The sequence below is a fragment of the Dipodomys spectabilis genome, unplaced genomic scaffold (assembly GCF_019054845.1).
Source record: "Dipodomys spectabilis isolate Male_0828 unplaced genomic scaffold, ASM1905484v1 ptg000665l, whole genome shotgun sequence".
Taxonomy (NCBI): domain Eukaryota; kingdom Metazoa; phylum Chordata; class Mammalia; order Rodentia; family Heteromyidae; genus Dipodomys; species Dipodomys spectabilis.
Window position 1 is genome coordinate 22,789 of NW_024871342.1, and position 144,179 is coordinate 166,967.

Here is a 144,179-nt window from a genome sequence, read left to right on the forward strand (position 1 = left end):
GTCTGTTCTTGTGCCAGTACCAAGCTCTTTTGATTACTATGGCTTTATAGTAGTTTGAAATTTGGTATTGATATTCCTCCAGCAGTGTTCTTTCTGTTGAGGAGCGTTTTTGCTATTAGGGTTCTTTTATTGTCCCATATGAATTTTTGGATTGCCTCTTCTATTTCCTTGAAGAATGACGTTGGAATTTTGATAGGTATCAACTTGAATTTGTACATAGCCTTGGGAAGTACTGCCATTTCTACGATGTTGATCTATCCAATACAGGTGATGGGTTGTGGTTTCCTTGGACTCCCATTCCTTCTGTTGGGTTCCATTCAGTATTCCCTTTGTGGTCTCCCTAACTTTTTTCAGCTCTCTGTTTATGGATTCCATGAATGCCTTTAGTGATCTTTCTGTATTCTCATCCTGCTCTCTCAATTCCTGTATTACTCTTTGATTAGCTTCCTCATGTTCACGCCATTCCTGTAGTTTTCTTTAAATGTTCTCTGCCTGCTCATGCCATTCCTGACTTTCGCTTTGACTGATATCAGCCTGCTCATGCCATTCCTTCATTTATCTTTGAGAGTTCTCAAGCAGCTCACGCAATTCCTATATGATTCTTTGAGTAGATTCCTCTGGCTCATGATATTCCTGTATTGACCTTTGGTTTGCCTCCTCTCTCTCCCTATCACGCTCATACAAAGTCCTTTAGAGGTTTTCAATCTTTTCATTTGCTATGTTTACCAGTAGTGTTTGTAGAGCTTTTGGGGAAGTCTCTACTGGATTACTCATTATCTGTCCTGTTCTGAGATTATCATGAGTGGGAGATCAGATACCTGGACTTGCCATTTTTCTTGTATTTTTCCTACTTGCTCTGCCCATGAGGGATGAAAGTAAGACCTGTTTTGTACTAGAACACTATCTTAAGGAAAGCATCAACCAAAGTCTATAGTTGCACAGTCAAAATCCGCAGATACATATTAGTTCAACAGATATACCTATTCAACATCAAAGAACTATGTATTAATGGGCTTTGAACTGCAAATTAGAATTTAGCAAACCAGAAATTTTTAGGTTTAGGGAGAGATGTTGGCTAAAATAGGAATAGAGGGATGTGGAAAGGCAGAGGGTGAGTTAACTAAGTCCTAAACTCAAAGCGGGACAGTGGTTGGATAGAATGATAGTAGAGAGAGAGAAAAAAAGAAGAAAGACAAAAAAGAGAGACAAGAAAAAATAGAAAAGCAAATATTAAAAAATAAAAAGTTGAACACTTAAATATACGCAAATTTAAAACTGTAATATTCAGAGAAGAACGTGGATAGAATAAGAGAAGGGTAAATATATAAAGGAGATGTGAAAAACTTAAATATAAAAATGCTTAAAATATTACATAGGAATAAAGAGGTTGTACTGCTATTAAAGAATTAAAGTCTAAGGGGTTTTGAATTGACTAATAAATTTCTGGATTAAGTGTGTACACAATGGGGGATAAGGTCTAATAATCGACTCCAGGTATATCTGAGGATGAGCAAAACAGCAATTTAGTTATGCAATTTAGTTACAAAAGAGAAGAAAAGGTGAAAAGAATGAGGAGTGAAATAAAAGGTTCAAAATGTCAGTAGAGATAAACAAAAAAAAATTTTAAAAAGAAAAAAAGCTCACACACATATACTCCTAAAATAAAAATTATAAGAGGAAGAAAAAATAGTTAATAGTAATCAATGTTTTTGAAAAGTTAGAAAATACATATTAAAAAAATTTTAGAAAAAAATTTTATAAAATGTACTGCTTTGCATGTCCCTCCCCCACAGTATAACCCCTGCTTTCACTATATTTGATGTCAGTATAACTTGTGGAGGAGAAGGGGAAAAACCAGTTGTTTAAGGATACAGGTGGACCTGTTGCAACAATGAGAAGTACAGTTGTCATGTCCAACACGAGCTTTACAACGTCAGTGCGGGGGGGAGGGGGGGCGAAGGGGGGGAAGGAGAAGGATTGGGATTGGGGGGGGAGGTGGGAGGCTGGGAAGGGATGTGAAGGGTAAACCAAAGGAGGAGGCTGCAATGCTTGGTAAGAAATGTACGCATTATCCTGCCCATGTAATTGGAACCCTTCTATACAGTATGTTCACAAATAAAATAAAATTAAATTAAAAAGAAAAAAGGTACAAAAAAAGATTTCTTTGATTTTTGGGGGGGATGGGAAGATCCTGTATTTCTCTTGTGTCCATAAACCAGTCTCTTGTTGGTCTTTGTGTTGTTTGATTTTTCTGTGCCTTGGTTGGTTTCTTAAGTCAGTTTGTTTGAGCAGGCAGAAAAATGCTCTGCTTTACCCAGGATTTTGTGATTGTCCTCCCAGGCTAGTTCAATGGGAAGGAGATCTGATTTGAGTATCACAAAAGAGGGAGATCGCTGTTTCTTCTAGTTTGGAGATGTTGTGATGAGGCTAGGTTCTGGGTGATTAATAATTTTAATGTTACCATTGTGCATGCAGCCATACCAAAATTTTGAACAAATAAAGAAACAACAACAACAAAACATATCAGGTAGTTTGACTATGTGCTTATAACTAATTATTGAATAGCTTTTTTAAGCATTCCAAATTCTTAAGCATTATGAATTAAATTACTCTCTCTCCATAACTACACACAAATATTTAAGAGTTGGAACACAATTTTTTCAAGTAATATACTATAAATGTTACTACAATATCATGTGTATATCTAAAATTCCCTTGAAAATAATAATTATACTTTCTATTGAAATATTATTTATTTTATTCTAGGAAACTTTAAGAAAAATAGACTGTATCATTCAAATGAAAAAGGTTAAAAATAGAAGCAAAAAATTTTAGAGGTTAGAGGAAGTCTGTCTTCAGAAAAATATATATATATACATACATATATTATATGTTACGTGTGGAAAGACATACAATTTTAGAGATTATTTGTCATCAGAAATATGTACATATATCTAAGTTCATGTGTAGAACAATGTACATTATAGTGAAACAAAAATCTTTTTTGTTAATTTTTATTTTTTTATTGTGAAAATACTGTACAAAGGGGTTACAATTACATGGCCAAGATAATGAGTACATTTCTTATCAAGCATTGTAGCCTCCTCCTTTGTTTCCCCTTCCCGTCCCTTCCCATCCACCTCCTGCCCCCCTACTCAGTCCTCCCCTACCCCCCCCCACCCGCACCAAATTTGTAAAGTTCATTTTTCAACATAATGATTTGTACATCTCATTGTTGCAATGGGTCCACCTGTATCCCTATTTAAACGATTTGTTTTTCCACTTCCTCTCCACAAATTATACTGACATCAAATACAGTGAAAGCAGGGATTATACTGTGGGAGAGCGACATACAAAGCAACAGAGAAATAATCTTATAAGTGTGTTAGAAAAAGTCGCATGGATGAAAAAACGTTTGAGTACATATCTTAGGGATCATTAGCATGGGAGGTTTTTCCACTTTATTTACCATAGCTAAGATATGGAAACAACCCAGATTCCCCTCAGTAGATGAATGGATCAAGAAAATGTGGTATATCTACACAATGGAATTTTATGCCTCCATCAGAAAGAATGACATTGCCTCATTTCTTAGGAAATGGAAAGACTTGGAAAAAATTATATTAAGTAAAGTAAGCCAGGTCCAAAGAAACATAGGTCCCATGGTTTCCCGTATTTGCAATAACTAGTATACATCTGAGACAAGCAGAAACGGTCAGATAAGTTGATGTTAGGTGAAATTAACCCCAAGATAAGTATCCAAATGATTATTTTATTTAATGCGATTGTTTCTAACATATTTATCAGATGATTTCTTTGTTACTTTGTTTGTCCCTCCCCCACGGTATAACCCCTGCTTTCACTGTATTTGATGTCAGTATAATTTGTATAGGGGAATGGGAAAAACAAATCGTTTAAATAGGATACAGGTGGGCCCATTACAACAATGAGATGTACAAGTCATTATGGAGAAATACAAACTTTACAGCTTTGGCGGGGCTGGGGGTGCTGAGAGATGGCAAGGGATGGGAAGGGGAAACAAAGGAAGAGGAAACAATCCTTGATAAAGAATGTACTCATTATCTTGCCCATTTAATTGTAACCCGTTATACGGTTTTTTCACAATAAAAGTAAGTAAGTAAGTAAATAAATAAATAAATAAAGCAATGCTATAGTCTGGATCTTAAGTGTCCACATAACACCTATGTTTGAAAGATTCAGCCCTTAGCCTCTCAGAGATGGTGCAAATGAGAATGTAAGGCCTAGTGGGAGGTCTTCTGGTTATTTAGGGTGTGTCTTGGAGATCTTCTGGTTATCTAGGTGGTATCCTTGAAGTAAGAAATAGGACCTCAGATTTTTCTTGACCATGAATAGTTTTCCTACACCATACACCCATCAAGTCATCGCCAACCTCCACATACAAGTCCTTAACACAATAGGTCTGCCTGATTATGGATTGGTACCTCAAAATTTTTGAGCCAAAATAAGCCTTTCTTTTTCTGGTGTCTATCTCAAATATTTATTATAGCAACCAATAATTAAGTAACTCAAGCACAATTGTAGAGAAGTCCGCAAAATATTTTCAAAATCTTGTATTCATGACATATCTACTAAAGACAGATTACTGTCTGGTGTGTATATATTTATAACTTACAAATGCCTCAATGGAGCACCTTGAGCACACACCCACTTTGCAGATTGGTGACTAGCACACTGAGTGAACATGGCATTTGATTACTTTCTCAGCCACTGCTTAGCTATATTTCAGGAAGCTTTGCAGAGTGAAAAGCAGATTGCAGGGGGAGAAGCAGATAAAAAGCTGATAACCAGAACCAAAGCTCCAATAAAATAAAAACTACCACTGGACACTGGTGGCTCAGATCTGTATTCCTAGCTACTCAGGAGTCTGAGATCTTGAGGATCGTGGTTCAAAACCAGCCCAGGCAGGAAACTCTGTGAGACTCTTATCTCCAATAAAAACCACCAGAAAACCGGAAGTGGTGCTGCAGTTCAAGTGGTAGAGTGCTAGCCTTGAGCTGAAGAGCTGAAGGGTATCGCCCAGGCCCAGAGTTCAAGCCCCAACACCGACCAAAACAAAACAAAACAAAACAAAACAAAAAACCCTACATTTGTTCACTACCCAGCAGGCTCACCACAAATGGGTGCCTACATTTTCAGAATAAAAAATGGGAGATGCTTATAATTCAAATGTTAAACAGAAAATAACAAAAAAAACTTGAGAATTGAAAGCAGGCCTCTCATGGAAAAGAATGAAATAGAAAAGTTAGAATATAAGCACTATCTGAGTTAACATAAAGCTTCTTGCTTTTTAAGACTTTTTAACCTTGTTGGCACAATCTATAGTCTATATTCCGTAAGTAGTTTTGCTTACAATCATTTATGTAAAAGATATTAAAGTAAACAAGAACACTCTAGGACTCGAGCAAGAAGCAGCTAGATGGAGAACAGGAAAGGTGAATGTGATAGAGATGAAGATGATTGAAATGCATTATATAAAGTGTGAGAGTGGCCATAAAAAGAGAAGGGAAGAGTGATCAAATTCTGTTTTTATAATACACTTTGTATGCATGGAAGCATCAGTTAAAATCCCTTTGTATAATTAATGTACAATATTAACTTGTGTTTTTCCAAAGCTATCCCAAATAAGAAGTTAAGTGTATCAGAGCAGTTGTTGGCAATATCTTGGTATTTTCTCCTATATAACACCTCATATCCCAACTCGAAAGGAACCCAGTAAGGCATAATCTACTTCTGTAGAAGAATGTGCTACTGACAGGAAGCCAAACAAGCATGTTGAACAGGCAGTCTACCATTGGCTCTCACTCATCACAATTTCGGGATCATAAACTTTCTTGCTCAGACAAACTTTCAAACTAGACAAAACCAATACATCTGGGCAAAGTTTGTCAGAAAAACAATCTTAACTTCTTGTAAGATAACAGCTATCCTTTAAAAGGCAGTTCATATGTCAAGTACTTTGGCAGAATAGATTCTAACTCCTACAGTTCTGCCTTCTTTTATCTGTTCTTCAAACCTGGTCAGCTTTAATAGACTTTCCCATTCAGCAGTATACAAAGGGAAAATATTTAAGAAATGGGTGTTGTTTCCTGTATGAATGAGGGCAGTTTACAAAACAAACACAGGCATTGCTATGAAAACGAATACTAGAGGCAAATATGGATTGCAGCATTCCTTTGTCTTCAAAAATATTGATAAACAAGCTAGGAAATTGTTTACTTTTTGCCAGCCTTCAATATTTGTAAGGCCTTTGTGCAGCATTGGTTTCTAATCACCACGGAGACAATTCCCTTTCCAGCTAACATACCTAGAGCTAGCCTTTCCATGACATCCTACTAGTGGCATTCAGTTGTTTTGTTATTGCCTTGATGGTGTATAATTATCAAGGCTCTGCTGATAAATCGAATCCAATCTACATAAGTTTAACCCAATCTACATTTTATAGGTATTACCAGTTTAAAGCTGGAAATAAAATAGCAGGTCTTGGTGAGGAAAACTTTGGAAGACTCCAATAACATCTACATAAATATGAGGGTTGGAAGACCTTCTGGGGATGAGATCTTTCTTCTTACGTGGTTAGCATTTTCTCAACCTGACCAGTCCAAACAGCTTGAGCGAAATGGGTGTATGTTGAAACAAAGTGCAGTTTCCAACCCAGTTGGCCAGTAAGTTCTTCAACACTGGTCCTCTGCAATACCAGGCACCTTTCTAGGACTTAAATAATAAAGTTGTTTTTGGATTCTATTTTGTCCTTTGATGATCAAACCTTGCTCATAAAAGTTGGTGGATTTGAGCTGACCGGTAAGCATTGGGCCTGGCTCAACTGAGATGTGGTTCCCACCTTTTCAATTACCCTGGAAGATCCAGGGAGTTTATCTTTATAAAAAGGAAAGTTCTTACATGTCCAGGATGATCTTTTCTGGCTCTTTAAGTTCTGACAGTCATGCTTGATAAGTCTGACATCAGCCCTCCCATTGAATATTTTGTTGGTTTTACACAATTGCTTAGATGGTAAATCATCCCCCCCTCCACCCACATTCCTCACCCAAGGCTGTTTGAAACATTCTTTTTCAGTAGTGGGGCCTGAAGTCTGGGCCTGGGCACTATCCCTCAGCCCTTCAGTTCAAGATTAGTGCCCTAACACTTGAGCCACTACACCATTTCCGGCTTTTTCTGTTTATGTGGTGCTGAGAAATCGAACCTAGTGCCTCATGCATGCACAGCAAACACTCTACCACTGAGCTACCTTCCCAGCCTTTGAAACAATCTTGACTGGCTTAATATATAACTATTCCCAAAACATGTACTCATCATTCCTGTTTCCTCTATTTGCTGGTCTTTAAAACCTTCAAACATAAATAACATACTTTTCAATAAAATATCCAGGAAAAAGTAATCCTATATGAAGTTTTTTATACAGTAGTCATAAAAAGAACTTTTTAGACTTGGAACATTGTAAATAACAACTTCAAGAGCCTTTCGCTACTCAGTTAATTAGTGAATGCCTGTAACAGATCCTTCTGAATATATTTACACAGAGACAGGCATCTAGAGGATTTAGTATACCAAATGCACATAAAAATTAGAGCACAAAAATAAAAATCAGGCTTAACAAATATTTTATTATCTTTCCCCGCATTCTCCCAAAAAGACAGCAATATTATGTATGTCTGATGGAACCTTCTTAGCTCCAATTTTCCTGGGCTTCCTAGGTTTAGAATTTAGAACTGTGTTTTTTGTTTACTGCTTTTCTCAATTCCCTTATTAGAGATTTTTTCAGAGCTGACTCTGTCTCCAACTTTTCATTCTTCCCAGCTGGACAGATGAAGCGGCACATCAAGACTCTTAGAGACAAAGAATTGAAGAGTCTGAATCTAAGACTCTTCTCTCATACACAGTCCCTTCAAGCAAAACCACCAAAGCAGTATTTATAGTTTCATATTTTTTCTACTAAGGCCAATGCATGAGATTGCTTGCTTCTGAGGGTAGCTGTTTGGGCTACTTCCTGATGTTGTGGATTAACTTTACATCTCAGGTCCATTTTCAGCTACAAAGTATGGCAGGTTTAGCCCATCCAGGAGTTTGGCTCAACAGGGCAGCTGGATGTGTCTCTTCTGGTGGGATTCATAGAGTCCCTCATGAATGGCGTGGAAGATCTGTGCTGGAAATACCGAGGGAAATTAAGGTATCCTACCAACACCAATTCAGCCAGGCAACATTTACTCCTGCAGAAGGCATCCTGTCTGTCGCATCTCCAAGTTAAATAAGCACACCACTGCCTCCCACGAATTTGAAATTTGGGATCGTCTTTCATGGTGGCTCAAAATTTTGACCCCATTCACACTAGTCAAAAGCATTAATAATCAACCAAATCAAGAACACCTGGCCATAGTAAAAGAAAAATAACCAACTTTTACCCAGCTGGTGTTCTACCACTAGTGCCATGCCCTCTAGCCTCTAGCACTTCTCCAAAATAGCATTGGTAAAGTTGTGAATACCTTTACAAGGGCAGTGCTCATATCAGTCAACCACTTCATGATTTACCTTCTACAGTTCTCCCATGTGATTTTACTTTCTTTTCTTCCAACCTAGTAAGCACTGACTTTCCTATCCAGCAGTATCCAATAGGATATTTTCGTTAAAAAAATGTTTGGTTAAGTTTTTGAGTCACAGAACAAAACTTATACAAGCGATAATGCACCCATCCACACATTACTCTGAAAACAATTACTAAAGAGGTAAATATTGACATAATGACTCATTTTTAAAATGCTTGTTCCATCATCAACCTAGTAACGAGATCTGCCATGACACATAGACACAGAACCTTTTTTTAAAGTGACTCTGGGTTGGTCTTGGGTTTGATCTCATGCTCTAGGCATTGTCACAGAGCATTTTTGCTCAAGGCTACCACATTAGCCACAACTCCAGAAGTATCTTTTTGCAGGTTAATTGGAAATAAAAGTCTCCTCTTTCCTGCTTGTGTTGCCTTCAAACACAAATCCTCAGAACTCAGCCAACTGAACATCTAGGATTACACTCAACTTCATCTCAGTTTTTAGGTTACTTGTTTGCCAGTATTCAATCCTTGTAAGTCTTTCTGTAGCATTGGCTTCCAACCACGACACAGATTCCCTTTCAATTATATTTATTCTCTTTTGTATTAAGTTTATTGTAAAATACTGCAGAGGAGTTAGTGACATGAGCAAGGTAAAGCGTACATTTCCTATCAAGCATTGTTACCTCCTCCTTTGTTTTCCCCCTACCATCCCTAACCTCCCAGCTCCACAACTACACTATACAGACCCCACCACCCCCTCCTAAATTGTAAAGTTTGTATTTCAACAGTGTCTTGTGCATCTCATTGTTACAATAGGTCAACCCATATCCCTATTTAAGCATTTTGTTTTTCCCCTCTTTTCCTCCCCAAATTAGAGAAGTGTATATACAAGATGCAGGGCAACAACATCAAACACAATGGAAACAGGGGTTATACCGTGGTGGTGGTGATGGGGAATACAAAGAAACAAAAATCACAAGGAACATTATAAATATGTTAGAAACAATAGCAAGAATGAAAAAACCACTCATTTCCATATCTTGGGGTTCATTTCTCACACCATCATCTTATCTGACCTAATTTTTTCTATTCAATCCTCCCAGTGATTCCTAGTTAGTTTTCCATGGTGGCATTTCCAACTAACAAACCCTGATGATAAATAAAAGCACTAATGGGCATAATTCGATTGTGGAGATCATAGATTGTGGAGATCAACAGATTAAAAGTAATTTGAGCTGCTGTTTCTGGTTTCTAGTTTTCAGCTCTTTGGGAAATTTTCAGGGGCCCTTAAATAACACAGTTGTAAATATGAAGTTTGAATGACCACCTAACTCTGAAGTCTCTCCTTACTTAATTTATGTGTTTGAGAATGGTCAGGTGCGGGTTAGCCAATTGACACAAAGCACAGATTCCATTCCAGTTGGCCAGTAACCTTTCCAATAGTGGTCTTCTGAAATACCACCAGACATTTCCCCTGGCTATTGGTACTTATTGCTCATCTCAAAGGGTTGGCCTTCACTACATCCAGGTAAATTTCCCAGAAATGTCAAATTTTCCCCAGGTATAGTTGACCTTGAAAGAATGGAGCTGGTCAGTTTCAGGGTTTTTGAAATAGACTCTTTCTTTTGATAAGAGCAACAGTGTATTCTAAGTTGTCTCATATCATATTTTGCTGACCTATCATGAATTTCATGCCCATCGGTTTGAGCCCCATGACAGCACAAAGAGGACCTTTTGTGTGGCCTCCCTACCACACAGTTATAGCAGTACTCAGTATGTGGACAGAATCACCACAATATTTACCTCGCTTATCCAGTAACAATTTCAATCTGGCTAGACTGAAAATTGGAAGTCATACAGAGTGTCTGCTCCATGACTGAATTTGCAATCATATTGTAGCATTATCTAGAGGGTCCATTGAGGCCCTGGAAATAAGCAAGGTCACATTAAGGGCATTAAGACTGTTTGGAGTTCCCTAAGCAGGATGTTATCACAAGTCAATACCTGACAAACATTAGACATTTATCTGGGCATTATGAAACTGAATGATGATTTTGACCAATTTGATCACTAACACCCTCCTTATTAGAAGGCAATCCCTCTCCCACTAGAAGGGGAACTTGCATTCCTGCTAGATAGAAATCTACCAAACTCCTTCCTTCTTGGTAGGAAACCCTCTGTTTCTCTTGGTAGGAAACCCTTTTTTTTTTTTTTTTTTTTCTTTTTTGGTCAGTCTTGGGACTGAACTCTGGGCCTAGACACTGTTCCTCAGCTCTTCAGCTCAAGGATAGCGCTCTACCACTTGAGCCACAGCACTGCTTCTGACTTTTTCTGCTTATGTGTTGCTGAGGAATCGAACCCAGAGGCTCAAGCATGCAAAGCAAACACTCTACCGCTGAGCCACTTTCTCAGCCCTTTATCTGAGTTTTTAGTTCACTCACTTGCCAATGTGGAATTCTTCTAAGGCCTTTGTGCAGCTTTGCCTCCAATCACCACACAAACTCTACCCTTTACAGATAAGGTTTCTAGAATTAATTTTCCAATGCCATACGACTAGAGCATTTAATTTATGGGTTTAAAAAATCTTTTAGTATAATTAACAAATCTCTGTTGATCTTGTTCTACTCTACATTTTATTTTGGCCAGTCCTGTTGCTCCCTGAGCTTCTTTTGCTCAAAGCTAGCACTCTACCAGTTGAGACCCAGTGCCACTTCCAGCCTTTTCTGTTTATGTGGTGCTGAGGAATAAAACCCAGGGCTTCATGCATGCTAGGCAAACAATTTAAACTAAGCCATATTCCTAGCCTCCAAACTACATTTTATTTATACTAATTATACTAATTTATTTATACTAATTATACTGATTCATATGCTGCTATCTGGGGCCTGGCTTGAATTTTTGGAAACTTTTGGGGGAGGATCCTGAATAGTACCTATGTAAATATGAAATATGAATGAACCTCTAGGGAAGGGGTCTCTCCTAACTAGTATAAAATGTTTGAGAATGGAAAGGTGGATGAAATGCTAGGATGTAAGTGATGGTAAATTGAACCAAAACACAGGTTCTACTCTAGTTGGCCAGGAAGGTCTCCAGCACTGGTGCTCCACAATACCATCAGATATTTTCCCTGGGAAGTGGACCACTTGTTTTTCTGGTCTCTGTGCCACACAATCTTAACAGTAATGGTGGGCAGAATATTTAATCCATTTCTCACAAGCATTAATTTTTGTTAGTCCTAGGACTTGAACTCTGGGCCTGGGAGCTGTCCTTGAGCACTTCAGCTCAAAGTGAAACCCCTACTACTTCAGCCACAGCGCCACTTCCAGTTTTCTGGCGGTCAATTGGAGGTAAGAGTCTCAAGGACTATTCTGCCCGGCTGACTTTGAACCCCAATCCTCAGATCATGAGTAGCTAGGAATTCAGGTGCAAGCCACTGGCTCCCGACTTTGGACTTGAATTGCAAGTCTACCCAGAGAGTCTGCTTCTGAAACTGAGGTTGCAATGTCATATATCCTTGGATCAGCTAGAGGATCAATCCAGGCTTCAGAGTCAAAGTGGGCAGCTAAAGGAGTTTAGTGAGTAGAACTTTTTAGTTCCCCTTTCAGGATATAAGATTTAAAAACACACACATGCAAGCACATATGCATAACAAGATTTCGTTTGGACAAGTGCACATTATGGAGCTCAATAATGAATATCATCCATTAAATAATAAATAGTGTTCTCAGACCTTTTTGACCATTCTCCCAATGGATTAACAGAATCCTGTCCTTGGATCATTTTTCTTGGGTTCTTTTTTTTTTTTTTTTGGTCTGGTCATAGGGCCTGAACTCTGGGCCTGGGCACTGTCCCTCAGCTCTTCAGCTCAAGGCTAACACTCTACCATGAGCCACAGCGCCACTTCTGGCTTTTTTTTCTTATGTGGTGCTGAGGAATCGAACCCAGGGCCTCGAGCATGCAAGGCAAGTGCTCTACCACTGAGCCATCTTCTCAGCCCTTTTCTTGGGTTCTTTAGGCCTAGAGTTCTTATCCCCCACTTTAGTAAGTCTCTTGTGATTTTCTGATGCACTTAATCCTCCCTATTGTACGTTTCTTGTGCACCCCTCTCATACTCAACTCTCCCCATACTGGAGATTTCTAAAAAATGGCTTCCTCCAGCTCCCAAATTTTTATTCTTGGGTCAGAGAATGAAAACACAAATCAAGACTCATGTTCTATTTGTGCTTAAGGCTCACTCAGCCCATGAAAATCCCAAACAACAAGGTAATATGCTCCAGTCCAATTTTTCCTCTCATAGCCAATGCATGAGGTTGCTTGTTATTTGTGTTCTTCCTTGGGCCCTTGCCTGACATTGCTGATACCCTTTCCATCATTAACCATAATGGATGGTGTTTAACCCAACCTTGAGCTACTTCAACAAGGCAAAATGAGTTTCCTACTGAGGGGCTCCCCGCATTCCCCTTGCATGACAACTCCCCAAATTGTTCGACTACTCTCACAGTGTAATCCAATATCCCAAGAAAGATCACCAACTTGAAAGGAACTTAGCACGGCAAAGTTTACTTCTGTTCAAGGGCTTGTTATTGACAGGAAGCCAATTAAACAACCACTCTTAGTAGTAATTCTGCGCAGGTTTTACCCATATTGAGTTACTAATTCTGGTATTGATCATAAGTTTTGTTCACAAACTTGCTCAATTGTCTCTTTTGTAGTTCAGCTGGCCAGTTTGAAAGGGGTCAACAGTTTCAGAGCACTCCACTAAACCAGGACAACCAGACCAGAAATTGCTAGAAAATTCTTGTTCAGCAGGTGCACTGTGGATTAAACTATGCCTTAAGTCCCTAGAACGATTTTAGTTACAGGATAAACTTTACTTAAAATAGCTTTTTGTAAGATGATGGCTACCCTTAGTTAATGCTTTCCCTCAAGCAATCACATTCAGAGAAAAAAGATTGTCCTACACAGTCCATTTTCAGACAGAATTTATTATCAGCAGCTCCCTCTTTGGAATGGAGGCTTACGAGCTTCCAGGTAAAAACAACTTATTCATATATTGCCTTGACTCCATTAGGCAAATTCACCTCGCAAGTGGTTATGAAACCAACAGCTATGTGTGGCTGCTTCATCACAAAGAACCGGTCTTGTACCTCTGCTCCTACTGCTAATAGAAAGAGGAAAGTCTGCTCTCTCTGGAGGCACGCAGCTGGAGGACACATATTGAACCCTGAGCACAGATTGGGCTGCAGCATTTTCAGAGCCATAGATGAATCAGTCAGATCCCAGCTTCTTGGCTGACCACAAGGCACAATTCTGATGCCACATTTCTGAGGCAAAGCAGTTCTAAGCTGCTAAGACACTATGGTAGGAAGAGGCCTGAGGGAGAATTCTTAGTGGGAAGGAGAAGGTGAAAGTTTGGATTTAGATTTTAGAAAATGCAAGCCACTTTCTGAATTCTTGAGGTAGCGAGCAGATCAACATGTTTTCTAGCCCTCTAGTTGCAGAGGATGAGAACACTGCCCACAACTTACACTCAATCCCTCCTGCTTGGCAGTCTTCAATTCGCTCTTACAGGAGTTAAGCAGTTTCTAAGACAGAAAAAGGTCAGTAAACCTGATCTAGCTGGTGAGGAAAGCATATCTTTCGGCTTTAGAATAGATAAAATTATATGTCAGAACAAGAGGAAGAAAAGAAATCACATTCTACAGAATTTAACTTCTTAAACATACTAGCCTCTGCATTAAGTTTTCATTGTTAGATATATAGAAGAAAAAAAAGAAATGCTGATGATTTCTGGACCCTTTGCTTCCCTATTACTGGGTTCTTGTTGTTTTCGTTTTGTTTTGTTTTCCTAATTGTTTTTAATGTTATTTTTTGTGCCTCCTCTTTGTTTCCCCTTCCCATCCTTTCCCATCTGCCTCCATCTCCCACCTTCCCTCCTCGCCCCTCCTGCTGTGCCAAAATTGTAAAGTCCTTTTTTCGACATAACATCTTGTACATCTCATTGCTAATTCTTTTAGAGATTGTAATAAGAAGACTTGAGCCAATGCAGACATTAGCTTGGTTCAAATTAATTTGAAACCACACCATCTAAATTATCAAATTCTAAATCTAGTCTCAAACCTGAAGACCAAGGCTTCCCTCCAAACAACATTTTCAGAATAGCAGTATTGTCTATGTCTGGCCTTTGTTTTCTTTAAAGAAATCGAGAGCAGAAAAGTTTTTAAAGCCCGTCTCCTTCAAACAGAAAACAGAGCAGTGCAACAGACTCCTCATCAAAGTGAAAACAGAGCAGTGAAACAGACTCCTCAGGGAAAAGAGGAACAAGAGCTGGTTGGAAGGGGCCCACATCCGTCAGGTACATGTAGAGCCCTTTGTCTCTGCTCCTTAGGGCGTGTTCCTGGATTGACTGGTCAATGGGTGGGCTTGTGCTACATGGAGTTTCATATTTGGTTTCCCAGTCTCAAAGCATAAGGATGGAATTTTCCTTATTGGATGCCCCATCTCAGAGCACAAGTGCGGAAAACACTTTTGATTGGATGGGAAGTAGAAGAACACTCCCCACACCATAGTCAGAAACAGTGCATGTGTTAGCTCTTAAAGCTTGATGGGAGCAAGGTGTGTATTTTTTGCTGTGTCATTCAGCCACGCCTGGTTGGAACCTGTTCTAACCATCATCTTTTATCCATAACTACCTAGCTGAAGTGATTTAACTCCCTCTGAGTGGCACATCTCCACTTGTCACTCACAGGGCACTGTACCTTGTGGTGTCCCATGAAACACTATGATGACAAAGAGATTGGCTGTCTACATTGCTGTTTTGAAGCAGCAAAGCCCTCTGACTTAAAATTGCACACTTACTTTAATGCAATTTGATTTCTATTTGCAGAAGGCAAATTCAGTTCTGGTTTGAGCCAACATAGTAAGATACCTTTAGCAAATCTAGGGCAGAGAAATAAATGGACTGTATTTCTAAAGTCCGTTGAAGTAGGAGCCACCATTCCCAGAGTGCATGTATTATCTTCATAGTCCTATATTTTGATGTGGGAAGTAATTTCTCCAGAAGGTACATTCTGAGCTGCATTCAGGCAAAAGATCATATTTGTGCATCTGAAAGCATATTCCTAGGAGTCTAAACTGCAGATGACGCAAGCTCTTAGTAGCAGAACAATATGTTCAATATATAACTGGTAATGACATTTTGATGAACAAATGAAAGAAAAATGATAAAAGGAGTGATATCGATCAAGGTCTTTCTATTGATTCAGAAAAGAAGAGTGGATATTATGGTAGGCACCTGAGATGTTTTGCTATGTATATCGAGGGCTCTAGACCTAATATGTAATATTTTACTATTTTTCATAGGGAATAGACGATGCATTTTATTTGCAATTAGAAACTACTTTCAAGTATAAGAAAAAGAGGAAGGTACCTTATATGTTACATATGTTATAATATATTGAAAATGTGTATTATAACATCCAAATTACAGCAAATTTACAATGTATTTTGACAAAAGGTGTTTTTTTTTTTCCTTGAGCCAACTCCCATTACATTAAAAAACAATCTCACCGCACTCTATCGAGGGAAGCCAGGAGGAGGGATGAGTGGGAAACAGAACAACATACAACCAAGAGGCCCATCAGCTGCACTGCTCATAGAAGGAAAAGAACTAAGCAATCCAAAAACACTGATAGGAAGGGAGGAATAAGAGTGAAAGAAGGAATAGCCTACATTAAGCATAAGGCAAGAAACGTAAACATTACCTGATGTGTAATAATAATTTGTATTGTCAAAGCTCATAGAATTCACAAACTTTATTGAGCATGAAAATGATAATTTTCCTTGTGTAGTTTAAAACATTTTTATGACTTTAACTAACTATCATGCTTCCACAATACTGTGAAGTATATGAGTAAAATGTAATTACTTATCTCAATTTAAAAAAAAAAAAACAGTGGGAGAAAGGTTGGTTTAAGAAGGATGGGTGATAATATTGTCAGCCCCCTTGTATTCATAGGCTGTTTTGTAGAATGGGAACTTGTTTATGCAACTGCTTAAAGATAATAAAAATAAAAACATGTTTAAACAAATGGCCTTACACACTTAAGTAAGATATAATTTTGAACTCAGGTTTCGTGAATGCTGGCAATTTTAATTGTTTTCCCAGCCTGTGGCTTTTTTTTTTTTTCCTTTTTATCTATATTTGTGTTCAAACACAAACAACTTAGAATTTATTATCTTTTATAAACACTGTATTAGCATTAGCTAGATAAATAAGTGGATTTCATTTTGATATATCCACATTGGCATACAATGTACCTTGATTATACTAACCCCTTCATCATTCTCATTCTCCTCTCCCAGGTTTTATTATCTTAATTATTTTAAGAATACTGCATAGTTGTAGTAAGTAAATGTACAATATTGTACAAGTTCAAGGTCCACACTATTTTCATCTTCCATGATGCAAATTCTATATTCATTAAAACAATTTTCCACTCTCCTCTGCTTCAAGATATGCATCAAGTTCGATTTTGCTTCCTGTTTTTATCAGTTTTACTGTTCTGTGTAAATGATATAAGTAGAATCATGTAATATTTGATCTTTTTATGACTAGCTTATTTCACTTAGCAGAGTGTCCCAAAGATTAATCCATAATGTATCATCTGTCACAACATAAATTCTTTTTGGGACACTGTTGATTAAATCCTTTGGTGCATTCTTATTTGTGTTTCCCTGCAATGAATAACCCTTCTCTGATGTCAGTTTCCTGTATGGCTTCTGGTCCTCTAACTATTAACCATCATATTGATTTACACTTCTGTTATTGTAACAGTGAACTAAAGCTACATAATTATGCTCTGGTCGCCAATCTACTTCCACTTTTGGATCTCTCTCCTTCAGCTTTTAGTAAAGGCCTTGGGGAATATCCACAAATTATTAGGTACTTAAAAACCTGTAGAACGTTACTGCCCTAAAATTTAGTTAGTTCTAATGGGAAATATGTGACTTTCAATTACATTTTTTTCCTTTTTGTAAGTTTTTGATTGTAAGAATACAGAGGAGTTACAGTTACATAAGCAAGGTAATGAGTACATTTCCTGTGGAACATTGTTGCCTCCACCGGGCAAATAAAATGAAAAGTAAGAGCTTCATAATATAGAATCACACCAAAATTCTAGGTATATATTTTTCTTCATATGAGTATTTAGAATTTTGTGAAGCTAGCGATCTAAGCTACTTGAAAGTTAATAATGAACTTGTCACATTTTTAAAGATGCTAGACGATTTATGATGTGTGTATGTTTGTGTCTGTGTGTGTATTTATATATTTGAAGTGAATCTCCCACCCCTCAGTGCCACTGAATAAAGATAGCCATGTGAAACCTATACAAACAATGGATTGTGAATTTGAGCAATTACGATCTCTATAATGAGCAATAGGCATGCCTGAACTTTACATTAGAGGATGACAATAGCTGAGGAATAGCTTGTAAAAATATTTTTGAAAATGTAATATAGAATATAGAGGAGTTAGTGTTCACTTCTAGATATGCAAGTACTTGAGACTGCCATGGAATTTTTCTTTTTCTTTTGTTTCTTTAAGGTTCCTAGCTACCAAGGCCAATACATATTTCTCCTATTAAATACAAAGCTCTCCTTAAAAATGAGGCATGACAATTTATTGAGAATACTTATTCTTTTTCTAGTTCTAAGCCTTAAGTTGAAATAGGGACTTCAATCCTATCCAGAGTACAATTCAACAAAAGAAATTGATGGAGTTCAAATTTTACACATCTAGAAACTTTTCTCTTAGACCCATTTCTTAATGCAGGTGTGGAAGAAATTAAGGGAAAAATACATCCACAAATATATTTTAAGAAGATATTCTATGCATTTTAACAGTAATAAAGGATTACATTTCTGTTTTTTAGTGTGTGCATATTTACAGAGTATGTGCAAAGAATCAAAGTTCATTCCAGGCCCTATTATGGAATAGAATGTAGCAAATTTTCTATATTTATTTGTATATTTATAGAATTCACCTCTCTGACTTCTCTCCATTTTGATAAACTAAGCACCTGTTTGACATATTGAAATACAAACATTATTTTTCTACCTACAGGATTCTTCACATTTTGCTGTCCACTAAATATACAAAAATTCAGGCTCAACCCTCACCTTCAGGGAGCAATTCTCTGTATCCCAAGCAGCTTGTGTTTATCTCCACCCCTTTCGTCCCAGCTGTCAATCTAGGTGAGTGATGAATGAATTCTATAAGACAGAAAAGCTGTAGCCTTGAGCGAGCTGAGGGACAGCCCTCAGGCCCAGAGTTCAAGCCCCACGACCGACAAAAAAAAAAAAAAGACAGAGAAGCTCGGTGAGTGATGACTGAATTCTATAAGACACAAAGCCAAGATAATTCACAGGCATGCAATTAGGATCCAATGGAACTTTCTTCGCTTTGATTATACTTTATCACCATATTTGTGAGAACTTCCGCTTCCTTATTTGGAAACTGAGCAGATAAGAGTGAGTAGATGAATCTCATTATTCAAAATTCTATTCCTATCTCCTCCAGAGATTTTAGCATGAATGAATGTTGAATTTTATCAAAGGCTTTTTCTGCATCTGTAGAGATAATCATGTTATTCTTGACCTTGGCTCTGTTGATGTGTTGGATTTACTTATGTATGTTAAACCATCCCTGCATCTCTGGGATGAAGCCTACCTGGTCGTAGTGTATGATTTTTTTATATGTTTCTGGCTTCTGTTAGCTAGCATTTTGTTAAGGATCTTTGCATTTGTGTTCAAGGAAATTGGCCTTTAGTTCTCTTTTTTCGTTGGGTCTTTGCTTGGTTTGGGGATGAGTGTGATATTGGCAACATAGAATGAGTTTGAGTTAGTTTCCTGCTTCTCTGTTTCTCTGAAGCACTTAAGGAGTATGGATATTAGTTCTTCTTTCAAGGTCTTACAGAATTCCCTTGTGAACCCATCTGGTCCTGAGCTTTTCTTTGTTAGAAGACTTCTGATTGCTTCCTGCACCTCGTTGTAAGATATTGGCTTATTTAATTGATTTATTTCTTCTTTGCTCAGTTTGGGCAACTTGTATTTCTCTAAAAATGCATCCATTTCTGCCAGGTTTTCTTTCTTTAGAGAGTATAACTTTTGAAAGCAGTCCATTAAAATTGTTTGGATATCTTGGGTACTTGTTGTGATTTTCCCCGTGGCACCCCTTATCTTGTTAATATGGGTTTCCTCTCTTCTTTTCTTAATTAATCTTGCCAATGGTCCATCAATTTGATTTATTTTTTCAAAGAACCAGCTTTTTGTTTTGTTAATTTTAGCTATGATCCTCCTACTATTTCATTAGTTTCCACTCTTAATTTGGTTTTCTGGCTCCGTCTAGTAACATTAGATTCCATTTTTTCATGTTTTTCTAGCTGTTTTAATTGCAACATGAGATTATATACTTGGTCTTTCTCTATTTTCTTGATGGGGCACTGAGGGTAATAAATTTGCCCCTCAGGACTGCTTTTGCGGTGTTCCACAAGTTTCTTTGTGATGTGTTTTCATTGTCACTGAGATGTAGGAATTTTTAAATTATTTCTTTAATCTCTACTGTTACCCAGGTATTACTTAGAAGTGTGCTGTTCAATTTCCATGTATTTGAGTAATTTCTGCGGTATGCTTTGTTTTTAGGAACTAGATTGATTCCACTGTGGTCAGATAAGATACAGGGGATCATTTCAATCCCCTTGTATTTGCTTGAGTTCCTTGCATGAATTATGTTATGGTCTATTTTGAATAAAGTTCCTAGAGCTGCTGAGAAGAATGTGTACTGTCTTGTTTTAGGGGAAATACTCGATAGATGTCAGTTCTGCTTGAAGTATATCCTCATTTAATTAGGTAGCTTCTATGCCAATCCTCTGGTTTGTAGACTTGTCCTTTGGTGACAGTGGGGTGATAAAGTCTCCTAGTATTATTGTGTTAGGATCTACTTTAATCTGTAAATTTGAGAGTATTTGCTTAACATATTTGGGTGTGCCAAAGTTTGGGGAATATAAGTTAATAATGGTAATATCCTCCTCTTGGATTGTTCCCTGTTTTAATATGTAGTGTCCTTCCTTGTCTTTTTCTATTATTTTAGTGAAATGTTTATTTTGTCCGATATCAGGATTGCTACACCTGCTTTCTTACTGGGGGCATTTGATTGGTAGATCCTTTTCCAACCCTTCACTCTGAGTTTCTTTGTATGTTTGGCTGAGAATTGTGTCTCCTGAAGGCAATAGGTGGATGGGTCATGTTTTTTTTGTTTTTTGTTTTTTGTTTTTTATCCAATCTGCAGTTCTTTTTTCTTTTGATTGGTGAATTAAGACCATTAATATTAAGAGATAGTATGGAGAGATGCACTGTGGTCCCTGTCATTCCTATTTTCCTCAGTTTTTCTTCTTACCTTTCCTCCTGTGCTTGCTCAGTTAGACTTCTATTAATGCCTGTCTGGGTGCGGGTCCCTGTTCCTGGTTGCTTTCTTTAGGTTGTGTTTCCCTTCACTAGTATTCTTAATGCTGGCTTAATGTTCATGTATTCATTTAGTTTTTCTTTGCTATTAACATTTTTCTGTTCTCCAGCAAATGTGAATGATAGCTTTGCTGGGTATATCAGCCTGGGTTGGCAGTTACTGGCTTTCAGGGCCCATGGTACTTTCCCAGGCCTTTCTTTCATTCAATGTCTTTGTGGAGAGATCTACAGTGATTCTAATTTTTTTCCCATTCTAGTATAGCTCCTTCTACATTATTTCTGCATGCAAAATTGTTTTCTTATTATTCAGATCTATCATTTTTACTATAATATGTCTAGGAATGTTTCTCCTGGGATCTTGCATCTTTGGTGTTCTATATGCTTCTGTTATGTAGGTAAGATATTCTTTTTTGTGATGGTGGAAATTTTCACCGATTATCTTGGTGAATAGGTGTTGCAGTCCCTTGCTTTGATATTCCCCACCTTTGTCCACTCCAATTATACAAAGGTTAAATTTCTTGGCACTATCCACTTGCTCTTGGATTTCCTTTGGCATAATTTAAGTGATTTTTCCATATCTGTCATTTTTTGGTCTAGTTGGTGTATTCTGTCTTTTGTATCTGACACTAAATTCCAATTCGTTCACTCTGTTATCTATGGCTTCCATTGTGGTTTGCATGGAGGAAATGGACTCATTTATGCATTCGATGTTTGTTCTCAAACTACTAATCTCCCCTCTTATGAGGTGTGTACTGCCTCTATTTTTACACGAATCTCACCTCTTAGTGAAGTGTGTGCTGCCTCTATTTTCGCATGCATCTCCTGTTTGATATCCTGCATCTCTTTCCATATTTTGACCCAGTGTTCTTTACATTTCTGGTCTATTTCTCGCTTTAATTCTTGGGTCATTGCCTCCAGCATCTCTTGGATGTAGCTTTTGTCTTCCATTCCTGCTTTGCTCCCACTGGGGCTCTACCCTGAAGTCCTGGATTTGATTCCTCAGCAACACATAAACTAAAAAAGCTGGAAACCAAGCTGGGGCTCAAGTCGTAGAGTGGTAGCCTTCAGTGAAGAAGCTCAGGGACAGTGTGCAGACCTTAATTTCAAGCCCCTACACTGGCAAAAAAGAAAATCAGAATGAAATGTGTAAAAATATTTTATCACTACATTACTTTTTTATGAGAAGATGAAAAAAGAAACAATTAAAGTTTATATATCCAAGTGATTTGGGGCATCCATACCCAATAGTGGTATATGAACCTATACAATGTTATCAACATACTGAAAAATTGATTGATATCTCCTTGTAGATGAATAAAAGTCCTCTGCATCCATATTGAATAGCCATAAATTACAATGTTTATCCTCTTAGCTTTAGCAGTTATCAGATTTTTATTGAAATTCCAGCTCTAGCATCCTTTTTAATTTCTTTTTATTTTTAAGATGATTTACAGGGATGCTATAGTTATCACAACCTTTCTTTTTTTCTAAGTATAAAATCCAGACTTACTTTAAGGGTTTGGAAGAAGCAAAATGGCTTCTAGAGCTCAGAGCTGATGACATGAAGGGAGGGAGAACATGTCCATAACTGGCCAAAGGGAGACAGAATTTGATATTTCCTTAGTTTTTAGGTTTGAATGTATAGGAAAGAACCCTCAGGGTTAAGGACAGGTTAAGGACAAAACAATTCCTTGACTTCCACATCAAATGAAGCAGAATGTTCTCTTACATTAGTACACAGAAAGGTAAAACTACATATGATCATATGTATATATTTAGGTTAATATCTGAAAAAGTTGCAGAAAATTGGTGTTGTTTATACCATTGATTACTACTAAAGGATGAGATTATAAGAGAAATGTGTTTTGTGTGTGTGTGTGTACATGCATGCACTTTGCCATAAGTGAGAAATGGAGTTTGAACTAGTCCTCTCAGTAATTTTAGTGTTTTTGTTCAAGGTTATTACTCTACCCCTTGTGTAACATCTCTATTTTTGGATTTTGGTTGGTTAATCAGATATAATTGTGTCTCAAATTTTTTGACCAGCAAGCTTTATATGAGAACCTACAAATTTCAGACTCCCTTGCAGCTAGGATTAAAAACATGAGCCACTGGTGACTAGCAACTACTTTCTACATTAAGCATTTTGGCATGCGTGAATTTTAAAGTAAAACAAATGTAATTTTTGAAATAATAATGCCTAAAAGAACTAAAAAACAAATCTCAGAATGAGAAGTTACTGAATCCAAGATGAAATAAAGTTTTTAGATTGGGCACAGAAACAACTGCATTTTTGGAACAAGAGGCCATCCATCAGGCTCCACAACAAGCATTATACATAGCAATTTCCACATTATGATAAAAGAAAGTTTAATTATGGTTTAAAAATAATTTTAGCTTGGCACTGGTGGCTCATGGCTGTAATCCAAGCTACTAAGATCTAAAGATCTTAGTTCAAAGCCAGCACTGGCAAGAAAGTCCATGAAACTATTTTTTGCCAGACCTGGGCTTGAATTCCGGGCCTGGGCTCTGTCCATCAGCTCCTCAAATCAAGGCTAGAGACCTACCACTTGAGCCATAGTGCCACTTCCGGCTTTTTCTGCTTATGTGGTGCTGAGAAATCGAACCCAGGGCCTCATGCATGCCAGGCAAACACTACCACTGTGCCAACTTCCCATAAGTACATGAGATCCTTATCTCCAATTAACCATTGGAAAACTAGAAGTGACGCTGTGGCTCAAATGGAAGAGCACTTGCCTTGAGTGCAGGGACAATGTCCAGGCCCAGAGTTCAAGCCCCATACAAACTACTACTACTTCTCCTCCTAATAATAATAATAATTTTATGATATTGTTAATGTGTTGTATAGAATGGCTACCATTTCATAACCGTAATTTTCATTTTACAACAAATCATCAAAGAAACAACTGCCCAATAAATTAGTGGGCTAAAGACTTAAAGAGAAACTTCTCTGAAGAGGAAATACAAATGGCCAATAGACTCATGAAGATATGCTCAAACGCTCTAGCCATAAAAAGATATGCAAATCAAAATAACATTTAGATACCACATCACCTAAGTTAGAATGACTATAATCAAGAACTCTAATAGCAGCAAATGCTGGAGGGGATGTGACCAGGAGGGAACCCTACTGCATTGTTGGTGGGAGTGTAAATTTGTTCAATCACTTTGGAAAGTAGTATGGAGGTTTCTCAAGAGACTCCACATAGAGCTCCTCTATGACCCAGCAATCCCACTTTTGGGCATTTAACCAAATTCAAACAAACAAGACCATACTATAGCTACCAGCACAACTGTGTTTATTGCAGCATTATTTGCCATAGCTAAGATATGGAACAAACCTAGATGCCCCTCAGTAGATGAATGGATGATGAAAATGTGGTATATATCCACAATGGAATTCTATACCTCCACTAGAAAAAATGACATTTGAAAGTAGATCTGTGGCAAGTGGTAGAGCATTAGCCTAAAGTAAAACCAAAACAAAACCAACAAAAAGAAGACTAGCACACATAAAAAAATCTAAGTGACATAAATTCAGTTCTGAGTGTTTCTGGGCCTCACCTCAACTTCCTAATGGGATGCAAATATGGGATTTAAATTATTTTTTATTTTTAAAAATAGATTAAAATTTTAATCATAATGAAGAATTTTCATATGGTCAAACAATTATTAAATCTGGAAATGAGGCTAGCTCACTGTATGTTGTCATGTGCAGAAACTTATTGGTTGGATTTAAAAACCCTGTTATAGTTTCTACTTGCCATGACATAATTTTGGTTCAAGTTAAAGTACTTGGCATAAAAGAAACCTTTATTTTTAAGATATGAAATCTCTTCATAAATCACTGCAGTTGAGGACTGATTTCTATTGTGTTTAATTTGTTCATGTCACTCAATGATAAAGTACCATAAGATAACACCTTCATTCACTCATAGCCTTTCAACAAAACTTAAGTAGTCTGGCTAGCATGAAGGGTATCACATGGGAAATGTAGCTTGCAAAATGGCAACAGAGGAAGGGGAGGGGAGAATTCAGATCACAGTAACTCACTTTGGTTGAATTGGTGTCCCTGATGTGAATGTTGATGTCAAAGACCTCACCACTAAGCTTTCAAAAGTTATGATGTAGGACAATCCCTTCCCCTACACAGCTGTATAAAGTGAAGCAAATTCTGGAGTTCCGGGAAGATGGCGGAGGAGAAGCTGGAATCTGAACAAGCTCTTGCATAGAAAACAGTTTCAGAGTTCCAGTGAACAGTCCCAAGCCAGAGAATCACACCAAGTGTGCCATCACAGGACAGAGAGTTAGTCAAGAGAGGGGAAGCCAAGCAGACACATCTAAGCGCCTGCCAGCAGCTGCTGCTGCGGCGGCAGGGTCGCAGCGGCGACCGCAGCCGCGGCCAAACCTGAGCACTCACACAGAGAGTCCGGGACAAAGGAGCCAGACGCAGCGGGCGAGAGGATTCTACTCAACACCAGCAAGAACCGACAAGGAGCGGACAATTTCATCCTGCACTTTGCAGACCAGAGACGATCCAGGATCCAAGACTCGGCGTGAGTAGAAGCCCCACTTCCTCACTCCTTCCCAGGGAGCAGAGGAGGGAAGGCCACCCCTCCCCCCCCAGCACCGGTGATCTCCATCTTGGATACCGACAAAGCTCGGAGGAGCGGCTAGCTCCAGCTCAGGCCTTGGAATAAAACGAGTCATTTAGCAGGTCACAAGAACTTAACGGCGAAGTGACCTCACAGACTCAGTTCCATCCAGGGAAAAGTCACCCAACTCAGGCGCCAGCCATTGGAGTGGCTCTCCTCACCGGGTAACCAGAGCCAGAGGCTGCCCCTCCCTCTAGCACCCACCACAATCAATTGAAAAACAGAAACCCTGAGAATGGCTCCAGGCTGGGTGCTGTGAGTTTTTTTTCACAAAATAGCCCCAGGGAAAAGCTACTGTTTGTTGAAAGGCCTCAACTCTACCCAGAACCTAGCCTCATCAATGCATCCCCCTCTTTTGTGATTCTCAAAGCAGATCACCCTCCCAGTAAACTAACCTGGGAGGAGGATCTCAAAATCTTGGGTAAAGCAGAGCATTTTTCTGCCTGTTCCAACAAACTGACTTAAGAAACCAATCAAGCCACAGGACCTCAAGCTGACCAGAGACTCCAACCAGACTCTGGTTACAGACAAAAAGGAGATACAGGACTCTTCCCACCCCTCCCCCCCCCAAAAAAAATCAAAGAACTTTTTTTCTTTTTTCTTCTTCTTCTTTTCTTTTTTTCTTTTTTTTGTTTTGTTTTTTTTCGTTTTTTGTTACCTTATATATATAAAAAAAATTTTTTTGCTTTTCTAAAACTTTTATTAATCTTTAATTTTTGCCTCTTCTGAAAAAATAATTGTTTTCCATTAACTTTTTTTTTTTCTTTTCTCCTCTTATAATTTTTATTTTAGGAATACGTGAATGTGTGTTTTCCTTTCTTTTCTTGTCTTCTTTCTCTTTTTCTTTCATTCTTAACTATCTTTTTGTATTTTTGTCTAGCTCTACTGAACTTCTGATCTTTTCTTCTCACTTTCCTATCCTTTCCATCTTTTCCTCTTTGTTCTTCTTTATGTGACTTAACTCTTGTCCTGCACATCCTCAGATAAACCCATAGTTAACCAGTAGACCCTACCCCCCATTGTGTACACACTTAATCCACAAACTTATTACTCAATTCAAAACCTCTGAGACTTAAATTCATTAATAGCAGTACTACCTCTTTATACCTATATAATATTTTAAGCATTTTTTTAAAGTTTTTCACATCTCCTCTATGTCCCTCCCTTTCTCTCAACATATTCATATTCCTCTATAAATAGATGGTCTTTTAATCTCTAAAATAACATTAATTTTTACGTTTCTTTTTTTTTCTGGTCCCTTTTCATTCCCCTTTCCCTTTCTTCTTTTTCTCTCTCTCTCTACTTGCATCCTACCCAACCTATTTCCTGCATTGTGATTAGGACATAGTTAACTCTCCCTGTGCCTCCCCACACCAATCTATTCCTATTTTTTACCCACATCTCTCCCTAACCCTAATAATTTCTGGTTTTCCAAATTCTTCTCTGCGGTTCGAAGCCTTTTAACATATAGTTGTTTGATGTCGAATAGATGTATCTGTTGAACTAGATTGTATCTGTAGACTATTGACTGTACAAATGCAAACTTTGGTTGATGGTTGCCTTAAGATAGTGTTCTAGCACAAAACTGGTGCTATATTCATCTCAAATGGGCAGAGTAAGCCGGAAAAACACAAGAAAAATGGCAAATTCGGGTATCTCAATTCCCAATCTTGATAATCAGGGGTTAGAACAGATAATGAATAATCCAGAGGAGAGTTCCCAAACAGCTCTACAAACACTGCTGGCAAACATGATAAATGAAAAGTTTGACAATGTACAAAGGACTCTGTATGAGCATGACAGAGAGAGAGAGGAGGCATCCCAGAAGTTTATACAGGAATATCATAAGCGTGAGGAAGCTACTCAAAAACTGATACAGGATTTGTGTGAACAACTTGAGAATACTCAAAGAGAAAGGGAGGAATGGCGTGAGCAGGCTGAGAACACTCAAAGAGATCTGCAGGAATCCCACGAACGGGAGGAAGCTAATCAAAGAGTAATACAGGAATTGAGAGACCAGGTAGAGAACAAACAAAGATCACTAAAGGCATTCATGGAATCCATTAACAAAGAGCTGAAGGAAGTCAGGGAGACCACAAAGGGAATGCTGAATGGAACCCAACAGAAGGAATGGGAGCCCAAAGAAACCATAACCAATCAACTAAGTGATTTGAGGACAAACACTGAACACCAAATTAAGGAAGTAAAGAAATTCATACAAGACCTAAAACAGAGCTTCAACAAAGAACTTGAAGCCATCAAAGTTGACCTATTAGAAGGAAAAGAGATAAAAAACAAAGTAGAGAGTCTTGACAGCAGGTTAGACCATGCAGAAGATCGAATCTCAGGGATTGAAGACAGCCTAGATATTATAGAGAAAGAACATACAACCATCCAAGACAAGTCCAAGAAATATGATAGATCTATCCAACACCTGGAAGACACCATCAGAAGGCCTAATCTAAGGATAATGGGAGTAGAGGAGCACCTAGAAACAGAAGTTAATGGTCTAGGAAATTTGTTTAACAGGATCCTAGCAGAGAACTTCCCAAACATGCAAAAAGATAGGCCTGCCCAGATACAAGAAGCCTTTAGAACCCCAAATAGACCAGACCAGAATAGGACATCCCACTGCCACATTATAATCCACACAGGATCAACTCAGAACAAGGAAAAGATCCTTAAAGCTGTCAGAGAGAAAAGGGTAATCACTTATAAAGGGAAACCAATTAGAATCACCTCAGATTTCTCAGCAGAGACAATCAAAGCAAGAAGAGCCTGGAATGATGTATGCCATGCCCTAAAAACAAACAACTATCAACCAAGAATACTGTACCCAGCTAAACTCTCCTTCATAACTGAAGGCCAAATAAAAACCTTCCATAGCAAAGAAAAATTGAAACAATACATCTCCACCAAACCAGCCCTACAAAAGATTCTTAAAAATGTCCTACACATAGAAAACCAACAAGACCGCAATAAAGGCCAAGAAACTGCACCCAAACTGAGAATCCAAGAACCATAGGAAGAACCCAGTTTTCGCAGCCCCCAAGAAGGTAGATAACATGGCAGGAACTCCCAAATACCTCTCAGACCTATCTCTTAATGTTAACGGACTGAACTCTCCAATTAAGCGACATAGACTGTCTAGTTGGATTAAAAAACAAGACCCTTCTATCTGCTGCCTGCAGGAGTCACATCTTGCCCGTAAAAACAAACACATTTTCAATGTTAAAGGCTGGAACAAAATCTACCAAGCAAACGGACCGCATAAACAGGCGGGAGTTGCAATCCTAATATCAGATAAAATAGACTTCAAATTAAAATTCGTGAAAAGAGATAAAGAAGGTCACTACATACTAATTAAAGGATCTCTCGTTCAGGAGGATTTTACAATTCTAAATATCTATTCACCAAACAATGGAGCACCCAAATTTATCAAAGAAACACTACTTTCCCTCAAATCCCATATAGATCCAAAGGCTTTAATTGTTGGGGATTTTAACACACCACTCTCCCCACTAGATAGATCAACTCGGCAAAAACTCAACAGAGAAACCACAGATCTAAACAGCTGCATAGATCAACTAGACTTAACAGACATTTACCGAACATTTCACCCAGCAGCATCAGAATACACGTTTTTCTCATCAGCACATGGAACGTTTTCTAAAATAGACCACATTTTAGGCCACAAAGCAAACTTGTCTAAATTCAGAAACATTGAAGTTATACCTTGCATTCTCTCTGACCACAAGGGAATAAAATTAGAACTCAACACCAAAAGCCACCAAAGAAAGTCCGGTATCACATGGAAGCTGAACAACACACTGCTGAATCATGAGTGGGTCATGGAAGAGATTAGAAAGGAAATTCAAATGTTCATGCTATTGAACAAAAATGAACACACAAATTACCAGCTCCTCTGGGACACAGCAAACGCAGTACTCAGAGGCAAGTTTATAGCTCTGAGCTCCTACATCAACAAATTGGAGAGATCTGAAACTAGCAATTTAATGACGCATCTAAACCTCCTTGAAAAAGAGCAGCAAGATAAACCCCAATCCAGTAGACGGAAAGAAATAATCAAAATTAAATCAGAATTAAATGAATTAGAATCCAATAAAACTATAGAAAGAATCAACAAAACAAAGAGTTGGTTCTTTGAAAAACTTAACAAAATTGACAGACCCTTAGCAAATCTTATCAGAAAAAGAAGAGAACACACCCATATTAATAAACTCAGAGATGAGAATGGAAACATCACCACGGAAACAACCAAGATTCAGAACATTATAAGGGAATACTTCTCAAAACTGTATGCTAATAAGTTTGAGAACTTGACAGAAATGGACCTCTTCCTAGCAAATATTGACATGCCAAAACTAAACCAAGATGAGTTAAACCATCTTAACAGGCCCATACCAAGCATTGAAATAGAAACAGCAATAAGAGACCTCCCAGCTAAGAAAAGTCCAGGACCAGATGGTTTTACAGCGGAATTTTACAAGGCCTTCAAAGCAGAGCTCACACCAATTCTCCTCCAACTCTTCAATGAAATTGAAAGAGAAAGTTCAATACCGAACCCATTCTATGAAGCCATCATAACCCTCATCCCAAAACCAGGCAGGGACTCATCAAAGAAAGAGAACTATAGACCCATTTCTTTGATGAACATTGATGCAAAACTTCTCAACAAAATTTTGGCCAACCGACTTCAACAATTCATCCAAAAAATCATACACCACGATCAAACAGGATTCATTTCAGGGATGCAAAGCTGGTTCAATATACGCAAATCAATTAATATTATTCATCACATCAACAGGAGCAAGAATAAGAACCACATGGTTATCTCAATAGACGCAGAAAAAGCATTCGAAAAGATCCAACACCCCTTCCTGATGAAGGTTTTGGAAAAATTAGGAATCCATGGAACATTCCTCAATACAATAAAGGCTGTATATGACAAACCTACAGCCAGCATTATACTCAATGGTGAAAAACTAAAGCCATTTCCTCTTAACTCAGGAACAAGACAAGGATGCCCACTCTCTCCACTTCTCTTCAATCTAGTATTAGAATGCCTAGCTACAGCAATAAGACAAGATGCAGACATAAAGGGGATCCAAATAGGGAAAGAAGAAATAAAACTCTCCCTCTTTGCATATGACATGATCTTGTATTTAAAGAATCCCATAGACTCCACTCCCAAATTACTCAAGCTGATTCAAAACTTTGGCAAAGTAGCAGATTATAAAATTAACCCCCAAAAATCAATGGCTTTTCTGTATGCCAACAATGAGAAAAGTGTGGCTGAAATTAGGAAAGCAACTCCATTTGTAATAGCCCCACAAAAAATAAAATACCTAGGAATTAACTTAACTAAAGAAGTGAAGGACCTCTATGATGAAAACTTTAAAATCTTGAAAAAGGAAATCAACACAGAACTTAAAAAATGGCAAAACCTCCCATGCTCCTGGATAGGAAAGATTAACATCGTGAAAATGGCAATACTTGCCAAGGCTATCTACAAATTCAACGCAATACCTATCAAAATTCCACCCTCATTCTTCAAGGAAATAGAAGAGGCAATCCAAAAATTCATATGGAACAATAAAAGACCCCGAATAGCAAAAACGCTCCTCAACGGAAAGAACAGTGCTGGAGGAATATCAATACCAAATTTCAAACTCTACTATAAAGCCATAGTAATCAAAACAGCTTGGTATTGGCATAAGAACAGACCTCAGGACCAATGGAATAGAATTGAAAACCCAGAAATGAACCTACAGACCTATAGCCATCTAATCTTCGATAAGGGAGCTAAAACAATAGAATGGAAGACAGACAGCCTCTTCAGTAAATGGTGCTGGCAAAACTGGTTAACTACATGTAGAAAACTAAAGCTAGATCCTTATATATCACCCTGCACCAGAATCAACTCCAAATGGATCAAAGACCTTGAAGTCAAAGCAGACACTCTGAAAACATTACAGGATGGAATAGGAGAAACCCTGGGTCTCCTTGGTTCAGGCCGAAATTTTCTGAATAGAGACCCGGAAACACAACAAATCAAAGAAAGGTTGGACAAATGGGATTGTATAAGGTTGCAGAGCTTCTGCAGGGCAAATGACATAGCTAGCAAGATCAATAGAAAGCCCACGGACTGGGAGAAGATCTTTACTAGCCATACAACGGACAAGGGTCTCATATCTAAAATATACTTGGAACTCAAAAAATTAAACCACCCAACAACAAATCCTCAAAGAAACAGCTGCCCAATAAGTAAGTGGGCGAAAGACTTAAAGAGAAGCTTCTCTGAAGGGGAAAGAAGGATGGCCAATAGACACATGAAGAAATGTTCAACATCCCTAGCCATAAAAGAAATGCAAATCAAAACAACATTGAGATATCACCTCACTCCAGTTAGAACAGCAAAAATCAAGAACTCTAACTACAACAGATGCTGGAGGGGATGTGGACAGAAAGGAACCTTACTTCATTGTTGGTGGGAATGTAAACTTGTTCAACCACTTTGGAAAGCAGTATGGAGGTTCCTCAAAAGACTTCACATAGAGCTCCCCTATTACCCAGCAATCCCACTTTCGGGCATTTACCCTAATGTTTACAAAAAAGACCACACTAAAGCTACCAGCACAACTATGTTTATTGCAGCATTATTTACCATAGCTAAGATATGGAACCAACCCAGATGCCCCTCAATAGATGAATGGATCAAGAAAATGTGGTATATATACACAATGGAATTCTATGCCTCCATCAGAAAGAATGACATTGCCCCATTTGTTAGGAAATGGAAAGGCTTGGAAAAAATTATATTAAGTGAAGTAAGCCAGGCCCAAAGAAACATAGGTCCCATGGTTTCCCTTATTTGCAATATCTATTATAGGTATGAGTCAAGCGGAAAAAGTCAGAGAATGTGATGTTAGGAAAACGAACCCTCAAATATGTATTTTAATGTTTTTGTTTCTTTCATGCATGTGTTTCTAACGTATTTATAAGATTATTTCTTGGTTTCTTTGTGTGTCCCTCCCCCACAGTGTAACCCCTGCTTTCACTATATTTGATGTCAGTATAACATGTGGAGGAGATGGGGACAAACAGTCGTTTAAGGATTCAGGTGGACCTGTTGCAACAATGAGAAGTACAAAATGTCATGTCAAAACCAGCTTTACAATGTCGGAGGTGGGGGAGGGGGGGTATGATTGGGGAGGGGGGAGGCTGGGAAGGGAGGTGAAGGGTAAACAAAGGAGGAGGCTGCAATGCTTGCTAAGAAATGTATGCATTATCCTGACCATGTAATTGTAACCCCTCTGTACAATATGTTCTCAAATAAAATAAAATTAAATTAAAAAAAAAAAGTTAAAATATTGTTCTTAACCTCTTTGTAAAGTAGGCTAAGTTTATAGGTTCCTGGCTAGGTAGGATCAACACTCCTGAGTCAGCTTCAAGAAGAATTGACAGAAGATGAATCTTTGCCCATCATCCCTTATTAAGAACAAGGGAAAATATTCACTTTTTAAAAAATGTGGCAAAATAGACAGAAGGAAAAGGCATGGGAAATAATAGTACAGGCCTGAGTCCTCTATATCTGCTTAGAAAATCCTAGCTTTATTAAAAGTTCTATTTGTTTAAAAAGTTGTCATCTTGGTAAATTGTCCTGGGCTATTGTGTAAGTTGTCTTAAAAACTAGTGGAGTCACAGCCTGCCAAACGTATGCAATGTATCCTTACCAGTCTATGTAGGAATTTGCAGTCCAGCACGAGATGTGACAGCCCCTTGGAGCCACTGAGAGACCCTGCTGCTGCTGCTGCACATCCTAATGGGTAAAGTTCAACAACAGCCTGACAGTTACCTGGAGGAAATCTACATCATCATTCAGATCACCTCCGCCGTAATAAAGGTAGACTGCACTCCTGACTGATTCCATCACCTGAAAATGCTTCCCGGTTGAAAGCTGCTACAACTAAGATCCTGTGGGACATTCTCTTGGTAATATGCAGTAATTCTCTATACTCCCACAGTAGATATTGGGAACGAGGATATCACTGGCTTGCCTTAGCCTTTGGAGTCTAAAAGCCACACAAATACATTAGTTTTTATTCATCCTAACTTCAATTCAACTCATCTTTCTAAAAATAGTTTTTAGTTTCACTCATTATCTTGTCTTTATTGTAAACCTAACCCTAACCCTCACCGTAATCATACTGTAATCTTAATATTATTAGCAGTTTTCTATTTCACATTCATCCTAATTCTAACTCTACTTGTTATTCGAAGATTTACTTTGTTTGACCCTAAATTTTCCGTTTCCCTAATGCTTACACTAAGCCTAGCTGGAACTAAAACCTAACTTTCACCCTAATGATAATCCAATTCTAATGTTTAAGAAAAATACTCTAGCTTTTAATCATTCTAATGAATACTCCAGTTTTCGCTCTGGAAATGAGTTTCAGTTTGCCCTAATTTTCACAAATTTTCAGACTCTACCTCGAAAGTTATCTTGTTCCCTAACAGGAGCCATTATATTACTTGTCCTCACATTCTCTTACCAGGAAAAATACTGTAGTTTCCATTGATTCTGCCTTTTTCTGAACCACTGTATCTGAAAACAGTTTCAGATTTACTTACTATCTAGTCCATTACTTAACGCTAACTCTCAACCTAAACCTGTCTGGAAAACTCTCATTAATCACTACAAGAATGATCACTGAGAAATAAATATAATGATAATGTTCTAGTTGCTATTCAGCCTCATATATTTGCTTCTACTTGTTAGTGAACACAATTTTATACTAAAAGCTTTATTATTTGTAACAGTAAATATAATCAGAAGAAAATACTGACCCTAATCTTAATCCAAATTATATGACAATACTAACACTAACACAAGTACACTAGTTTTCACTCATCCTTCCAAACATAGGTTTAAATTTTTCCAATATCTTAGTCATTTTCTAACCCTAAACGTAATCTTTCTTAACTGGAACATTGAGAATAACCATCAGCCTAATTGTGAGTAGATTCTAATATTAATAGCAATACTCTAGTTTACATTCATTCTAATTCTTACCAGGCTTATATTAAAATTTACCTTCAATTAGACCCTCATTTTTTTTCTCCTTCACTCTAAGCCTAACCATGGCTGGAATCCTAACTAACCATTACCTTGACCCTAATCCTATCCCAATTCTAAAATTTATGAAAAATGCTCATTTTGTGCAATCCTAACTGAAATTTCATTGGTAATTCTTGAAATAAATTGTAGGTTTTCTGTAAACCCTACAGATTTTTCACTCTTAACTCTGAATGCATTTTGTTCCATAACAGGCATCATTTTACCCATTGATCTCAAATCTTGATTTTATGAAATACATTGTACTTCTATTATCCCAGCTTTTCCTGAATTCCTACAACCTAAAAAAAGGTTCAGCTTTACTTAATATTTAACATTTCTTTTTTTTTTTCCTTTTTGTCGGTCGTGGGGCTTGCACTCTGGGCCAAGGCATAATCCCTGAGTTCTTTAGCCCAAGGTGTGCGTTTAACCAATTGAGCCACAGCACCGCTTTTGTGTTTTATAGTGGTTAATTTGAGATAAAAGTCTCATGGACTTTCCTGCCTGGGCTACCTTTGAACTGCGATCCTCAGAAAATAGCTTCCTGAATAGTTAGGATAATAGGCGCGAGCCACTAGTTTAACCCATTTCTTTACTCTATCCTCAACTCCGGTTAACCAGAAACCTAATCCAAATCACATTCTGATTTAACACCAAATGGTTAATGTAAGGAAAATTGTCTAGATTCTATTCAATCACACATTTTTTTGGCTTCTAATTCTAATTGGAAAACTAAAATTCACCTTAAAGCTTATCCTTCCCTAACCCTAACCGGAACAAAAAAGTATCTCACACTTTAAACCAAATTATATCTGAATGTTTAAAGTAACACAGACTGGTTTTCATTCATTCTTCTTAAAATATGTGGCAGTTTTACACAACGTCTTACAGGTTTTTCTCATCCTGACCCCGTTCTAACTGGCACACCTTTCCTAATCCTAAGCCTACGTATAACCGAATCATCATGTTAGTAGCAAGCCACTTTTTTCATATTTATCCTAACTCTTGCTCAGCATGTAGGTCTAACTTTTACTTGCATTTTGAACATAAATTTTTAACTGTTTTTCTATGTCCTGTCAGGTTTTATTTTTCATTATTTTTAAAATTTTTATTTTGTTCAAAAGATGCTTTAAAGAGGGATTAGTTACATATATAAAGTAAGGAATACATTACTTGTTGAGCATTGTTACCCCTTTCTTTCTTGTTCTCTCACTATCCCATCCCTCCCCACTTCTCATACCTTTCCCTTCCCATGGTATAAACTTCATTTTCAACATAGTGTCTTGTGAGTATCATTGTTGCAATGGGTCATCCTGTGATGAACCTAAATTTTCTATTTCTCTAATCCTAATTCTAATTCTGTCAGAGATCCTAACCCTAAAAATAATAATAATGATAGCTCAATTCAAAAGTTAACAAAAGATATTCAGGTTTTTATTTATTCTATTAATTCACTGTGCATCTTGAATTAACTTGCAGTTTAGCTTAAATCTTCCAAATTAGTTTATATGTGCATATATAAAGATGTAATTTTATGTGAAAAACAGAAGATCTTTGGAGGAAGGAGTAATGAGAAAGCAATAGAGGGAGTATAATCAAATACCGTTAAAGATTTTATGGAATTGTCACTTCTGACAATTAATATCTATTAACAAAATAACTAAAAATTAATAAAGAACACACTGCCTTCTAATGTTCTTTAAGAGAGTCATGATCTATCTTCTGAAAAAAAAAACTCGTGTTAGATAAACTTTGTCCATGCATAATTTATATTGTTTGCCAATTATTTAACTTAATGAATAAAAATTTATCAAATAAGATTCCATGACAAAAAATATAAAACAGTTACTTAGCAATTGTTTGAGAAAAAGTTATTGTCATGAGTTTTAAGAAACGGAATTGCTATTTCCCTACAAAGCAATGACTTAGGTTTACTAATCTAGTATTTGTAGTAAGTTTAGAGAACATAATTGGCATGAAAAACAACTAACTGTACATCTTGTTTCTTGAATGAGTGATATTTTAAACATTGTCTTTTATTCAAATAAATACTTAGGTTTACATTTCAAAGTAAGTTCAATTTTATCTCCTTTCAGAACAAGTACTTACCCTGCAATTAAATGTACTAGCATATTCAGGTATTTAGAAGCTAAATTTTCTATGTTTTATATGTAGCTCTACATATTCAGAATGACATGATTTTTTTATTCATAAATGTCTAACGTCAGATTTTTGCTTCATCAATATAAATTGTCTCATGAGGTTGTAGTGAAGGCTCCAGTAACCAGAGTGGTCAAAATCATTTCCTGAATTCTAAATTTTAAATCAAATCATTTTTAAGCTTTGATAATATCATTTATTGTCTCTTCAGAGCAATTAATCTAAAACAAATACTACTTTTAAACATTGCACTCACATTGTAAAGAATATTAACATAGGTCAAAAAAAGACTAATTATTCCAGACTCATCATATTTGGTGATCTTAGTGTGAAGAATGCAGAGAGTAGAAGGTTCTTATACTCAATAAATAGTTTTGGTTAAATTAAGTCATATATCTGGATTTCTAATTTGGAGGTTAATCACATGGAAACAGGAAAACAATAAAAAAAGTACTTTGGAATCAACAGAAAAAGATATTTGTGCATGTACCACAGTTGCTTTATTTGTTTGTAGGTGAACACTGGACTTCGATTTCTATCTTAGCTGTTGTTGTGAATAATGTGAATAACAATGAATTACAGATATATTTATGAGTTACCCAGAGAGAAATAATCACACGATTGGTGAGACAGATCATATTTCAACTTTGGATTTCTTTAGAAAACTGCATACTACTTTCTACAACGAGAACACTAACCTGTATTTTGACCAAGAGTGTCGAAAATTTCCTTTTCTCCACACTGTCGCCAGCCAACATTATTACATTTTGAGTTTTTTTAAAGGGCAGGTTTTTACTGTGTGCAGTACCCAAGACTGGCCTTAAACTCAAATCCTTTTACTCCAACCTCCAATCACTTGGAATTACCAGCCTTTACCTCCACACCTGGTTCCTTGAATATTTTTTGTAAGAGTTATAATAGTTAAGAAGTAGTATCAAAGTAATTTTGAATTGCATTTCTCTAATGACTTCTGCTCACAAAGCATTAAGCTAGCACAGAAGTTGTATTAAATACAAATTTGTAAATCCACAGGCCATTTTCAGGGCTTTTTGGAAAACATGTCTATTCAGAACTTTTGTCCATTTTTAATCAAGTTTCTTGTTAATCTCATCTTTAATCTCTCTATAAAAAATCAATAATTAATTCAAGGTAGTAGAAAGGAAAAAAAATTAAGCAGCTCCTAAAATTTTTAAATTTTTAATAACATGATATTGCTTAAATCATTTTCTGTAAACGCTTGAGACTACGTAACTCAATTTAGTTAGACCTTTTACAAGGCTATATATATTTTATTTATTTTACTTTGATTGTTCTTTCCAAAGCCTGTACGGCAAATTTCACTTGCTTTCTTTCAGTCTCATGTAGTACAGATTTCAAACTGAAGAATAAATGGAAGGAAGCAAACAAAAAATGCAGTTCCCCTCATCTGATGATGCCTCTACAAGAATGAGGAAAGTGTTCATCCTTCTAAGGACCTATGTTAAAATATCAAAAAGTCGTTTTATTCTTCTAGGTCTTCCTTATCTTTGCTATGTAACTTAAATGATGTAAAACACAATATACTGCTCAGATACTTTTATGTTTTATCAAGTTTGCACATTTTTATATGGATTTCACCTCAGTCTACAACATTCCTTCATTGTTCTGTCTCTGATATTTTTACACTATCACGACATAAGATAACCAGTTTGATTTACAGCATGAGAAGTTATCCACCTGGCTTCCTTGGAAGCTGAGCATGGTCAATAGATATTACTTCTGGTTGCTAACACTACATGTAATGGTTTCTGTACTACTTATCATATTCTATTTAGTATTTAAAAAAGAATGCTGGCTAAACTCAAAGGTCATTCATAGGTTTATGTTAAGTGTTTCACAAGTTTTATTCTCTTACTTCTTAAGATAACATTTGGTATAATGCTAATGTTATTACCATTGTAGTGTTGGGAAAAATTGTAGTAAAAAACTGTAAGTGCTTGGCCCAAAGATACACACAGTGAGGAAGGAAATGAGTCAAAGTTTCCAAAAGTCTTTCAGCAATACCAAAAAGGTGGGTAAAATCTCTCCATTCTCTTATACTCTCAATTCAATATTCATATTGTCCAAGAAATAATAGCATACCAAATATTTCCCATGGTGATTGTTTTCTGTCACATTTTGTCTTCAACACAGACTGTGTTGGTGACATTAGGTTATCATGCACAGAGCTGAGCTTACAAATTGAGGTCTGAAGACAGCCAAATTTCTTCTGTCCCACAGTTCCAGTTTCTTTTTTAAAAAGTACTAAAACTTTTAAATATCATCACTTACTATCTTTTAACAATCCCCAAACGAATTAAATTGACATATAATCACTCAAAAGGCTTTCAAATTTGGTGATGATAAAACAGGCCTCCATGAAGTAAATTTTCTTTTACTTTTAAAAAATTGTTCTAAAAGCCTTGTGCTGGCTGGTCACACCTATAATCCTATCTACTCTGAATATTTGCTCAGGAGACTGAGATCTGTGGATAACACTTGGGAGCCAATCAGGGGCAAAAAAAAAACTTCATGAAATTATTTTTCAAAATGTTTAATGAACTAGCAAAGAGCCAAGAATTGAGATGTAGCTTATATCGTAGCTCATCAATCTAGATAGGAAAGGCCTAGCAAGGTCTTGAAGCCCTGATTTAAATTCTGAGCATTCCAATATACATGCATGGTGTTCTCATGCACGTGCGTGTATGCTTGCGCGCTGTCGCACTCACACACACACACATTTATTCAAATTACCTTCATATCAGTGTTCTGAATTAATTTCTTTGTTAACAATATTATATGGGTAAAATAGAGGAAATAAACTCTTCCATCTAAGAACTTTTTTATATGTTTTTTTATGGTAATAATACTGTGCAGAGGGGTCACATTTACATGAACAAGGAAACTAGTAAGTTTCCTAACAAGCATTGTTACCTCCTCCTTTGTATTTCCCCTACCATCCCATCCACCTCCACAAGTACACTCCCCTCCCCCTTCCTTCCTCCGCCTAAATTGTAAAGTTCATTTTCCAAAATAATGTCTTGTGCATCTCATTGTTACAATGGGTCAACCTGTATTGCTATTTGAGCATTTTTTCCCTTCCCCTCCCCAAATTAGAGAAGCATACATACAAGATGTAATTGTACCAACTTCAAATACAGAGAAAACAGGGGTTATAGTGTGGGGAGAAACATACAAAAAACAAAAAAAATGACATCACACATTATAAGTACATTAGAAACAATAGCAAGAATCAAAAAACCACTTGTGTCCCTATCTTGGGGTTCAATTTCTTTAACATCATCTTATCTGGTTATATGCACATATCTTTTGAACTTTTCTGCTTATCCCAGACATACATTCGTTATTGAAAATAAGGGAAATCATGGGACCTATATTTCTTTGGACTTGGCTTACTTCACTCAATAAATTTTTTTCCAAGTCTTTCCATTTCCTAACAAATTGGGCGATGTCATTCTTTCTGATGGAGGCAAAGAATTCCATTGTGTATATATAACACATTTTCTTGATCCATTCATCTAATGGGGGCATCTGTGTTGGTTCCATATCTTAGCTATCGTAAATAATGTTGCAATAACCATAGTTGTGCTGGTAGTTTTAGTATGGTCTTTTTTATGATCATTTGGATAAATCCCCAAAAGTGGGATTACTGTGTTATAGGGGAGTTTTATGTGGAGTCTTCTGAGGCACCTCCATACTGCTCCAAGACTTTGCATGTCATCCTTGCGCAGGGTGCATGCTAATCTTCTCTGTATCGTTCCAATGTTAGTGTATGTGATGCTAAATTGAGCACAGAACAGTTTTTATATATAAAGTATAATTTTTAATTGATTTTATTAAGCTAGGCAATTCAACAAAAAGTAAGTTCAAAAGAATTGTTGTGAAATTATAGAATCATGTATTTCTTACATAAGCACACATTTAAGAATAAAATCAAGATAGACATGCCAAAAACAAAATAATTCCAGATATTTGTAGTTAAAGAGATGTGTAGGAGGAGAAATTCAATTATTCTATACAAGGCACCTGTCAAAATGAACATTGCAGCAAGTGTTAAGGTTTGTTAAAAGTTTTAATGTTTTAAATATGCTTAATTTTGGGATTTTGCTTATATATGCCAAAAATAGGACTGTTTGGCAGGTATAAAACTTTTCTGTAAAGTAGTTAAGATTTATGATAGCAGACATTAAGTACTAAGTATGTACATTTCAGAGTTTATTACTGAGAAGTTGCAAAGTCTTTGTGTAAAGGAGCAGAGTGAAGAGTTTCGACTTTAACTACACAGTTTCTGTTAAAACTTTAGTGATTTCTTACTTTATTTGTTAGCAAGGAATAAATGATGATATAAGCCATAATGTACACATGTATGTTACTATTCACACACATGCATATTCTCATGTATACATGCACTCATGGAGAAAGACACATAATTACAGCCAACACAAGTTTCACCAGTTCTTGAATATGCCTTAAAAGGAATAATTGGAACAATATATGTTGAAGATGTATTTGTCCCTAAGAGTTCATTTTCCACTCTTCTTATCTCTTAAAACTGGTAGTTTTAGAGAGATTTGACTTTCAAAATGCAGTACAAGTGATAGCAAGTCACTTGGAAACCTCAGTAAGTATAAGTCATATGGTGTCTCCCTGCTCCTCACGGAATGCTTACTCTTGTAGACATTCTCAACAACCAAAGTAGCAGGAGAATACCCTGGTAAAGAGTAAAGTTATAAGGCTTTAAATGGCATCCTTACTTGAGCTCTTTTTCCAACAACCAGCATGAATTCCTAGGCAGATGAGTGAGTCCTCAGAAAACTGGACTCTACGTATACATTTAACTAACCCATGTGAAAATTCCTAGGTGAGAAATGCTGACTGAGGTCTTGCTGATTTCCTGGCGAAGAAAATAAGAAAAAAAGAAAGTATTTTTAATGTTTTAAAGTTTGAGAATAATTTGTAACCTGTTAATAAATGTGTAGAACACAAATACCAACTGACAAAAAAATGATGGCATTTCATTTATGTGCTCTTGGACTTGGGCAGTGATTTTAGATGTGTCTATACAAGTAGAATCAGCATAAATCAAGCCAGCATTTCTTCACTTAAGATATAAGGAAAGGATACTGGTTGACCCATTGTAAAAATGAAATATACAAGACATTCTAACAGAGGATGGGTGAAGGGGGGAGGTGGAGAGGTGTGAAGGGAAGGGATGGTAGGGGAAAAACAAAGGAGGGGGTAACAATGCTCAATAAGAAATGTACTCATTACCTTACTTATGCAAATGTAACCCCTCTGTACAGTATTTATAATAAAAATATATGTTAAAAAGATAGAAGGAAAACTTCTGTACTTATATGAAGTTGTATTTGTCACTCAATATAAGTAAGATATTGGTTTTAGGACCACAGGCTTATTACTTTGGATACTCAAAATCTCTACATGAACACAGTATATTATTTACATCAGAATCTGCCCACAATCTGGCGCAGTATAATTGTTATGAGAATTTTTACTACATTCCATATTTGTAATGAAAACTAAAAGTATATGCAATATAAACAGATACAAATTTTTTCAAATAAATTTTGTATGCAGTTTGTGGATGGAATTTGGAGAGCAATTTTGAAAAGCACAAATTTTATCAAAAAGACCAGTCTGAAAATTGTAACAAGGAGCTAATACAGCATCATTGAATAGTATGGAACTCCAAGGAGAAGTACTTGAATTGAGATAATATCAGAAAGTGTAACAACCCAAGGTCTTTTTAGAAATGCAGCTGCTAGATTTCTCATGTAGAGCTTTCATAACAGGTTGTGAAGCACAAATCAGAACCTCACTGAAGTGTAGATGGTTTTCTCTCAAATTTCTGTCATGATCAGTCATTATTAATCAACATATAGCTAATCTTGAATAATCTTCTAATAAAATGTTGATGGAGTGTTTATATGCAAAAACCTCGGAAAGCTAACTTTTTCAATTAGGACAGTCTGTATTCTATGATCCAGCCGAGAGAAAACTAGGTAAGCATCCATTTACAACCTTCTTAATAATTCTGATTCTGCCCACATCACTTATCTATCCATACCTGTGCACGAGTGAAACAATTTTAAAAGAATTTATCATTTAAAATTTAAATGTATGGTTCCGGGAAGATAGCGAAGGAGAAGCTGGAAGCTTAACTAAGCCAAAGAATCACACCAAATGTGCCATCACAGTACAGAGAGTTAGGCCAGAGAGGGAAAATCCAGGCAAGTAGACAAATCTGAGCACTTGCCAGCAGCCATGGTTGCAGCTATGGGGGGGGCGGTGGCGGCCGTAACCACCATACCTGCAACACAGAGAGTCTAGGACAAAGGCGCCAGATGCAGGAGGTGAGAGGATTCTACTCAACACCAGCAAGAACTGACAAGGAGCAGACATCTTCATCCTTCATATCGCAGATCAGAGATCACCCAGGAACCAGACCCCTGTGTGAGTAGAAGCCTGATTTCCTCACTCCTTCTCAGGGAGCAGAGAAGGGAAGGCCACCCCTCTCTGCCCACTACCGGAGATCTCCATCTTTGATACTGGCAAAGGCCTGGCTGAGCAGCTAGCTCCAACTCAGTCCTTGGATGAAAACAAACAGTCATTTAGCAGGTCACAGGAACCTAACCTGACCTGCCAGGCTCAGCTCCACTCAGGGAAAATTCACCCATCCCGGGCCTGCACCAGCCCCAGGAGTGGCTTTCTTCATTGGGTAAACAGAGCCAGAGGCTGATCCTCCCTAGACAATCAATTGAAATTCAGTAACAATAAACCCTGAGAATGGCTGCTGGCTAGGCTCTGTGACTGCCTCAGAAGCTAGGCCTCAGGGAAAAGCTACTGTTTGCTGAAAGGCCTCAACTCTACCCAGAACCTAGCCCCATCACAGCATCTCCAAACTAGAAGAAGCAGCCATCTTTTGTGATACTCAAAGCAGATCTCCCTCCCATTGAACTAGCCTGGGAGGAGGATGACAAAATCCTTGGTAAATCAAAGCATTTTTCTGCCTGCTCAAACAAACTGACTTAAGAAAACAACCAAGCTACAGGAAAATCAAATACCACAAGCAGACCAGAGACTCCAACAAGAGACTGGTTATGGACACAAGGGAGATACAGGATCATCCCTTCTCATCCCCAAAAGGCAACGAACTCTTTTTTGTCACCTTTTATTAGAATTGTTTTAACATTTTAATTTTTAATTTTTAACTTTAAAAAATTGTTTTCTATTAACTTTTTTTCTTCCTCTTATAATTTTTATTTTACAGGTATACGTGTGTGTGTGTGTGTGTGTGTGTGTGTGTGTGTGTGTGTGTGCTTTTTTTCCATTTTTGTTTACCACTACTGACCTTTTGATCCTTTTTTCCTTTCTTTCTCATTCTTTTCACTTTTTTTTCTCTTTCGTTCTTCTTTGCGTGATTTAGTCGCATTTCTGCTCATTCTCAGATATACCTGTAGTTGATTATTAGACCTTATCCCCGATTGTATACACACTTAATGCAGAAATTTATTACTGAATTCAAAACCTCTTAGACTTAACTTCTTTAATAGCTGTACTACCTCTATATACCTATATAAAATTTTAAGCATTTTTATTTTTTGATGTCTCCTTTCTATCCCTCCCCTTCTCTTATCAAATTCCCATCCTTCTCTGAATATTAAGTTCTTAATCTGCATAATTTTAAGTGTTTCACTTTTTAATTTTTATTTTACTATTTTTCCTTGTCTTTTTTTCTCTTTCTTTTTTCCCCCGTTGTCTACTATCATTCTATCGAATCTATTTCCTGCTTTGAGATTAGGACTAAGTTAGCTCTCCCTCTATCTTTCCACATCCCTCTATTCCTATTTATACCCACATCTCTCACTAAACCTAATAATTTCTGGTTTGCCAAATTCTTCTTTGCGGTTCATAGCCTATTAATACATAGTTGGTTGATGTTGAAAATGTATCTGTTGAACTAGATTATATCTGCAGGCTTTTGTAACATTTATTTATTTATTTTTATTGTGAAAATACTGTACAGAGCGGTTACAATTACATGGGCAAAATATTTGCTGCCTTCAGGAGTCACACCTTGCCCGTAAAAACAAACACATTTTCAATGTTAAAGGCTGGAACAAAATCTACCAAGCAAACGGCTCCCATAAACAGGTGGGAGTTGCAATCCTAATATCAGATAAAATAGACTTCAAATTAAAATTTGTGAGAAGAGATAAAGAAAGTCGCTACATACTAATCAAGGGATCTCTCCTTCAGGAGGTTCTGCAGGCTTTTGACTGTGCAACTACAGACTTTGTTGATGCTTCCCTTAAGATAGTTTTCTAGCACAAAATTGGTGTTACTCTCATGCCAAATGGGCAGAATAAGCCGGAAAAACACAAGAAAAATGGCAAGTCCAGGTATCTCAACTCCCACTCATGATAATCAGTGGACAGAACAGATAATGAATAATCCAGAGGGGAGCTTCCAAAAAGCTCTAAAAACACTAATGGTAAACATGGTAAATAAAAAGATTGAAAACCTTCAAAGGACTCTGTGTGAGCATGATATATAGAGAGAGGAGGCAAACAAATGTCAAAACAGGAAGCTCATAGGTGTGAGGAAGCTACTCAAAGATAGATAAAAGAATTGCATGAGCAGCTTGTGAACACTCAAAGAGAAATAAAGGAATTGTGTGAGTAAGCTGAGATTAGTCAAAGAGAACTACAGGAATTGCATGAACGTGAGGAAGCTGATCAAAGAGTAATACAGGAATTTCAAGAGTGGAATGAGCATAGACAAAGTTCACTAGAGGCATTCATGGAATCCATAAACAGAGAGCTGAAAGAAGTCAGGGAGTCCACAAAGGGAATGCTGAATGGATCCCAACAGAAGTAATGGGAGTCCAAGGAAACCATAACTAATCAACCAAGTGATTTGAGAATAAACATTTGACACTAAATTAAGGAAGTAAAGAATTTCATACAAGATCTAAAACAAAGATCCAACAAAGAATTAGAAGCCATAAAAGCCGACCAACTAGAAGGAAAAGAAAAAAAAAAAGTAGAAAGTCTCGATAGTAGGATAGGCCTTGCAGAAGATTGAATCCTGAGGATTGAAGACAGCCTAGATATTATAAAGAATATACAACCATCAAAGACAAATCCAAGAAATATGATAGATCTATTCAACATTCAAGCCTCGGAAGACCCCACTAGAAGGCCTAATCTGAGGATAATGGGTGTAGAGGAGCACCTATAGCCAGAAGTCAATGGTCTAGGAAATTTGTTTAACAGGATCCTAGCAGAGAACTTCCCAAACATGCAAAAAGATAGGTCTATTCAGATACAAGAAGCTTTTAGAACTCCCAATAGACTAGACCAGAAGAGGATATCCCATTGTCACATTATAATACTCACAGGATCAATTCAGAACAAGGAAAAGATCCTTAAAGTTGTCATGGGGCAAAGATCAAACACCTATAAAAGGAAACCAACTAGAATCACCTCAGATTTCTCAGCAGAAACAATCAAAGCAAGAAGAGCCTAGAATGATGTAATCTATGCCCTAAAGACAAACAACTATCAACCAAGAATACTTTACCCAGCTATACTCTCCTTAATAATCGGAGGTCAAATAAAACCCTTCCATAGCAAAGAAAAATTGAAACAATATATCTCCACCAAACCAGCCCTACAAAAGAATCTTAAAGATGTCCTACACAGAGAAAACCAACAAGACCACAATAAAGGCCAAGAAATATCACCCAAACTGAGAATCCAAGAACCATAGGAAGAACACAGTTGCCACAGCCCTGAAGTAGTTGGATAAAATGGCAGGAACTCCCAAATGCCTCTCAGTTCTATCTCTCAACATTAACGGACTTAACTCACCAATTAAGCGACAGTCTGTCTACTTGGATTAAAAAGCAAGATCATTTTATCTGCTGGCTTCAGGAGTCACATCTTGCCCACAAAAACAAACACATTTTCAATTTTAAAGGCTTAAACAAAATCTACCAAGCAAACGGCTCCCATAAACAGGATGGAGTTGCAATCCTAATATCAGATAAAATAGACTTTTAATTAAAATTAGTGAAAAGGTCGGTACATACTAATTAAGGGATCACTCCTTCAGGAGGATATTACATTTCTAAATATCTATTTGCCAAACAGCAGAGCACCCTAATTCGTCCAAGAAACTCTACTTTCCCTCAAATCCCACATAGATCCATAAACATTAATTGTTGGGGACTTTAACACACAACTTTCCCCACTAGATAAATGAACTTCACAAAAACTCAACAGAGAAACCACAGATATAAACAACTGCACAGACCAACTAGATTTAACACACATCTACTGAATATTTCACCCAGCAGCATTAGAGAATACATTTTTCTCAGCAGTACATGGAACATTTTCCAAAATAGACCACATTTTAGGCCACAAAGCAAATGTCCAAATTCAGAAACATTGAAGTTATACCTTGCATTCTCTCAGACCACAAGGGAATATATTTAGAACTCAACACCAAAAGCAACCAAAGAAAGTCATGTAACACATGGATCCTGAACAACACACTGCTGAATCACAAGTGGGTCATGGAAGAGATTAGAAAGGAAATTCAAATGTTCATGATATTCAACAAAACTGAACACACCAATTACTAGCTCCTCTGGGACACAGCAAACACAGTATTCAGAGGCAAGTTTATAGCTCTGAGCTCCTACATCAACAAATTGGAGAGATCTGAAAACAACAATTTAATGAGACATCTGAACCTCCTTGAAAAAAAGCAGCAAGATGAACCCAAATCCAGTAGACAGAAAGAAATAATTAAAATTAAATCAGAATTAAATTAATTAGAATGCAAAAAAAAAACTATAGAAAGAATCAACAAAACTAAGAGTTGGTTCTTCGAAAAAATTAACAAAATTGACAGACCCTTAGCAAATCTTATCAGAAAAAGAAGAGAACACACCCAAATAAACTCAGAGATGAGAATAGAAACATCATCACAGAAACAACTAATATTCAGAACATTATAAGGGAATGCTTCTAAAACCTGTATACTAATAAGTTTGAGAACTTGGCAGAAATGGACCTTATTCTAGAAAACACTGACATGACGAAACTAAGCCAAGATGAGTCAAACTATCTTAAACGGCCTATATCAAGCACTGAAATAGAAACAGCAATAAGAGACCTCCAATCTAAGAAAAGCCCAGGACCAAATGGTTTTACAGCGGAATTCTATTAAGCCTTCAAAGCAGACATAACAACAATCCTCCTCAAACTCTTCAATGAAACTGAAAAAGGAAGTTCACTACTGAACTCATTCTATGAGGCCATCATAACACACATCCCAAAACCAGGAAGGGACTCATCAAGGAAAGAGAACTATAGATCCATTTCTTTGATTAACTTTGATGCATAACTTCTCAACAAAATTTTGGCCAATCGACTTCAACAATTCATCCAAAAAATCATACACCACGATCAAACAGGATTCATTTCAGGGATGCAAAGCTGGTTTAAGATACACAAATCAATTAATATAATTTATCACATCAACAGAAGCAAGGATAAGAACCACATAGTTATCTCAATAGATGCAGAAAAAGCAATTGAGAAGATCCAACATCCCTTTTTATGAAGTTTCTGGAAAAATGAGGAATCCATGGAACATTCCTCAATACATTAAAGGTTTTATATGACAAACCTATAGCCAGCATTATACTTAATGGTAAAAAACTAAAGCTATTTCCTCTTAACTCAGGAATGAGACAGGATGCCCACTCTCTCCACTTCTCTTCAATATAGTATTGGAATGCCTAAATACAGTAATAAGACTAGATGCAAGTATAAGAAGGATCCTTATAGGGAAAGAAGAAGTAAAACTCTCCCTTTTTGCAGATGACATGATCTCGTATTTAAAGAATTGCACAGAGTCCACTCCAAAATTACTCAAGCTGATTCAAAACTCTGGCAAAGTAGCATGGTATAAAATTAACCCTCAAAAATCAATGGATTTTTCTGTATGCCAACAATAAGAAAAGTGTGGCTGAAATTAGGAAAGCAACTCCATTTGTAATAGCCCCACAAAAAATAAAATACCTAGGATTTAACTTAACCAAAAAAGTGAAGGACCTCTATGATGAAAACTTTACAAAACTGAAAAAGGAAATCAAAACTGAACTTAGAAAGTGGCAAAAACTCCCATGCTCCTGGATTGGGAAAGATCAACATAGTGAAAAAGGCAATACTTCCCAAGGCTATCTACAAATTCAATGCCATACTATCAATATTCTAACCTCATTCTTCAAGGAAATAGAAGAGGCAATCAAAAAATTCATATGGAACAATAAAAGACCCTGAATAGCAAAAATGATCCTTATCAGAAAGAACAGAGCTGGAAGAATATCAATACCAAATTCAAATTCAACTACAAAGCCATAGTAATCAAAACAGTTTGGTACTGACACAAGAACAGACCTCAGGACCAATGGAATAGAATTGAAACCCAGAAATGAACCTACAGACCTATAGCCATCTAATCTTCGGTAAGGGAGCTAAAAAATAGAATGGAAGAAAGACAGCCTCTTCAGTAAATGGTGTTGGCAAAATTGGTTAACAACTTGTAGAACACTAAAGCTAGATCCTTATATATCACCCTGTACCAGAATCAACTCTAAATAGATCAAAGACTTTGGAGTCAAAGCAGATACTCTGAAAACATTAAAGATTGGAATAGGAGAAACCCTCGGTCTTGTTGGCACAGGCCGAAATTTTCTTAATAGAGACCCAGAAACACAACAAATCAAAGAAAGGTTGGACAAATGGGATTGCATAAAATTGCAGAGCTTCTGCATGGCAAAGGACATAGCTAGCAAGATCAATAGAAAGCCCACAGATTAGGAGAAGATCTTCACTAGCCATAAAAGGGACAAGGGTCTCATATCTAAAATATACATGTAACTCAAAAAATTAAATCCCCAAACAACAAATCTTCAAAGAAACAACTGCCCAAAAATAAGTGGGCTAAAGACTTAAAGAGAAACTTCTCTGAAGAGGAAAGAAGGATGGCCAATAGACACATGAAGAAATGCTCAACCTCCCTAGTCATAAAAGAAATGCAAATCAAAACAACATTGATATACCACCTCACCCCAGTTAGAATGGCTATAATCAAGAACTCTAATAACACCAGATGCTGGAGGGGATGTGGACAGAACGGAACATTACTGTATTGTGGATGGGAGTATAAACTTGTTCAACCAGTTTGGAAATCAGTATTGAGGTTCCTCAAAAGTCTCCACATAGAGCTCCCCTATGACCCAGAATCCCACTTTGGGTATTTACCCAAATGTTCACATACAAGGCCACAGTAGAGCTTCCAGCACAACTATGTTTATTGCATCATTATTTACCATAGCTAATATATGGAACCAACCCAGATGCCCCTTAGTAGATGAGTAGATCAAGAAAATGTGGTATATATACACACTGGAATTCTATGCCTCCATCAGAAAGCATGACATTGGCTCCATTTGTTAGGAAATGGAAAGACTTGGAAAAAATATATTAAGTGATGTAAGCCAGGCCCAAAGAAACATTAGTGCCATGATTTCCCTTATTTGCAATAACTAGTATGTGTCTGAGACAAACAGAAACTGTCAGACAAGTTGATGTTAGGGAAATGAGCCCTAAGCTATATATTCAAATGTTTTTCCCTTTCATGCGATTGTTTCTAACACATTTATAAGAATATTTCTTTTTTGCTTTGTATGTCCCTCCCCCACTGTACAAACCCTGCTTTCACTGAACTCGTTGTTATAATTTGAGGAAGGGAAGGGAAAAAAACAAATCGTTTATATAATAGGGATACAGTTGGACCATTAAAACAATGAGATGTACAAGTCATTATGTCGAAAACAAACTTTAAAATTTTGGTGGGGGGAGGACTGGGTGGGGAGCGGGGAGAGGACGGGAAGTTATGGGAAGGGGAAACAAAGGAGGAGGCTACAATGCTTGATAGGAAATATACTCATTATCTTGTCCATGTAATTGAAACCCCTTTGTACAGTATTTTCACAACAACAACAAAAAAATAAATTTAAATATGGAATGAAATTAGTTCCAATAATGCATTGCATTTAGGTATTTAGAAATAACTGAGAAACTTAAAGGTGCATATGATTTTTTTATTGGAAATGAAGGGATATTGGAATTTGGTTCTCTACATTTTAAGCAATTTGCTTAAAAGAATAGGCAAAATAAAATTTATATTTGCAGCAGACTTCACACATTAAATTTTGTATATTGAAAGGGAAATAAGCCTCAACAATATGTCAATTCTCTCTTCTTATTTATCTCTAAAGGTTTATGTTTCTGGTCTCTGAATATTAAAACTTCAAAAAAATTATGTTTAGCTAGTTGTGCAAAGGGGTTTTGCTTCATCATGTCAGTGTTGAATAGAGTGTGTGTGCATTTCAATATACAGTGCATTTTTCTTCCTTCCCTTACCCCAACCCCACCTATCCCTTCATGTTTCCTACTTATATTCTGACATGTGTACATTGAATGGTATGACTGTATTAGTCCACCATTTCCCTCTCCATTCTTCTACCCTACTCCCTTTTAGCCCAGATCTCCTTTTAAGACTTGTTTCAACTTCATGGTATTTTGTTAAATATCTCTACTTTGGCATTTGGCTATGGGCTTGCCACATCCTCTCTTCCATGTTTGACATACATAAATGAGTATATTTCTCCACATTTCTAATCTCAGATTGGCTAAGATAGATCTTCTTTACTATTCACCTTCTGTCCTAAATTTAGTTTTGGACTTTCAGGGCCATCCAATAGAGCATTTTTATTCTCTACTCACTGAACATGGAAGGGAAATAATTTCCATGCTGTCAGCATTATGTTATCCATCATGAATTCCCATCTCTTATCACTTCAGCAGTCTAAATTTAAAGTCATATTTTCTGCATTATATTCACAAAGTATAAGTGAATATCAAGGGTAATTTATCTAGTATTAGACATTTAGGGACAATCTTCAATTTCTGATGATAGAGGCAGGAATCAGTTTCAATTTTCAGATTCCACTATGTAGTCAGCTGTGTAGTCTTCTAAATTTTCGATAAATTTCGAGTTACTTTTTGTTAATAATTTAAGAAGTTTTATTTCAGTATTTGAAATGCTGCTCCAATTATTTTAAAAGTTTCACAATAAGTTAGACTGAACTTTTTCCTCCCATGTTCCCCACTAGTTCAGGTTAATTCTCCTTTCGCTTTATATTTTGAGAGACCAAGGGATGAGGGTAAACAGAGAGATGATCATTACTCACATATCTCCTTCCTCTCCTGTTTCTGCTGTTCTTGTTGAGAGGAAGACTGGAGCAGGGAACAAGAGTGAAGCTTGACTTCACCATACAAGGGAGCATTCCTGGCATGTCAATTATTGTTTCTCAGAATCACTTAAATTGCTTACTCTTGCCTTCTCTCTGACAGTAACCTAACTGTGACTTCCTTGGTGCAGAAGGAAGCACACTAACAGGTTATTACCTGTAAATTGGTATTTTATATCTCAGCTTACTACTACCAAAAATAAAAAGCTTTAGCTACATAAATGCAAAGGTACTGATTGTCCAACAAAACCTTAGTGAAGAGTAGACAATTCTACTCAGTTACGCCCTCCTCTTGTATCCTTCCTTCCACTCCCCTCCCCTCTTTAAATCTCCCTTCCTTTCTTCTTTCTTTGTGTCTCTCTCCTGCATATTCATGTCTATCTTCTCTCTTTTTCCCTTCCAGTAGCAAGTGCTTTGGTTTATCAGACAACACATTAATAATTGAACAAATATTTTTTCTCCTCTTTTTGTGATTTTTTTATTCTTAAGAAGTGAGTTCTAGCACAGCACCAGTGGCTTACATCTAGATAGTCGGTAGGTTCAAATTTGACAATTGAAATTCGAAGCTATTCCAAGTGGATAAACCTAAGAGATTCTTTTCTCCACTTGTGGTAAATGGAAGAAGTGAAGGTGTGGCTCAGGTGGTATAGAGCAAACATTGAGAATTAAAGCCCAGATAGAGCCCAAGGCTAGGAGTTCAAATCCCAGTACCAGCACAATATTAAAAAAAATGAGTCCTTTGTCTTTGAAAAGGGATATTTCTCCAAAAATTCATACAAAGGACAGTTTCCAAGGTCCAAGACTCTTTCCAAGGCTCTTTCACATCTTAAACTGATTCCTCTGCTTGATTCATATTAAGGAAAATAGGAGTCACACTTCATATTAAAAAGTATGCACATTACTGAACAGTTCTTACCATTTTTAATGTAAAGGAAGCATGAGAGAAGAATTCATCTCACTTGGGTGAGTTAGGTTTGATCCACTGACAGACTTTTGCAAGTAAATGAGGGTCTGTTTACATGTAAAGAAGTCTATATAGATGCTTTCTAGGAGAGAGAACAAGCTACCTGTTTCCAAGTTTGAATCAGATTAAGTTTATTCCTATGAAATGGTAAAGAGAAGCTCATCTCATACAACATTATGCAGACAACAATTTCAAAAATATTAAAAACCCATGTCTATGTTTTGAACAGCTAAGTTTTCACAAACAAAAAACAGTTTACTGAACCAAGAAAATATAAGTTAGAGCAATAGGAACTATGTGAAATATAGTTAATGGCTGAGTGATATGTGTAAAAGAGTTCTGTAATCACAACTAAACTATAAATTTTTTCATCATGTCCCTAAAAAGAATCTCTAAGATAGGCCTTGCTAAATCTGTCATAGAGGGCGGTGTTTATGCAATTGTCAGGTTTGTTTAGGGTCCAATATCTCCCACAGTCACTTGGGTTTCAAACTGCTCACACCACATGCAGTGTATGGAAACACATGCTGTCTTGCTAGGCACCTAAGGAATTTTTGTGCCACTGTGAATAGCTATTGTTTTCTTCTTGTAATTATACCTTTCAGTGTGAAGTCCTTTCATGATAAGAATAATAGTTTCTGTATCCTTTGTTCCACTAACAAATCTCAGATATAAGTATAGTCGGGTGCCCATGGCTCATGCCTATAATCCTAGCTACTCAGGAGGCTGAGATCTGAGGATCACAGTTCAATGCCAGCTCAGGCAGGAAATTCCATGAAATTCTTTTCTCCAATAAACTACCAGAAAACTGGAAGTGGCGCTAGGTCTCAAGCGGTAGAGTTCTTGCCTTGAGCAGAAGAGCACTTGGACAGCACCTAAGCCCAGAGTTCAAGCCTTACGACTGACCAAAAAAAAAATCTATCTGTCTATCTATCTATCTATCTATCTATCTATCTATCTATCTATCTATCTATCTATCTATCTATCTATCTATCTATCTATCATCTATCTATCTATCTATCTGTCTGTCTGTATGTCTGTCTGTCTGTCTGTCTGTCTGTCCATCTGTCTGTCTGTCTGTCTATGTATCTATGATGAGATGAATTACATTTAAATATAAATCAATATTTGTGATACACATTTAAAATATAAGTAAATATATGATGTATTTATAATATATACATATATTTACATATATAAGATCATATTATATCTGTATATTTATAAATATAATTGTAATTTATATCCAAAGAGTACATCTGAAGATTTTGGGGAAAATGTAGAGTGTCTAAAGGCTTACTACTGACCCACCATACTTTCAATCATTTTTTCCACTTATTGCAATGTCTGGAGTACTAAGACTGAATGATTATGAAACAGAGTTGTTGTTTTAATCCTTACGATTTTGGATTAGAAACATCTACTTACTTGGTATAAAACCTACCAAAATGTGATCTTGAAATCACACTCCACAAACTGGACATATATATCAATTTAGCAACTTACAGGTCTTAAACTTTTATTTGAATCCTGTATCTCACATACATTCAGTTTCCTTCGAGTCAGCTACATGTACAAACATGCCTAGATTTTCATGCTCACATACATCCCCATACTCACATTACATACTAAATGTAACATTGTAATAAAAAATAATATATATACTGAAAAAGAACACCTTTGCAAATGTAATTAAATTTTATTTTTAAACACAATGCATTATTGAAATACTGATGAAAGAGCAGTGGAGAGATGTTTCAAATAGTAGATTGCCTGCCTAAAGAGCATGTTTCTTATTCCAAACATCATTATTTCCATCCTTCCTTCTCCCACATAAAAAAGCATAAATAACTACAGAATTAACTGCATGTTCCTTAATCACTCATTGAAGAGAGAAACTGTTATATATATATATACACAATGATATATTATTTAGCCACACACAATTATGAAATCACATCATCTTCAAGAAAATAGAATTGGAAACCTTCATATTAAAGCAATTAGTGATACTGTGAAAAACAATTATTAGATTTCTCATATGCAAATGCTAGACCCAGAAAATAAAATGAATGACCCAGGTGTAAAAGATGGAACTGATTAAGTTTGGAAAAAAGTAAGAGAGGAGATGAAGAGAAATATTGTGGAGTAAATATGTTCAAATATTTCATAAGTTTGTATGATGACATAATAAAATATAAGTATAAAAATAGGATAATGAAATTAATAAAAGGAATAAAATTTAACAAACTACATTATGTGGATATATGTGTATAACACAATAAAATACTTTTGTGAAATTGATATTTGCTAAAAAAAAAAGTAAAATTCATTCCAGTTGTTATAGATTCATAGGTTAATTTCCATTTTTAGCTGAGATATTTCCCTGATAAAGTAGAAGGAGAAATTGGTTTTGCTCATTTAGAAGGACAATCTTGTCCAATTAGCATTAAAGTATTCTAGATAATTACAGTCAATGTGAAATTGTTCAAGTTATTATATTAGAATATTTCCAATTGACTCTTCAAAATATTACCCTATAGGTATATACATTTTGCTACTAATTGAATATCTTTCTACTCAATTACTATATACCATTTTCTGAATGAAGTTTGGTAAATGTAACTAGGATATATTATACCTGACCAGGAAATCAATTATTCAAACAGTTTTTATCAAAAATGCCTATAACGAAATAAAGATATAAATCCAAATTATGTATATTTGAAGACAATACTTGCTTTGTCCTCGTCTCGTATTCTTCATTCCCTTCTTGAGAATAATACACATTGTAAGGGAATGCTTAACATGTTTCAGAGAAATAGATTGACTTTAGTCAAATGAGTTACTCTATGCTTCATTTTGGTTTACTTTATATCCAGAAGAGCTAAATTCTTACCTTATGATTTTCCTTAGATTTTATACTCAGGTTTAACCTCTGATGGGTGACAGATAAAGGTATAAACATTTTTTAACAGTGGCTAAATTTAGGCTGAGGAATCTAGGTACAACTTTACTCATGCAGATAGGCCTGATCAGTCATGAGACCACAATATCAAAATGTTAACCTATGCTTCCTGAAATCATCTTATGAGATTTTGTGTATTATAAACAGAGGTTATTAGAATTTATTTTGTAAACAACATCATTTCATGGGTTAGGAGCTGAATTGAGATATTATATCCAGAACAAAATTTAAGGAGGCATCCAAAATTAGTTACCAAGATATAAATCATTTAACACAACGTTTTAAAAATGCAAGACAAAGGAAATAATTTATGAAAAAAGCCAACGTTTAAAATAAATACAGAATCAGTATGACTGATTTTTCTTTTTATCCCAGTTGCAATACGGATGACTTTTCTAGTTATATGTTTAGTTAGGTCTTGATATTTAGTTGGAGAAGTTATGTTCTTTCATATATTCATTTGTCAGATCAAAGAGGAAATGAATTCCATGCCAGAGTCAATATCAATAATAATGTTACTGATGTATTCTACTACTTTGCCAGTTTCAAATCAGCTCGAGTAACTTCTGTCTTCTTTGGATCTAACTAATTAGATATACAATTTAGTCAGTACTGGATTTAGACCACCATTTATTAAAGTATTATTTTCCAGAAACTACTACTATTCTCTCTTTTCATGAGATTTTTAATTTCATTTATATAATGTGCTGATGTTTTCCTTTAGATAATCCACATTCAGTCTTCTAAAAACTGTATAATTTGGAGTATTTTAAAATTATGTACACTCATGTACACTGCTCAGATTCTATTATTTGCAAATTTTGTTCTTGTTAAGTCAGTAGTATTTAGTTCTCATTATGGATATTATGGAATTACTAATTGCATTTCAGAAATTTTAAGAATGTTATGATTTTTGTGATTTCATACTGTAGCATTTTTTCTTTTAAGTATGTGCAGATCTTTCTTTACATACAGTTACATTTGTTTTAAACAATTTGATCCATTCAAGGGATTTTCTACATTAGGTTGATCCAGATGAATTTAATTACAAATTAACACAACCTTATTTCTGAGAGGCAGTTATACTTATAGCTCTACTTAAATTTACATGTGTTTGAATGTTTTGTAGTTTAAAAAATAAACTGGGCACAACATGTTTTTGTTCCTGGGGAAGTTCCAATTTGTTGGTTGTTTTTCCAGCTGTGATGACTTCAAAATATGTGTGCATTTTATTTCAATTGTTTTGTGCCTATATTTTGTTTCATATAACAGAAAATACAAAAAGAATCAGTGATTTAGAACTTTTCCAAATAGAATTCAAGGAGAGACACTTGAAGTTTTGTGACAACTGGGAAAAGGGGGTTTCTTAGTGTAGTGGTTAGCAGAATAACAGAGATATTGATGAGATTTGAATTCTGCCACTTCCTGCCTCACTATTTCCAATGGTATTACTTCAACGTATTTAGTGGAAAGAAAATAATTTTGTCTGTATGAATTCACAATTTTTGGTTTAATTGGGCCACACTACACATTCATATTTGATTTTACCTCTAAAATATTTTCTCCTTAGTTTAAAACCACAGATGTGGATTTATAATGTAAAATAGCACCTAGATTTTATATGAAATGGTCCAAGCTATTTGGAATGTAATGAATATAGTGTGTGAGATAGTATGTAATAATTGATTTTGGAGAAAGTCAATTACAGTGGATTTTTGTGAAATACTGAGTAATAGAATTATATTTGATTCTATAAAAAATTCACGGTTACATCTAAAAATAACTCAGTTATAAGCTAATTCTGAAAAAATAAGATTGTTTACTGGAAAAAGCTAAAAGTTTCAATAAGCTTGCTTTTATCTGGACTTTGATGGCTCATGCCTGTAATCCTCGCTACTCAGGAGTCTGAGATATGAGGATAGTGGTTGAAAGCCAGCCTGGGCAGAAAAGTCTGTGAGACTCTTATCTCCAATAAACCACCTTAAAACCAGAAATGGCACTGTGGCTCAGATGGTACAGTGGTAGCCTTGAGATGAAGAGCTGATGCACAGTGCCCAGGCACAGAGTTCAAGGCACACAACCAACAAAAAAAATTGACATGGAGTTTTACTATATTATTTCATGATTTTTTAATGAGTGGTTGTTCAGTGAAAATGTCATTGTTTTTTATATTTTGTGTTGGCATAAAATGAGCCTAGTATTGTCTTAAATTAATAAAAAAATTTCTTATTCTATGACTGCATACATTTTGTGGGTAATGGTTAAAACCAAGTTGCCTCTTTAAAATAAAATATTTATATCATTCCCCCAAAAAGAGGAACAAAATAAAATATATGCCAGAAACTTACTCTGTAAATCTTCATGGACTAATAGCCTGTCAGTTTGTTTTAACTTTTAATAAAAAATTAAAGTAATACTGGATAATATGAATCCATTTAAATTTCTTCATCCTTGTCATTTAAGATTCACTTTAAAAAGAAGTTCAACAGGTTAGTGTTTTTTCCTTACTTTTCCAAAGAAATGATCATTTCCTCATTATAGTGTATAGCACAATATACCCAGAAAGCATTTCTTAAAGAAAAAATTTTTTTCCCGTTCTTTGATTTGCTTCAGTCTGTATTTAAACTGCATACCACAGCTTACCCACCCTATTGTCTGTCTTTTCATTTGAAACATTTCAAAAGTTTTCCTTCCCTGGTGTGTCAGCCAGCAAAGTTTTACAAAACAGCACGCTTTCATTCATTGTGCTTTCCAAAATATATCTCACAAATGCAAACAATGAAACAATCTGAAACATCTGTGGACTTTTCTACTTATAGTGGAAAAATCACTTTCCATACTCCTTAGAACCAGCTGTTTACAGGCATTAATTGCTGCCAGTTCCATGCTTTAGAACAGCTGCATTTGACAATGGCATACACGGTAATTTGTTTACCACATCTGGTTTGTTTTCAGCAAGGACTGTGTTCATAGAAGATGGTAATAGATGAGTTTTGAAATTATGTAGTTTAATAGGGCTCTGAGTTGTGGATATAGAACATCCATTTCAGTGACTAAATTTTAAATTAAATCCTATAAAGTATATTCCTTCAATTTTCTGGGTAAAGTGTTCTACAGTCTAGGTATTTTTTTTGGGGGGGGTCCGGTCGTGGGGCCTGAACTCTGGGCCTGGGCGCTGTCCCTCAGCTCTTCAGCTCAAGGCTAGCGCTCTACCACTTGAGCCACAGTGCCACTTCCGGCTTTTCTCCTTTTGCTTATGTGGTGCTGAGGAATCGAACCCAGGGCCTCAGGCATGCAAGGCAAGCGCTCTACCACTGAGCCACCTTCCCAGCCCCAGTCTAGGTATTTTTAAGGAAATATTATATGTTGTTTCTTTGGTGACAATGTAATTGAAGGACTTAAAATTTTATATACCATGGCCATCTTAAATGCAGTAGATGTACTTGGGTTGGCACGCAAAACTTTTGGTAAGTAAGGTAAGTGCTCTACCACTGAGCCACCTTCCCAGCCTTTCATGCATGCAAAACTTTTGGGACAGCATTAATGTTTGAATCTTGGATAGGATTTGATTGGGAATTGTGGCAGACCTTCATAGTATAAGAAGAAAAACGAAAGGCCATACTATTATTTTTTTTTTGGGTCCGGTTGTGGGGCCTGAACTCTGGGCCTGGGCATTGTCACTCAGCTATTCAGATCAAGGTTAGCGCTCTACCACTTGAGCCACAGCGCCAGTTTTTTCTTTTTGTTTATGTGGTGCTGAGGAAGCGAACCAAGGGCTTCATGCACGCAAGGCAAGGGCTCCACAACTAAGACACTTTCCCAGCCCCACTAATACTTTTCTCTGCTACATTGTTACATTAGTTTATTCAACACACACATACACACATACAAACACACAGATACACACATTTGTATTATAAAGACCCACTCCGTCTGCAAGAAAATATTTTAATAGGAATTCCATAAAATATTTAGTCTGCTGAGTTATGATTAGAATTTACAGAAATATCTACTTGCTTCTTCCCCTGGACAAGTCATTATCATTTGTGAAGGTGTTGCCAATTGAATTTAGAATGCCCCAGAAAGATCTATGAGTTAAAGAAAAGTGACTTTCTATTTCCTCCCAGACTGTGGAGAATATCTGAATAGTTCTGGAGATTAAGTTCTTCAGCGTGAAAGCTATGAGAACATAGACTCACAACTACTTTCTTATTTTATCTTTTAATCAGTCTAGGTTAAAAAAAATTTTCTCTTTGACATACTCCCCACCTTGCCATTGTCTTCTCACAGGCTCCCAAAGCAATAAAACCAACTGAACATATACTGAAACCTTCAAACTTGGAAATCTGAATAAGCATTTCTGTTTAATAAGTCGACAACATCACTTATTATGGTAAGTTATAAAGCTAACACATAAGTCTAGTCTTTCTAACAATGTAGAGTATATTAAATTATGTTTCATTATAAAATATCTAACTCCATGTTTTATTTTATATTTTTGTTTCTGTTGATCCCAGGGCTTAAACTCAGGGCCTGGATGGTGTTTTTGTGTTCTAAGCCAGTGCTTGACATACAATCTGAACTGGAACTCCATTTGCCCTGGTGGTTAATTGGAGATAAGAATCTAATGAACTTTCTTATGCAGGTTGGATTTGAACTGTGATCTTCAGATCTTAGCCTCTTAACTAGCTAAGATTACATCCTTGAGCCACCAGTGCCTACCCATGTTGCATATTTTGTGTAATTCAAATTTTCAGCATTGTATAGATGCTCCTAGTACAATAAAAAAAACAAAAAACAACAACCTAGTTTTCACTGTATTTGATGTTGGTATAATTTGTGGAGGGGAAGGGAAAAACCAAATTGTTTAAATAGGGATACCCAGTGCAACAATGAGATGTACAAGATGTTATGTAGAAAAATGAAATTTACAACTTTGGCTCAAGATGGGAGAGAGGGTCGGGAAGGGGAGATGGAAAGGGATGATAAAGGGATAGAAAGGAGTAGGTAACAATGCTTGATGAGAAATATACTCATTACATTGTCCCTGTAATTGTAACCCCTTTGTATGGTATTTTCACAAAAAAAAAAATTAAAACATAATAAGGATATTTGTAAAGTATATAATGAAGGAAGAATTTTCATCCTTTACAAAATCTATGCTAAACTATCTATATTTTACTGTACCGTTCCTGCAACCAGTTTGATATAGTTTAATACCTGTCACTCCAAGTTTCTCCATATTCTACTGGAGATTTAATTTTTCTTGTATGTATGTATATGTATATGTATATGTATATATCTATCTATCTGTATATGTTCCAATGTGGATCATCAAACTTGAAACTGCTTTTTTTTTGGCTGTTCAGCAGTTAACCTGGTCGGCTCAATCTGTGACAATATCTGTGCTCATTCTGATCATTCCTTTATTTACCAAACCACCAGCCTTTAAAATCAGCTTTATTTCCAGAGATGATTACCAATCAGTCCAACCAATATACACCCAGAGGGTTTTAATAAAACAAGCTTTAAGGAAGGAAGATAACATGAAATGACAACTACAAAATTTCTACAGAGACCTGACATCTTTCACATTTCTGCCTTCCTCCTGATACTTAAGCAAGAATTGACTAACACTATAAATAATACTGCAATTATAACTTAAAGATCAGCGTTTTTTCGAACCTGAAGCCTTCTTTCCATGATTTTTGACATAAACTTTTGTGAGACTTTTTTTTATTGTGATGGCATTCCATCCAAAACAAAGCCATGTATATCAAGAAAGCCAATGGTTTCAACTCAGAGTACTAAACAAAAGAGGGAGAAAATTAAGGTTAGCTATATATGTTAAGCACAAATATAGGCAATACCAAGATATTTTGAAATTGTATACTTTTACTGAATAAAGTGGCTCAAATCTATAATATTATCTACTTGGAAAACAGAACTTAGAGAATTCCAGTTCCAGGCAAAATGTTTTGTGCTTGTGTTAGGAGGACCTCAGTCCAAGCAGGCCCAGGCATAGTGATACTACCTCAAAATAAGCAATCAAATTATAATCTGCAGGTATGGTAGTGTCAGAGATGCTGTTTCACAAGTATAGGTTTTGAGTTCAATTTTCCAATAGCACTGGGAATTTAAATGTGACATGTCTAAGGTCAAGACTTCATACTTGTCTTACAAGCTCTAATAAAACCTTTACCCCTTTGGTACTTTTTAAAAGTATAACCATAACTTCCATGTCCCAAACAAATAATTTCATATTAGAGATTTTCTTCTATCTATTAAGTAATATGTTATGTCCCACTGAAATCAGACTAAAGATAAAAAACCCATTGTTTTACAAAGTGATTGCATATGGGGAAACAGAATCTCAAAGGTAGCATTTAAGTTGAAGTCTACTCCAAAAGAAGCAGACTGCCTTGAATATGCCAAGGAAAGAGGAATCAGAAGCCAACTCTAATCTTGGAGTTCTAATTCCACCAACTCAGAGACAATGTATTTACAATATTAATGCTACCCAATCTGTGGTAGTTTATTATTGCAATTACTAGCAAACATGTGGAAGCTATAAGACACGAAAAGTCATTGACACTTCGGATCCAAGACTCATCTCTATAATCCTAGTGATTAAGAAGTACGAGACTTGGGGGATAATGGTTTTCAGGCTAGTAGGAAAGTTCATGAGGTTCTATCTCCAATTAACTACAAAAATTTCTGGGCTGGGGCATGGTTCTAATAGTAGACTGACCACTGTTAGCAAAAAACCAAAAAACAAAAAAACTGAGAGCATGATGTATGTTCAAGCCCCAAACTGGCAGAAAGAAAAAGTCCATAGAAGAATACTATGAGAAGAATTATGAATAGGACAGCAGAACCAAAAGAAATAAACTTATTGATATAAACAAACCTTCTCATTGTGAAATATGGCACAAACTGTAATATTTAGGGTTTACCTTCCTATACAGTAGAAATAAATGGCATTTTTACTTGACGAAACTAAAATATAAAACTGTATGCAATAAATAATCACATTACTTTTATCTTTCCATAATTTAACTTGTTTTACTAAATATTTCTCGAATAGTGTAGCTTTTGAAAATCAATAAATGTTGTATTTTCATATATAATTACATATCCTTCCAGTTACTTTTATCTGCTGTCATTAATGAAGTATAACTAATAGAATTAAGTATATACCCTGAGGGAAATAAGATACTTCCTTCTAAATACAGACTTGGAGGCACTCACACAATCACACATGCACACGTATATATTTACCACTCTGACTCAGGTTAGATTCCTGACATTGGGTGTCAGCAGTGATCTAATAATCAAATTTTCCAGCCCAGACATTAAATACATTCATAATTCCACACAGACAAAAACATCAGATCATTCAAAATAATGAGAATATTTAACAGAACCAACCAGCGCTGAGCCATTTACTCCCTGATTTCATTCATTCATGATGATGCATTTTTCATATCATAATTAAAAATATTTTTGTCTCTGATTAGCAGAAAAAATATGCTATCATATAATAGAAATTGTAGGTAAAATTACTTGTAATCTTTAATAGATCTTATCAAAGACTTCTGTTTCCTTCTTGCAGAGTGTTTCGGGCATTTTGCCCTAATGTCTATAATTAAATTACAAAGGACATGCCATATACCTTAATTCACTTTTCCTAAAGGTTATGCTATGGAGTTGAATCTGATTTGTTTGCTTATTCTAAATTAAATATTCTCAACAACTTGCAATTATTGTTTATGTTACTCCTAATCCATTTGAAATATCAAATAGAACTGGAAATTCCCCTCGGCAATGATTTGTGAATGTCATTAATGGTTGTGGAGGGATGAAGGATTGAATTATCTAGAATGCATTAAAAATGGCACTGTTATTCGAAGGGCTGATCATTTAGTCAGCTTTTAAAGTGTGGTGTTCTTATTTCATCTAAGAAGATAACACTATGATTTCCATCACATTCTTGCCTGCAGAGAAGTAGAATTATTTCCTTTGTACAGTTGATGTCCAGCTGCAACTTTAGTGAAACCTACAAACAACTGCACAGGTGTATTAGCTGCTCTAGATTTTGAAATTTTCTTCCTGTAGCCCTTGTGATTTGAGCCCAGATTCATGGGAGAGTCACATAATCCACAGTAACAAAGCACCACAATATGCAAAGACCACGTGCAAAATGAGGTTCAATTTTTTCTTTGTTGTTTCCTTTTTTTATTGATTGTCTTTTAAGGAGCTAAGGGTGTATATTTCTCATTATTTTTGATGTGACTTAAATAAATTTTCCAGATTTTTCAAATAAAATAAAGAGATATAAAAGAGACCTATTTAGTCACAAAATACAGCTAACCATTTGCGTGATTTTTTTATTCTAATCCTGTTCTCAGTTATCTTCAAATAACGTTGAGATGAGCCTAGCATATGTGTAAATTGACATGTATAAAGCACACAGAATTCTGGAATCTTTGGACTGTGATTTCTATATAACTTCACTTAGAAAAGAAAATTATCACTTGGTTCATGTCTGAAGTAATCTACTTAAAACAAGTTTTATTAATTTTATTAATAGATGTCATAATCTATGGTACTGATGCATTGCATAAGTATTTGATTCCTTATGTCCACTAAATTAACATTACATTTATTTTACTTTTTACACATGAAATAATGACATTCGTGAGGAAAAAACATGACTTTTTTTAAATTTTGGTTGCCAAAAGGGAATTATTAGACATTTGGAACATCTAAATATGAACTTTCAAATTTCACTAGGACTTGAATTGTGTTACTTACAACTTTAATATTAAAATAAAAAGCATTACTAAATAAAAAGCAATATTATGTTATTACACCTTAATCCCTGAATTGACTTCATGATAAAAAACAATTAGATTTATATAACAACATATACATACTCAAATGAACTATGAGATACAGAAACAGAAAACTTCTTTTTTGTTTTGTGTTTGTAGTTGTTTATAGTTTGTGATAATTCTGTCTTTTTTACCTTATGCCTGGTATATTCATTGTGTGTCTTCAGGAAGGTGAGGGGTGGGCACAGAGCTTTAGGGAAAAGAGTGAAAAATTGCAGCAGTGGAGTTCATTGAACATTGATGAAAGTGAACTATTTAACACATGGGTGGGGACAGAAGGGTGAGACTGGGAACAAGTGAGGGAACTGAAGACATTTCACAAAAGGAAATGTACTCATTACCTGATCCTTGTAATTAGAATCCATCTATAAATCACCTTAATAATAACAACAGAGAATTTTTTAAAGTCAAACAGAATGTTGCTTGTTAGAATTCTAGATTTTTTTGTTCACTGGTTTGAGCTTGTTGAGTCTATCTCTGAAAATAGCTACATTGACATTCATTGGGTGAATTTTTGAGCTACTAGTAGATAAAAGTCAATTATGATTGTATGTTTTTTGAGACTGATTCACTTATTTTTTAATCTAATTTGTATTATTTCTGTCTAGTGGTTTTTGGTTTTGTTTTTCCTGTTTTGTCAAAGACTTAGTGGTGTATCATTAGTGCTGATTTAAGATTGTTCTAATTTGTTGATGTACATACTCAAAGCTATAAATATTCCTCTGAGTATTGTCTGTGCTGCTGCTGTGTCTCAGAGCAGGTAGTATTTTGTGTGTTCACTTCCACTGATTTCCATAAACATTGGAACTTCCCTGTATATCTCTTCAGTGACTCACTGATGATTTAGCAATGTGTTATTCAGTCTCTGTGAGTTTCAGAATGTTATGTGATGCCTTTTGATGTCGAGATCTAATTTGGTACCATCATGGTCTGACAGGATACAAAGAGTAGTTTCGTTTTTATTTTTGAATTATGAAAGATTTTCCTTGTGATATAAAATATGATCTAATTTGGAGAACATTCCTTGGGCTGCTGAGTGGAATATATATTGTGACACTGGTAGGTGAAATACTCTGTAGATTTCTGTTAGGTATAACTTGTCAATACAATTATTTAGCTCTAAAAATTTTTGCTAAGTTTTCACCTGGATGGCCTGTCCAGATTTGTTCAAGCAACCAACAATTTATTTGGATATATGCATGTTTTTAGGGTAAGTAGTATTTCTCTGATGAATTTCTCTAGGATTCAGGACATTGATATTTAGAATTTTTATATCCTTCTGATGGAGAGTTTTCTTTGTCAATATTTAATGTCCTTCTTTGTCTCTTTTTACTTTCATACTACTTTTATTTTAAAGCCATTTTAATCTAATATTTGTATAGCTACTTGCCTGTTTATGAGGTCCATTTTTAATTTGTAAAGATGACTTACAGATGGGTTACAATTACATAAGTCAGATGATGAGCACATTTCTTTTTGAACAGTATCACCTCTTCACACATATTCTCCCAGTTTTTCCCTTTCAAACTCCCTCTCGCATAAGTTGTATAGTTCATTTACAATGTAATGTCTATTGAGTAGCACTGCTGCATTTAAGCCTTTGTCCCACCATTTCTGTATTCCCCCTTGCCCTATCCAAACGTACATATAAGACCAAAGGTGCAGAAATTAAAAACAATGGCATCAGAGCACTGAAGGAAAAAGCAAAATAATAAAGAAACTCTCATAATCATTTCTTGGATATCATTTTAATGAACATTATTTTATATGATAATATTCGTACAGCTATTGATCCTTTGTGATCCTCTCCAAAGGTCATCCTCCTTTGATCTCACTGTATAAATGTTTAGAATCCCATACAATTTATCATGTCCAAGTGTAATGTTTTCTCTTTTACCATCCAATTGTGTTTACTTGTAGAATTAGAGGCACATTCTACTACAACAAATGAGGGAAATTAGGCAACCTATGTTTCTTTGAGTCTGTCTTTCTTCACTTAATATAAGTTTGTTCCAAGTCTTTCCATTTCCTTATGAATGGTGTAATATCATTCTTTCTGGATCAATAGAATCGCATCATACTGGAGAGTTTCTACATGGCAACGGAAAAAGTTAGCAGGATATATAGAAAGAGAACAGAATGGAAGAAGATTTTTATTAGCTAAGCATTAGACAAGTGTTTTCATAACTAACCCATATTTAGAGATCAAAAAGTTAAACCCAACAAAAATAAACCCTCAAATAAACAAGATCCCAATTAATATATGGGATAAAGACTTAAAGATAACTTCTTAGAAGAAGTAAGAATGACAAATAGCTGCATCTCTCTCCATAAAAGAAATGCAAATCCAAACAACACTGAGATTCATCTCACCCTTCTTACAATGTCATTATGAAAAAACGAACAATCACAGATACTGATAGGGATGTGGCCCAAAGGAAACTCTATTACACTGTTGGTGGGAATGTAATCTTGTTCAATCACTTTGGAAAACAGTATGGAAATTGCTCACAGAACTGAATAGAGAGCTACCCACCAGTCATTTATCCAATAGAGCAGAAACAAGGCCACACTGAAGCTACCAGCATAATCATGTTCATTATCGCATTATTTTCTGTAGCCAAAATATGGAATCAGCCCAGATGCCTCTCACTGTAAAAAGAGATCAAGAAATATATATATATACATAGATTATATATACATATATATATATATCTAATTTTATTGGTCCCAATTTACAAGTATATATGTACATATATAAATGTATGTATACAAACATGTATGCATATATATATATATATGTATACAAACATATAAATACATACATAATGGAATTCTGTTCATTCATCAGAAAGAATAACATTGCACCATTCTAAAGGAAAAATGAAACACTTAGAAATAATATTAAGTGAAATAAAGCAGACCCAGAGAAACTTAGTTTGCATGACTTTCCTCACTTGTGGTAGATAGGAGTGTCTATAAATGTAAAAGTAAACACATTGGATGGTATGCAAGGAGGTACAAATGAATTAGCTGAAGTGTCAGAGTCCATGGAGAGTGAAAATACTATAATTCTCTTAAAAGGCTAAGTGAAAGCCAACAAAATGAATACCAGTAAATATGTAGTGCAAGAGAGGATAGTGGGGGGCAATGTGAGAGGGGTAGGAAATTGAAGGGGAAAAGGATAGAATACAGGCAAGAATCCATTGTATACTTCCCAGAATTGAAATATACAAAGCAAGGGATAGTTTGAAATGAGGTTGAAGATGTTGAAGTGGTGACACAATTCCAGGTGCATTGTACACCTAAACTGCTTTGTTAAATGGCAAGAAATTCCATAATATAATATTGAGATACATAAGGATTGGATGAGAGTGTTGAAAGGGGTGACATTGATCAAGATGCACTGTATCCATATACTGTTTCAGTGAATGGCAACCCCTTTGCACAACTAAAGAAAATAAAAATATTCAAAAAATTAATTATGATAGTTGAATAGAGAGTTGAACCTCAATTCAATTCCCATTTAAAACCCGCAGACTTGGAGAATAAAATTCAAATAATAAAACCTTATGAATCTTTTTTATCAGAATTTGTGAAATTTAAATCAAAACTTTGCTTTTTGTCAGCCATTGGGCTGTTAAAATATTTCAAAGAAAGTGGCTTAAAAATATCAGGAGTATATTATCCATACTCCAGAAGCTTAAACATTGATTTTAAAAATGGTTATTCAAAGCAATTTTTTTGTCTTATGGGGGTCTACTTTCTGATTCATAATAATCTATTTGCTGGGCGTTCACATGGCAGAGTAATTATATTGGGCTTCTTTCATCAGAATCATTATTGCAGGGTCATCTCTGAAAGGTAGATTCTAATGTCACCAGACAGGAGAATAGAATTTTAACATGTGTATCTGGAAGGAGTTACATCGTCCAAAACATTTTGCTACTTTTTCTTTAACTCAGTGTGGTGTACATTTGGATATTATTTCATAGAACATAATAACTTAAGGACAAGATTATATCATGTAAATTATGAGAAATATTCTTCTTACAATGGGAATAATTATAGTGATGGCCAAATGAAGTATGATTGTTTAGTGGCTCTTGAATCACATCATAGGTAACCATGTTAACGTGGTACAGCCTTTCTAAGGCCCTTCTGATGTATTTGAACAATCTCCAATGAGTTAATTGCTTTCAGAAATATTCATTTGTGCCAACAAATACAGATCTCCTTTCATTTTAATTAGAGTATGCTAATTTCTCTGATAAAACACATAATAAAATTGTTACAATTAATATAACATAAAGACTAATATTAATAGCATTATAATTACTAGTATTCACATTATATAATATATTGACATCCCTTGGTTACTTGAATTTTTAGACTATTTATAACTAAATGTAAATTGTTTGCAAATAATTATTTGATGATGTATGGAAAATGACAAAAATATTTGCATACATATTTACTACAGATGCAAACAGATTCACCTGGTTATTTCTGAACCTTCATTTGTTGGTTTCATTTATGCATTGGGAACATGCAGAGAAATGAAAATTGCAAACTTGCATTTACTAAAGGGTTAATTACAAGTTTATGTTGGGCTAAATAGCACATTTTATAAATTAAATTGTTTTTGTCCCTTCCTCCCTCCCTCCCTTCCTTCGTTTCGTGCCTTAATTCCTTCCTTTTTTCCTTCCTTCCTTCTTTTCTTCTTTCCTTCCTCCCTCCTTCCCTTCATCCCTACTCCTCTCTCTCTTTCTCTCTTCCTTCCTTTTCTTTCCTTCTTTCTTTCATTCTTTTTCTTCCTTTCTTCCTTTCTTTCTTTTACTCAGACTATCTCTTATGGCTATAGAAAAAATACCAACTCTTATACTCCAAGGTGTTATGAGTAATTATAAATATACTATATTAACATTAATTTTAATAACCTAAGTTGTATCTTAAGACAAATGATAATAAAAACAACTTCACAAAATTTCAGGATATGTAACAAATATTACTTTCCATGATATTATTTATTTCTTTAAACTAAAATAAGAATTTATACATAATATTGTGTGTGTGTTGTTCCTGTGATTTGAACTCTAGACCTATCCCTTGATTTTTTACCTAGCAAGGACATTGCTCTAACATTTGAGCCACAACTCCACTTCTGGCTTTGTGTGTGTGTGCGTGTGTTCTGATGTGTGTGTGATTAATTGAGATGCGACTCACAAACTCTTGGCAAGTCTGGCCTTTTTTTATTTTTATTTTTTTTATTGTGAAAATACTGTACAGAGGGGTTATAATTACATGAGCAAGGTAATGAGTACATTTCTTATCAAGCATTGTTGCCTCCTCCTTTGTTTCCCCCTCCCAAACCTTCCCATCTACCCCCCCTCCGCCCCTCACCCCGCCAAAGTTGTAAAGTTCATTTTACAACATAACGACTTTTACACCTCATAGTTTTAATGGGTCCACCTTTATCCTTATTTAAACCATTTGTTTTTTCCCTACCACTCCACAAATTGTACCAACATCAAATACTATGAAAGCAGTGGGGGAGGGACATATCTGAGACAAGCAGCAAAGGTCAGATAAGTTGATGTTAGGTGAAATGGACCCCAAAATAAGTATTCAAATGTTTTTTTCTTATAATTGTTTCTAACATATTTATAAGATGATATCATTGTTGTCAAGGCTGGCTTTGAACCCCAGCTTCCTGAGTAGTGAGGATTACAAGCTTGAGATACCCATATTCAGCACTGATATAATATATGTAAGAATAAAATAAATTTCTTATTATTTGAATTCTAGAGGCTCAATTTAACAAATTAATATTTAGATATTTATTTAGTTAGTGAATCTGAACCTGCAGTGTGAAAAAAAAGTTTTCATTTTTATGAAAAAATATACACTCAAAGGTTTAAATGACAGAATCTTTGCACAAATTGAAATACTCTAATATTCAAAAGTGATGAAGGGATTGTTAATGAAATTTCTCATGTAAGCTAAAAGCAATAGGCTCTGTTAGGGTGAATGAAGTAATTTTTCATTAAATTAAATATTATCTACTGTGGTCACATGATTTTCTCTTCTTTTAAACCAAAATTTTTTCGACATAAAATATAGATTCATACATTTTTGGAGTATATAAAAATCTTAATTACTAGTTATTTATTTCTGAGTTTTGAGTACCGAGACATTTCAGAGAAACACTGAATTTCATGTATTTTATGTCAACAGTGATTTTTAGAAATTGAATCAGTCTCCATATGAAATAAAGCAAGATATTCCATTACATGGAATTATTCCTATAGACTTGAATATAACTTATTTTTGAATTGTAGGAAATTCATATTATTCCTACTCTATGGAATAATTAAGAAATAAATGATTGTGATAGTATTTATTTTTCCTTCAACTAGAAAGAAAGAATCTAACTATAGATGACAAAAACTTGAATAGAAATGTCATAAAATTATGAAAAATTAAAGTCATTATGAGTTAGATGAAATAGTCATTTTTGAAGGTCACCAAATGAAATCTCTGAAGCTTCCTTATCTGTTAAATAAAATGTATTTGCACTCAAAATGTTTCTCCAGCAATGGTATAACCAAACCACCTCCATGCCAAATAGCTTCATTGATTAATTCAAGTAAATATTTAGGAACAGAAGTTATCACAATGTATAGAAATATTTACCCAACACTCTAGAAATTAAATCTGAAATCATAAAGGATTGAGATTAATAATTAGCTTTCACTAAGTTGCCATAAAGAGGTGAAACCTTTCATGTGGGCATAGTTGTAGAGATTTGGTCGCTGAGAACTTGTGATCAAAGGTGTTCAGATCAAAGTCCTTTCCTCCTCTTCCTTCTTTTTCTTCTCTGTCTCCTTCTCCTTCTTCTTTTCCTTCTTCCTCTCTCTCTTCCCTCTTCCTCCTTTGCCCTCTCCCACTCTTATTCCTGTCTTCCACGAATACACATATTCCAACACATATTCCTGACATGGGGTACTGTGCCACCACCAACCCAAGTCAATGAAGATAAGAAACATAATCTGAAATGTATAAAATCAGAAGTCAAGTTTAATCTTTCCCCCTTTTAAGTTAATTTTATAAAGTATTTTTTCATATTAATAGGAGACTGTCACAGCATGCTCTCATTTATTATAGGGGATAAGATTTACTGGAAAAAATCTAACCAACATCACCTTAATGAAATGATTGATTAAATTAATATTATATTAGGACAAATCTACTTTAAAATATCAGATATAGTTCAATACAAGGCAAAATATCACCTCTATGATTTCGTATAAAAGACAGCAGCATACAATCTGTTCCTCAAGGAAATTGACCTATAATTGGCAGTATTGTCAATTTCATAAATGATTTAAGAAGACTATAGAACAAATTTCAACTCAAACTGCATGATATAATATTTACTTTGTCCCCTGTATACCATCTTTGTCTGGTTCCCAAAATGACTTGTATTTTATCATATTTTTAATTAACTTTAAGTAGTTGTGGGGGACTTGCTGTTTGACAAAGCAGTATATTAACAGTGTATAGTGAGTTTTTTTTTCTTTTTCCTCTCCTGAGGTTTGAACTCTGGGTCTGGGGGCTGTCCCCGAGCTCCTTTGGATGAATGCTAGAACTCTATCATTTGAGGCACAGCAGCACTTTCTGATTTTTCTGAGATTTAATTGGAAATAAGAATATCACAGACTTTCTTGCCTGGGCTAGCTTCAAACCTCAATTTTCTGCCTCCTGATTATCTAGGATTACAGCCGTGAGCCGCTAGTGCCCGGCTTAATAAAATGCACTTTTTTTTGTTTTGCCTAGTCCTGGGGCTTGAATTCATGCCTTGGCAACGTCCTTGAGTTTTTTTCCTCATGCTAGTACTCTATGACTTGTGTGATAGTGCCAATTCCTGCTTTTTTGTTTATATAGTACTGAGAAATCAAACCCAGGGCTTCACACATGCAAGTCAAGCATCTACCACTAGGCCACATTCCATGGCCAATACAATGCATCTTATGATCATTATCCCTCATCCTTCTCAATCCTATCTCATAGCTCAATTTACATGAATTTGTAGAATACTCACTGTCTCTTAATGTCATATATATGCACTCAGAGGACATATCACAGATCATATTTTCTTGATAGTCTTATTCATCAACATACTAAAGTTGTGCATTATAGAATTCTGTGATTTTAAATTCTAAATTATCACTCAGTTTAACCCACTACTATTCTAAAAATTTTCCTAAGGTTAATGCAAATGCAATCTGTGATTCTTCGATAAAGTCCAATGATTCTTAGAATGTTAAAGAGTTGGAGTAAGAACATCACCTTCAGTTCAGGAACATTTTATCATTACTACCCTCTCAAAATACTCAAATATTTATTAATAGTCATTTCCTGTCATCATTTCAACCTACTCTCCCTTTGAGCAGCTATTATTTCATATTCTACCTCTACAGATGTGCCAATTTTAAAAACTTCATATAATTAGAAAATGTAGTCTATTTTATCCATTTCTCCCATGTAATATCACTGTTTCCAAAGTAAGTCCCTGTAAATTTTTCTCATGGATAGAGCATATTTTTTTGTATGCATGTGTATATTGGAATAACATCCTCAATGAGCATTTCCATGTTTTATTATATGATATTATGAAGGGTTTTGCTATGTATATTCTTGTACATGTGTCTCACTGGACATATGTTGTAACCTATTTTGTATATAAAATTATAATTCAAAATACTGGATTATAGAGACAATTCTATGTGTAATGTCTTAAAGATTTCCAGTATATTTAAGAAACTGACTATATCATTTTAAGTGCCAAGCACCAATGTATAAGGATTGCAGGTTGTGCAGGACTATCTTATTCTTTCTATTTCCACTAATCTCTATATGTATGTAATGTCTAGGTATGTTATGATCTTTCCATATGTTCCTTGATTGTTGTTATATTACTATAGAGATATGTATTTGGATTTTTGGATAACTTATTCAGGATGGTTAAAGTATTTCATTGGCATTAATATGCTCTTAATATATTTCTGATTCAAGTCTATTTAAATAAATATATATATGTGTACACACTACATGTACATATGCATATAGTCATACTTATATGTGTATATATTCAAATACCTATATATGTATACATATATAAGAATATACAGATGTGTACATACATGTATATATAGAGATACATATATCATAATTTTTATTTGTCTGTAAGTTATTGGCTCATGCCTGTAATCCTAGGCACTCAGGAGGCTGAGATCTGAGCATCATGGTTCAAAGCCAGCCTGTGCAGATAAAGTCCATGAGACTTTTATCTCCAATAAACCACCAGAAAGCCGGAGGTGATACTATGGCTCAAGTGGTAGAGCTCTAGCCTTGAGTGGAAGAGCTGAGGGACAGAGCCCAGGCCCAGGGTTCAAGGCCCAGAACCACCACCACAACCAGCAACAAGGAAAAGATTACTGACTCAAAAAGCAATAGTATTAAGCAGTCTTAAAGATAGGATCAAGTCTAACATTTTAGAATTATCTTAGATACCAGCAACTTTCGAGTCCAATGAGCCATGAGCCCTCAGCATGTTGACTGAATTTCTTAGTTTATTTACACAATCATTATAAGTATGCATTTTCTCATCTATCTTTCTTTCATTTCACCACAGAATGTGTATTTATCCTTTATGTCATACTTGAATACCAAAGCCTTTGGAAGATAGTTATTAATTGGTGCATATTAATTATATGAAGATATCTTATTGCAATATTTTACATTCTCACATATTGATGAAGGGCCTGATTAACCCGTTTCTGGCTTTCTCCATTTCCATTGCCCTTTATATTTCAACTGTTTTCTTTGAATTTCTTTATGCTACCTTCACACATTGTCAAAATGTATTAAAGTACTATTTACTCACCATCATTGAAAATTATACAATGCTGAATAGAAAAGCAAACATCTAAATAAATGGAGACATAATTTTTGTCGATTGGAGGATACAATTGAGAAAAGATATAAATTGTCTCTTCCCCTTTTTTTGGTCATTCATGGGGCTTGAAATCTGGTCCTGGCGCTGTCCTTCTGCTATTCATTTCAAAGTGAATGCTCTACTCTTTGAGCAACTGTGCCACTTCTGGTTTTCTGGTGGTTAATAGGACATAACAGTCTTACAGACATTCCCATTCCAGCTAAATTTCAAACACAATCCTCAGATCTCAGCCTCCTATGCAGCTAGGATTACAAGCATAAGCCAACAGCACTCAGCTTCATAGTTTTATTTATGTTTATGACAATTTCTAAGAACACCTGACTAGCACTCTTTGAGTCATTGACAAAGAAAAATAATCTGGAATATATTTCTCTGTCCAATTCTGTCCAATATTAAAGCTATTAGTGTAAAATTGTTATATTTGTAGAGGAAAGATTATCCAGCTCAATGGGTCTGTAGGGCACCAGATTAGATCCACATAAATATTATCAAGGAATATTTAATAAGGGGTAAAACCAAACATTTGTGGAATGATGTTCTGTTTAATAAGTGGTGATACATTAGGCAGTATTTGGGAAAATTAAAAAGTGAACATTGACTTAAACATAACAATTTATTCAAATGTTAACTTCAAACAGGATTAAAACGTGGCATATAAAACAAAAAGAGAGATGGAAATTTACAGCAACGGAAGATGTTTTGACAATTTTGAGATTTGGCATTAAAATTATAGGAAAGGAAAATGAAAGAGTTGAACTCATTGAAAGTGTAAAACAATTTAGCCTATGAAAATTCATATACAAGTGGTGAGCAGGTGGCTCATGTATCTCATCCTAGCTACTTGGGAGGCTGTGATTTGAGTTTTGCTGTTTGAAGGCAGCCCACAAAATAAACTCCCTGATAATCTTATCTCTGATTAATCAGCAAAAAAGCCAGAAGTGAGGCATGACTGAAATGGTAAATTGTTAAAAAATTGCAACAAATCTCAGGGACCCTGAGTTCAAGCCCCAGGACCAAACAAGTTTGAATCATCTTGATATAATGTAATGGTTATAAATTTTAACAATTAAATCAATGAATATTACACATTCCCACAGAAATATAATTGGAAACAAAAGGCATAATTGTTTTCTTAAAACAAGTAATGGAACCATGAATTTCTTTCACTTTACAATTCATGTTTTTGTCACTTTAATTAGCAGACTTCCAGGACTAAAACTAAATATATTAATTGTATACCACAAGAAGAAAAGTGATTATAGTTAAGAATAGATATTTCATCCTAGCCAGAAGATAAGTTTTTGAGCATTCTCTCTAAAAAGAAATTTTACATGCAGAAATTAATGGATATGATGTAGCTTTATTATTACACAACATATAAATGAATGGGATTATCAAGCAATATTTCACAGCTTTGTAAAAAATAATTGTGTAGCTAGGAGTCAGTGGCTCATGCTTATAACCCTAGCTACTAAGAAGGCTGAGAGCTGAGACTCAAGGTTCAAAGCCAGCTTAGGCAGGAAAGTCCGTGAGACTCTTATTTCCAATGGGCCACCAGAAAACTGGCAGTGGCTCAATTGGTAGAGCACTAGTCTTGAGCTGAAGAGCTGAGGGACAATGTCCAGGCCCAGATTTCAATCCCCACTATCAACAAAAATTAAAAATAAACAGTTACAAATAAACAAATATTTTGAAATAAATGTGAAAAATATATTCTAACAATTTTTAAATCCTTACTAGGCATACTAGTTTATATAAATATAAAGAATTGCTTTCTGGATTAGTTGTCATTGAGTCAAATTTGTAAATCACTCATTTGTCACTCAATTCATATTTGTATATTTCTATACTTATATACTTTAAGTATAATTAAGTGATAAGTGAAAGGCAATACTGTTTTAGGAATCTCCCTTGGCTTTCTATAATTAAGCTTCCTACCCTAAAATTAATATGCCCTCCAAAATAGTCAGACGTTTCATCTCACTGGAGAAGAAAAGTATAAGCCATAATCATTGATAGAACAAGTAACATTTCACATGTATTTCACTTAGTTTAAGAACCAAAACATTCAAATCATCTTAATAATGCCAGTAATAGCAAAATGTCTTCTGAACTTTTCAGTCTTTAAGGAGATGAAAATCTTTAATTATACATCTATTTTTTTCTACATAACATCCTATATCTTAGGAAGATATTTTTTGGTAACCCTCTGTTCCTGATTAGAAGACCGGAACAAAGGCAATAATGAAAATAGCCAAGGAAAATACTTGAAAACTATTAAAAAAGCAATCACAGACACTCTTGTTTTCATCAATTTCAATGAGAATGTACGTAAAAGTATCACGTTTTGTTGCATTTAAAGAGCAATAATTAAACTTTAATTAGCAGTGAAGAAGGGAACAGAAAACTTCGTTTGAAGACAGCTTGACTTTGAACAATTCAATACAAGCATAATGGATTTATCTTGTTATTCTATGCAGTTGCCAAAATAATAGAGAGCAACACCCAAAGGCAGGAAAACAGCTAAGTCAAAGCAGTAAACTTTTGTCTATAAAATAGTTTTGAGGGTCTGACTCTTTCAAAGTCAGGCTTGCAAAGAGGAAAGTGTATTTGCTTTGGAGTGAACAATAAAAATATAAAAATTCTCTATTAATGTTTATCATATTTTGATTAGGACTTCTTGTGTTGGAGAAGAGTAAAGTTATGAAAAAGTTCAAGATTATTGGACTATTCCCCAATATCATTATTATTCATCAGCTATAGCTATGGAAGTAGCCTTGATACTCTTAATATCATTCATCTTTACATTTAGAAGCATTGTTTGTTTCTGGGTTATAAGCTGCAAACACTTGAGTGTTAATAAAGGGTCATTTCTTAAGAGTGGAAAGATGCTGTGCAAACAAACCTAAAATATCAAAGACTTAGAATAGTGGAAACTATTTTCTAGCTATATCACAATCTGTAGATGTAGATTTTGTTTCAAATTGTTCCAGGGGAACCATTTTTGTTATCTTCTTTTTGACCATCTAGTGATCCTATACCATCCTGGGATGGCTGTACATTTACTGGATTCTCTAATTGCTGTTGGAAAGTTAGGAGGGATAGAAAATTGAGTTTTTGTATCTGTTTTACCTTATTTCTTTTATTACTTTAAAAACTGTAACTCAAAATGACATAAATTATCTTTATAATATTAGGAGACAGATTTCATTTCCATATTCTTACCCTAGCCTTCTACATAATTTTGGTATTTAGTGATCCCCAAATGTGAAAATAAAGATAGGAAATCTCTTATTTAAATATTATTTAGATTTTCAAGTTTTCTTTATGTAAGGCCCGTAAGTAGTATTCACATCATACATGTGTACAAAGCCAGTGGCAACATTTTCTCATATTCTCAAAAACTAAGAAATGTGGTGTCCCTGCAGTTGCATCAGGAAAAGTCTGTAGTTGAATTAGTTTACTTATCTAAATCTGCTGTAAAATATTTCTACACGTTAGTTCCCTTGAATAATCTGTATTTATCATTTTGCAGTTCTAAAGGACAGAAATTTAAAAGAAGTCTTACTAGATTAAAATCGAGCCACCTACAGAGCTAAAATATTTTTCAAATGATTCTAGTGGAAAAAGCATTTACTTGCTGTTCTGCTTTCCAGAAATTCAGAATCTGGGTTGTTGTTGTTTTCTTTATTTTCTAATGTAGCATCTTTACATGTCTCTGATGGTTGAAACCTCATCATGTCCTTTCGAACTACACCTGAGACTTTAAAGTACCCATTTGAATATATTTCCCCTATCTGATAATTCTTCATATTTGTGTTCATTGGATTATGAAAGGTGATTATTTTACAAACTTATATACATATAATGCAAATGTACATTTGAGGGATTAGTTATTTGGGGAAGATAGATATTATGGAAAGGTATTTTGCTATGTAAAATGAGTGTATAGCATTCTTTCTACTATAAACTGTTATCCTTTCATTAATTTTGAACAACATATTTCTTCAATGAAATATAACTAGAAAAAAATTAGCCCCTGAAAGCAACTAATCATGATTAAAACCTTGTCATGTACTAGAAATCCTAAATGCCAGGGAGCAGCTCCTGAAGTAGTTGTGGAACTATCACTTTTTGTATATTCTGCTTACAATCTTCTCTTTTCAAGAGCATTTGATTGTTATTATTTTGGAATTATGGTTAATATTTATTTGACTGCTATTTTTAAAAATGCATTACCCAATACTGGTTCTCTTTTTCTAACTTTTTTGGGTCTATTCTATTTCAGGAAGAAACACATCCATTTGAATTACATTAACTGCTTATTGAAGTTGAATCATCATGGAGAGGAAAAGAAGAAAAAAATATGTCTCTGTGGGTATGTCAAGATAAAAATGTATCTACAGGGTATTTATCTTAAAATCATCTAATTTTCATTATGTTTGGATTCTAATAAAATTAAGCCTCTCAACTCACACAATGTTAATGCAGTCTTATTTCATGCCTCCCAAAAGCAAACAACAAATTACTATTTATTTTAAAATTATTTTAATTTTTTTAATTATCTTTTTTTAAAAAAACTATATTTTTAAAAAGTTAGCCAAGGCAAATGGTTCAGTAGCTATTTAGAGTCATGTTCAGAGTCTATGGTGAAATCCAGAAAGGGAAAAAAAAATCATGTTTTTATTCTTCCTTGAGCCACTCTGATTTACTTCATCTATTTCTGAAAGAATAAAATTGTGGCTTTGAAGCCTTTTGCTTCATATCCACAATGTGTCATTCTTCCTTAATTAATAGGAGAATTTGGAGAAAAGATGAGAATCCACAATAGAAAAAGGAGAAGAGTAAAAGAGAAGGAGAAATCTAGATATTTTTTTCTTCCTCATCTCAATCACAAGATCTGGATAATGATTGTGGATATTAGATCCAGTGCTCTAGAGTGATTAAACACTTCTATAGAAATAGATAACCCCACAAGTGATCACATGGAGAATGCTTATTTATAAAAAATTGTAATATCGCTCTCTGCTCTTTTCTAGCTATCTCTGCTCTCTCTCTGCTCTGGCTTTCTCTGCTCTCTATGCTCTTTTCTAGCTCTTTCTGCTCTCTGCTCTCTCTCTGCTCTCTCTCTGTTATTTTCTAGCTCTTCTCTCTCTCTTTCCCAGCTCTCTCTCTTTCCCAGCTCTCCCAGCTCTCTTTCCCAGGCCTTTCTCCACCGCATTGAGTACCAAAATGGCCTGGTGCCAGCCGGAATGCTCCATGTAGTACCTGCGTTACCTAGGCAACTTGGACACCTGGAAGAGGTCACATCTGAATTTGATGTGGCCATACCTTTCTCCACACATAATGCCTAGTTCAGGCCCAGACGCTCTCTCTCTGCTCTTTTCTAGCTCTCTCTCTGCACAACCTCTGTTCTTTCTGCTCTTTTCTAGCTCTCTCTGCTCTCTCTGCTCTTTTCTAGCTCTTTCCTCTCTTTGTTCTAGCTCCCTTCTCTTTCCTAGTTCTCTCTCTTTCCCACTTTTCCCAGACATGCTCTCTCTCTGCTCTTTTATCTCGTTTTCCTCTCTCTTTCCTCTCTTTCCCAGCTCTCGCTCTTTCCCAGGCCTTTCCCAGCCACGTGGAGTGCCAACCTTGCCTGGTTCCAGCAGGTCTACTGAATAAACCTACCCTTTACCTGAAAAAAAAAAAAACGTAATATCTTCCAATAGGAAATGTTATCAATTTGTTTAGTTCTTGTTTAGGATTTGTTGAATTCTGGTGTGCTATAGCCAGCTATCATATATATATATAAAAGAATGGTAAGAAACTAGCATCTTAATATATTCTAATATTAGCTTAGTTCTGCCTGTGTTATATGTATGAGGCTGTATTTGAGTTTTGCCTCAATTTCACATGCTACACTCTTCCAACACATAAGTTGAAAGAAGACTCCCTCTGTAAATATGCATTTTTATAGCTAAGGAGAAAAAGACACAGATAATGAGATAGAAATCTTCCCCTAGAAATAGCCTTCACCACTTCTGGTTCACTTTTGTAAGCTGAAGTAAGTCACATGACCCATCTTGACACTGCAGAGTAGAGGTAAATCTCACCTATAGGAAGCTGATTCAGAACATAGAGTAATATGCCAAGATATGCAACACTTGAGATAAAGAGGGAAAAAAAGAGAACCAATCAATCAATCATACTTGCTATCACATGTCTCTGCAGGAAGGATGCTATTACGTTCCTTATTTTCTAAAACGACTGAGATCTTCAAATCATGTTTTTTATGTTTGGATGTTACAGAAATTAGAGAACATTTTGATACTGAAACAGCATAAAATTTCAAAGAAAGTTGGAGTAATCACTTCAATACTACCTTTTGTTTTCCAAAAAAAGAAACCATTTTATAGACAAAAATTTGTAATTTCTTACCTAGTATCTTATTTATTCAGAAATGGATTTTGTTAATATATGTGACTATCCACCAGAATAAATGTCTTCATTTATCTGCATCTTGTGCAAACAGCAAGTCAATTAGATGTAAGTGGGAGTTCATCAGTAGCACTTTTTAAAAATGCAAAAAATGTGGACAGGGAGCCAATATACATATTTTTCCACCATCACTTACTTCATCCTCCTTCTTCCTTCCTAGGAAACACACCCAATCAATAAAAAGGCTTACATATTTGGTTCTTGACCTGGAAAGTGGAAGCAGAATATTATGGATGTCTGGGATGACAGTTAATAGTGTTTTACATAATAATGTCACATACAACAGCCCTAAGAGTCCTGCAGGTCTTAACACTATTTCCTTAGTGATGTGATCGGAATGACAGCCTTACTGGACTTAGTATTGTTTTCCACTTCCTTTTCTACCACTTGGCCAAAATTATAATACATATTAACCGAATGAAAAAGTAACGTCATCTTAAGAAATTCTTATTGCAACAAGACATTATGTCGAAAAAACAACTTTACAACTTTGGCGGTGGTTGGGGGGGAATCAGAGGGCAGGGATGGTAAGGGGAAACAAAGGAGGAGGCAAAAATGTTTGTTAAGAAATGTACTCATTACCTTGCTCATGTAATTATAACCCCTCTGTACTGTATTTTCACACAAAAAACTTATTAATATAAAAAAAGAAAGTCATTTAGGGCTCTGGGAATGTGGTTTCATGGAACAGTTATTGCTTAGCATGCATGAAACCACATAAACAGAAAAAGAAACACTGGAAGTGGTGTTTTGCCTCAAGTGGTATAATGCTAGCCTCCATTAAAAAAAAAAAAGAAGCTCAGGAACAGTTCCCTGGCCCTGAGTTCAAGCCCCAGGACTGTCAAAAGAGTCATTTAGCTAGGAAATGCAAAATAAAGAACCCATACTTGGAATATATAATTGCTCCTTCCAACTGATACCTATCAATAGTCCTTAATTCATGTACTTTACCTATATTAGAATACTGTGTTGAACAAAAAAAAACATTTTGTTAATAGGTCATGGCAATTAATACCAAGAATGTGCTTAGATATCAGTGAAGATTAATCCTGGAAATTTAAAGATTCCAGGCTCTTGAGTGGCCACTGTTAATCACAATCAGAAGGGTAGTATAAGTGAGATTTAGAAATCTTTTTGGTAAGTTATGGCACCAAAAAGGCAGAGGTTGATTGATAGTTTTGACAGAAGGAATAACTCCAGATGAAAGGAATAAATGATAATAATAACTAAGTTATACCATAAACTGTTCTAGAGAACCATTTTTGATTATAAATAACCAAATAACTTAGGCTAGTTCGTAATCTCTGTGTGATAAGTTGTATATACTTCTATGCTGCTCTTTCATACTTGATCTCCTTTGCTTTCTACAAATCTGTCTTTCTCTATTTCTCTATGAACAATTTCTGATACTAAGTCCACATATGCAGACAACAGAGGATGCTAATGTAAGAGTCCCATAGGTCATGAGTCATTAATGTAAGAACATGGAAAAAGAGGACATATTTATTGCTACCTCCATTTTATTGAAAAGCTGCAATGTCACACCATTTGATTCAAATTTCCATTCTTTGTCAACATAGTGTCATTAAGTGTACATAAATGCAAATATGAGCTGGGTGCTGGTGACTCACACTTGTAATACTAGCTACTCAGGAGGTTGAAACCAGAGGATTGTGGTTCAAAGCCAGCCTGGTCAGGAAAATCCATGAGAATCTTATCTTCAATTACCACCAGAAATCTGGAAGTGGTGCTGTAACTAAAGTGGTAGAGCCCTCAACTTAAGCTGAAATGCTGAGGGACAGCGCCCAGGATCAGAGTTCAAGCCCCATGACCAACAGAAAAAGTTCCTCAAAAGGCACAACGAAGTCAATACTAATCTTCCCAAGCAGAGAACATAATTCCAAAATAATTCAGTGCACCTACTTTTCCTGAGTTAAGTTATGGTTTCTTTGCTGAACATATTCTCTTCTTTTAAAAATTTGTCGAATACTAGCTTTATAATAAACTTCATCTAACATGTCTTGGTTCAAAAGAGAAATCCATACAGTTGATCTCACTTGGATTTATTACAGTCTCAAAGCCAACAGGCAGAAGAATCTGTCAAACTCTTATCTTTAATTAAACACCAAAAAAGCCAGAAGTGGAGTTTTGGCTCAAGCAGTAGTGTACTAGCTATGGTGGCAGGAGGGCAGGAAGGACAACTGTTCAGGGACAGGGGCCAGACTCTGAGTTCAAGCCCCAGAACCAGCACAAACTAAACAAACAAGCAAGCAAAAAACGTCCACATATTTATTTTGGACCATCCTTAAAGCACTGGTTTGAAAAGAGGCTCCTTTTGCTGATCATACTCACTGGATCCTGCTTTTTGGAATCCTTATTGCTATGGTGAACTCAGGACCAGATTAAAGTAATGGATAACTGACTCCTGCAACAAGACAATCATGTCAGGAGTGAAATATCTAGGCACAAGTTACCTTTAAACCTACATGTCTTTGTTTCTTTGCAGTAGAACACTTTTAAAACAACGTTATTTCCTTTTTATCTATGTTGGCCTTCAAATGGCATATTGTTTCCTTTTGTAATAGTCTCAACTAGAAATTTACAGACAAGTTTTATGTGAGTAAAGAACACACTCGAAAAAGTCAGGGACAGAGTTTCCTTCAAGCTTTGAATTCTTTTCTTGTACAGGAAAGCGAGCGCACAAATTAAGTTGAACTTGTCATTTCTCTATGTTCAATTCCTCTCTTGGAATCAGTTTCCACTTCCAGTAACAGTTCCTTCCAGTTACTTCAAGTAACAATCTATGGTGCTGCTCCAGGTAAAATGAACGTTTTGTGGCTTCATTGAAATAGCACAAGTACATCTTTGTACATGAGATAAAGTGCTTCAGAAACAACTTAGTCATGAGAAAATACGGAATTTAAATCACTTATAAAACATTATACATGTACATATAGCCATATAAAATGATGTTAAGTGAAATGGGCTCCAAGATAGGACACCTTGATTTTTCTTTATTGTTACCTAACAGGTACTATGTGATTTTTTTCTCTTCTATTTTTTTCTCTTCTATTTTCTACCACCATGGTATACTGTTTTTACTGTATTTGATGTCGGTGATCTGCATCTTGCATATACCTTTTTCTAATGTGGGGGGGGGGGGAAGGGAAATAATAAAATGCTGAAACAAGGGTACAGTATGACCCATTGTAACAATGAGTTCTACAAGACACTATGTAGAAAATGAACTTCATAACTTGGGGAGGGAAAGGGGGATTTGGGGCGGCGAGGAGGAAAGGGAAGACGGGAAAAACAAAAGAAGAGGTAACAATGCTTGATAGATTATGTACTAATTAACTTACATATATAACTCTACCCCTTCTGAACAACATTTTTACAATAAAAAACATGAAAAACCATTATCCTGGAGTACATTAAGTTCAAATTTCCTAAGTGCTCTATAAATTAAGACCAATTTTAAGTGAGAAGAAGGTTCTCAGAAATATGTGTGTGTGTTGTACATTTTTTCACAAGTGTACATAAGTTAACAGTAGGAGAAACAATATGAATAATAGGAGAAAAAGAAGTTCTGTGTTTAAGTATGGTTGTTCAATACAGTATAGAAGACTCTGCAAATAAGACAAATTTGAAACAATAAAGCCAAGGCCAGTATGTATATCTATGGGAGTGATGTAGAGAAAGCATTACTACTCAGTGGAACATGAAGGATGATGCCACTCTATTTCTTCTTCTATCTCTAAATCGTGGCAAATAATCATGCAAATTTGTAAAAACTAGAATGGAAGAATAATTCTAGTTTCAAAGCAAGTCATATATAAGAGCATGGACTTAACTGGAAAAAGAAAGCCATGTGGAGAGAGCAGGAATTATACTAGCAATGAACTGGTGGCTAAGTTCACATATCTTTTATTTCTTTATTTTTCTTTTCCTTTGGTATTTGTGGGGCTTGAAGTCTGGGCCTGGGCACACTTCCTCTACTCTTCACCTTAAGGCTAGCAGTCTACCGCTTGATCCACAGTGCCACTTCCAGTTTTCTGGTGGTTAATTGGAGATAAGTGCTTCAGAAACTTTCCTACTTGTGCTTGATTTGAACTGCAATCCTCAGATCTCAGCCTCCTGAGTAGCTAGGATTATAGGCATAAGCCACTGTCATCCGGCTTAAGATCACATATCTAGCAGTGTACACTCAATGTATGTAATGTGTATGGTCATCTATCTTTATATGAATTCTTAAGTTAAAAATCTGGGCTACAGGTTAGACTTTATACTCACAAAACTGTTTCAAGTTTAAAAGATGATACTCCTGGAAAGATAAAACCTAAGAATGTAAAGGATTCTGGGAAGTTCAGTTTGCATCCAGCCTGGGAAAAAAAAGTATTTGCCACAATACCTATAATTAACCAGCCTAAACCTGCATTGTAAGAATGGCTGAAGTGATGGAATACTAGGTAGGAGCAAGACTGCTGAATAAGAGCTTGAGGTTTTGGCATACATACACGCAAGCATGCACATACACAGAGGCACTTATATGTGTAAACACACATATGAAACAACTCTCAGAATGTGTAGAAAAAGTTGGAAAATAACAGTAAATATGACCGAGTAAGACTACGACAAGTGATAATTTTAAATATTAGAAAGTCCTCAAGTGAACTTTCCCCCCAAAAGATTGAGAATATTACAAAGATAGGGACCAGAGATATTAAGAAAGTCAAGTAATCATTATTAAAGGGATCAGATCCATGGAGGAATGAATCAGAGAACCCTGTAGGTGCATCTGAAAATGTTCATATCCTGTGTCAAATGTTAGAACGTCTTTGAAAATTGTACATAAACAGTCAAAGCAGTCAGTGTAGTGGATAAGATCATCGGAGAAGTTCAGAATTGCTAGCCTGTTTCTAGATTAAATAAACCAACAAACTATGGCAGGGCAATGTGATACAAGCCTGGAATTCTAGCACTCAGACTAAGATAGGAGATTAGAGAGTGGAATTACATAGCGATACCTTCCCTGGACCAGGTAGTATAATTTGTCTCACTAAAACAAGCCAAACAACAAGAAAGGAATACCCAGTTGGAAGTTTGGGCTAATTTTTTCACTATGTTTTGATAAGTCAAGTTTCCTAGTGAAATGCAACTCATAAATCATCATCACTTCTGTTTTACATGCTCTCTTCATTACAGAACATTGCTAGATGCAAAATAGCTCATGATTCCCAATCAAAAATTTGAAAAAGTAAGCACCATTCTGTTGGATTCTAAAGAAATGATGAAAGATTACAAAAGCTTAAGCCTGGAGAAATAGCAAAGTTCATCTAATGTAGGACTTTGGAGACCTGCCTAAATTAGAATTTAGATTTGAAATAAATGCTTTTTGTTTGTAATTTCATATTCTCTAGGATACTACAAAAATGTTTTCAAGTAGAAGATTTAATTTAGAAATTCACAAATGATTCTGGCATTCTAATTACCTAGAATATTCTTTCAAGTGAGGTATAATTAGAAATTAGTTAATACATAATTCCAACAGTTCATGTATAACACGATAATCTGAATAATCTAGACAAAGTTGCCAACAAATGGATGCTATTAATATATAAATTTAGAAAAAGAGCAATTTTTTGAGGCTTTGGTGTAACATTGTATGAAGAGAGTAATTGTATGACATCTTTTTTCTTCTACCTATACATAACACAGGAAGAAATTTCCTTACGTACCTCTTAATTACTCATACAATGAGGGAAAAAAGCTAGGTTTAATGCTTGTTTATATTTGGTTTTTGTTGTTTAGTTTATGCTAGGGCTTGACCTCTAGGTCTGGGCACTGTCCCTGAGCCTGTTTTTGCTCAAGGCTACTGCTCTACCACTTGAACCTCAGTGCCGCTTGTGTCTGGCTATTCCTTATGAATTTATTGGAAATAAGAATCTAAGGAAACTTGCTACCTTGGTGGGTTTGATCCATAATCTTCAGATCTTAGTATTCAGATATTCTGATCTCCTGAATACTTGAGCCACAGCGCTACTTCCGGCTTTTTTCTTTTTGCTTATGTGGTGCTGAGGAATCGAACCCAGGGCCTCATGCATGCAAGGCAAGCACTCTACCACTGAGCCACCTTCCCAGCCCATCTAAGCCATTTTTTTTAACTTTCTTTTTGACTAAAGATTAATCTTCCAAATGGATGAGAATAAAATCTTGTTTAGGTGATTCACCTCTCCAGTCTCCAGCAAATTGTTGCTGCAGATGAATCAATTATGGAAATATAAGCTGACATCAGTTCAAGAATATGCAGGATTGAAAGTCCATGGAATGCATATAAACCATTCAAAGTATTAATAGACAGTTTAACACAATGACTATCAGGAAGTTGAAACCAGAGAGGAATTATAGTAAAGACACAGAATGAATGAAAAATGAACAAGGGGCAAGTACAGCTAGAATATTCAATGTACAAATATGATGAAGGAAGTGGCAAATTGGAAATAAATCTTGGACAAAGGGTTGGTTGAGAATGATGGAAGGAGTGACTCCGATCTAGGAGCATTGGACAATTAGATGGATATATTTAATTGTAAAACAATTGCACAACCTTTTAAAATTCAGTTAAAAAACACAAGAAACAAAAAACAGAAAAATCACAACCAAACAGCAATCTCCAGAGAGTATGAATATGACCTCTCAAAATTTTAAGCAATTAATGAAGGGCAGTCTTGGGAAAAGCAAACAAAACTGTTCAAAGAGGGAAGTTTGGGATAGGGGAGAATTTTGAACAGAATTAAATAGATTGTCTAAGGTTATAAATCACCTACATCTGCTGCAAATAGTATCTTTCTTCTACGAGTTTTCTGTCTGAACTGTATAATCCAGTCCTGAGACACACTTGGTAGCTTGTGAGGTTAGAGTGGAAGAAACAAGATCATGAACCCATTACTCCACTGGAGAAAAAACAATACTCTATATTTTCTCTAATATCTCTTCACTACTCTTTCTTCATACTTTTAAGTCAATTGATTTTGAATTATATTTTTCCTTCTTTCTTCTGGCAAAGTAATTCATTAAATATTATTTGCCATTTTCTTCTTTCATGCTGTTTAATTGGCCATTGATATTTAATGAGTCCATTAAATATCCCTCTTGCATTTGGTTGCCATGAAACAACATTTATGTTAATGAGGAGAAATCTAATGTAAAACTTTGTCTCCAGAATACAGCCCTAGAAGCTGTGATCACAAATATTTGGCTGTTTTTTTTCTTTTACCTTAAAAGACTTCTTGTGTCTAAAGTGCCCACAAAAATAAGTACTCCATCACTTGTTGGTTCAATCAGAATTGTCTAAGCTCAAAAATATATTTTCCTAACAAGATGCTGATAGGAGACAAAAAATACTGCACTTTTATCTTCTCTTTTAAGGTTCTGCTTAGATACCATATCAGGAACAGTGAAGTTATTCTAGGCAAAATTATTTCAATAGATTATTTTCTCTTGGTCTTGCATTTGTTCACCAAGATGTATGGAGGAGAATAGAGTTAAATGACCCATACCTTGGAAGACAGTGTCTGTTACAAAAGGACAATGCTTCTATGTCCTACTTCTATGTCCTCCTCTTAGCTCTTGCCGGAGTTCCAATTAATCACAGCTTCTTGGCTTCATGTCTAGTGAAGCTGAAGGACTATATGGGCTCCACCACTGTTAAATCTTCATTATTTCTCTTTTAAAACTCTTTAAGTTGCCTCATTTGGACGTGGAATTTATTTTCATGTCTTCATTCAATCAGTTCTGCATTGTAGTGAGCCAAATAGGCTCTCTAAACTCACTTTAGGGAGTAAAAATACTAACACAATTTATATCAAAAAGTTTTGACCTCCCTTCACTGCTGAATACAATATGCTTAGCTAAGACTTCTAAGAAAACTTTTTTCTATTAACTTTTCCATTTGCTCAATTCTTTTCTGAACTTTTTGGCATATGTAATAACAGAAGTCTTCACTATCTCATATTAATAAGGATATTACTTTTGTGAGCCACATAGAAATGTGAAATTATTGGTTTGAAGTATCCAATCAGATTTTTTTCTGTGTTTCACTGCTTCACATCCTAAGACATTGTGGAATGTGTTACAAACAAAAATGTGTAATCCCAACACCTTCTTTCATTGTGAAGAGCAATTTCTCCCTAAATATTTTGACTCAAATTATCTTTTTCAGAGAATTACTCTTTGGTAATTAAAGGTAAATTCACAAATTTTGATGCCTTATTTTTTTAAGTACTTTGAATTTAAATTCCAATACCACCTTGTTTCAAACAGTGAAAATATATTTACTGGGTAAGGAAAATTCCAAGGTACCCTACAGGATTTACAGGTTTGTTTGTTTAGTGTGAAAAAGAACCATCTTCATCCACATTGCTCCCTCTCTACTAAGTCTCCTTAGATTTCTTTGCATGAAAACTATTCTTCTATGCAATTTAAATTTTTGTAATAGGCTAAGTTGTTAAAATTTTGAACAATTAAAATTTACCTGTCACAACTTTAAAACTCTTGAAAATCCTTTATCAGAACCGAGAATTCACCAATCCTAATTCCACTATTACCATCAAAAAGTTAACATGCTATTTTCATGATATAGTATCCATGCAGCTATTATATTCCAGTGGCTTTGTTATGCATATATATAACCATATTAGCTGATGCTAAGCAAAATTAATTCCAAGATATGTAACCAGATTTTTTCATTTGTGGTTGTTGTTTTTGATGAACTATGTGATTTCTGTTTTCTTTGGGTTTTCCCCCTATGGTTTATCCTTCCGGTATATCATTTTGTATTGTATATACATTTACCTTAATTAGTGAAGGGAAGAGGAAAAGCATAATGGTGAGACAAAGGACAAAAGGCAAACCAATGCAATAGCAATACTCACAAGACAATATATTGGAAATGTGAGGGATGAAGGGGTGAAGGAAAACTGTGAGAAAATGAGAGAAGGTTAACAAATTTGAAAAGTTATGATTTAATACCTTACAATTACTATAACCCCACTGTACATCACTTTGATAATAAAATTGAAAAATAAGCTGCGTAAAATATAATTTCACTGTATTGGCACAGGAAATAATATTCTTCATATAGTAATATTTTAAAAACCAATACTATTTGGCATCTAATTTGAATTAATTACCCCTTATTTATCAGAGGGTCATCAACTTGAATGTTATCCAACTAGACAATATTTTCACAATATACTTGCCAAATTTTTCAAAAAAGAATAAATTTAGTATTTTCTCATTTTAAAACAGAAAACTGTTCAATGTTATGGAAACCCATAACTTTTAAAAGTAAGTAAGTTGTTAAGAGGACAGAATATATGTGTTCTTCAAAATTCCTATGACTAATAACTACTCATTTTTAAATTCTCAACATTTCTGAGAGATTCCAAACAGTACCTGTTTGCATGTTATATAATTCTGCAATAGATGTAGTTTCCAATGGGGTGTTACAGCCTGAGAAGTCAACAGAAAAATAGCCACATTCTGGTAGAGGATAAAACTATGAAGTATGTGTAATAATTAATTCTTCAAGAGTAAGCTATTGTTTATCAGAGTAAGCTATTATTTCTATGACCATCAATCCCAAGATTTATGCCATAAAGTCATCCTAGCCCAACAGTTTCCAAATTTTAAGAGGCACCTTAAAATTCCTTAATTCACATCATGAATACCTTATCTCTATTTTGAAAAAATACTACACCTCTGCTAATGTGACGCCCTCCTTGTTCTGAAAAGAACACCACAATACATTGAGCTGCATCATTTTTCCTCCACTAGTATTCTTGAGATCAGAACACTTGCAAATATTATTTATATTTATACTTTTTTAACTATCATAGATATTCAGGATGCTAAGATAAAAAAATTATGGTTCAAAGCCCACCCAGGCAGGAAAGTTTCTTAGAATCTTATCTCCAAAAAAATTCTCCACAAAAGCAAGACTCAAGTGGCACTGAGGTTGAAGTGGTAGGGCACGAGACTTGAGCATCAACAGGCTCAGAGACACGATCCAGGTCAAGAGTTCAAGCTCTAGGATGAACCAATAAAACAAAAACAAAATTGAAAACAAACCCCAAATCTAGCATTTTTCTCCATGTATACAGAGACACGTAAATAAGGAAATGACTTCCTGTGTTACATATAGGTAGAAGAAAGATGTCACACAATTACTCTCTTCATACCATATTAAACCAAACCCTTAAAAAATTGGTTTTTCTAAATGTATAAATTAATGTCATCCATTTTTTTGGCAACTCTGTCTAGATTATTCACATTAACATAGTATACATGAACTGTGGGAATTATCTATTAACTATGTTCTAATTATAACTCTCTTGAAAGAATATCTAGACAAATAGAATGCCAGAATCATTTGTGAATTTTTCAATTAATCCCTCTACTTAAAAAGAATTTTGTAGTATACTATAGAATATGAAATTACAAACAAAACCAAAAAATATATTTTAAATCTAAATTCTAATTTAACAAGGTCTACAAAGTCCTACATTAGAAGAACTTTGCTATTTCTCCAGGTTTAAGCTTCTGTAATCCTTCAACATTAATTTGGAATCCAACAGAATGAGGTTTACTTACTTTTGCAAATTTTTGGATGGGAATCATGAGCTATTTTTCATCTAGGAATGTTCTGTAATGATGAGAGCATTTAAAACACAAGTGAGGATATATATGAGTTGCATTCAATAGGAAACTTGACTTCTCAAAACATAATGACAAAATTAGCCCAAACTTCCAACTGTGTATCCCTTTTTTGTTGTTTGATTTGTTTTACTGAGACAAAATTATTCTACCTGGTCCAGGGAAGGTATCATTATGTAATTCCACTCTAATCTCCTGTTTGAGTGCTAGAATTCCAAGCTTGTAGCACTTTGCCCTGCCATAGTTTGTTTATTTAATCTAGAAACAGACTAGCAATTCTGAACTTCTCCTATGATCTTATCCACTAGACTGAATGCTCAGACTGTTTATGTACTATTTTCAAAGATGTTTTAACATTTGACACAGGATATGAACATTTTCAGATGCACCTGCAGGGTTCCCTGATTCATTCTACCATGGATCCTATAATAATAATGATTACTTGACTCTCTTACTATCTCTGGTCCCTACCTATGTAATATTCTCAACTTCTGGGGGAAAGTTCACTTGAAGGCTTTCTAATATTTAAAATTATCATTTGATTCTAATCTTATACAGGACTTATTTTCTATTGTTTTCTAACTTTTCTACATATTCTGAGAGTTGTTTCATTTGTGTCATTTTGTGTACACCTATAAGTGCCTCTGTGTGTATGTGTATGTTCGTATGTATGTACGCAAAAACCTAAAGCTGTTATTCAGCAATGTTGCTTGTGACTGGTATTCCAGCTTTTGGCTGATTAATTATAGGTAGTGTTTCAAAGCCTATACTGTCCAAGCTGGATGCAAATTGAACTTCCCAGACTCCTTTACATTTTTAGGTTTTATTTTTCCAGGAGTATCAACTTTTAAACTTCAAACACTTTTGTGAGTGTAAAGTCTAACCTGTAGCCCAGATTTTTAACTCAAGAATTCATATAAAGATAGATGAACATATACATTACATATCCTGAGTGTACACTGTTAGAAATGTGATCATAAACCAAGTTGTTGTGAAATTTGAGGATTGGGGTTTAAAGCCAGCATGGGTAGGAAAGTCCTGGAGACTCTTTTCTCCAATAATTACTAGAAAATTGGAAGTGGCACTGTGGCTCAAGTGGAAGAGCCCTAGCCTTGAGCTGCGTTTCAGAGGGACAGCAACCTGTCCTATATTTCAAGTGCCACAAACAACAACAACAACAACAAAAAGAATATAAGAAAAGGAAAGAAAAAGAAATGTGATCTTAGTCACCAGGTTCATTGCTAGTATAATTCCTGTTCTCTCAAGATGGATTCTTTTTTTCCAGTTACGTCTACTCTCCTATATCTGACTTGCATTGGAAACATAATCATTCTTCCATTCTCCTTTTTGCACATTTACGTGATTAGCAAGCGTGATTTAGAAAGGCAGTGGCCTCATGCTTCATGTTCCACTTAAGAGTAATGCTTTCTCTATATCACTCCCATAAATCTACATATTGGATTTGGCTTTATTTTTTCAATGTTTTCTTATTTGTTGAGTCTTCTATATTTTATTGAACACTTATACATAAACACAGAACTTCTTTTTCTCCTATAATTGCTATTGTTTCTCTTACTCTTAACTCATGTACACTTGGGAAATTAATGTACAGCACATAGACTCACAAAAATGATCTGAGAACCTTCTTCCCATTTAAAATTCACCTTAATTTACAGAGCACATAGGAAGATGGAACAAAATGTTCTCATGGATAATGTATTTATAAGCAATTTAAATTTCATTTCTCTTTACTAAGTTGTCTCTGAAACACCTGTTACCTCATGGCCAAAAGTATCCTTGTGCTATTTCAATGAAGCCAGAAAACATTCATTTTTTTTCTGGAGCAGCACCATAGATTGTTACTGGAAGTAAGTGGAAGTAACTGTTACTGGATGTGGAAACTGATCCTAGGAGAGGAATTGAACATAGAGAAATGACAAAGTTCAAGTTAACTATTGCTTTCCTTTTTACTGTATAAGAAAAGAATTCAAAGCTTGAAGGAAACTCTGTCCCTGACTTTTGTGAGTGTGTCCTTTACTCATATAAAACTTGTCTGTGAACTTCTGGTTGAGAGTATTACAAAAGGAAACAATATGTCATTTGAAGGCCAGTATAGAACAAAAGGAAATCACTTTATTTTAAAAATATTCTACTGCAAAGAAGCAAAGATATGGAGGTTTTAAAGTGTCTTATGGATGGATGTTTCACTCCTGAGATGATTCTCTTGTTGCAGGAATCAGTTATAGTCAAGTCCTGAGTTTTCCATAGCAATAAGGATTCCAAAAAAGCAGGATCCAGTGAGTATGATCAGCAAAAGCAGCCTATTTTCGGACCACCACTATTTTAAGGAGAGTCCCAAAGAAATACCCAGGGTTTGTTTTGTTTCCTTGTTTATTTAGTTTGTGCTGGTGCTGGGGCTTGAACTTAGAGACTGGACCGTGTCCCTGAACAGTTGTCTTTCTTTCCCACCTGGCCCAAAGCTAGTACTCCGCTGCTTGAGCCAAACCTCCACTTCTGGCTTTTTTGGTGTTTAATTACAGATAAAGGTTGACAGACTCTCTTGCCTGGGTTGGCTTTGAACTAAGACAGTAAGAAAGCTAAGTGACATCCACTGTATGTACTTCTCTTTTGAACCAAGAAATATTAGATGAAGTTTATTATAAAGTTACTATTTGACAATTTTTAAAGAAGAGAATATGTTTAGCAAAGAAGCCATAACAAATAACTCAGCAAAAGTAGGTGCACTACTAAATCATTTGGGAAGATTACTATAGACTTCATCATTCCTTTGAGGGAAACTTAAAGCCATATTTGTAATTTTTTGTTGGTTGTGATTATTGAATATTGATCCTGGGCATTGTCTCTCAGCTCTTCAGCACAAACTGAGCACTCTACCACTTTAGTTACAGCACCACTTCCGAGTTTCTGGAGTTAATTGAAGGTAAGTGTTTCATGGACTTTCCTGACCAGGCTGGCTTTGAACCACAATCCTCTGGTCTCAACCTCCTGAGTAGCTAGGATTACAGGCATGAGCCACCAACACCCGGCTCATATTTGCATTTATGTGCACTTAATGTCACTATGTAGACAAAGAATGGAAATCTGAACCAAATGATGTGACATTGAAGCTTGTCAGAATGATTGAGTTAGCAATAAATATGTCCTCCTTTCCCATTTTGTTACATTAATGACCCATGAGCTATGGGACTCTTACATTAGCATCCTCTTTTATCTTTGTAGGTGTATTTAGTATCAGAAAATGTTCACAGAGAAATATAGAAAGACAGATTTTTAGAAAGCAAAGGAGATCAGGTATGAAAGAACAGCATAGAAGGAGATACATTTATCACATAGAGATTAAGAACTAGCCTAGGAGATTTTGAATGCTAAAGGCAATGAGGAATAAGCCTAGTTGATAACTAGTTCTTCAATATCCAAAAATGGTTTCCTAGAACGGTTTCTGCTATACCTTAGTTACTATCATTTTTTCTTTCCATCTGGAGTTATTCCTTCTCTTCTGTCACAACTATTAATTAGCCTCTGCCCTTTTGGTGTGATGGCTTGCCAAAAGAGTTTCCAAATCTCACTTAGACTGTTGTTGTTGTTGCTGCTGTTGTTGTTTTGGCAGTCCTGGAGCTAAAACTCAGCGCTTGGGAATTATTCCTCAGCTTTTTTTTTTTTTCCTCAAGGCTAACCATCTACCATTTGAGGCACAGGACCACTTCCAGTGTTTCCTTTTCAATTTATGTTGTACTGAGGAATTGAACCCAGGGTTTCATGCATGCTAGGCAATCACCATACCATGAAGCCACATTCCCAGAACCCTAAATGACTTTCTTAAGATGGCATTACATTTTCATTCTGTAACTATGTATCATAATTTTAACCAGAAATTTTTGCTAGAAAAGAGCATTGAACACAGTACTGAGTCCAGTAAGGCTAGCTGGACAATGGATTACTGTCACAGTGTAGCCAGGGCACAGAGGGAATTACCTCATGGAGCTGGTACAGCAGAGTGAGCAAGACAGAGCCTGACCCACAGTCTACCTCCAGAATGAGAGGGCCACCTTGGTTCCAACCATATGGGGATGCTGGGCCACCTCCTCCAGCACCCATTGAATCAGTTCCTGAGAGAGAAAGAGAAAGAAAGAAGGTCAGAATTATACTTAAGCCAGGTGCCGGTGGCTCAGGCCTATAATCCTAAGTACAATGGAGGCTGAGATATGAAGATCGTGGTTTATAGCCAGCCTGGCAGGAACACCTGTGAAACTCTTATCTCCAAAAACCACCAGAAAACTGGAAGTGGTGCTGTGACGCAAGTGGTAGCGTGCTAGCTTTGAGCTGAGGAGCTCGGGGAGCTGCCCCAGGCCCAAAGTTCAAGCCCCATGACTGAAAAGAAGTGGACTTCCCACCACAAGAAGTGGACTGAATAGCACCCATTGTCCTAAGGAGTATGGCAGAGAAGTCAGGCCTAGCTTCCTGTCAGCTAGGAGTCATTAGTAGGTCACCTGGCTTCTCTGTGCCTCAGTTTCCCCAGCTTCAAAAGTGAACAAAATGAAGGATCCCGTTACTCATGGGGATACGGTAATAAAGAAAGAGAGCCATGTTTTGTTTCATAATCCTATACCTGTTTCACCATTAATAACACACACCATCTGAGATCTTTCTGGGAATCTTCCTATCATATGGTCACAGAATTGCCAAGAACAGGATCAGATGGCCCCTCCCTCTGTGCCTGTCCCTGCTCCAGAGATCCCTCTGTATTAATCCCTTGTTTCTTCAACTGTACCATGAGGAGATTGAAGTCCAATGGTTGAGGCCCAACCCAGAGCTTCACCTCTGGTCAAGAATCGGCTGCCGTGAACTGAGTTTGGGACAATCCATCTAAACTAATGACTGAGCGTGGTGCTACATGTCTACCATCCCAACTACAGAAGACGGGCCTGGTGGCTCATGCCTGTCACAGATAGGAGGACCATGATCCAGCCCAGCCTGAGCATATATTAATTCTCCATCTCAGAAATGCCCAAGACAGAAATGCTTGACTTGCATGGTAGAAGACCTGACTGGCAAGCCTAAGGTCTTTAGGTCTAACCCTAATATACCAAAAAGAACCAGAGTCCCAGTGCCAGAGGCTCATGCCTATAATCCTAGGTACTCAGGAGGCTGAGATCTGAAGATCACAGCTCAAGATTTAAGATAGGGTTGGTCTCGCCCATCAGATATTATGATGAGAAGACCCAGAGTCTGACCTATGCTGTTGCACTCCATACTAGCAGAACTCGTATCCTTACTAAGTGTTGGTCATGCTCTCTGTCCCCCTGGGAAGCCATCCCCTGCAGGCCACACTCCCAGGTCCTCCAAATCTCCCACTGCCACCAATCAGGCTCAAGGGAGTACCCAGCTCCATTGCACACAGATCCCTTGTTCTTGTAATTTAACAGTGCTGTGTCCCCTCCAAGCCTCTCACCTTTCCAGGCCCCCAGACCTCAGCTGTGAAGCCCATACATGCCTCAAAGATAGCAGGTAGAAGTTACCAAAGCATTCTGCCTCCTTGTTACAACCCAATTCTACACACACACACACACACACACACACACACACACACACACACACACACACACACACACACACACATCCAAACCGGCGACAGAAGATTCATCCATGCAGCACCTGCAATTTGCCAACTGATCACTCACCTGAGCACAGTCAGGCTGTACAAGGAAAAAGGTTATCTCTCTCTCTCTGTTTCTCTATGTCTCTCTCTGTGTCTCTCTGTCTCTCTGTCTTCAGGTGAAAGGTTGACCGAACACAGAACACAAGGGCTCACACACAATGGTGTCTATCTTCTGCATCCAACACCTCCCATCCCCAGAAAAAAAGAAAAAGACCCCAGAAGGCAGGTGTAGACATGCTCCTCCCCACCTCTGACTAAAGCCACCGGGTTTTCACCAGGGAGAGGAAGGGTGCAGATGTGCGGCAGTGTGGCTCCCACTACTCCAGGCCAGGGGATCTGTGGCGCCCACTCCTCACCCAACCATATATCTCCCCATTTCCTGGGACACTAGCCGCTGGAGATGGGGGTGAGATCCTCGGCTCAATACCCACCCCCACCCCTGGGGCACATTTGTGGCAGGGCGTGGGCCAGACTGTGGGGCACAGGGGAGGCGTGGTCCGGGTCAGAGAGGAGGGTATATTGGGTGCAGGGTGCAGGGATGTGTGGCAGCCACTCACATGTGTTGCTGGCAGAAGCTGTTGGCAGCTGCTACAGGTGGGGCAAGCAGCAATGGCAGAGGCATGACACACACTCAGGCTCTGAGCAGAGGACAGGGGAGCCAGGACCAGGTCAGGGCCGCAAGCTGGCTCGTGGCACACCATTGCACCATTGCCTGAGGAAACCATGGGTCTGAGCCCACAGCACCAGGTTAGAAATGCTGCTCCATGGGGAAGGGGGGGAGGGGGCCATGGCTCAGGCAGGCACATGATGGGCCTGAGGAAGGCCTTTCCTCCTAGGCCTCGAGTATCTTGCTCACCACTCAGCCACCTCTACCTCCTTCCTCAACTGCTGGTAGTGGTGTCAACAAACAGAAGGATTCATGGTGCTACTGGTCGGCATGGAATGTGGGCGTGGCCACCATTCTTGTATCCTATTGGTCAGAAAGAACCATGAAACAATGGGGGTGTGGCTGGAATCGTGTGATGCAGGCAGAATGGGCGGAGTCAAAATGACGCAGCCCATTTCCCAGGTAACTCTGTCCATGCCAGTTGGGGACAGGAGGGTGACCTGCTTTAGCCGGATGGCTGCACAGATTGTTGTCTATGTCTGTTTGTTCCCAGATGTTGAACTCAGGATCTGGGCACAATCTGTGAGTTGCTTTTGATCAAAGCTAGCTCTCTACCACTGGAGCCACATGGCTTTACTTCTGGCTTTGTTGGCACTAGTTCGACAGGAGTCTCAAGGGCTTTCCTGTCTAGGGTGACTTTGACCATGATCCTCCTTTCACAACCTTGTAAGTTTTAAGGAGGACTGCTGAGAGCCACTGATGCCTGGCTAATCATTGGTTTTGCTGATGTTCTTGGACAGACCTGTGAGTTCCCTATCCTCAGGTTGAAGTGGTAGGAGCTGGAGCCCACAGTTTGAATTCTGGTCCTACCACCAACAAATGGCAGGAGATCCTATGAAACTCATTCCTATTCATATGACTACCAAAGGAATGTAATGTATATCATGATTAAATGGGCAGTACTTGAATGATTTGAGGATAAAACTATACACAATTACATTATAGGACTCTGGTCGATATTAATTAATACTTTATGAAGCATTTAAACAATCACATTCATTAAATGGAGGCCAAATGAAATACCTACGAATTGGGCATCACATAGCATGGAGATGCTATTTTTTTTTCTGCCAGGACTGGAATTTGAACTGATGGTCTAGGTATCCCTGCTGTTGCACTGTGTAGAAAGGGGAAGCTTGCCTCCTTGAATTCAAGAAATTCAAAGTCTGTTCCTTAGGCCTGAAATCGATGCTCACCATGAGAAAACATCCTATTTGTGTACATTTTAAATATATGATTTATATTTATATACATATGTTGATCCTATATTGCATTCAGTGTAGTTATTTATTTTATTTTTTGTTTCATTCATGTATTGACTTCTCATTTTATTGACTATTATGACTCATAGAACAGTGATTACATTGATTACATAGGATATAGGTTTGCATATGTATTGCACGTCCTTCCTGACACCCAGGACTTTCACAGAAAAGGAAAACGTGTTAGCATCAACTTCTTACTACATGATTCATTTTTTGGGAGTGCTGGCATCTGAACTCACAGCCTACAAGGCCCAATTCATGAATGGGTGAGTGTCAGCCTGGCATCCTGTGGCAAATTGAGCTGACAGGCAGTTCTGAGTACCTGAGATCGAGCCCCAGTGGTTGACAAAATAAGAACAGATTGCCATGCAGATGGTAGTACACTAATAAATATATATCTTTATAGAGTGCCAGAGATGTCTATACATTATTCGGTTATATAGACTACATTCCTACCAATTCTTGGGTATTTATAATGCCTCCATATAATTAATGTTATTGTTTTCAATCTTAACAAACTATTAAGTAAAGCAATCAATATCCTGAAATTATTACATTCTGTAAGTAATATTATTTTAATGCTTCATAAATATTAAATAAAATCAGTCTTATGAAATGATGCTGTCTAATTTTATAGGAGCATCATTCACCATCAACTCATTCAACTCTGACATTGATAATATTACCTTGTTATTCCCATGGATGGGAACGAGTCTCTTAGTATCTCCTGCCATTGATTGGTGTCAGGACTAGGATTTGAAATCAAGGCCTACATTGCCACGTGGACCTATGACTTCCTCAATAGTCTGACAACCTTCAGCAATGCAAGGTGAAGTACCCTTTGCAACAGTGTCATTCAGACCCAGGAGGGTCACCGTGCAAAGGAAGAAAACATAAAAAGGCCATCTCGCTGCATTTTTTCTGTACATTTTTGCCACACAAGGCTTGGGGGTCTAGGATCTCAAGATCTACTGTATGTCCAGTGGCTGCACCCCAGCATAGGGTGTCGAAGCTGAGGCAGAGTTACCACAACCTGAGTTCAAACCCCCTATTGAGCAAAAAATAATTAAAAGAAATTAGCTCCCTGGCTTGCAATTCACCCCGTTTATTCTGCCAGGCTTTGGATTTGAACTCAAGTTCTGGGTAAATCTGCAGCACTGTGTTAGAAGGGCAAGCTCACCGAACTTGAAGATAAGAAAGTCAGGCCTGTACTCTAAGCCAAAATTCAAGCCCCAGCCTTGGAAAACATACTATTTATATACATTGAAAATGCAGGATTTGTACTTACCTATGGATGTTCAGTCCATACACGTTTGGTGTGGTTGTTCCTTGTACTTTTTGTTTTATTCATTTATTTACCATTGATTTTACTATGATGACACCCATTCCCTTTATTATATTGATGACATCCTATCACATGGAATCTAAATTTGTAGACGTGTTCTCCATCATGCCTAACACTCAGGACTCTCAGAGAAAAGGAAAAGTTTCACACTTGGTTTCTTACTGCATGATCCAATTGTTGGTAGTGCTGGGATCTGAACTCAGGGCCTAGCAGGAACAATTGGTGAATAGTTCAAAGTGACCACACCAGCCTGTGAGCAACAAAGGAGTTAGGCCATTCCCAGGATCTGACATTGATCCCCAGTGTGGGTCAAGATAGTCATAAATTAATAATTAAAACATAGGATCAATATTTACATATATGTTTGGACAGCATCTTGCCTTTGGAGTACTTTTTCTCCTTATTTTCTGTCTTATGTAAGTATTGTGTATTTAACTGAGTAAGGTAACAAATATAACAGTGCTTACATGGAAGACAACCTATTGCCCTGGCTATAGGGTTTCCTATGCATTCTCCATCCAAGCTGAGACTCAGGACTCTCACAGGACAGGAAAATAGGTGAATCGATGGGCTTCTCACATCAGGATTCATCTTTTGGCAGTGTTGGGATTTGAACTCAGAGCCTATCAGGCCCAATTGGGGAAAGGGTCAAGGTAAGGACACCAGCTTGTGAGCAATGAAGCAGATAGGCCATTCCCAGGACCTGACGTCAAGTCCCAGGGAGGTCCAGATAGTCATGAATTCATAATTTAAACATAGGGTCTATATTTACATACATGTGTGGACAGCATCTTGCATTCGGTGCACTTCTTAATTTGTGTCGAATTCATGGAGTTATTTTGTATTTTACTGAGTATGGTGACAGGTATAACTATGCGGACATGGATGACAACCTGTTCCCATAGTTATAGGGTTGCCTATGCATTCTACATCCTAGTGGAATCTCAGGACTTTCACAGGAGAGGAAAACATGTTCAACGACTGGCTTCTGACAACAGAATGAATCTTTTGCCAGTGTTGGGATTTGAACTGCGGTCTGGGTAGCTCTGTTGCACTTTGGGGGAAGGGAAATCTCACCATCCTTGAATACTACAATGTCAAGCCTGGTCCAGGGCCTGATTTGAAGCCCCAGTGCTGGACAAAATAAAAAGCCCGCCTTTTTAAAACATAGGATCTCTCTTTACCTACAAGTGTGGTATGCATCTTGCATTCAGTGTAGTTATTCTTTTTATTTTGTGTCTTATTCATGGATGTATTGTGTATTTTATTGAGTATGGTGATAGATATAACTATGCTGACATGGATAACAACCCATTCAAATGGTTATAGAGTTGTCTATATAGAATTCTCCATCCTCATTGAGACCCAGTACTTTCATTGGACAGGAAAACAGGTGGATCGACTGGCTTCTCAAATCAAGGTAAATCTTTTGGCAGTGTTGGGATTTGAACTCAAGGCCTAGCAGGCTCAATTGGTGAATGGGTCACGGTGAACACACCAGCCTGTGAGGCACTAAGGAGGTAGACCATTCCTAGGACCTGAGATGAAGCCCTGGTTGGGGCCAATATAGTCATAAATTCATCATTTAAACAGAGGATCTATATTTCCATACATGGATGGGCAGCATCTTGCATTCGGTGTAGTCATTCTTTTATTTTGTGTCTTATTCATTGATGTATTGTGTATTTTCTTGAGTATAGGATAACAGATATAACTGTGGTGACCTGGATGACAAACTATTCCCATGAGTATAGAGTTCTGTATACATTCTCCATCCTAGCTGAGACCCAGGACTTGCACAGCACAGGAAAACTGGTGCAATGACTGGCTTCTCACATCAGGGTGAATTTTGGCAGTACTGGGATTTGAACTTTGGGCCTGGGAGGCCCAACTGCCCAATGGGTCCAAGTGATCACACCAGACTGTGAGCCACTAAGGAGCTGGTCGGTTCCCAGGAACAGAGATCGAGCACCAGGGGTGGCCACAATTGTCCTGAATGCATCATTTAAACATGGGATGTATACTCAAATTTATGTGTGGACTGCATTGTGCATTTAGTGTAGTTATTCTATTTTGTATGCTATTCATGGATGTATTGTGTATTTTCTTCAGTATATGATGACAGGTATAACTGGGCTCACATGATAACAACCTATTTCCGTGGCCACAGAGTGGCCCATGCATTCTCCATCCTAGCTGAGACCCGGGACTTGCACAGGAAAGGAACACAGGTGCAACAATTGGCTTCTGACATCAGGATGAATCTTTTGGCACTGCTGGGATCTCAACTCGGGGACCAGCAGACCCAATTGACGAATGGGTCGATGTGAGCACACCAGTCTGTGAGCCACTAAGGAGTAAGGCCGTTCCCAGGACCTGAGATGGACCCCCAGGTGAGGGTGTGGGGGGAGGGCACACAGCAGTCATCCATTCATAAGTTGAAGGTAGTATGCAAATAAGTGCACAATTGTATAGTGTAGGAGAGATGATAACCTGTGATGGAATCCAATCTACCATGTGTCTACTGATTTTTGGATCTTTCCAGATGCCTTCATTTCATGACTGTGATGATTATTGTCATGCTTAATCAACACTGCTTTACAAATAAGTGATACCCCATGAGTCTTGCCTATCACTTCCTAGTCACATCATGCATTAACTACTTATTCGATGATATCAATGGCATTCCATGACTTTTCCTGTATCTCAGGATTTCCCGCCATTGCTTTCTCATGGGGGTGGGCTGAATTCAAGCCTCAGGCATGGAAAACATACTCCGTATATACATTTTAAAGATAGGATTTATACTTCCATACAGATGGTCAGTAGATACCGTGTTTGGTGTGGTAGGATTTATACTTCCATAGAGATGTTCAGTCCATGTCACGTTTAGTGTGGTCATTCATTTTATTTCTTTTTTATTCATTTATTTCGATTTATTTCATTGACTTTCATGACACCTATACCATTTATTACATTGTTTACATCATATCACATACCATCTAGATTTGTAGATGTGTTCTCCATCATGCCTGACACCCTGGACTCTCCCAGAAAAGGAAAATATATATCACACTCAGCTTCTTACTCAACGATTAAATTTTTGGCAGTGCTGGGATCTGAACTCAGGGCCTAGCAGGCCCAATTCATGATTGGATGAGTGTGAGCACAGAAGCCTCTAGCCTATCAAGCTATCAGGTGGTTCCCATGCACTGAGATCAAGCCCCAAGTTTGGCCAAAACAGCAATACATGGATAGGCAGAAGGTGGTATACAAATAAATATATATTGTTGAAGAGTTCCAGAGCTGTCTATCTATGACTGAATGACATCTACTACGTTCCTACCAACTTTTAGGTATTTATTATATCTCCATTGAAAAAATATTATTCTTTTCATGCTTAATAAACTATTAATTAAGGTCAATCAACATCCTAGGATTATTGCATCCAATTTTAGACTATACAAATGCATGAACTACTCTTTCAATCTGTATTCTTATGCATAGGAATGAATCTCTTGTGATCTCCTGCCATTAGTGTGTAAGGATTAGGATTTGAACCCAGAGCCTATGTTGACATGTTGGCTTATGGCTTCCCTGATAGCCTGCCAGCCATCAGCAATGGCAGGCCAGGTCCACTTTGAAACCATGTTATTCAGACCCAGGATGGTCACCATGCAAGGAAAAACTTGTAAAACCCTGAGCCCTCTACAGCTCCCCACTTTTTGTGCTGTTGTGCTTTTTTTTTCTTCCTGCAAACCCTCTGGGCCGAGGGTCCCAGGATCAGCTTTGGGTCCCGAGGCTGCACCCCATCCTAGGGCGAGTGAAGCTGAGTCAGAGTTGTCATGACCTGAGTTCAAGCCCCGTGGTTGGCAAAATTAATTAACTAATTAATTCATTAATTAACCAACTAACTAACTAAATTGAAATAATAAAGCTCCTTGGTTTGGAATTTCTTCCAGTTTTCTTTCCTAGCCTAGGATTTGAACTCAGAGTCTTGATGAATCCGTAGCAATGTGATGGAAGGCTCAGAGTTGCCATTACTTGAGTTCAAACCCCATGCCAAGCCAAAAATAAATAATTAAGTCACTGACATCAGCAGGGAAGTTAGTTGTGAAGATGGGAGGGAAGGGATGGTAGGGGAAAAACAAACGAGGAGGCAACAATACTCAATAGGAAATGTACTCATTACTTTGCTCATGTAACTGTGACCCCTCTGTACAACATTTTTAAATGAAAAATGTACAAAAATTATGTAGTGCTCAAGAAGCACTTTGGGGGTAAGGGATGGATGTCTGAATAGCTGTACAAAATTCTACACTGATTTTTTTCAGTGTTCAGTTTGGAACTGAATAAACGTAACTGTTTCTGTTACAAATATTAAGTCACTGTCTTGGAACTGGGGCCAGTATTTCTGCCATTGCTGGGATTTGAGCTCACTGTCTAAGTAACTCTTTTGCATCTTGGGTGAAGGCTAATCTCCTTGTCCTTGAGGGAAAGATTTTCAAGCTACTGTTCCCAGGGCCTGAGTTAAGGCCATGCAATTGAAAAAAAATATTTGTATACATGTGTAATATAAGATATATAGGTACATATGTATGTTTATTTCATAGTATGATTATTATTGATTTTGTATTTAATTTTTTTATTCATTTAATTGTTTATTTATTTAGTATTATTATACACATAATATTTATTATGTTGTGTACATATATTATAAAATTATACACAATAATTCAGTACATTGACTCATTTTCATTAATACTTTACTAAGTGTTGAAACATGATACATAATTAAATGGAGGCATTTGTCAAGTCATCACATGGTTAGAGTATGTCCCTAGTATGAGCTTTGTCTTATTTATCTTGGACAGCTTCCTATAGGGATTTGTTTAGATGATTTATACTCAGAAGCCTTTTCTTGTGGATAGGCAAGTTGAGGGATAAAATCGTAAGGTAGGGGCTGGGAATGGAGCTTAGTGGTAGAGAGCTTGCTCAGCATGCTTGAATGCCAGGGTTTGAATCCTCAGTGCCACATACTCAGAAAAAGCCAGAAGCTGTGGTGTGGTTCAAGTGGTAGAGTGCTAGCATTGAGAAAAAGAAGCTCAAAGACAGTACCCAGGCCCTAATTTGAAGCCCCAGGTCTGGCAAAAACAATACGCCAGATTCCAGTGGCTCTGGAAACCTACTTTCTCAGGAGGCTGAGATCTTAAGATCACAGTTTGAAGACAGCCTAGGGAAGGACTCTTACCTCCAATGAACCATCAAAATACCCCATGTGGCACTGTGGGTCAAGTGGTAGAGTGTTTACCTTGAGCTGAAGGGCTCAAGGACAGCACCCAGGCTTCAGTTTGAAACACACACTGGAAAAAGAGTGAGGGTAATCAAAATAATTTACCTATTTGCTATTTATGAGAATATGGTTTAGAAAATGAATGCTGATGTACACCAGAATTGGAGTCAGACCTCAAGGTTCAAGTGTAGCACATCCATAATCCCAGCCTCTCAGATTCTAGCATTATAAACTTGTGTCCTACAAGGTTCTGAAAGGCACATTGTTGAAAGGCTTAATATGCTCCCCAAGCCCTTTGTGATAAGCAGTTGACTTGTATTGTCAAGATCATTACAGTTCTGACCCTAGCAGAGAACCAATAGCTTACACCCATCACCCTAACTCAGGAGGCTGAGGTCTTTATCACAGGGTGAAACCAGCCAAGGCAGGGAAGTCTAGGACATTCTGGCTTCCTGTTCTGAAAGGTCAGATGCTCAAGAAATTCCTGTGTTTCGCTTGGTGATGAGAAGTTACTTGCACTCTAAATGTTCTTGCAGTTCTTGAGCTACAGAAGAAGGAAAGAAATATTATTGACCCAATCGGGGTTCAAATGAAGTTCTCAGGATCCAAGCCCTAGCTCTGTTAGCAGGAAGAACTCCAGAGTAACACTGTATTTGAAGCACAGCAAACAGTTTCAAAAGCCAGGCTAGGTGCAGAAAACTAGGCCTGCAGGATTAGGAGGCAGAATGTACGCACTCAACAGGGAAGTGAGCTGCAAAACCACTTCATTCATTCCAGGCACAGCCAGCAATGGGAGAAACCTGAAACATTTGTTAGAGTTACAGCAGGGTCAGGCTTCTCTCAGTCTCTTCAAACGACGACTAATTAAATTTCCTCCCTCATGTGAAGGGAGCCTCAGGCTATCTTTAGGTTACCTATAGAGAGCCAGTTTAGTGGGGAAGAGGAGAGGAACAGAATAGAAAACCCTGCTCTCTGGTCTTAAGGTGTGGGTTTTTGACTCTCCATTTTTCAGGTTTGAAGGTCCTTCTATCTCTGCCAGTCCATTCTCCTTACTACATTCTCCACATCATTAATGCAAACCCACAGTCCAAGGAGGAGCAGGGCCATTTCTCTTCTGTCTCCAAGCACCTGAGTTAGAACCTGGCTCTGCCCTCTTGACTCTGGGGCTCTTGGCTGCCTGAGAAGTGGGACAGAGACAGTCATCCTGATCTGCATTTGTGTGAAGGTGATGCTGGAGTCCTGGAACACTGCAGAAAGACTTGTGACTGGGAAGTGGTCCCTTCTTTCCTTCTGATGTCAAAAACAGATTCATCTATCAGCTTTCTTCCTTCTTTCTTTTCTTCCTTCCTTCCTTCCTTCTTTCCTTCCTTCCTTCCTTCCTTCCTTCCTTCCTTCCTTCCTTCCTTCCTTCCTTCCTTCCTTCCTTCTTTCTTTCTTTCTTTCTTCCTTCCTTCCTTCCTTCCTTCCTTCCTTTCTCTCTTTCTTTCTCTCTTTCTTTCTCTCTTTCTCTCTCTCTCTCTTTCTCTCTTTCTTTCTTTCTTTCTTTCTTTCTTTCTTTATCTTTCTTTCTTTCTTTCTTTCTTTCTTTCTTTCTTTCTTTCTTTCTTTCTTTTTTCTTTCCTTCTTTCTCTCTCTCTCTCTCCCTCTCTCTCTCTTTCTCTTTTTTCTTTCTATCTACCTACCTTCCTGACTAGGTAGCTATCTCTTTGCCAGTTGTTGGGTTGAACTCAAGGCCTGGGCACTGTCTCTAGCACTCTGCTACTTGAGCCACAGCACATATTCTGGCTTTGTCTGTGTACGGGTGCCTGAAGAATCGAACCCAGGCCTTCTTGCATGCTAGGCAAGCACTCTCTCGTTAATCCATATTCCTAGCCCCTTCATTTTTTCTTAATGGTAGTTTTTACATAAGTATGCTACCATTTTATGTTCTCAAGTTTAATTTTCTGAATACCGGTTACTTCCAAGAGACCTGATCTTCTCTTCCCCTACCTGATTTGTGATTGTTCCTGCATTGCCCTTATGATAAAATGTAAATAAAGGCTGCTGAAAGCTTCAGTGTGCATCATATAAAGACACAGGCCTAGAACTCTGGAAGAGAAAAGCAATGGGCCTGAAATGAAGAGAATGATGCAGTATGCACAATTAGCATATCTGAAAAATAAACCAGTAAATAAAAGCAGAGTTTGCACTATGGGAGGTAATTTACATACACACATAAGTAGGTAGGGCACTGATACATAAACTTGGCCTTCTCTTTTTGAATTTTTTTGTGGCCATCCCAGGGCTTAAACTCAGGGGCCGATGTGTTCCTGAGCTGCTTTGCTCAAGGCTGAGGCTCTACCACCACCACAGCTCCACTTCCCGCCAGCTGGTAGTTAATTGGACATAAGCAATTCCCAGGCTTTCCTGACTGTCTGGATTGTATCTCCTGCTCAGTTTTCTCTCTCAAAGCGGGAGCTCTACCCTCTGGGCCACTGCTTTACTTCTGGTTCTCTGGTGGTTTATTGGAGAAAATAGTCTCAGAGACTCTCCTGCTCAGCTGACTTGAATGGCTTTCTCCTGAGGAGGCTTCAAGTGGTTTCATCAGGGATTCACCAAGGAGCCTCTCCACACAAACCCTTAGTCTAAGGGTTTTGAGGAGTACTAAAGAAAAATGGAAACATAGTTATACCGCAGTCGTAGGACCCCCACCAAAAAGACCACCGAGAGTCAGACTTTACAGCTGTTGTAAGGTTTTATTTAAATGCGCTGCATCTCAGGCCTTGTCCTACACTCCTACACAGTAGCACCTAGGAGGAGCACCCCAAGGTAAAGATTTACAGGGTATATAAAGTCACACAACCAACCAGGGGTTTGTATTACCACCATGTGTTGCTCTGCTAGAAATAAGCAACAAGTGGTCACTGCCTCAAAATTTTAACCCTTCATTCCCCCCCTTGACTTATGGTCCTGGAACACAATCTTGTGGCTCCAGCCTTAAACTGAACTCCAACAGCTCTTGATCTTGAACGGGTTAGCCATATTATTAAACAACTATACCAATAACAATCAGTTCATTTTTCTTTTCTTGAGGTGTATGCAGACTGGTTGGGTAAGATGCTTGGAGACTTCCCATGTTTCCCCATGCTTGTCCAGGGCAAAGGGGTCAGCCAGTCTGGCGTGGGAGCAGTGGATCCAAGCAGCAATGCCACAGTAGCAGCAAGGCTACACACCAGTAGCACCATGTAAGGGTGGAACCATGTAAGGTCCTTTCCACCGTGGCTCCAGAGATCTCAGGTTTTGCCTTCGAACAAACACCAGTGCCCTGGTTTAAACAAATGGGGGTAGGAATAGAAGCAGAATCAAATAATGCTCTAAGCTGGAGCCACATCCTCTTATTCACCAGCTGTAAATAGACAAGCTTACACAGAAATTCAATATCATCCAAATCAGCAAGCAATTCAGTCTGAAGGCTAGGGATAATGGGTTGAAGGTGTCCATACATTATTTCAAAAGGAGTAAAGCCAAGCTGATAGGGTGAATTTCCTACTCTAAACAGGGTAAAAGGAAGCAGCGATACCCAGTCTGCGCCAGTCTCAAAGGCCAATTTAGTTAAGGTCACTTTTAGAGTCTGATTCATTCTTTCTACCTGCCCTGAACTCTGGGGTCTATAAGCACAGTGCAATTTCCAATCCATCCCCAGTGCCACGGCTATTCCCTGACTTACTTTAGGACGAAGGCTGGTTCATTGTCTTACCAGATGGTGGATGGGAAGCCATACCTGGGTAGGATTTCTTCCAGGATCTTCTTAGATATGACGTGCGCAGTCTCATGCTTTGTTGGGTAGGCTTTAACCGATCCTGAAAAGGTGTCTACAAAAACTAGCAAATATTTATATCCTAATTTTCCAGTTTTAATTTCTGTGAAGTCTACTTCCCAAAACACACCTGGCCTATCTTCATGGAGGCGAGCTCCTTTTGTAACCAGTTGATTAGGGGCATTGGTAAGCTGACAGGCTTTAAAATTTTTAACAATGTCCTCAATGAGTTGATTTCCTTGCCTGATTTTTACTTCTGAGTGTAGGAACAAGTCCTCCATTCTTTGGGTTCCCATGTGAGAGACCCGATGGATTCTCATAAGAATCCTCTTGCCCAATCTTTGTGGCAAGATAAGTTTTCTCTCACCAGTTTTCCACCAGTCTTTATTTCTTTCTCTGTTTGGGGGTTTATAGGCCATTGAATTTTTCTTTATCCACTCCAAGTCTTCTTGGGAGTACTGAGGCTCAGGAGGCAAAGCTTGGGGCCCTGGGTCTACTTCTGCTTTGGGCTGGAGATCCACCTCCTTAGCTGCCTGATCAGCCAAGTTATTTCCTTTGGTTACTGAATCAGTTACCTTTCGATGGCCAGGACAGTAGATAATGGCAATATTTGCCGGTTCCCATAAGGCCCGGATGAGCCTTAAAATTTCTTGTTCGTTTTTAATAGCCTTTCCCTCGGCTGTCAACACCCCCTCTCTTGGTAAATGGCTCCATGGACATACACAGTGGCAAATGCATACCGACTGTCCATGTAAATGTTTAGTCTCTTCCCTTTTCCCATCTGTAGGGCTTTTGTTAGTGCCACTAGTTCTTCTCTTTGTGCAGACATTCCCTGGAGCAGTTCTTCTGCCCACACTATCTCAGTGTCTGTGGTGACTGCTGCACCAGCGTACCTTTTTCCATCTCAAATGAAACTGCTGCCATCTGTGAACCAGGTATGCTCGGCGTGCGATAGTGGTGAGTCCAACAAGTCTGGCCTCTTTTCTTTGGCCTGGTCAATCTTTTCACACTCAATTTCACATTCTCTGTCCTTCCTTTCCTGTCTTTGGTACTCTCTCTTTCTCTTATTGTAAACCTTTTCCGCTATTGCTACTAGATCCCTAATAGACTTTTCACCAAGTCTGTCTAGAGCCTGCAACTTCTGCTTTATGTCTGGTGCAGCTTGATTTATATAGGCAAACATAATCCTCTGAGCCGACTCCTGGGTCTCAAGATCATATGGGTATATTGACTAAAAGCTTCCCTGAGCTGCTCAAGATATGCTGCGGGACTTTCACTTCCTCCCTGTATAACATCATAAACTTTTACCATATTAGTAGGTTGGCAAGTCTCTTCCTTGAGACCTGCCAACAGAGCCTGACAATAGACGAAGTGTCGTTCCCTACTTTCAACTGTATTGTAGTCCCATGTTGGTCAGATCTCAGGAAAATAGACAGTGATCAGGGCAGGATCCATAATAGGTGCTCTTTTGGGGCCAGGGATATGTTTCTGGACTGCCTCTTGGATACAGTCTATCTCTTTGGTGGTAAAAATGACCTGTAAAAGCGGACTAAAATCATCCCAAGTGGGCTGATGAGTAAAGAGAACAAATTCAAGCAAACGAATTAAATCTTGGGGTTTCTCAGAAAAGGGGGCATTTTGGGTGTGCCAATTGTATAGATCACTGGTAGAAAATGGCCAATATTAGATTTGCTGTTGACCATCCACATCCACAGGACCTATGGAGCATAAGGGAAAAACAGCTGCATTAGAAGGGGGATTGATCCCATGGCATCTTCGAGTGACTGGCTCCTCAGAAATGTTAAGGGCAGGTGCCGAGTGTTCTATAGCTCCCTCCTCCTCTTGATCATTCTCAGGTTCTTCAAAAGGAACCTGGAAAGGAGAGTATGGGGGAGGAAAAATTTCTTCTTTCAAGTTATCTCCCTGAAAAACAGGGGGGTACCTTTTCTTTCCCTGTGTCTCAGTTTCTTTTTGTAAGTCTAGGGGGCTAGATGGAGTGGTGCCTATGGTTTCCAGTCCTGTCAGATGTACAGTCCAAAAAACAGTACAAACAAAACACATGCAGGCCTGACAGTTACAAAAAAAAGCTTACAAAGTGGAGATCTCCCAAATTGGTCCACTGACTACTGTCATGGTGGGGTTCCACACCCACACCACACAGCAGAAGGAGCAGAGCCACAGTGGGCAAGTTGGGCTTCTGTTAGGAGGCCCTCTTGGTCAGTTCTGGCCCAACACTGAACTAACCTCCGCCGCCCCACAATTCACACGGTGGTGTTCCAAGGGCAGCCCCCCCCCCCCGCCCCACACAGCGGGGTTCCAAGGACCCCTGCCCCACAAGAGGATCTTGGACATCTCCTAGTTCCTCCAGGGTTGTGGTGAAAGGGCGCCTGTTTCAACAACCCTTTACAAATCGGAGTGGCCATCCTCACAAAGGAAAATGAAAGTAAAACTGACAAATGACAGGACAAGACAAATTAATAAAGACAGCGCTGTTTTACCTTTGGAGTCTGAGATCTCAGAGGTCTTTGGGGGGGGATCCCGGACGAGCCCCCACTATTATGTTATACCCAGGTCGCAGGATCCCCACCAAGAAGACCATCGAGAGTCAGACTTTACAGCTATTTTAAGGTTTTATTTAAATGGGCGGCAGCTCGGGTCTCATCCTACACTCCAACACAGTGGAGCCTAGGAGGAGAACCCCGAGCTAAAGATTTGCAGGGTTTATAAAGGCACACAACCAACCAGGTGTTTGGATTACCACCATATGTTGCTCTGCTAGAAACAAGCAACAAGCGGTCACTGCCTCAAAACTTTAACCCTTCACATGAAGAGGCTACTAGTGTGTTCTAGACACTTAAGGTTGGAGACACAAAGCACTCATAATTATTAGATCACTTTATAGGCTAAAGGAGCAATGCAGACTGTATGAGGATCGCTCCAGCTTTCGGTCCTCATATCCTGAGACAGTAAATTCACAGCAGCTCAATGCTAAGTAACAGAACTGGCATGTCCTGTGGATATTTGCTCCTAAATCCTGTGACACTCATTTCTCACTTTTGGCCTCAAACCTGTGACCAGAGGGGAAGATGAGGAGAGAAAATCCTTCTCAGGGAAAGCAGCTGTAAAGAACATTGGGTAGTTTACTTATAAATTAAAACCTTGGGAATGACCATTAAGAAGTCAGATTGTCCAGATTAAAAAATGAAGAAGAGAAGACAAAAGGTGCCAGTGGCTGCTGTCTGTAATCCTAGGTTCTCAGGAGGCTGAGATGAAGAGAAACTTAGTTTGAATCCAACCAGTGTAGGAAAATCCATAACACAGTTATTTCTAAGAGATCACAGAAATACATAGAAGTGGGGCTGTGACTCAAGCTTATTGCATTACCCTTGAGCAAAAGGAGCTCAGGGACCGTGTATAGGCTCATACTTCCACCCTAGGACCTACCCCCTCAAAAAGAACCTGTCTTTATCTTTGTATTGTATTCTTATAGGTGAAAATCCAGAGTAGCTATGATGAATCGCACCAACCTAGGAAATTTGTATTCAGTACAATGAGTTCATAACAGACAGACTTCTTTCAAGATAGTGCATGTTCCAGGGCTCCCTTCACTGTTCACATTGTAACTTAAGGGTTTCTCTGCATCACAGGCCTGCTGGAGGAAGACTATCTCATTGTCTGGACAGGCACACAAAAGCCCTCACTCCTGTACAGCTGGGTAACAAACAACTCCATCAGGGCCAGTTAGTGAGGCTGAGTGTGGGTGGGCTCTGAAGGTCACAAAAAATAATTCCTCTTTATACCCTTATCTATCTCTCTCCCCAGTGCTCTGTTTTAACAGGAGACTTTCATTTGTGCCACCTCCCATGGCAGGCCAAGTTCTGTGCACTTATCCTGCCTTTGTGAGACTATAGTCTGGTGATCAGTTACAGTGCTCAATATAATTCAGTTGTCTGCTGAAGGGCAGACAACTAGGGCACTGAACATAATGACATGATTCATTGCAGGCAATGTTGGGCCTATGATGCCTCTCCTATGTTTCCAGAAGCTTGGGAAATCCAAGCACATGTTGGATATCACAAAGCTTCCTGTCATGTAGGACTGGTGAAGCTCATCAGGTTTTGAAACCTTTGACTTCTCCTAGTTGGGCCCTGGGTGGCTAGGTTTTGGGATTGAACACAGGGCTGGGTGCTGACTATGAGCTCAGTGTAGAAGCCCAGTACTTTACCATTTTGTGTAACAACATCACATCTGGTCTGTGATGTATGTGTGTGTGTGTATGTGTGCACATCACGTTGTGTGTGTGCACGGGTGTGAGTGTGCATGCACACATATACATGAATCTTGAAGCTTGACCTCCTGATCTGAGCACTATACCTCTTGTATAATGATATCCCTCTCCCACTGGAGCCACAGAGCCACTTCAGGCTTTGTCCTAGTAATGTGGTCCTGAGAAATGAAGCCCACGATTTCATATATGAAAAGCATTCTACCACTAAGGCACATTCCCAGCCCTCTACTTCAGCTTTGTTAGTTTATTTCTGTCTTTTTTTTATTGCTGTGGTTGTCGATTGAAGGAGTTGAAGTCTTGGCCTTGGTGCTGTCCCTGACCTCTTCAGCTCAATTCTTGTGTTCTACCACTTGAGTCATAGAGCTTCTTCTGGTTTTCTGGTGGTTCATTGGAGCTAAGTTTCTCAAGGACTTTCCTGCCTAGGCTAGCTTTGAACTATGATCCTCAGATCTCATCCTCCTGAGTAGGTAAGATAACCGACATGACCTCAAACACCCAGCTACCCCTTCAGGTTCTTAGTAGTGAATTGGAGATAATAGTCTCATGGTACCTTTTGTGTTTGAGATAGTTTGGAACACAGACCTTTAGGACTCAGCTTCCCAAGAAGGCAGGATGACAGACTTCAGCTACTGACCCCTTGGCCATGGCCTCTGTTGCAAGGGGGTTCATGGCTCCACGTGGTAGAGTGCTAGCCATGAGCCCAAGAGGTAAGGGTCAGTGCCTCAGCCCCAAGTTCAAGGTTCATGACCAAGAAAAAACCAAACCAAGCCATTTTCTGCTGTAGACAACTCACGAGTCTTCAGTAATACATAATTTTGTCCCTGACATGGGGACCTATTTGAGCCTCAATATTCTTGTCTGTATAATTATCTGTTATGGGGCTCTTATATAGAAAAGATGTAAGAATGCACCCGGTTAAGGACATAGCACATGGCACTCTTTGTACCACTCAGCACACAACATCCTGTGAAGGACTCAGCACCCAGCACCCAATGCAGGACTCAGCACACTGCATCCTGTGAAAGACTCAGCACATAGCACCCTGTGCAGGACTCAGAACAGAGCAACCTATGGAGGACTCAGCACATAGCTCCATTCCACAAGCTGTCATTAGAATTAGGGTGCTTTCATCAGTATCACCATTCTCTGAGGAAAATTTACAAACCATACAAGTTCACATCTAATGGTTTAGAGGGGTGTTTTCCTGGGGTGTTAGCCATGGGGCTTGAACTCAAAGCTCTACCACTTGGAACCACATTTTGAGGTGTCTCTCAGACTTCCTGCCAGGACTGGGTTTTAAAGCCCCTGAGCAGCTAGGGTGATGGGCATAAGCCAGGATGACCTGGGTAACTCATGGAGCTGGGTTGCAGCGGTTTACATGCGGTTTACATGTGGCTAAGTCAGGTTAGGTGGCAGCTGTCAGCACCAGACTCCTAGATTGCTCTGTAATGAGCAATAAGTGTAGGATGTGCACTAAGTTTAATTAATATTTTATTAAGCAGTTAGAATATCCTACCTTTTTTTGGCATCAGACCTGTGGCTTGAGTAAGAGCTTAGACACTGTCCCTAAACATTTGTGCTCAAGGCTAGCACTCAATTGATTGAAAGACAGCAGAACTTCTGAATTTTCTGTTTTGTGGCACTGAGGAATTGAAACCAGGGCTTTGTGCTTACTATGAGAGCACTCAACCCTCGAGCCTCTGGAGGGAACGAGGTGTAAATAGAGATTGCTATATATAAATATTATATACAGAAAAAGAGATTTCTGCATATTATTAAATTATAGATAATATTGCTACCAATTCTTAGGTATTAAATTTTGTCTCCATTTAATGATGTGTCCCAGTTAACAATTAATAAATCATTAATTAATAATTACTCAATATCCTATAATTGTTTATCATATATCATATATGTACATATATCCATACATATAATTAGATATTTCATAGAATGAGACCAATGTTTATATATTATTAAATTATGTATCATGTGTTACTCCCAATTATTAGTTATTTAATTATGTCTCCATGTAATTTTTATTCTGTTCATGCTTAATAAAATACTAAACTTAGTGCACATCCTACACTTATTGCATCTAATTTTATCCTAGAATGATTCACTACTAATTCAATCTGTTTATCATTTACTGTAGTGGCAATTCTTCTACCTATGTTTTTTAACTTTATTACATCATATTACATAGCATATAGATTAATATCTAAATTATATATCCTACCTGACACCGAGCACTTTCACAGAAAAGGAAAACATGTGTCATGTTCGGCTTCTCACTACAAGATTACATTTTTGGGAGTGCTTGGATCTACACTCAGGGCAAAGAAGTCTCAGTTCATGAATGGGTGACTGCCAGCACAGCAGCCACTAGCCAATTCAGCTGCCAGGTAGTGCACAGGCCCTGAGATTGAGCCCCGTATGTTGGCTCCAAATTGTGCTTAGTGTAGTTATTCATTTATTTTTTTATTCATTTACCATTTGTTTTATTGACTGCTATAACACATGGAATATTTACTACATTTATTACATAGGATATAGAATTGCCTATGTATGAAACTTCACATCTGACACCCAGGACTTTCACAGAAAAAGAAAACATGTGTCACCCTGTGTCTTACTGCATGATTCAATTTTTGTTAGTGCTGGCATCTGAACTTACAGCCTACAAGGCCCAATTCATGAATGAGTGAGTGTCAGCACGCCAGCCTGGGGCATATGGAGCCAACAAGCAGTTCCCAGCACCTGAGATTGTGCCCCAGGGGTTTACAAAACAAGAACAGATGGACATGCAGGTGGTAGTACATAAATAAATATAGATCTTTATAGAGTGCCAGAGATGTCTATACATTATTTACTTATATAGGCTACATTCTTACCAATTCTTGGGTATTTATTATGCCTCCATGTAATTAATATTACTGTTTTCATCCTTAATGAACTATTAATTATATTGACCACTGTCCCAAAACTATTGTGTCCATGTAATTAATAGTATTCTTTTAATGTGTCAAAAATATTCATTAAAATCCATCAGCCTCCTAAAATCCCTCTCTAATTTTATGCTAGTATCATTCAGGAACAAGTAATTCAACCTTGACATTCATATCTTTCCATCGGTATTCCTATGAATAGGAACGAGACTCTTAGGATCTCCCTCCATTGGTTGGGGTCAGGACCTGACTTCGGAACACAAGGCCTATGTTGTCGTGTTGGCCCATGGCTTCTCTGGAAGTCCGACAGCCTTCATCAATGCCAGGTTACCAACACTTTTTTCAGCCCTGTCATTTAGACCCAGGATGGTCACCTTGAAAAGAAAACAAATGTAAAACCGGCAGCCATTGCAAGTTACTGGTTTTTTTTTTCTATGTCGTTTTATTTATTTATTTTTCCTGTCATCCTTTGAGGCCCACAACCGAAGTTCGGCTTTGGGTCCAGTGGCTGCAACCCAGCCTAGAGTGATCAAAACTTAGGCAGAGTTGCCATGCCCTGAGTTCAAGCCCTGTGCTTGACAAAATAAAAATATGTAATACATAAATGAATACGTACATATATACATTAAAAATATTTAAACAATTATTAGGCTACTTGGTGTTGTATACACGCCATTTTTTCTGCCGGGCCTGGGATTTGAACTCAGGGGCTGGGTAAATCTGCAGTACTGTGGGGGAAGGGAAAGCTCACAATGCTGGAAGACAAGAAAGACAGGCCTGTTCCTAGCACTTGCTAAAATAATATTCATATACATTTTAAATACATGATTTATATTTACATATACATGTTTATTGCATATTGCAGTTAGTGTGGTTATTCATTTTATTTTGTTTTTTATTTAGTTATTATATATTTTAGATGGTCAATTATATATTTTAGTGGGTCAATGTTAGCCCACCAGGCTGACGCAAGTGAAGTTGTTGGGCAAAATTGAGGACCTGAGATGAAGCCCTAGGAGTGGCCAATATATAAACAGATAGATGTGTAGATTGCAGCGTGTGTGTGTATTTACATATGTATATGAATCTATAAATAAAGTTATAGAGAGAGACAGATAGACATTTATGTAGATTCTAGTGTGTAACTCTATATAAAGAATGATGACCTATATCTTATTTTTATATATTCTATTACTATGAATTATTTTGTCTAAAATTATGCCACCATTAATTAATCACAGTAGGAGACTTAATAAAGTGTTAATTAAGTTAATCAATGACCTATATTTTTTGCGTACAATCTTATAATACAATGACTAGCTAATTAGTAGTTCAATTGGTACATTACAAAGATTCTATTATTGTTCCTATAGATAGGAACGAGTAGGTGGAAGTCCCAGCATCAAACTCAGGGCCTAGGTATCTTTGTTGGGCTCAGGCTTCACTGACAGCTCGCCAGCCTTCGGCCATGCAAGGACATGTGCAATTTTCAAGCCGAGTCATTGAGAGCCAGGATGGTCACAGTGCAAAGGAAACAAGGGTAAAACTGTTGTCTAAAATTTCCTGGTTTTTCCTCCTCCATCTTGGTTGCTTTACTTTTTTTTGCCAGAACTGGGAGTTGAACACGGGTCCTAGGATCCCTGGATCATCTGTGGGTGTAAAAGCTGCACCCCAGCCTAGGGTAATCAAGGCTGAGTCAGAGTTGTGGCGACATGAGTTCAAGCCCCGTGCCTGCCCCCACAAAAAAGTTAAGGTCCTGGCTAGGAGTTTGGGCCACTTTATCTGCCATACCTAGAATTTGAACTCAGATACTAGGTAACACTATTGTGCTCTGGGTGAAGTGAAAGCTAACCTAGAAGAAAAAAAAATCCGGAGCATTTCCCAGTGTGTGAATTCCAGCCCTAGAACTGGCAAAAATAATATTTATATACATGTATAATATATATCATACATATGTATTTGCATAGATATTACATATTGTACCTAGGGCACAATATTTCCACGGAAAGGAAATTAGGTCAACATTGGCTTCTTACTCCACCAATTGACTTCAGCACTCCTGGGATTTGAACTCAGGGCCTGGAATGTCCAATTCATTAAGGGGTCAGTTTAAGCACAGCAGCCTCAAACAAATTCAATGCCAGGCAGTTCCCAGGACCTGAGTCCTAGCCCCAGGAGTGGCCAATATATAAATAGATAGATGTGTAAATTGCTGCAAATAACTCTACATTTAAATATAAATATATTTATAGAAAATATAAATATATTTATAGAATGTGAGATGTCTATATATTATTAAATTACATGTAAAATATTACTAATAATTATTAGGTATTAAATTATGCCTCCATTTAATGAAGTATCGTGGATTAAGGCACAATAAATTGCTTCCTTGTGTAAATGGAGCTCAGGGACAATTTGTAGGCTCAGTTCAAGCCTCAGGATCTGCACTAAAAAAAAAAGAACCAGTAACTGCATGTTTCTGCATATATATGCGTATATTTCTTTCAGTGAACATCCAAAGTCGTTATGAAGAGTAGCACCCAGCTAACAAATTTGCTTTGCATAGAATGATATCATAGCACAGGAACAGTGCATGTTCCTGGTCAAAAAAAATTTAAGACCCTGGCTTCAAATTCTCACCATTTTTCTGACAGGCCTGGGATTTCAACTCAAGGTCTGATTAACTCTCTGGCACTGTGGGGGAGGGAAAACCCACCATCGCTGAAGACAAGAATTTCAGACCAGTTTCCAGGGCCTGAATTCAAGCCCCAGCCCTGGAAAAAATATTATTCATACATGAGATCTATTTACATACACGTCTTTACTCCATATGACATTTATTACCTTTATTTTTTATTTATTTTATTTAGTATTATTACATATATAACATTTATTTCATTTATTACATCTTATGACATGGATTTATTTGCATATAGATTATACATAATACAGAGACCCGGGACTTTCACAGAGAAGGAAAAAAATGAGTCAAAATTGGCTCCTGACTCCACATATAAACATTTGGCCATGCTGGGATTTGAACTCACAACCCACAGTGCACAAATCATGAGTGGGTAAGTTGTAAAACAAAAGCCTTTGCAAACTGAACTGCCAGCCATTTCTGAGAACCTGTGATCAAGCAATATTAGTGGCGGATGGATGGATAGATAGATAGATAGATAGATAGATAGATAGATAGATAGATAGATAGATAGATAGATAGATAGATAGATGTGTAGTTTGCTATGTATATGAAAGAGAGAATGTGATGATATTAAATTACATATACTATGAATTATTAGTTATTAAATTATGCCTCCTTCTAATGAAATGAAGTATCATGGTTGAATACTTATTAAAGCATTAATGTAAAAGTAGTCAGTATTCCTTAATTTGGAGAATCATACCATGGTGCCAGAATGGAAGACAGTATCCAATACTTTTTGTGTGGCATTCTATAAGGGAATCATGAACTAACTGCAAATTTAATTGTTACTTTTATAACATTCCATTAGGCATTCCCATGGATAGGAATGATTTTCTCAAGATCTCCCTCCATTTATAGGTGGCAGTCCAGGCACTTCAACTCCAGGCCTGGGTATTTTACTTCAAAATGCAAACCATTGGAATGACACTGTGAAGATTTCAGACTGTCAGGATGAAAGAAAAGAATGAGAAGAAAAGAAAGCCAAGTGTCAGTAGATCCTACCTGTAATCCTAGCTCTTCAGGAGGCTGAGAGGTAGAGAATACCAGTTTGAATTCAGCCAAGACAGGAAATTCCACCACACTCTTATTTCTGAGGGATTACAGGAATAAAAAATTCCCATGAATGGGGCTATGACTCAAGGGCAGAGCGCTACCCTTGAGCAAAAGGAGCTCAGGAACATTGCCTATGCTCTTAGTAAAACACCCAGACCTGCCAAAAAAAAAAAAAGCCAGTAACAAAATGTCTCCCCATGTATGTAGGTATGTATTTCTATTGGTGAAGGTCTAGAGTTCCTACGATGAAAGGTATCCAGCTAGGAAATTTGCTTTGAATAGAATGATTTCATAGAACAGAGAGAGTTTTCAAGACAGTGCATCTTCCGGGGCTCCTCTCACTGTTCCCATTGTAGGCTGAGTTTTTCTCCACATTGGGGACTGCTGGAAGAAGTCTTCCTCATTGTTGGAACATGCTTCACTCCTGTACAGCTGAGTGATTAAAAAAACTCCTTCTAGGCCAATTAGTGAGGAGTGTGGGTGGGCTCTGAAGTCCAGGAGAAAAAGGCTTCTATGTACCTCAAGCTATTTCTCTGCCGAGAGCTCTGTTGTGACAGGAAGACTTCATTTGTGAACCTCCCGTGTCCAAGTTCCCTGCATTTATCCTGTCTTTGTTAGACTATGTTTCAGTGTTGAAATAACCTGTTACAATTAATTCAAGGGTCCTTCTGGCAGACAACTAGCAAGCTGAACCTAATGAAATGATTCATTATTGGCAATGATGCCTCCTTGGGTTTCCAGAAACTTGCTAAATCATAGCACATGTGTATGATCACTATGCTTCCTGTCATCTAGGGCTTGTGAAACTCATCAGATTTTGAAACTTTGACCTATCTTAGTTGGGCCCTGGGTGGCTGTGTTTCAGAGTTGAACACAGTACCTGGGTACTGACCATGAGCTCAGAGCAGAAGCTCAGTTCTTTATCATTTGGTGTCAGCGCTTCACTTCTGGTATTGGTGTGTGTATATGTGTTCATATACTTGTCCTGGAGCTTCAACTCAGGACCTGAACACTGCACCTGAGTTTCCCCTGTACAAGGATAGCACTCTACCACTTGAGGCACACAGCCACGTCAGGCTTTTTTCTAGAGATGTAGTACTAAGAAATCAAACCCAGGGATTCATACATGCAACACACTCTACTCCTAAGACACATTCCCAGCACTCTACTTCAGGATTCTTTCTTTCTTTTGTTGGAAGTTGGAGGAATTTAAGTCTAGGCCTGGGTGCTGTCCTTGAGCTCTTTAGCTGAAGCCAATCACTCTACCACTTGAAAAACAGCACCCCTTGATGTTTTGGGTGGGTCACTGGAGAGAAGCGTCTCAAGGAATTTCTTGTCCAGGCTGGCTTTGGACCGTGATCCTCAGCTCTCAGCGTCCTGAGTACCTAGGATGACAGACACAAGTCAGCAGCAACTAATTTCCACTTCAAGTTTCTAAGTGGTGAATAGGAGATAATAGTCTCATAGGACCTTTTTTCTGGGATAGTTTTGAACCCAGATCGTCAGATCTCAGCTTCCTGAGTAGGCAGGATGACAGACCTCAGCTACTATACGTCTACACTGTAACACTGTGTTGCAAGGGGGTCCTTGGCTCCACGTGGTAGGGCGCTACCCATGATCCCCACTGGTAAGTGTCAGTGGCTAGGCCCTGAATTCAAGGTTCATGATCAAGAAACATAAACCAAAACAATTGTCTGCAGGAGACAACTCACTATAGTGAGGTACATACATAATTTTGGCCCTGACATGAGGACATATCTGAGCCACAAATTTCTCATCTGCACAATCATCTTACTTGTGGAGCTCTTACAAGAACCAGATGAAAAAAAATGAAAAAATGTACCCCATGAAGGACTCAGTACACAACAACTCATGAAAGACTTATCACATAGCTGTAACCCACATAATATAATTAGTATTAGGGTGCTTTCATCAGTATCACCATTCTTTCAGAAACAAACCACAAACAGTCCAAATTTAGATTTTAGAGGAGTGAGGTTTTTTTTGGGGGGAGGGGAATCAGCCACGGGGATTGCACTGAAATGTTGGGGGTACTTTCCTCAGGTTTTTTGATCAGGCTAGAACTCTACCACTTTAAGCCACAGCTCAGAGTTTCACAGACTTCCTGCCAGGGCTGGGTTTTAAACCCACCAGTGTCAGATCTCAGCCCCCGAGTATATTGGATGACAGGATGAGCAAGCCAGCAGCATCTAGTCCATGGAACTGGGTTGCAGCGGTTTACCTCTGGCTAATTCAGGTTAGATGGCAAATGTCAGCACTAGACTCCCAGCTTGCTCTGTGATGAGGTATTTGCAGCCCTATCCTTATATGGTTGCAGTCAGAAAATTCTATCTTTTCTTTTTTGTTTTGTTTTGTTTTGTTTTGTTTTAGTGCCAGTCCTGGGTCTTGAGTAAGGGTCTAGACACAGTCTCTAAGCCTTTATGCTCAAAGCTAGTGCTCGAGTATTTGAACTACAGCACAACTTCTGGATTTTTCTATGCACATAGTAGTGAGGAATCAAACCAAGGGCGTCGTACTTACTAGGCGAGCACTCTTACCACTGAGCCCCAGTAGTGACAAGTGTATAAACAGATAAATGTGTAGATTGGTAGATAGAAAGATAGATAGATAGATAGATAGATAGATGTAAATTTATTTAACGAGAGATGTCTGTAAATTATGAAATTGCATATATATTTCTACCAAATATTGCCAATTAAATTATTCCTTCCTTTTTTTAAGTATCATGATTGAATACATAATAAAGTATTAATTGAAAATTAGTCAATGTAGTATAATTGTGTATAATTTTTAATATAATCATACACTAACTACTAATGTAATTGTTACATTTACAACATTCTATTAGTACAGATGTCTATTGGAAAGCGTTTCTTTTTGAAATTTTAATTTTAATATTTATTTTTTAAATTTTTTTGGGGGGGTCCGGTCCTGGGGCCTGAACTCTGGGCCTGGTCGCTGTATCTCAGCTCTTCAGCTAAAGGCTAGTGCTTTACCACTTGAGCCACAGCGCCATTTCTGGCTTTTTTCTTTTTGCTTATGTGGTGCTAAGGAATCGAAACCAGGGCCTCTAGCATGCAAGACAAGTGCTCTACCACTGAGCCACCTTCCCAGCACTGGAAAGTGTTTCTTAGAATCTCCTGCCAGCCATTTATTAGTGGGAGTACCGGGATTCAAACTTCAGGCCTAAGTTGCTGATTTCCGCTTGGCTTCCCTAATAGCCCGCTAAACATCAGCAATGTAAGGTCATGTATATTGTCTGGGCATTGTTATTTAGACCCAGGATGGTACAATACAAAGGTAAAAGAAAAGTAAAACCACTGGATTGAACTTCTCAGTTTTATACTTTTACTTTTTATTTTTTTGCCAGCCCTGAGATTTGAACTCAGGACCTAGGCTCCCAGGATTGGCTTTGGCAGAGATGCCAAGACTTGAGTTCAAGCCCGGTGCTTTGCCTAAAACCAAATAATAATAATAATGATAACAATAACAACAACAACAACAACAACAATAATAATAAGGCATTGGCTTGGAATTTGCACCATTTCACTGGCAGGCCTGGCATTTAAAATCAGGGTCTGGGTAACTCTGTGGCACTGTGGGTTAAGGGGAAGATCACTGTCCTTGAAGACAAGAAGTTCAGAAAAGTTCCAAGGGCCTGAATTGAAGTCCCAGTACTGGAAAAAATAATACTCATATATGAGATCTATTTACATACATGGGTTTATTCCACATGACATTTATTACCCTTATTTATTTAGTATTATTACACAAAAAACATTTATTTTATTACATCATATCACATATACTGAGACCCAGGACTTTCACAGAGAAGGAAAAAAATGTGTCAAAATTGGCTTCTTACTCCATGAATACATTATTGGCCATGCTGGGATTTCAACTCACGGCCTACAATGCCCAATCCATAAATGGGGTCACAGTCTTAGCCCACCAGCCTCCAGAAAACTGAGCTGCCAGGACATTCTGAGGACCTGTGATCAATCCACAGTAGTACCATATATGTGTATATATATATATATATATATATATATATATATTATACATATATATATATACTGACAGACGGAATGTGAGGATATTATTAAATTATATATTTTTACAAATTATTAGTCATTAAATTATGCTTCCATTTAATGAAGTATCATCATCTAATACTTATAAAATCATTAATAAAAAAATCAGTCAATATCCTTAATCATACCATGGTGCTAGAATGGAAGATATAAATTCAATAATTTTTGTGTGGCATTCTAAAATAGAGTCATGAATTAACTGAAAATTTAATTATTATTTTAATAATGTTCCATTAACATTCACATGAATAGGAATGAGTTAGTCAGGATCTCCCTCCATTTGTGGGTGGCCTTCCTAGCATTGGAATTCCAGGCCTGGGACTGCAAACCATTGGAATGACACCGTGAAGATTTCAGGTTGTCACAAAAAAAAAAAAAGAACAACAAGAAGAAAAGGAAGCCAGGTGTCAGTGGCTCTTGCCTGTAATCCTAGATCCTCAGGACGCTGAGATGCAAATTTGAATTCAGCCTGGGTAGGAAAGACCTCGACATTCATACTTCTTAAGAGATCACAGGAAATCAAAACAAAATAATAACAAAAAAAACCTGAGTGGCCCATGCCTCAAGGTGCAGAGCACTTCCCTTGATCAAAAGGGCTCAGGGACAGGGCCTGGATGATGGGCATTGAGCAGGTTGCCCATGCCCAGCCCCCCAAACTGGGCAAGCTGGAACAAGCCCTCAGAGAGTACTAAGTCTGAGCAGGCATCTTGAACAAGCATCCTTCACTGCAGTTTAAGAACTGAAGCCAGGAAAGCTTTGCGTGGGCTGGTGTGTGCAACTGGTGTGTACAACGGGTAAATTATGTCCTGGCACTTGTCAAGGGAAACCACAATTCTTAGACTGTAGGAGTTGTTGAAGGTTGTGACTCCATATCCACTATCCTTCTGTAGGATGTGAGACTAGGCCTCTGGGGGCTGGGGCCATAACTCATTCATCATTCCTCATTGCCAAGTCTCAGGCTGGTCCCAATTCCTGGGAAAGATAGAAAATAGCCAGCAATTTCTGTGCCAAAAGGGGTAATCCAATAAATCCCACTGTCATAACTCCCATTAGAAGTAAGCCTTGGGCTTCGAATGTAGTTTACTGGTAGAGTGCTTACTTAGCACACATGAAGCCCTGAGTTCGATTCCTCCCTACCACAGAAACAGAAAATTCCAGAAGTGACACTGTGGTTTAAGCAATAAAAGTGCTAACCTTGAGCAAAAGAAGCTCAGGAACATGCCCAGACCCTGTGTTCAAGCCACAAGACTGTCCAAAAAAAAAAAAAAAAAAAGTGAGCATGGTGAGACATTTTCTACTGAGACTTAGAAGAGGGCCAAGGTTATGGGTAACAGGTAGAGGGCAGGTGCTGTTGGCTCACCCCTGTAATCTTAGCTCCAAAGGAAGCTGAGATCTGAGGATGCCAAATGCAAGCAGGAAAGTTTATATGAGACACTTTTTTCCAATTAAACTCCCAAAAAGCCAGAAGTAGAGCTGTGGTTGAAGTAATAGAGTGCTAGACTTGAGCACAAAAGATCAGGGATAGCGTCCAGGCCCTGAATTCAAACCCCGGGACTGGCACACGCACACACACACACACACACACACACACACACACACACACACACACACACCAAGATAGAGAATTTGACAGTCCATTTAATCAATAGTATTCTTTTAATGCATAATAAACTATGAATTAAATTCAATCCCTGTCCAGTGATTATTGGGTCTAATTTTATGCAAGACTGATTGACGGACTACTCTTCCAACCATGACATTAATCACATTCCTCTGGTGTTCCTATGGACAAGCAATAGTTTCTTAGGCACTTCAGTCCCTTGTAAGTGGCATGACTGGGATTCAAACTCAGGGCCTAGTGTCCACGTTGGCCTATGGCTTCGCTGATAGAGCCAGCCTTCAGAAATGCTAGATGACCTACAGGTTGCAGCCATATGATTTACATCCAGTATAGTCAACGTGCAAGGAAAGAAAACAGAAACTGCTGACCGTCTGCAGTTTGTGGCTTTTTTTTTTTTTTGGTGCTGTTTTCATTTTCTTTTCCTGTGAGCCCCTAAGGCCTAGGACCACAGGATGGGCTGTGGGTCCAGAGGCTGCACCATCCCAGGCTAGGGTGATGGAAACTGAGGAGAAGTTGCCACAAACTGAGTTCAAACCCCATGCTTGGCAAAACTTAATAAATAAATAAATTAATTAACAACACTATTGAAGCTCCCTGTCATGGATTTTGTGCCATTTTGTTGTCTACCAGGCCAGGGATGTCACCTTGGGATCTGGGTAATTCTGATGCACTTGGGGTAGGGGATGGGAGAAAAGGGAAGCTCTCCTCCCTTGAAGACAAGGACTTCAGGCCTGTTCCCTAAGCCTGAATTCAATCCCCAGCCTTGGAGAACATAACATTTATACACATTTTTATTATATCATTTATAATTACATCCATACATTCAGTCTATATCTTGTTTGTTGGAATGATTCATTATATTTTATTATATATTTATTTGTTTACCATTTATTTTATGGACTGTGAGTGCACCTATAACATTTATTACATTCATTCAAATCTATTCCGTAGCATGTAGCTTTGCAGACATATTATAAACATCATACCTGACACCCAGCACTTGCAGAGAAAAGGAAAACAGGTATCACACTTGCAATCTTACTCCAGGAAGACATTTAGCAATGCTGGGACCTGAAATGAGGGCCTAGAGGCCGAATTCATGAATGGGTGAGTGTCAGCACGGCAGCCTCTAGCACATTCAGGTGCCAGGTGGATCCCAGGACCTAGGATGGAGATACAGGTTTGGCCAAAATAGCAGTATCTTTCTATGCAAATGGTGGTATACAAATAAATATATATGTAGATACTGCGAGTGATGTCTATCTAGTATTCAATGACATATACTACCTTCCTAGTGATTCTCAGGTATTTAGTGAGGACTCCATTTAATCAATAGTATTCTTTTAGGGGATGGGAAGGTGGCTCATTGGGACAGTGCTTATCTTGCATGCAAGAGTCCTGGATTTGATTCCTCAGCAACACATGGTTAAAAAAAGCAGGGAATGGCACAGTATCTCACATGGTACCGCCCTAACCCTGAGCTGAAAAGCTGAGGGACAACGCCCAGGCCCAGAGTTCAGTCCCTGCTACTGACAAAACACACACACACACACACACACACACACACACACACACACACACCCATACACAATGTATTCTTTTAATGCATAATAAACTATAAATTAAAATCAATCCACATCTTGTGAATACTGGATTTAATTTTTGCTAGACTAATTGACAAACTACTCATCCAACCATGATATTGACCACATTTCTCTGGTGTTCCTATGTACAGGCAATAGTTTCTTAGGCTCTCCAGCCCTTTGTAAATGTCATGACTGGGATTCAAACTCAGGGCCTAGGTGTGCAGAAGCCTATGGCTTCGCTGACAGCCAGCTGACAGCAATGCCAGGTGACCTACAGGTTGCAGTTTTGTCATTTGTACCCGGGATGGTCACCATGCAAGGAAGGAAAACTGAGAAACCTCTAACTGTTCACAATTCATGGCTATTTTTCCATGCCATTTTCACTTTTTTTTCCTGTCAGCCCCTGAGGCCTAGGATCCCAGGATGAGCTGTGTGTCCAGAGGCTGCACCAACCCAGGCTAGGGTGATGGAAGCTGAGGCAGAGTTGCCACGACCTAACTTCAAGGCTAAATAAATAAATAAAATATTAAAATATATAGAAAATAAAATAAAATAAATTTAAAAAATATTAAAAATACTAATGGGGCTCCCTGACTTGGAATGCGTGCTCATTTTTTTTCTGCCAGGCCTGGGATTTGAACTTGGAGTCTGGGAAACTCTAATGCACTGTGGGGAACGGGGAAACTCACCCTTTGAATACAAGCAATCCAAGCCTGTTCCCTAGGCCTGAATTCAACTCCCAGCCCTGTAAATTAATTTTCATCCACATTTGAAATGATTAATATCTACATACTTATGTTTACTGCATATTGCTTTTTGTATTATTTATTAATTATATTTACTGACTATTATTACACTTATAACACATATTCAATTCACTACATCTTATGAAAATTATACAGATTTGCAAATGTATTATATCTTACTTCAGACCTAGGACACTCAGAGAAATACTATAGTAGATGATCCCATGCTTAGAAAAACAAAAAGAATACACCAACCAAAGTCTAATTTATCCCTAGGCACCAGAGTGGCTCACATCTGTAACTACTCAGGAGGCTGAGAACTGGAAGATGAAATTTCCAAGCCAATGAATGCAGAAAAGCCTGAGAGATATCATCTCCAATTAACTGGCAAATGCCAGGCTACAGGCATAGATGAAGTGGTAGAAAATCAGCTATGAACAACGAAGCCAAGAAAGAGCAGGCTGACTTCAAATGTGAGGAGAGGAGTTAGGGGGATAAAAGGGAGAGAAATCCTCCAAAAACAGAAAACAAAATGACAACACACAAATCCCACCTAATTTAAGGTACCAACCAAACTGAAAAAAAATGAAGCTTGTGCAGTTGTATAAGTTTCCATGAGCACATAAGCTCTTAGGTGCACTTCTAAGCTATGTTTTTAAAAATATATATGTAGATATATATTAATAATGCATATGTATATATATATATATATATCTTTAAATAAAATCAGAAACCAGCCAATGAATAAATATTTCTGAATTAGTGCCTTAAACATGGCATTATAAATTATTTATACTAAAAGTGTATTCCAAGTTTCTTTTCTCAGAATCAATCTTTAAGAAATTTGTTCATGTGCCTGGCACCGGTGACTCATGCCTACAATCCTAGCTACTCAGGAAGCTGTGATCTGAGGTTGGTGGTTCAAAGTCAGTCTGAGTGACTCTTATCTCCAATAAACCACTAGAAAACCAAGGTGGCGCTGTGAATGAAGTAGTAGATCACTCGCCTTGAGCTGAAGAGCAAAGGGATAACCCCTGAGTTCTAGCCCCAGGACCAAAAAATAAGTAAAAAAAGAAGTTTGTTCATGCAGATCATAAAATTCTAACATTCTGAGCTTTAGGAAACTTTTCTGCCAGGGTCTTATGCTCTTTAGGCAAGTACTCCACTACTGAGATACATCACAGTCCCATTGTTTTCGTTTTTCATTTTACAATCCAGTTTATTCCCAAAATGCTTAGAAGTACCTACTGTCCTCACAGAAGTGAGGTTTTATTCAGAAACCAAACCTTTTGTGCTATGAGGACTCCCCTAGTGTATGTCGTGGTAGGCACTGAGGAAAACTCATACGACACAAATGCAGAGAGTTTATAATTGTAGAAATAACTCTAAATAGAAATAAATTCAACTGTCCCGACATTCTAGAGAGAAATGATATCCTTATTTTCATTCTCACTCTTCAGGGCAGATGGTCAAAATAGAAACACCAATGTGCTATGCTGAAATGTAAAAGTTTAAACCCCTTTTTTGAAAAACTCTCATGGCATAAAATCAATATGTATCAAATAAATGGGAAGTGAACTTAAAAAAATATTAAAAATGCTAATGAAGTTCCCTGGCTTGGAATGTGTGCCATTTTCTTGTCTGCAAGTCCTGGAATTTGAACCCAGGGTCTGGGTAACTCTGTTGCACTGTGGGGAAAGGGGAAGCTTGCCGTGCTTGAAGACCAGTAAGTCAGGCCTGTTCCCTAGGCCTGAATTCAAGCCCCTGACCTGGCAAACATACTCCTTGTATACATTTTAAAGATAGGATTAAACTTCCATAGAGATGTTCAGTCTATATTATGTGTGGTGTGATTATTCATTGTAATTTTTTATATTTTTCATTAATTTACCGTTTATTTATTTATTTTTAAAATATTATTTTATTTTATTTGTGAACATACTGTACACAGGGGTTACAATTACATGGGCAGGACAATGCGTACATTTCTTACCAAGCATTGCAGCCTTCTCCTTTGTTTACCCTTCACATCACTTCCCAGCCTCCCCCCTCCTACCACCCCCCCACGCACCGATGCTCCTTTTGGACATAACAACTTGTACTTCTCATTGTTGCAACAGGTCCACCTGTATCCTTAAATGACTTGTTTTTCCCCATCTCCTCCACAAGTTATACTGACATCAAATATAGTGAAAGCAGGGGTTATACTGTGGGGGGAGAGACATACAAAACAACAAAGAAATTATCTTTTAAATGCTTTAGAAACACATGCATGAAAGAAAAAAACCATTAAAATACATATCTAAGGGTTCATTTTCCTAACATCACATTATCTGACCTTTTCTGCTTGACTCATACATATACTAGATATTGCAAATAAGGGAAACCATGGGACCTATGTTTCTTTGGGCCTGGCTTACTTCACTTAATTTTTTCAATGTCTTTCCATTTCCTAACAAATGGGGCAATGTCATTCTTTCTGATGGAGGCATAGAATTCCATTGTGTACATACACAACATTTTCTTGATCCATTCATCTACTGAGGGGCATCTGGGTTGGTTCCGTATCTTAGCTTTGGTAAATAATGCTGCAATAAACATAGTTGTGCTGGTAGCTTTAGTGTGGTCTTGTTTGTAAACATTTGGGTAGATGTCCAAAAGTGGGATTGCTGGGCCATAGGGGAGCTCTATGTGAAGTCTTTTGAGGAACCTCCATACTGCTTTCCAAAGTGGTTGAACATGTTTACATTCCCACCAACAATGAAGTAAGGTTCCCTTCTGTCCACATCCCCTCCAGCATCTGTTGTTGTTAGAGTTCTTGATTTTTGCCATTCTAACTAGAGTGAGGTGGTATCTCAATGTTGTTTTGATTTGCATTTCTTTTATGGCTAGGGATGTTGAGCATTTCTTCATGTGTCTATTGGCCATACTTCTTTCTTCTTCAGAGAAGTTTCTCTTTAAGTCTTTAGCCCACTTATTTATTGGGCAGTTGTTTCTTTGAGGATTTGTTGTTTGGGGATTTAATTTTTTGAGTTCCAAGTATATTTTAGATATGAGACCCTTGTCCGTTGTATGGCTAGTAAAGATCTTCTCCCAGTCCGTGGGCTTTCTATTGATCTTGCTAACTACGTCCTTTGCCATGCAGAAGCTCTGCAACTTTATGCAATCCCATTTGTCCAACCTTTCTTTGATTTGTTGTGTTTCCGGGTCTCTATTCAGAAAATTTCGGCCTGAGCCAAGGAGACCTAGGGTTTCTCCTATTCCATCCTGTAATGTTTTCAGAGTGTCTGCTTTGACTCCAAGGTCTTTGATCCATTTGGAGTTGATTCTGGTGCAGGGTGATATATAAGGATCTAGTTTTAGTTTTCTACAAGCAGTTAACCAATTTTGCCAGCACCATTTACTGAAGAGGCTGTCTTTCTTCCATTCTATTATTTTAGCTCCCTTATCGAAGATTAGTTGGCTATAGGTCTGTAGGTCCATTTCTGGGTTTTCAATTCTATTCCATTGGTCCTGAGGTCTGTTCTTATGCCAGTACCAAGCTGGCATTTGTAGTAGTGTTATGGCTTTGTAGTAGTGTTAGAAATTTGGTATTGATATTCCACCAGCACTGTTCTTTCCATTGAGGAGCGTTTTTGTTATTCGGGGTTTTTTACTGTTCCATATGAATTTTTGGATTGCCTCTTCTATTTCCTTGAAGAATGAGGTTGGAATTTTGATAGGTATCAAGGGATTTTTTTATTTCATGTTGTCTTAATTTATTTTTAAGATGTTCACAGAGAAATGATTTATAGTAAGAACTGTTTTGTATTGCTTTGTATTACGTTTTGCTTCTACACCTATAATTCAACTGGAAAGTAGATGGCCAAAACCCTCTTCCCCCCACCAAAGTTGTAAAGTTAATTTTTCAACATAATGACTTCTATATCTCATTGTTGCAATGCGTCCACCTGTATCCCTAGTTAAACGATTTGTTTTTGCCCTTCCCCTTCACAAATTGTACCAACATCAAACACAGTGAAAGCAGGGGGAGAGACATTAAAAGCAGTATAGAAATCATCTTATAAATATGTTAGAAACAACTGCATGAAACAAAAAAATTGAATACTTATCTTGGGGTTCATTCCCCTAGCATCAATTTATCTGACCTTTTCTGCTTGACTCAGCATATACTAGTTATTTCAAATAAGGGAAGCCATGGGACCTATGTTGCTTTGGGTCTGGCTTACTTCACTTAATATAATTTTTTCCAAGTCTTTCCATTTCCTAACAAATGGAGCAATGTTATTCTTCCTGATGGATGCATAGAATTGCATTGTGTATATATACCACATTTTCTTGATCCATTCCTCTACTGAGGGGCATCTCGGTTGGTTCCATATCATAGCTATGGTAAATAATTCTACAATAAAAAATAGGTGTGCCGGTAGCTTTAGTATGGTCTTGTTTGTGATCATGTGGTTAAATGCTCAAAAATTTGGATTGCTGGGTCATAGGAGAGCTCTATGTGGAGTCTTTTGAGGAACCTCCGTACTGCTTTCCACAGTGGTTTGACAAGTTTACACTCCCACCAACAATGTAGTAAGGTTCTCATCTGTCCAAATCCCCTCCAGCATCTGTTGTTATCAGAGTTCTTGATTTTACCAGTCTAACTGTGGTGAGGTGGTACCTCAATGTTGCTTTTATTTGCAATTCTTTTATGGCTAGAGAGGTTGAGCATTTCTTCATGTGTTTATTGCCCATCCTTCTTTCTTCTTCAGGGAAGTTTCTCTTTAAGTCTTTAGCCCACTTATTTATTGGGCAGTTGTTCGTTTGAAGATTTGTTTTTGAGGGATTTAATTTTTTGAGTTCCAGGTATATTTTAAATATGAGACCCTTGCATGTTGTATGGCTAGTGCAGATCTTCTCCCAATCCATGGGCTTTCTAATGATCTGGCTAGCTATGTCCTTTGCCATGCAGAAGATCTGCAATTGCATGCAATACCATTTGTCCCGTTTGTCTTGAATTTTTTTTTTTTTTTTTTGTATTTCTGAGTCTCTATTAAGAAAATTTCGGCCTGTGCCAAGGAGACCTAGGGTTTCTCCTATTCCATCCTGTAATGTTTTCAGAGTAAGACTTCAAACTTTTAAAATTTGAAGATCTTTGATTCATGTTGAATGGATGTGAGTAGATTGAGCTGTTGCATACATTTGTGTGTGTGTGTGTGTGTGTGTGTGTGTGTGTGTGTGTGTGTGTACCCGTGTGTGTATCATTGAAATCAAGGATAAGGAACTTGGTTCCTTTTTCTGAGATATACATTATGGTGTTTCTTTGTTGGTGCTAGGCTGATTGCTTGCCTTTGCCTGATATGAACATTCTAGCTCAATTTTTCAATTAAAGTTTCTTAATTATTATTGAACATATAATGCTCTAATATTGCTTTGTCTTTAGTCTGCCATCTAGGATCTTTTTTTCCTCTTAAACATTAACATTCAATATGAATTTTACCTCCTGACTAATTTTCCCTTTAATTTGCATTTTGAAATAAGAATTATAATACCTTCGATCTCTGTATTCATGAAGAAAAACCACTTTGAATTCTCTGTTTAAAGTAATAACAGCTGGACAGATTTGTTAGCACCAAGACCTTAAATTATCTTTTGTAGTTTTAGTTTAAAATAACCCTCCTCCATGTTTTTAGCATGGGTAGAAAAGAATTCCCACAACGCCTCACAACTTTTATCTTTCACTTTGTCTATGCTTCCTTGTCAATGCTAAATTGTTCGGGATTCCTGTATTAGCTACCCAAACCCCTGCAAAGCTGTTGCTGCTACCCAATTTACTGCCAATGCAACTCAGCAATTACAGTCACAGTTACCCTTTCCGTGTTATCCTATTCTGTGCTACTCATTTTGCTACCCATAATTCTTAACACCATGGTTCCAGCCACCTGATCCCTGATACCCCTGTCTATGGTACCACATTCCCAAACAAAGCAAGGCCAGAGTAGGCACAGACAGTCGACTTGGGTACTTTTCTTGCAGGCACAATGGGACGTTATTCCTCAGGTATTTAACATGAGGAACTAACTAGTGGTGGAAAGAAAAGAGGTTACCCAGAGGGGACTAAAATCCAAGGATATCAACTTGTAACTTGTTGCTAGGAAAAGCAGGCCCTAAGGTGAAAGTTAATGGGAAAAGAAAATTTGACAAAAATATTGGGAATGATATAAACAAAAGTTTTAGCTTAATCTCTTCTACCAGTGATCTGAATTATCTTGTGACATAGATATGTAACTACTTTGCAGTTTTAAAAGTTTATGAAGTTGCACATTTATGTGGTACTTATATTAATTTATGGAATATTTGCAGATGATCATGTTAATGATACTCAATAGTTTATGCTTTATGAACTGCTCATGAGTCTGCCTTTGGCAATATGAATTGAGCTCTCTCACAATAAATGGAATTTCATTGTCAAATACTACAAGGATATTACTGAGGCTAATACCAAAATGAAAGCTGAAACAAGAAAACTGAACAAAGCTACAAGTTTGAAGGGAAGGGGTCAGTGGTAAGGGCTATGATAAAACAGAAATTCTTCACATAGAAATCTTGGAAGAATAGAATGCGTCTTGTTGAATCACTAGCTTTTTAAACATTCTTAGAAAGCAGAACATGATTTTTGATTCTTGCTTTTTGGGACCTCTTTAATGAGTGGTTAAACAAAAAATTATTGAAATGACTGAAAATCCAATGACATTAATTATTAGATTAACATTATACTCAAAGTTGCCTTGAGATGCAGGCAGGCTGGATTCCTCTTCTATTAAATTAATGGAATAATCTTCCTTTTGAATGGTTGGACAGTCCATGACACTTGTTCCAAAACAAGAAAAGATACTGGAGAGAAAAAAAAGAGGAAGGAGAGTCAAGGCTGCTGAAATTAGCATATTTCCCATTTGGACTTTAATGGGTTGTTACTACAAAGAATTAGAATTTCATCTTAAGATAATAATTTCAAAATGGATGTGCTAAAGGATAGCTTCGAAATGTAATATTTAATGCTGTTGAATTACTTGAAGACAAAGGTTTACAGAAAACTTTAAATTCCAGAAAAACTGTAATGTACCAATAAACACCTAGAAGAAATATAATTAAAAAATTTACCTGTTCAAAGCAAATCCTGGCATGAAAGTCTGTGAGTCAGTTATCTCCAAACAGGAAGTGGCACTGTGGCTCAATTGGGAGAGGGCTCCCCTTGAGCTGAAGAGCTCTGGGATATGTTAATACCCAAGCCCTGAGTTCAAGGCCCAGGACTGACAAAAAGAAATTTTAAATAATTAAATCATTAGGGTTGGAAGAAGACTTGTGGTAGAGTGCTTGTCTTGCATGCATGAGGTCCTGGTTCAATTCCTCAGCACCACATAAGCAGAAAAAACTGGAAGTGGCACTGTGGCTAAAGTGGTAGTGCACTAGCATTGAGCTGATCAGCTCAGGGACAGCACCCAGACCCAGAGTTCAGGCACCCCTACCAACAACATCAACAACAGCAACAAAAAATTAAAGCATCAAACAACCTGAAGATGTTGTCCAGAATAATGAATGCAGCATTATCTGTTGACATGACTTAGTGACTTGAAACCAAGTTTACCAGGGGAGATGGTGGGCATTTTGTGTGTGTGTCAAAACCTGCAAAATTATTTTACACTTTCCCAGGGAGGGAGAAAGGAGGAAATGGTGGGGGGAGGGGGGAGGTGTTTGGTGGACTTGCCTCTTGTTTCACTGATTGTTTTCTGGAGTCAAATTCAGAGAAATTCTGCTTGCAATCCTAGTTGCCTGGGCAATGAGGAAGCCATGTCCTGGAAGTGGTTTTGTCCTGTCCTTGGCCTGGTTCCAAAGACCACTGGATATTCCAAGTCCCACTGGAAGACCAAGATGCCTTGAAGACTACTGATCCATTGGGCAGCTGGACCTAACCAGAGCCAGAATAAGCAGAAAATGCAATTCTTAGGGCAGCACTGGAAATTTACATCGGGTAGAGATTTTTTAATATATTTTTATTGTAAAAATATTGTACAGAGGGCTCAGAGTTACAGAACTAGGTAATGAGTACATTTCGTATACAGCATTGTTACCTCCTCCTTTGTTTTTCTCCTGCCATCTTTTCCCTCCCCACATCTCCAACTCCTCCCTCCTCAACCCCTGCCTGACATTGTAAACTCATTTTAGACACAGTGTCCTGTACATCTCATTGTCACAATGGTCAACCTGCATTCCCATTTAAGCGTTCTGCTATATTCCTTCCACTCCCCAAATTACAAATATATATATATATATATATATATATATATATATATATATATATATATATATATGGTGCAGAAGAGTGGAATCAAATAAAGTGAAAACAGGGGTTTACCGTGGGGGAATAACGTACAAAAGAAAGAAAGGAAAAACCAGTTGTGTCTCTGACTTGGAATACATTTTGCTCAACATCATCTTGTATGGTCATATGTACCTAGCTTTGATCTTCTCTACTTGTCCTAGACATGTACTAATCCTTGCAAACAAAGGTAAAACAAGGTAAACCATGGGTATTATGTTTCTTTGGGTCTGGCTTAGTTCACTTAATATAATTTTTACCAAGTCTTTCCATTTCCTAACAAATGGGGCAATCCCATTCATTCTGATGGAAGCATACAATTCCAGTGTGTGTGTGTGTGTGTGTGTGTGTGTGTGTGTGTGTGTGTGTGTGTGTGTACCACATTTTCTTGAACCATTCGTCTACTGAGCGGCGTTGGGGTTGGTTCCATATCATAGCTATTGTGACTAATACTCCAATAAACATGGTTGTGCTGGTAGTTTTGTGATCATTTGGGTAAGTGTGCAAAAGTGGGGTTGCTGGGTCATTGGGGAGCTCTAAGTGGAGTCTTTTGAAGAAATTTCATACTGTTTTCCAAAGTGGTTAAACAAGTTTAAACAGCTACAAGTAATGCAGTAAGGTTCCCTTTTAGATACATCCCCACCAGCATCTGTCATTACTACATTTCATGATTACAGCCATTCTAACTGGAGTGAGGTGTAATCTCAATGTTTTGATTTGCATTTCATTTATGACTAGAAAAACTGAGTATTTCTTCATGTGTCTAATGGACATTTTTTATTTCCTCTTCAAAGAAGTCTCTCTTTAAGTCTTCAGCCCACTTAGTTATTGGGCAGTTGTTCCTTTGAGGATTTGTTGTTGTGGGATTTATAATTTTGATTCCTAAGTATATTTTAGATATAAGACATTGTCTGTTTTATGACTCATGAAGAACTTCTCCCAGTAAGTGGGCTTTTTATTGATCTTGCTATCTATGAACTTTACCATGCAGAAGCTCTGCTGTTTCATGCAATCCCATTTCTCCAACCTTTCTTTGATTTGTTTTGTTTCTGGTTCTCTATTAAGAAATTTTTGGCCTGTGCTAAAGAGCCCTAGAGTTTCTCTTATCCTTCATGTAATGTTTTCACAGTGTCTGCTTTTATTTTGAGGTCTTTGATCCATTTTGATTTGATTATCATGCAGAGTGTTATATATATATATAGATAGATAGATAGATAGATAGATAGATAGATAGATAGATAGATATATCTTTAGTTTTCTACAGGTGTTCAACCAATTTTGCCAGCACCATTTACTGAAAAGGCTGTCTTTCTTCTGTTCAATTTTTTTAGCTCCCCTGTCAAACATTAGGTGGCTATAGGTCAGTGGATTAAATGTTGTCTTAATTACAGAACATTTCTAGATGGAAGAGAGCTCATGATTCCCAACCAAAAATTTGAAAAAGTAAGTATCATTCTGTTAGAGTCCCAAGAAATGATGAAAGATTACAAAAGTTTAAGCCTGATGAAATAGGAAAGTTCATTTAATGTAGGACTTTGTAGACCTGGCTAAATTAGAATTTAGAGTTAAAATAGATATTTTTTGTTTGTGATTTAATATTCATAGGATACTACAAAATTCTTTTCAAGTAAAAGATTTAATTTACATATTCACTAATTACTCTGGCATTCTAATTGACTAGAATATTCTTTCAGCTGGGAAGGTGGCTCAGTGGTTGAGCGCTTGCCTTGCATGCCTGAGGCCCTGGGTTTGATTCCTTAGCACCACATAAGCAAAAAGAAAAAAGCCAGAAGTGGCGCTGTGGCTCAAGTGGTGGAGCACTAGCCATGAGCTGAAGAGCTGAGGGACAGTGCCCAGGCCCAGACTTCAGGCCCCACAACCGGACCCTCACAAAAAAAATATAATATTCTTTCAAGGGAGGTATAATAAGAACTTAGTTAATAGATAATTACAACAGTTCATGTGTAAGAAGATAATGTGAATAATCTAGACAAACTGTCAACAAATTGATTATATTAATTTATATAGAAAAGGAGCAATCTTTTGAGACTTTGGTGTAACGTGGTATGAAGAGAGTAATTGTGTGACATCTTTTTTTTCTACCTATACATAACACAGGAAGAAATTTTCTTAATTATGTACCTCTGTATACAATGAGAAAAATGCTAGGTTTGAGGTTTGTTTTTATTTTGTTTTTGTTGCTTTGTTTGTCCTAGGGCTTAACCTCAGGCCTTGGGCACTGTCCCTGAGCCTATTTTTGCTCCCAGGCTACTGCTCTACCACTTGAACCTCAGTGCCTCTTGGGTCTGGCTTTTCCTTATGAGTTTATTGGAGGTAAGAATCTAAAGAACCTTCCTGTCTGGGTGGGCTTTCAACCATAATCTTCAAATCTTATATTAATATATACAGATCTCCTGAATATCTATGATAGATAATATATATATATATATATATATATATATATATATATATAAAATAAGGTAAATATAAAATAAAATAAAAATAAATAATATTTGCAAGTGTTCTGATCTCAGGAATACCACTGCGGTGAAAATGATGTAGCAAAGTTTAGTGTAGTATTCTTGCCACAATAGGAAGGGCATCACATTAGGATAAGTGTAGTATTTTTTCACAATAGTGATAAAGTAGTCATGATGTGAATTTAGGGAATTTTAAGGTGCACCTTACAAGTTGGAAATTGTTGGGCTAGAATGACTTTATGGCATAAAAACTTGGGATTGATTGTCATAGAAATAATAGCTTACTCTGATGAAGAAATGTTTACTCTTAAGGAATTAATTGTTATAGATACTTCATAGTGTTATCCTCTACCAGAATGTGTCTATTTTTCCTGTTGACTTTTAAATATGTAATGCCTCATTGGAAACTACATCTATTGCTGAATTAATTAAAATGCAAACAGTTACTGTTTTGAATGTCTCTGGTATGGCATGTTCAGAATTTGAAAATGAGTTGTTAGTAGTCATAAGAATGTTGAGGAACAGATATATTCTGTCCTCTTAACAATTAGTGAGTTTTCAAAGTTAGGAGTTTCCATAGAATTGAACTATTTTCTGTTTTAGTATGAGACAATACTAAAATAATGTTTTTTAAAAAATAATGGCAAGTGTATTCTGACAATATTGTATAGTTTGATAACATTCATGTTGATGTCCCTCTGATAAATAAAGAGGTAATTCAAATTAGCAGGCAAAATGTTCATTTTTATAAAAGATAATACACATAGAATAATATTTACTATACCAATACAGTGAAATTATATATTATGCAGCTCATTTTTAAGTTAATTTTATTGTCAAGGTGATATATAGAAGGGGTTGCAGTAATTGTAAGGTAGTGGATATATAACATCTCAAAATCTTTACCCCATCCCTTATTTTTCTCACACTTTTCCTTCACCCCAATACTCCTCACAAGTTGTAAAGTAAATTTCTAACATGTTGTCTTGTGAGTGTTGCTATTGCATTGGTTTTCCTTTTGTCCTTTGTTGGACCATTTTATTATTCCATTTCCCTTGCCAAATGAAGATAAATGTATATACAATACACAGGATACTGAAATCAAATACAACAGTGGACAAACCATAGAGGAAAACACAAAAGAAATCACATAGTACATTAAAAACAACAACCACAAAGTAAAACCTCTCTTTCCATATCTAGGAGTTTATTTTGCTCAGCATCATTTTATGTGGTCATTTATACATAACTATTGAGTCATTCTACTCATCTGCTAGGACTATCCTAGATATTTCCTAGTTATTACAAATGAGGGAAACCATGGAATCTGTTTCTTTGTGTCTTGCTTATTTTTCTTAGTAGGATTTTTCCAGCTCTTTCCATTTCCTTATGAATTGGAAGCATAGAATTCCTCCATACATATATAAAACACATTTTTTCAATTCCCTCATCTACTGAGTGGTATATCCGTTTAAAACATGATTGCATGTAAGTATCACTTAAGGCCATTCAAAATGACAGATGGCAACTCAGCAGATATACTAATGTAATGATTTCCAAATAAGATAGTATTTTATGGTGGTACAAGTGTTGAGATATCTGAATGAGTCTAATGTATATCTTGCACTGAATTAGGCAGGAAGATATCCAATATCATATAGGATAAAAATGGTAGTGACAAAATATTTCCCTTGAGAAAGATATAGGAGGCTGCCAGAAGTATGAATTAGTTCAGATAATTTGAAGAATTTAGAAATGCAAGCTCAATTATGTCTCTTTACATAATAATCATGTAAGTGGAAGGGCAAAATAAGGGTAAGAGAAGAAAATAACTGACAGCAGACAATTTTCCCAAGTTACAGTACAAAAAAATATAATCTATAACTACCAAATTAAAGAGATCCCAATATAATATGTCCCACTTAATTTAGGTACATGCAGAATTTTTACTTGGCTTTTTCCTACTCTAATGCTCCAAAATAAATGAATACTTATAAGAAAAGTTATGTGATTGCCATTGCTTCAACTTGAACACTAACTGTGATAAGCCCTCTTTTTCTCATTTTTGCACTTGGAAAATAGTCCCTAAGTTGATGATGTTGTGGCTGATTAGAGTCAGAGTTAGGGGCTTCTATTTGTACAATTATCCCAGAATAGTTTAAAGCCGTTTTTCCCCAGGACATCCAACTACATTGTCTGAAACTGTACATTGAACACACCCTCACACCTGAGCACATTATTTGAAATTATACTTCAGTTTTTCTTGGCACATTCTACTTTGTGCCTTTGTCTCTTTTGCACATTCCTTTTGAGTTCATAGTTGCTCTATTTCCATTTCATCTGTACAAACTGCTAAGGACATTGTTCAACTACCACTTCTTGTTTGCACACGCCCAGTCTATGTATGAAAGTACTTTGTCCATGTTAAGCAATAGAGTAATACTTACTCTCTGAGGAGAAAAGTTGCACAATATAATCCTATGCCCACATTAGAGGATGTAGAATTTAAAGCATTTTGAGACAGTGATATTAGAATTGAAAGGCTCCTTAGGGAAATTTTCCTGGAGCTCATTAGTTTACCCTAAAGAAATAAAAATATCCACAAAATTTGGAGCTAATTACTAAGTATCCGAATTAACATTAGATCCTAGATGTTGTGTTAATACAAGTCATGATTGTATTATTGTTACAACAGAAACCTTTACAACTTGGCAATGTGTATGAGAAAATGAAAGAAAGGCATTAAAGCAAAATGTCTTACCTTTTTAGGCATTTAGTCCTAGTGGTGAGGGTAATGTCTGAACTCTTCCATTCAATAAAAGCTTGAAATTTATAAGAACACTTTCCTACATATATGAATTTGTGTCAGGTTGATAGACAGGGATATTTCAGCATGGAGATATACTTAACAAGAATTACATTTCAATAGAGTATTTGGCAGTTATGATGTGTCAATAGCTATTGAAGCATTTTCTATTTTAAAGAAGAATCAATTTGAGGAGTCTTCAGTCACATCAGTAAAGCTGTATGTTCAACTTAATACTTGGTGTTACTTGTCCTACATTTATAATGAGTAGGCTGATAAGATATCCAAACATATCTAAATATATTTCAATAAAATCCCAAACTGATATGGATAGATGAGTTACTAATTGGAACTGTAGGACAAATTAGGCTTGTCTGTGCTTTAGTGCAATCTATAATCTCCTGGCTAAATTTTTCAAAAATGTTCACAGAATACCTCTAAGAAAAGTTCATGACAGTTATATCTGTATAATATTTCTAAGGTCAGGATTAAAGCATTTGTTCCCAACATTTAGAATCAACAGGACCTGTTGAATTTATTGGTCCAGAATTTTATGTCTCCACATTCATAGCTCAACATTTTATCAATATGACTTTCACCAAAACACTGTTCTTATTAATCTTGTCTATGTCCTTTTATTTTTCAAATCCAAATAGTAGATTTCCTTACTGAAATTTCTTTCCTTCCTTTTCTTCTGTAAATCTGTGTTTATTACCTTTTTGTTTCCTTGTTTATCTCTTTCCTCCAATCTTGTCCACACTGGTACTCACATTGTTCACACTTTCGTCAGAACTTTCCTTTTCCTCTTCCCTTTAATAA

The 144,179-nt window shown here is 37.1% G+C and overlaps 1 non-coding gene across 1 annotated transcript; it reads right to left on the minus strand.

Annotated features, from left to right (window-relative positions):
• Positions 1–40,820: 40,820 nt before the first annotated feature.
• Positions 40,821–40,928, minus strand: LOC122101439. Its single transcript, XR_006146380.1, has one exon. It is a non-coding gene; the product is annotated as a U6 spliceosomal RNA (small nuclear RNA).
• Between the last annotated feature and the right edge of the window lie 103,251 nt (positions 40,929–144,179).